The 110,362-nt window shown below is 41.5% G+C and overlaps 2 protein-coding genes and 1 pseudogene across 5 annotated transcripts; all 3 read left to right on the top strand.

Annotated features, from left to right (window-relative positions):
- The first annotated feature begins 28,641 nt into the window (after positions 1-28,641).
- Positions 28,642-29,069, top strand: LOC101053899 (protein MIX23 pseudogene; annotated as a pseudogene).
- A 1,495-nt stretch (positions 29,070-30,564) lies between these two features.
- ZMYM6 (zinc finger MYM-type containing 6) lies at positions 30,565-77,177 on the top strand. Of its 4 annotated transcripts, XM_039474317.2 has the most exons (17): positions 30,565-30,743; positions 31,237-31,307; positions 31,853-32,019; positions 41,486-41,570; positions 43,372-43,621; positions 47,863-48,037; positions 48,144-48,335; positions 50,768-50,918; positions 51,340-51,455; positions 52,227-52,514; positions 52,668-52,818; positions 54,638-54,810; positions 56,402-56,549; positions 58,551-58,679; positions 59,799-59,836; positions 69,956-70,109; positions 73,301-77,177. In XM_039474317.2, the coding sequence occupies exons 3-17, from the start codon at positions 31,927-31,929 to the stop codon at positions 75,130-75,132; spliced, it is 3,975 nt and encodes a 1,324-aa protein (XP_039330251.1). In that variant the 5' UTR covers positions 30,565-30,743; positions 31,237-31,307; positions 31,853-31,926; the 3' UTR covers positions 75,133-77,177. The 4 variants fall into 4 exon arrangements, with proteins under 4 accessions (XP_039330251.1, XP_074236588.1, XP_074236587.1 ...); XM_074380487.1 differs by lacking the exon at positions 31,237-31,307; XM_074380486.1 differs by lacking the exon at positions 30,565-30,743 and having other exon boundaries at positions 30,836-31,311.
- Positions 77,178-77,261: 84 nt separating this feature from the next.
- TMEM35B (transmembrane protein 35B) lies at positions 77,262-80,776 on the top strand. Its single transcript, XM_039474319.2, has 3 exons — positions 77,262-77,437; positions 78,718-78,898; positions 80,163-80,776. Exons 1-3 carry the CDS (start codon positions 77,330-77,332, stop codon positions 80,336-80,338), a joined length of 465 nt encoding a protein of 154 aa, XP_039330253.2. The 5' UTR covers positions 77,262-77,329; the 3' UTR covers positions 80,339-80,776.
- Positions 80,777-110,362: the final 29,586 nt, after the last annotated feature.

Raw genomic sequence — 110,362 nt, 5'->3', positions numbered from 1 at the left:
CCCAGGCTGGAGTGCAATGGCTCGATCTCGGCTCACCGCAACCTCTGCCTCCTGGGTTCAGGCAATTCTCCTGCCTCAGCCTCCTGAGTAGCTGGGATTACAGGCACGCGCCACCATGCCCAGCTAATTTTTTGTATTTTTGGTAGAGACGGGGTTTCACCATGTTGACCAGGATGGTCTTGATCTCTTGACCTCGTGATCCACCCGCCTCGGCCTCCTAAAGTGCTGGGATTACAGGCTTGAGCCACCGCGCCCGGCCTGGATTTTTTTTTTCATGTCCGAGGGGCTTTTGTGCATGAACAGGAATACTAACAGCTATTTTATTGTTTAATGCCCAATTTACTAAAGTCATATTTCTAATACACGAAACATTGAAACCTTTTTTCCTTGACTATTAAACATGTAATAAATGTAATTTAATTCTTTTAAACAATTTAAACTGCAATTACAAAATTATTAGGTCTGATACATTTGAGTATTTCAAATGCCTTAAACATTAGTAAAGCATGCACAAATGCAAAGATTATAAAATGACTACACATTTTTAAGTCAATGCCATAGGTTAAATATTCCTGCATTATTTTTGCACTGTTTTTATACCTATGTTTACTTTGATATCTTCTTAAAGTTCCAGTAATATTATTTTGCTTATTTTCTGGGATTTTGGAAATCTTACCAAATCTAATTGAAAAATAAATACAATTTTAGGCTGGGCGCGGTGGCTCAAGCCTGTAATCCCAGCACTTTGGGAGGCCGAGGTGAGTGGATCACGAGGTCAAGAGATGGAGACCAACCTGGTCAACATGGTGAAACCCCGTCTCTACCAAAAATACGAAAAATTAGCTGGGCATGGTGGCGTGCCTGTAATCCCAGCTACTCAGGAGGCTGAGGCAGGAGAATTGCCTGAACCCAGGAGGTGGAGGTTGCGGTGAGCCGAGATTGCGCCATTGCACTCCAGCCAGGGTAACAAGAATGAAACTCTGTCTCAAAAAAAAAAAAAAAAGAAAAAGAAATACAATTTTATACTAGTTGAGATTACAGAATCTGTGATAATATCTTCTTTTTTCATGGTTGGCTATGAGACATAGCTTTGCTGTCCAAGGTAATTTAGACTGGGCTGGGTGCAATGGCTCACCATGTAATCCAAGGCAAGAAGATCTGTTGAGGTCAGGAGTTTGAGAACAGGCTGGGCAACATAGTTAGATCCCTATCTCTACAAAAAAAAAAATAGCTTAGCTGGGCATAGTGGCATCCACCTGTACTCCTAGCTACCTGGGAGGCAGAGGTGGGAGGACCAACTGAGCCCAGGAGTTTGAGGTTACAGTGAGCTATATAGCCTGGGTGACAGAGGGAGACCCTACCTCTTAAAAAAAAAGATAATTAAAAAGATAATTTTTTTTTTGGAGATGCAGTCTCACTCTGTTGTCCAGCTGGAGTGCAGTGGCATGATCTCGGCTCACTGCAACCTCCGCCTCCCAAGTTTAAGCCATTCTCCTGCCTCAGTCTCCCAAGTAGCTGGGACCACAGGCGTGAGCCACCACGCCCAACTAATTTTTGTATTTTTAGTAGAGACAGGGTTTCACCATTTTGGCCAGGCTGATCTTGAACTCCTGGCCTCAAGTGATCCACCTGCCTCAGCTTCCCAAAGTGCTGGGATCATAGGCGTGAGTCACTGCACCTGGCCTAAAAAGATAATTTTAAAAATTAAAGATAATCTTTTTTTTTTTTTTTTTTTTTTTTTTTTTGAGACAGAGTCTCACAGTCTCACTGCCATCTCCCAGGCTGCAGTGCAGTGACACAATTACAGCTCACTACAGGCTTTAACTTCCAAGTGATCCTCTCCGCTTAGTCTCCCGAGTAGCTGGGACTACAGGTGTGCGCTACCATGCCCAGCTAATGTTTTTGTATTTTTCGTAGAGACAGAGTTTTATCATGTTGCCCAGCTGGTCTCAAATTCCTAGGCTCCCAAAGTAGTCTGCCACTTCAGACTTCTGAGCTCCAGGGGTTCTTCGGTTTCAGCCTCTAGTCGCTGGGACTACAGGAACATGCCACCACATTCAGCTAAGTATTTTTGTATATTGTTTTGTTTTAAGAGACAGGGTCTTGCTTGGTCACCCAGGCTGGAGTGCAGTGGCATGATCCTGGCTCACCGTAGCCTCAGACTTCTGGGTTCAAGTGATCCTCCCACTTTAGCCTCCTGAGTATCTGGGACCATAGGCACAAACCAATGACTAATTTTTAGACTTTTTTTTAAGAGATGGGGTCTTGAGGCCGGGCGCGGTGACTCGAGCCTGTAATCCCAGCACTTTGGGAGGCGGAGGCGGGTGGATCACGAGGTCAAGAGATTGAGACCATCCTGGCCAACATGGTGAAACCCCATCTCTACTAAAAATGCAAAAAATTAGCTGGGCATGGTGGCACGTGCCTGTAATCCCAGCTACTCAGGAGGCTGAGGCAGGAGAATTGCCTGAACCCAGGAGGTGGAGGTTGCGGTGAGCCGAGATCGTGCCATTGCACTCCAGCCTGGGTAACAAGAGTGAAACTCTGTCTCAAAAAAAAAAAAAAAAAGAGAGAGATGGGGTCTACTTTTTTAGAGATGAGGTCTATTTTTTTTTTTTTTTTTTAAGAAATGGGATCTCTCTTCAGTAATGTTTTATTACTCAGTCACACTTTTCTTAGAGTACATGGTTTTATTGGCCATTAATGCTCTCCTATACATTGACAAATATTAACCTCTTCTATTAATTATTTGCTCTTTTGAAAATGTGGGAGGCCCTGAGAACTCAGGGAGGACTGTTACCCCTCAGTAGAACTCTCTGGACACCTATATTTTAAAAAAATTCTGCATCTGAATCATAAACTACTACAGTTGGAAAAACTCTTAGAAACTTTCTCTTTTTTTTTTGAGCTACAGTTTTACTCTGTTGCCCAGGCTGGAGTGCAGTGATGCCATCTGGACTCACTGCAAACTCCGGCTCCTGAGTTCAAGCAATTCTCGTGACTCAGCCTCCCGAGTAGCTGGAATTACAGGTGTGCACCACCACGCCCAACTAATTTTTGTATTTTTAGTAGATACAGGGTTTCACCATGTTGGCCAGGCTGGTCTTGAGCTCCTGGCCTGAGTGTGATCCGGCCGCCTTGGCCTCTCAAAGTGCGAGATTATACCACATCTGGCCAGAAACTTCGTTCTTTTAAATATATGCAGATTATAGATGTACTGAATATTTTTCATTCTGGGCTATCTAGCTGTCTAGCATCTATATCTCCACCTATCTCTAAACACCCTAATCTTCCTTTTAGGGACATTGTCCATTATGAGTGAGAGCAATTCGTCTGCCTTCCCTCTTACTGCCGCCTGTCACAGTGGAAGTAAAGAGGAACGGATTCCTCCTATATTTCTTTCCTGATACAACTAGTAGGTTAGCATGTGACCTAAACTTGTCCAATCAGATGATCCTTCTCAGAACTTTGAACTTTGTTCATGTAATATTGTGACAGAGACCGTCAAATGTTCAGCAAACCCTATTTCCTTATCTTCTTGGGCATACAGATGGACTACATTTTTTTTTTTTTTTTTTTTTTTTTGTAAGTTAGCTGTGGCCTTGTGTCCTGAGTTCCAGACAATAGAATGTAGATAGAAGCCAGATGCAGGGGCTTGTGCCTGTAATCCCTACTACTCAGGAGGCTGTGGTGGAAGGACTGCTTGAGCCCAGGAATTCTAGGCCAGCCTAGGCAACATGGTGAGACCCCATCTCTAAAAAATATTTAAAAATTAGCCATTGGTTTATACCTGTGGTCCCAGATACTAAGGAGGCTAAAGTGGGAGGATCACTGGAACCCAGGAGTCTGAGGCTGTGGTGAGCCAGGATCATGCCACTGCACTCCAGCCTGGGTGACCGAGCAAGACCCTGTCTCTTAAAACAAAACAATATGCAACAAAACTTAGCTGAATGTGGTGGCATGTTCCTGTAGTCCCAGCTACTCCAGAGGCTAAGGCTGAAGAACCACAGGAGCTCAGGAGTCTGAGGCAGCAGTGAGCTATGATGGCACCTCTGCACTCTAGCCTGGGTGATAAAGTGAGGCCCTGTCCCAAAAAAAAAAAAAAAAAAAAAAAAAAAAAGCCCTGACCTGTTAAAACCTCCCACATTTGATCTTTGCCCTCTCTTTCCCCAACCATTGGCTTAATGGAGAGGATGCCACATACAGAGAAACCTGTATCCATAAGATAGAGGGAGTCTGGGTCCCTGAGACAGTACCTGGAGGAGAGCTTCCAAGAAAGCCACTAGAGCAGATGCACCCATGTTGAACTGTTGTGTGAGACAGAAGTAAACTTCCGTTGTGTAAAACCTCTGTGATTTGGAAGGTTATTTTACCATTTATTCTTACCCAGATTAAAAGACAGGATGTTTGGCATAAGGTTTATTTTAGCATTAGCAGTGATGTGGATTAAGCTGTCCTTGCTGACAGATCTTTTGGGGATCTCTGGTTCTGTCTATTGTCTAAACCTTTTATTTTAGTTTCTCATCATTTGACAACCCATCAGTATCCTTTTCACACATTTCCCCTTTTTGGCTTAAAATAACCACACGTGGTTTATGTTGCTATAACCAAGAATTTAGATTTATTTATGAGATAAGAATTTGAGGCCTTAAATGGCAAGTGATTTGCCCAAGGACACAACTGGTTAAGTGGTAGATTTAGGATTACAAACCTGTCCTGGTATCTCCTGCTTCAGTGTACTTTCCATTGTATTACTGCGAGTTCAAAGGGAGCCCAATAATTAACACTCCTCTTCCCCACTCACTTCCAAACCAACTGAGAATATATAAGAGCCAATAGAAATGGCAAATAAAAGGTAGTCTCACCTTCATTACTAGAAAAAGCGAGGCCGGAGGGTAGAACCTCCTTATATGACAGGCCTGCTCCCATGAGATTTAAGGCAGAAAAGAGCAAAGAACAACTAGTGTTCCCTGTTGACAACTTGCTTCTAAGTAGAAAGAAACCAGGGAAGAGGCTGGACTGCACAAAATGTTTCTCCTTCCAAACTTTCCATTTAGAGAAGTCGCTACCTCAACTGAGTAAGAATGAGAAGATGTATAGATATCAGGACCAGAATGCTAATAATTGACCCTTTACATAAAGATGGGAAATAAGGCTGGGTGCAGTGATTGATGCCTGTAATCCCAGCACTTTGGGAGGAGGAGGTGGGTGGATCATAAGGTCAAGAGTTCGAGACCAGCCCCGCCAACATAGTGAAACCCCCCCGTCTCTACTAAAAATACAAGAAAATTAGCTGGGCCTGGTGGTGGTGGTGCATGCTTGTAGTCCCAGCTACTTGGGAGGCTGATGCAGGAGGATAGCTTGAACCTGGGAGACGGGGCTTGCAGTGAGCCGAGATCGTGCCACTGCACTCCAGCCTGGGTGACAGAGTGAGACTCTGAAACAAACAAACAAACAAAATCAGAAATAAGATCTGTATATCTCTATATCCATCTATCTTTTTTTGTTGTTGTTGTTGTTGTTGAGACGGACTTTCACTCTCGTTGCCCAGGCTGGAGTGCAATGGCGTGATCTCGGCTCACCGCAACCTCCGCCTCCTGGGTTCAGGCAATTCTCCTGCCTCAGCCTCCTGAGTAGCTGGGACTACAGGCACGCGCCACCAGGCCCAGCTAATTTTTTGTATTTTTGGTAGAGACGGGGTTTCACCATGTTGACCAGGATGGTCTCGAACTCTTGACCTCATGATCCACCTGCCTCGGCCTCCCAAAGTGCTGGGATTACAGGCTTGAGCCACCGCTCCCGGCCCCATCTATCTATCTTGATTGACGGATAATGTTTTGGCTGCTAGAAATACTTTGTGTTTGGTGATACATGATTGGGTTAAACATTGAAACAAAGTCCCCTAATATTCTTCCCATCACATTTAAATGTTGTTAACAGTTTAGCAGTCTGTGTCCTTCTTTTGAACATGCTGAAGTTGAGTTACCGTGAGGATTAAAAGATTAATCTGTGTGAAGCACCCAGCGTGATGCCTGGTACAGTAGGATCTCACTTGCTTCCTTCTTTTCTTCCTTCCTAGTGCCCCAGAGACTTCTCTAGTCTAAGAATCCATGACTAGCGTTGGACTAGGCTGTTGTGACCATAGAGTCCAAGGTGTGCCCTGGCTTCTGAGGGTGCTGACAGACTTCGGCCTGCCAGGACTGCCAGAGAACAGTAGTTTGGAGCTCAAGGTTATGGCAGGTGTCCACTGGGCAGGAGCTGTTCATCCCAGCCAGGCCCATGGCCTTTCCTACCCTCTGTTCCAGGTGGGTCCAGAGCTTGGGACTGCCTGCTGGGTTAGCACACTGTCCCGTAAGTTATCTGGGTGAGCTAGGACAGGAGCTTCAAGCACCACGACTGGTCTCCTCGTTCTGGGCCTCTCTCATAGGACAGTCAGGCACAGGGCTGGGCCCTATGAGGCCCCACAAAGGCTGGCTGGTTGGCTGACTGCTGGGTTCACGTGGTGCCATCTCCCATCCTTCAGCTCTGTCTGAAACTCTGCCTGACCTTGCCTCAGCCTCAGGGATGTCCAAACCCCTCCTTTGTGGATTTCTGGACTTAGCAGGAGAAAAGAAATTTGGGAGCTGAGGCCACAGCAGGAGAGGAGGTGCGAGGAGGCAGCACAGACCGGGAGCTACTTCTGCCTTAGTGCAGAGGTCTTCCTTCCTCCAGGAATTTTTCCTGAAAGCCACCTCTCTTTCCCCTAGGCCAAGTCAATCAATCCCTCCTCTATTCTTGTTAATAGTTCCCCCCCCCACCCACCATGTTTGCCACTCTACTAGGGTGTGAACTTTAAAGGTCAACATTTATTTCATTCATCTATATGTATCCAGTGCTCAGAACCAGCTCTGGCTCAACAATACTCAATGACTTGAGACTCAATGATCTAGAAAAGGAAGAGTGGGACCCTAGAGCTGAATTATATAAGTAAGGGTGAGGGCAAGGGAAAGAGAAAGGTAATACCTTTTTGTGGTTGGGCCAGGTTTTATCATCAGAACCTCCCTGACAGCTAAGTTGTTCCCTGCAAGGAAGAAGTTAACTTCCTGTATCGAAAACTGTGCAAAGAGAGGCTGGAGACTCCTTTAAGAATTCTGCAGTGGGGATTCAAGCATTACACAAGCCCCAGATCACGTAACCACCAAGGTGCACTGCAACTCTGAAATCTAAGAGTTTGGAAGAATACAGGACTGGTAACCAGAGATGCAGACTCAGAAGATTACATATCTGTCTTGTTGAGGTCAAGCCTGCCCAGAGGACACTCAAGAAAATGTCACAGGCTAATCAGCCTCTATTCCTTCTATCCCTTACATGCAAATACATATTCACAACAATTTAAATAACAAAAAACTGGCTGGGTATAGCGGCTCATGCCTGTAATTCCAGTACTTTGGGAGGCCAAAGGTTAGAGGTGAGCGGATTGCTTGAGGCCAGGAGTTCAAGACCAGCCTGGGCAACACAGTAAGACTCTAAAGTCTCTAAAGTCTTTAAGTCTCTAGAAAAATAAAAAAATCACATAAAACTTACATAATCATCCGCCTGTATATACATATTGCAATAATTTTTTTGGCGCTGTCAAATGGTCTTTTTTTTTTTTTTTTTTTGAGATTGAGTCTTGCTCTGTAGTCCAGGCTGGAGTGCAATGGCGTGATCTCCGCTCACTGCAACCTCCACCTCCTGGGTTTAAGTGATTCTCCTGCCTCAGCCTCCTGAGAAGCTGGGATCACAGGTGTGTGTCGACATGCCCAGCTGATTTTTTGTATTTTTAGTAGAGATGGGATTTCACCATGTTGACCAGGCTGGTCTTGAACTCCTGACCTTGCGATCTGCCTGCCTGGGCCTCCCAAAGTACTGGGATTACAGGCATGAGCCACCACGCCTGGCCCAAAGGATCTTTCATTGAAATGTTTTTTGGTACATTTTAACTAGTGGAACATTCTGCACCATTGTCGATGTCATCTATGATGTCCGGAGGGTGGCTGACAATCAATATCGCAACTCACAGACTGGGCAACCCCCAAGATCTCGTTAATGGTTCTGGCCAAAGAGTGGTGCGACACCTGTTGGGCAATGTTGATTATCTCATCAAAAGTGACATTTCCACTGTGTTTCATATTTTTTTGTTTCTTTCTATGTCTTGGAGGTTCCTTGAGGGCTTAGAGGATCAGTGTGACTGGTGGCAGGTATCCAAGTTACCCCAGCAGCAAATCCACACAGGTCTGCAACTGCAGTCCTAGCCTCCTCAGAAGAAAGAATTCAACTGAGGGGCATAAGGCAGAAGGAGAGACCGAGGCACATTTCAGAGCAGGAGTGAAACTTTATTAATAAGCTTTAGGACAGTAAGGAAAGGAAGAAAAGGAAGGAAAAGGAAGAAAGTGCCACTTGGAATAGGGCGAGTGGGTGACTTGAAAAATCAAGCGTGCAGCTTGATCTCTTGACTTTGGGTTTTATACATTGGCATTCTTCTGAAATCTTGCCTTATTTCTCCCCAACCCTGAGATTGTACTGGGAAGCTGCTGATCAATTTCAGGTGTTTCTGTCTACTAGGAGGCTGCCTTTCCCTGGTGCTGACTGTGACCAATTATTAGAAACAGTTAGCAACTGCCTGACCATTACCTGCTGGTCCCTCAGCACTCTGGGTGTGTGTGGGAGCCCTCTCCTGCTCTGCTCATACCAGACTAGCTACCTACTGTAACGTCAGAACAGAGGTAAAAGGTCCCTCTTCAACCTGGGTCTGTCTGTTCTGAAGGGTCAATGTCACTGTAATCCTCAAACCCTTCTAGTCACCCATTAGCTTGGTAATGTTATTGCCAACCTTTTTTGGAGATGGACCCAGGAGCTTGATCTTGGGGGCCAGGGAAGACATGGCACTGACTTCCCCATTGGTGTACCTCAGGTTTGCAACATTAATCTTGCTGGGGTTGAACTTAGGCAGTACGGTGGAGGTGGCTGGTGTCAGATGGACCTGGATGTGAGATGACGGAAGAAAGTTGCACCTTGGCCTCCTCTCACCTGAAAACCAAAAGACTTGAATGTCGTCACAGCCAAACATGTTAAAAACTATACTCAACACTAAACAAACACTCACTTCTCTAAATTGATACACACCCCCTCACCCTAACTAAAACTTTATCCATTGCCCCCAGACCCAGAGAGCCACGGAGTTCCTTCCCCTTGGGATTGGCTAGGTAGCTCTGAGAGAGGAACAAGAGAAGGCCTGGCCTGCCTGTGATGGATAGGATTAATCTTCTAAGATGAAGAAACAAAATAATTAAATTCTTAATCACTCCTAAGCCAGCAAGGCTAATATAGCAGAGGGAGGGAGGGGGCTCTGAGGCCCAGACCAATATCCTAGAAATTGAGAGGGACTTGGGAAGTGAGGCACAGAGAGAAGCTTTTAGGCCGAAAGGAAAACCAGTAGGCAGGCAGGCAGGCAGGCAAGCAGGCAGGCAGGCAGGCAGGCAGGCAGGCAGACACACCTCACCAGTGCCACAGAATCTTGCTTTCCAAGAGGAAATGGAGAAGCCTTGGAAAGAAAGCCTCCCATCATCCACTAAAACAGGGTGTTAGGAGGGTCTGGGCCCTCTTCAACCCTCCCCAGAGCCCTTCCTGCCCCTCCTGGGAGTGTATGGGAATAGTGTACAGGATTCATAAACTACCTGGAACCTTGAATTTCATCAGGCATAGGATCAACATTCCTCCTGGGATCCACAACTTTCAGTAATGACAGGCCTATTTTCTGGTTTGGCACAATGGCAGGAGATGATGTCTTCCACACGGATTCCTTGGCTCCCTTCAGAAAGTAAAATCAGCCAGGTGTGTGTTGGCTTACACCTATAATCCTAGCACTCTAGGAGACTGAAACAAAAGGATTGTTTGAGCCCAGGAGTTCAAGACCAGACTGGGTAGCATAGTGAGACCTTGTGAAACAGAAAATTTAGCTGGATATGGTGGCACATACCTGTAGTCCCAGATATTTGGGACGGTGAGGTGGGAGGATCATTTGAGCCAGGAATGTTGAGCATGCAGTGAGCTGTGATAGCGCCACTGTACTCCAGCTTGAGTGATGAAGTGGGACTTTGTTTCAAAAAAAAAAGGAAGTAAAATAAAAATAGTGACAAGTATTTGATAGTAGAATTGACAAGATCCAAATTCTGATTTAAAATGTCTTCTTGGATGGGTGTGGTGACTCACACCTGTAATCTCAACACTTTGGGATGCCAATGCAGGTGGATCACCTGAGGTCAGGAGTTTGAGACCAGCCTGGCAAACAGGGTAAAACCCCATCTCTACTAAAAATACAAAGATTGGGCAGGCATGGTGGCATGTGTCTGTAGTACCTGCTACTCAGGAGGCTGAGGCAAGAGAATCACTTGAACCCAGGAAGTGGAGGCTGCAGTGAGCCGAGATCATGCCACTGCACTCCAGCCTGGACGACAAAGCAAGACTCCATCTAAAAAAATAAAACAAAAAAAAACAAAATGTCTTCCTTCTGAAAACTGACTAAAATGACATTAAAGGAATTAAAAATATATATATATATAATATATATTATATATAATATGATATATCTTATATATTATATATCTTATTATATATTATATGTTATATAATATTATATATAATATATATTCTATATTATACATATTATATATAATATAATATATAATATATATTATACATATTATATATATTATATAATATTATATATAATGTTATATATAATAAATATATATTATATATTTATGTTATATATAATATATATTAATATAATATATAATTTAAGATATTATATATATTATATATTATATTAATATAACATATATATTATATTACATAAATATATAAATATAAATATATAATTATATATTATGTATAATATATTTTACATATATAATATATAGTATACTATATATAAATATAATATAATATATATTATAATAGATATTTTAAAATATATTATATATAATATATAAAATATATAACATGAATTATATATAATTTATATATATTATATATATGTATATATATATAATATATATATAAAAGAGCAAGAAGAATGGGAAAGGAGATATCAAAGAAAGGAAGAGTTCAACACATTTTTGAAGACTGAAAACTTACACAAGGTGAAAACTACTAGGTACCTGCAGAGGTGGGATATCCTTAGAAGGAAGTCAATCCATTTCATAGAACTCCAGAAGGGCTCAAAGTACAGAGGGATTAAGCATCTCAGAGGATGAGTGGTGACATTGGGATGAAAACAAAGGAATTGGTAGACACTCTAAATGTGGAACAGCTAGATCCCCCAGTTATCTCCGCAGCATCCACTACAGCCAGACAACAACTCACGCCAGACTCCTTCATTTTGGAGAAACAACCAGAGAGACTTCATGTTTGGGGATATCTGGCATGATGGAGAGTAGAGACAGTGAGTAAGGATGAAAATAGGGGGACTAGAGAATGAAAAGAGTGAGTCTACAGAGTGATAGGGATTGCAGCCCTCTTCCCCCATGTTGTTCCCAGATCTGTGGTCATAAGGCAAGAACTTGAAGGATTCTTTTTTTGTTTTGTTTTGTTTTTGTGTGTATGTGTGCTTTCATACAGGCTCACAAGCAACATTGAAAGATTCTTCTCTGGAGAAACTGAATGACTCTAGAGAAAAGGTATTTAGATGGGTCATATGGTGATCCCTCAATGATAAAGCCAGTGGAGCTCACTTCTCCATATGCTTTACTAAGAAATGAATAAAGCAGCAAGGATCATAGCTATTTGAGGAAACTTTAAATGTGAAAGAGAGACTAAAACTATTAATAAGAAGCAGGAAAAAGAAACCTGGAGTAAGCAAGGAGAATATAAGAAACAGAAAATTATTTAAAATTACTTAAAAAGCTCACCAACATTAATTAATATACCTAAAGAATTAAGATAAGTTTTATGTATAAAACAAGAAGCAATGCTATGAAAAATAAAACAGAATAAGGGAGTAAGAAAAAGCTCTTGGAAATTAAAAATACAGTAGCTGACATTAGAAATTTAATAGAATACGCTTGGTGCAGTGGCTCACGCTTGTAATCCTAGCACTTTGGGAGGCCAAGGTGGGGGGATCGCTTGAGCCCAGGAGTTTGAGACCATCCTGGGCAACGTGATGAAACCCTGTCTCTATTAAAAATACAAAAAAATTATTTGGGCATGGTAGCGTGTGCCTGTAGTCCCCTCTACTTGGGAGGCTAAGATGGAAGGATTGCTTGAGCCTAGGAAATTAAGGTTGCAGTGAGCTGAGATTGCACCACTGTACTCTAGCCTGGGCAGTGGGAGTGAAATATTGTCCCCCTCCCCCCCAAAAAAAAGGAAAAAAGAAAAAAAGAAAGAAAGAAAAGAGAAATTTAATAAAAGTGTTGGGAAATCACTGGGAAAGTAGAACAAAAAGACACACTATGGCAGCAGAGTCTTCTCTTCTAAAGGACAGAAATGAGGAATGCTGAATTAAGAAAAAAAAATCCTGACCAAAACCACAGTTAGCTTCTTTGCAGAAAGGGACAAGCTGATCCTAAAATTTGTGTGGAAACTCATAGGACCCAGAATAGCCAAAGCCATCTTGAATAAAAAGAACAAAGTTAGAAGACTCACATTTTCTTATTTCAAAACTTTCTACAAAACTACTTTAATCAAGACAACATGGTACTGGCATAAAGAAAGACAGATAGATAAAGAGGATAGAATTGAGAGTCCATAAATAAACCCTCACATTTACAGTAAATTCATTTTTACAAGGATGCCAAGGAAATTCAGTTAGGGAAAGAAGAGCTTTTTCAACAAGTGGTGATGGTACAACTAGATATCCACATGCAAAAGAATGGGCCAAGCGTGGTGGCTCATGCCTGTAATCCCAGCACTCTGGGAGGCTGAGGTGGGTGTATCACCTGAGGTCAGGGGTTTGAGACCAGCTTGATCAACATGGAGAAACCCTGTCTCTACTAAAAATACAAAATTAGCTGGGCATGGTGGTGCATACCTTTATTCCCAGCTACTAGGGAGGCTGAGGCAGGAAAATTGCTTGAACCTGGGAGGCAGAGGTTGTGGTGAGCCGAGATTGCACCATTGCACTCGAGCCTGGGCAACAAGAGCAAAACTTTGTCTCAAAGAAAACAAAAGAAACAAACAAAAAAACCAAACCCCTACCTCACACCATACAGAAAACTAAATCAAAATGGATCACAGACTTAAATGTAAGAGATAAAGCTATACAAATCTTAGAAGAAAATATAGGCATAAATCTCTATAATCTTGGATTAGAAAGTGGTTTCTTAGATATTACACCAAAATCACAATCAGGAAAAGAAAAAGTAGATAAATTGCACATCATTAGAATTAAAGACTTTTGTGCTTTTTTTTTTGAGACAAAAGTCTCACTCTGTCACCCAGGCTGGAGTGCAGTGGTGCCATCTCAGCTCACTGCAATCTCCAGTTCTCAGGTTCAAGCAATTATCCTGCCTCAGCTTCCCAAGTAGCTGGTATTATAGACGCATGCATTAAGGCCCAACTAATTTTTGTATTTTTAGTAGAGACAGGGTTTTGCCATGTTGGTCAGACTGGTCTTAAACTCCTGACCTCAGGTGATCCACCTGCCTTGGCCTCCCAAAGTGCTAGAAATACAGGCATGAGCCACTGCACCTGGCCAACTTTTGTGCTTTAAAGGACACCATTAACAAAGTGAAAAGAAAACCTAAAGAATGGAATAAAAGTTTTGCAAATTCTTTATCTGATAAGGGACTTGTATACAGAATATATAAAAAAGTCTTAGCTCTCAGCTGGGCATGGTGGCTCACATCTGTAATCTCAGCACTTTGGGTAGTCAAGGTGGGAGGATCACTTGAGGTCAGGAGTTTGTGACCAGCCTGGCCAACATGATGAAACCCCATCTCCACGAAAAATACAGAAATTAGCTGGGCCTGTAGTACATGCCTGTAATCCCAGCTGCTTGGGAGGCTGAGGCACCAGAATGGCTTGAACCTGGGAGGCAGAGGTTGCATTTAGCCAAGATGGCACCTTTGCACTCTAGCCTGGGTGACAGAGTGAGACTTAAAAAAAAAAAAAAGAACTCTAACAGCTCAATAATAGAAGGACAAATAAACCAATAAAAAAATGGGCAAAGAATATGAATAGGTATTTCTCCAAAGAATATACACAGTTGGGCAAAGAGCACATGAAAAGATGCTCAACATCATTAGTTACAGAGAAATGCAAATTGAAACCACAGAGAGAGAGAGAGAGATCCTTCTCTGTGCCAAGATAGCTATAATAAAAAATAGAGATGATAGCAAATGTTTTTGAGGGCAAAGAGAAAATGAAACTCTCATACACTGCTAGAGGGAATGTCAAATGGGTACATTCACTTTGGAAAACAGTATGGCAGTTTCTCAAATGATTAAACTCGGAGTTACCATATAACCCAGCAATGTCACTCATATGCATGTAGCTAAGAGAAATGAAAACATGTCCACACAAAAACTTGTACATGACTGTTCATAGCAGCATTTTTCATAAAAGCCAGAAGGTAGACACAACCCAAATGCCCATCAATTGGTGAATGGATAAATAAAATGTGGTAATCCATCCATATTTTTTGGCAATAAAAAGAGGCTGGGTGCCTGTAATCCCAGCACTTTGGGAGGCTGAGGTGGGTGGATCACTGGAAGTCAGGAATTCTAGACCAGCCTGGCCACCATGGTGAAACCGCATCTCTACTAAAAATACAAAAATTAGCTGGGCACAGTAGTGTGCTCCTGTAATCTCAGCTACTCGGGAGGCTGAGGCAGGAGAATTGCTTGAACCTGGGAGGCGGAGGTTGCAGTGAGCCAAGATTGCGCCACTGCACTCCAGCCTGGGTGGCAGAGCAAGCCTCCATCTCAAAAACAAAACAAAACAAAACAAAAAAACAGAAAAAAAATCCCGAAACGGAATACTAATACTTCTATAACATGGATGAATCTTGAAAACATGACGCTAAGTGAAAAAAGCTAGTCGCAAAGGACCACATATTGTATGATTTCACTCATACAAAATGTTCAGAACAAACAATTCCATATAGACAGAAAGTAGATTGGTGGTTGCCTAGGGGTCAGTGGGAAATGGGGAGCGACTGCTAATAGTTTTTTTTTTTTTTTTAAAGCAATGAAAATGTTCTAATATCAATTGTGGTAATGTTTGCACAATTCTGTGAATATAAAAAAGCTATTGAATTGTACCCTTTAAATGGGTGAATTGTATGGCATGTGAAATGTATCTCAATAAAGCTGTTATAAGCTTATTTTTTAAAGAAGAAACCCATTCCATGAGAGCCATTTATAGGACATGCTCAATTTAGAGGCAAGTAAAGCAACAGAGGACCAGAAGGGGAAGTCCTAGAGAGAGCCTCCTGAGACCCTTTCTGGCCAGCAGAGTTACAAAAAAGTTCTATTCCTAGAGGTCAGATAACAGGGACGATCTGGTGGTTTCTGAGTCACATAAGGACAATTTAATCCAACAAAGCAGTTCTGGGACCCATGGGGGAAATGGTCTTCCTCCTCCTAGAACCAGAGAAAAAGGAAATGCCAAGGGCAGAGGAGCCCAGCAGACAGAATGTCAAGGACTGATGTCAAGGAAGAAAAATGAAAGTGACCTCATTTCTGAGGCCTGTGGAGCAACAGCTGGAGGTGAGGGTGAAAATCAAGGCCAGAGTAGGTCCAGTCTGAGGATGAAGGGCCAGTGTGTGCAGAGCTGAGGAGCTGGGCCAGGTCTGGCCATGGGTGGGAGACCTATGATCAAGGCTGAGGGAGAGTGAATGAGTGAGGATATCTCTATGGTCTCTGGGGATCAGCAGTTTCTGGATTAGACTCTGAACCAGTTCTGGCCCAACAGAATTAGGGCATGACCAGAGTGTTTGTGGGTGGGGGCAGTGATTGGGTATTGCTCTCTCTGCTGGAGAGAGGGAGAGCCTAAGGCAGTCAGATGGTAGCTATTGAGAAAGTGTAGCAAGGAAGTTTTTCTCAGGTCTGATACCAGCATGTGGTCAAGGCCCAACCAGGACTTCGGTCCATGTAACTCCATGGATGCCTTTGTCCTTACTCTGGGTTGAGGAACGGACTCTGCATCAAATCTCTGAAGGTTGAAATAAGCCTAGAGTGGAGGCATGCTGAAAATATTGACCGAACTCTTTCCTGTGTGGGTTCATGTTCCTGGGATAGTTCATATTCACTGTCTGACTCTTCTCCAGATGCCTCTGGCTACAGCCCTCGCACTGACCTGTTTTTCTGTCCTGAACCCAGAAGTTTGGTGTTGGAGCTGGTTTTGCCACGATGCAAAGCTGGACCCTTTTGCCTCTATTTTCAGGTTCCTGTCTGGTCTTGCTATGGGTCATGTGACTTCATGTTGGCACCATTGTTTCCCCAATTTTCCCCTAAGTCCGCCCCCTCATCTGGTTGACAGAAGACTATTTATCTTCCCAATTTAAAATTTATCATTACTAGAAAGGTCATGAAACCCCATCTCTAAAAAAGTGTTTTAAAAAAATTAGCTGGGCATGGTAGGGCATCCTTATAGTCCCAGCTGCTCAGGAGGCTGGGGTGGGAAGATCACTTGAGCTCAGGAGCTTCAGGCTTCAGTGAGCTATGACTGCACCACTGTACTCCAGCCTGGGTGACAAAGCAAGCTCCTGTCTCAATAACATAACACAACACAACATAACATAACATAACATAACATAACATAACATAACATGACATGTAGCACTCATAGAAGGATTCCAAAGTTTGTTTCCTCAGAAGCAGGCATTATGGAGGGCTAGTAATGTCCTGTATCTTGGTCTGGTTAATAGTTAAAATACTGTATTTGCTTTGTAATAATTCACAGAGCTGGCCAGGTGTGGTGGCTCACACCTGTAATCCCAGCACTTTGGGAGGCTGAGGCAGATGGATCGCTTGAGCTCAGAAGTTCAAGACTAGCGTGAGCAACATAGTGAACCTGTTTCTACAAAAATACAAAAATTAGCTGAGCATGGTGGTGCATGCCTGTAGTCCCAGTTACTCAGGAGGCTGAGGCAGGAGGATCACTTGAGCCTGGGAGGCAGAGGTTGCAGTGAACTGAGATTGTGCCACTGCACTCCAGCCTGGGTGACAGAGCCAGACTTTATCTCAATAATAATAATAACAATTATAATAATTCATGGAGTTTTACACATAGAATTTGTACTTTTCTGATATCGATGGATCTGCCATACCAGCAACCTGTGAACTTCTATGTAAGAGAGAAATAGCCGGGCGCGGTGGCTCAAGCCTGTAATCCCAGCACTTTAGGAGGCCGAGGCGGGTGGATCACGAGGTCAAGAGATCGAGACCATCCTGGTCAACATGGTGAAACCCCGTCTCTACTAAAAATACAAAAAATTAGCTGGGCATGGTGGCACGTGCCTGTAATCCCAGCTACTCCGTAGGCTGAGGTAGGAGAATTGCCTGAACCCAGGAGGCGGAGGTTGCGATGAGCTGAGATCGCGCCATTGCACTCCAGCCTGGGTAACAAGAGCGAAACTCCATCTCAAAAAAAAAAAAAAAAAAGAAAGAAATTTCCACCTTGTTTAAGCCACATATGCAGACTCAAGGTGGTGCTCCCAAATTGCCAGAAAAGGGGTGCTGCAAAGTGCATATTAACAAAACCTTTTCCTTGATTCTTAGCATCGTAAAAAGAAACTTCACTAGAAAGTAAGAAAAGTTTAAACCTAAATTTACAGATCCACAGTCTCTTACTTAACAATCCTGAAATTTGAAAGGCTCTAAAAAGGAAAGTTTTTTGTAATTCAGTTGGTGGCATAATATAACTAGATCTGGACCCTTATAGCAGCAAAGCCTGATCAGAACTGATGTGAGGCTACTTTTAGTTTTTATTTACTCTATTTAGGAGGAATAATCACTAAGTTTTGCTGAAAAAAAAAAAAAAACAACAACATATTGGGTTATGAAGTACTTTTAAAAAGTTTCTGGAGGCTGAGCATGGTGGCTCACACCTGTAATCCCAGCACTTCGGGAGGCTGAGGTGGGTGGATCATTTAAGGTCAGGAGTTCGAAACCAGCCTGACCAACTTGGTGAAACCCTGTGTCTACTAAAAATATCAAAAAATTAGCTGGGTGTAGTGGTGGGCACCTGTAATCCCAGCTACTCTGGAGGCTGAGGCAAGAGAATCGCTTGATCCTGGGAGGTGGAGGTTGCAGTGAGCAGAGATCGTGCCACTGCACTCCAGCTTGGGTGACAGAGCAATACTTGATCTCAAAAAAAAAAAAAAAAAAAAGTTGCTGGAAAGTGATAGCAGTTCTCCAGTTCCTGAGCATAGCGCAGGGTGGGTGAATAGTAACTGGAGAAAATCCTAACTGAAACAAAAAAAGAAAAAAGGCTTATATAATTCCAGGGGTGACAAAGAACATTTTACTTACAAAGGATAGAGAATTAGACTAGATTTGCGTTTCTCTTCTACAGTACTGTGGTATAAACTAAAATCCAAGAACCTTATACATAGCTATCATTCTTCGGCAAATTGATGACAGTTTTGGAAGTACTGTACAAGATGTTAGGGAGATTGCTAATCTTCCAGTAAAATTCAATCTTTTCTTTTCCTGTGGAATTAGAATTGTAGCCTCAAACATGACATTCTATTTCCCAGCCCCCACTGTAGTTAGACATGGCTACATGGACTAAGCTGTCTCTAATAGAATGTGATCTGTCTCTAATAGATTATGTACCATTTATGAGCCCAGTGACTTAAGACCAGTGTATGCCTTCTTCACATTCTCAGGAAGATGTGCCTGTGACTCAGTTTCAATGATGGAGAAAAAAGATGGGGGAATACTATGTCCATAAATGATTGTGTAGCAGCATAACTACAAATGTCCTAAATCAATGCTCAGAAATGCAACATGAGAGAAAGATAAACTTCAATTTGACTTGAGCTATTGCATTTGTGATTTCTTTGTTACAGAAATTTAGTCTCTAATAATCAGGGATTCAGGCAATGTATCATCCATAACTTTATCTGAGAAAGTAATTGAAAAAGTACTCTTAACTAGTTTTCAAGGTAGGAGAAAATAAAAATAAAGAGTAATATAATACAGTTAAATCTAAATAGAACATAACATTGTAACTGGGAATTTTTCATAGAAGGACAAAGAAAACATCCTTGAAACTGTACATGCATCCTGGGAGGAAATTGTTAGTAACATCAGACTAAATGTTGCAAATGATTTTAGTGTGTCAGTTATCTATTGTTATATAGCAAAGTACCCCAAAACTGTGACTTAAGACGATAATTTGTTATTTCTCATGATTCTGTGATTGGCTGGGCTCAACGTGTAAGTTCTTCTGTTCCACTTCATGTTAACTGGGGCCGTTTCTGTGGCTGCATTCTGCTAGGAGCTTGGCTGGAACATCCAAACTGGCTTCACCCACGTGCTTGGGACACTGGCAGGGACGTTCTGGGATTGCTCTTTCTCTCTCCATGAGGTCTCTCCAACAGGTTGACCAGACCTATTTATGTGGTGGCAGAAGTTGCTAGTTGTCTTAAAGCCTACACCCATATGTGTCACAGGGTCACTTCCCTTGCAATTGACTGGTCAAGGTAACTAACAGTACAGCCAGATTCAAGTGGTGGGAAACTAATTCCACTTTTTTTTTTTTGAGACAGGCTCTCACTTTGTCACCCAGGATGGAATGTAGTGTGTGATCTCGGTTCACTGCAACCTCCACCTCCTGGGGCTCAAGTGGTCCTCCAACCTCAGCTTCTCAGCCTCCTGAGTAGTTTGGACCACAGGCACATGCTACCATGCCCAGCTAAATTTTCTATTTTTTTGTAGAGATGAGATATCTTGCCCAGGCTGGTCTTGAACTCCTGGGCTCAAGCAATCCACCTGCCTCAGCTTCCAAAGTGCTAGGATTATAGGTGTGAGCCACCATGCCTGGCCTTCTCACCTCTTTTAAAAATTATTTTTATTTTTAATTTTTGTGGGTACATAGCAAGTGTATATATTTATGGGACATGAGATGTTTTGAGACAGGCATGCAATGTGTAGTAATCATATCATGGAAAATGGGGTATCTATCGCCTCAAGCATTTATCCTTTGTGTTACAAACAATCCAATTATACTCTTTTAGTTATTGTAAAATGTACAATTTAGTTATTATTGACTATAGTCACCCTAATGTGTTACCAAATGCTAGGTCTTATTCAGTCTTTCTAACTATTTTTTTAGTACCCATTAACCATCCCTACCTCCCCACCCAACTACCCTTCCCAGCCTCTGGTAACTGTTACTCTCTATCTCCAATAATTCAATTGTTTTCATTTTTTTGATCTCACAAATAAGTGAGAACATGTGATGTTTTTCTTTCAGTGTCTGGCTTCTTTCTTTGTTTCTTTGTTTCTTTCTTTTTTTTTTTTTTTGAGATGGGATTTCACCATGTTGGTCAGACTGGTCTCAAACTCCTGACCTCAGGTAATCCACCCGCCTCAGCCTCCCAAAGTGCTGGGATTACAGGCGTGAGCCACCACGCCTGGCAGCTTATTTCATTTACCATAATAACCTCCAGTTCCATCCATGTTGCTGCAAATGACAGATCTCATTCTTTTTTTATGACTGAATAGTACTCCATTGTGTACGAATAGCACATTTTCCTTATTCATTCGTCTGTTGATGGGTGCTTAAGTTGCTTCCAAATCTCGACTATTGTAAACAGTGCTGCAACAAACGTGGAGTGCAGTGGGATTGCCAGATCATATGGTGGCTCTAGTTTCAGTTTTCTGATGAACCTCCAAACTGTTCTCCACAGTGGCTGTACTAATTTACATTCCCACCAATAGTGTACGAGGGTTCCCTTTTCTCCATGTTCTAGCCAGCATTTGTTATTGCCTGTCTTTCGGATACAAACTATTTTAATTGGGGTGTGATGATATCTCACTGTAGTTTTTATTTGTATTTCTCTGATGATCAATGATATTAATCTTTCACCTTTTCATGTAACTATTTGCCGTATGTATCCCTTCTTTTGAGAAATGTCTATTCAAATATTTTGCCTTCTTCTTTTTTGTTGTTGAGATAAAGTATGGTTCTGTTGCCCAAGCTGGATGGCAGTGGTACGACCTCAGCTCACTGTAACCTCTGACTCCCAGGCTCAAGCCATCCTCTCACCTCAATCTCCTAAGTGGCTGGGATCACAGGTGAGTGCCACCACATCTGGCTAATTTGTGTAGTTTTTGTAGAGATGAGGTTTTGTCATGTTGCTTATGCTGATCTTGAACTCTTGGGTTCAAGTGATCCTTCTGTCTCAGCCTCCCAAAGTGCTGGGATCACCAGTGTGAGCCACTGTGGTCTTTTATTGCCCATTTTTTGGAAGAAATCATTAGATTTTCTTTTCTATCAAATGATCTGAGCTCCTTAGATATTTTAGTTTTTAATCCTCATCAGGTGGGCAGTTTGGAAATATTTTCTCCCACTCTGTGGGTTGTCTCCTTAACTTTGTTGTTTGCTTCCTTTGCTGTGCAGAAGCTTTTTAACGTGTTGTGATATCATTTGTCCATTTTTGCTTTGTTTGCCTGTGTTTGTGGGGTATTCAAGAAATTTTTGCACAGACCAATGTCTTGGAGATTTTCCCCAATGTTTTCTTATAGTGATTTCATAGCTTGAGGTCTTAGATTTAAGTCTTCAATCCATTTTGATTTTTTTTTTTTTTTTTTTTTTTTGAGGCAGGGTTTTGCTCTGTTACCCAGCCTGGAGTCCAGTGGAATGATCATGGCTCAGGCAATCCTCCTGCCTCAACCTCCCAAGTAGCTGGGACCACAGCCACACCACCATACCTGGCTAATTTTAAAAATTATTTGTAGAGACAGGGTCTCCCTATGTTGTGCAGATTGGTCTTGAACTCCTGGGCTCAAGTGATCTTCCTGCTCTGGTCTCCTAAAGTGCTGGGATTATGGTTTCTGTAGATGGTGAGAGAAGGGGGTCGAGTTTCATTCTTCAGCATTTGGATGTCATTTTTCCAGCACCATTTATTGAAGTGATTGTCTTTTTCCTAGCATATGTTCTTGGCCCCTTTGAGGAAAATGAGATCACTGTAGGTGTGTGGATTTGTTTCTGGTTTCTGTTCTGTTCCATTGATTTATGTGTTTGTTTTTATGTCAATATCATGCTGTTTTGATTACTATAGCTCTGTAGTATAATTTGAAGTCAGGTAATGTGATTCTTCCAGTTTTGTTCTTTTTTGCTTAAGACAGCTTTGGCTATTCTGGGTCATTTGTAGTTCTATGTAAAAAAATTATATATATATATATGAGACAGAGTCTTGCTCTGTCACCTAGGCTTGGAGTGCATTGGCTTACTGCAACCTCCGCCTCCTAGGTTCAAGCATAAGTTCTTGTGCCTAAGCCTCCGAGGAGCTGGGACTACAGGTACCACCATATCCAGCTAATTTCTTTGTGTGTTTTTAGTAGAGACAGGGCTTCATCATGTTGGCCAGGCTGGTCTTGAACTCCTGACCTCAAGCAATCCTCCTGCTTTGGCCTCCCAAAGTGCTGGGATTACTGGTGTGAACCATTATGCCTGGCCAGTTCTATATAAATTTTAGTATTGTTTTTTTTCTATTTCTGTGGAGAATGTCATTAGTATTTTGGTAGAAATTGCACTGAATCTGTAGATTGCTTTGTGTAGTATGAACATTTTAATGACATTGATTCTTCCAATCAATGAACATGGAATATCTTACCATTTTTTAGTGTCCTCTTCAATTTCATTCATCTGCATTTTTTTTTTTTTTTTTTTTTTTTGAGACAGAGTCTTGCTCTTTCATCAGGCACCAGGCACCAGGCTGGAGTGCAGTGGCATGATCTCAGCTTACTGCAACCTCCACCTCCCGGGTTCAAGCAATTCTCCTGCCTCAGCCTCCCAAGTAGCTGGGACTACAGGTATGCGTCACCATGCCCAGCTGATTTTTGTATTTTAGTAGAGACAGGGTTTCACCATGTTGGCTAGGATGGTCTCGATCTCTTGACATCGTGATCCGTCCGCCTCGGCCTCCCAAAGGGCTGGGATTACAAGTGTGAGCCACTGTGCCTGGCTCATCTGTGTTTTATAGTTTTCATCATGGAGATCTTTCACTTCTTTGGTTAATTCCTAGGTATTTAATTTGTGGTTATTGTTAATGGGATTATCTTTTAAAATTTATTTTTCAGATTATTCACTGCTGGCCTACAGAAATCCTGATTTTTGTATGTCTATTTTGTATTCTGCAACTTTACTGAATTTGTCAGGTTTTTTTTTTTTTTTTTTTTTTAAGATAGGGTCACTCTGCACTCTGTCACTGAGGGTGGAGTACAGTGGCATGATCTTGGTTGACTGCAACCTCCACCTCCCAGGCCCAAACAATCCTCCCATCACAGCCTCCCAAGTAGCTGGGACCACAGGGGCACAACACCACACCTGGCTAATTTTTTGTCTTTTTGATAGAGATGGGGTTTCACCCTGTTGCCCAGGCTGGTCTTGAACTCCTAAGCTCAATCTGCCCACCTCGGCTTCCCAAAGTGCTGGGACTACAGGTGAGTCACTGTGCTTGGCAACTTATCACTTTTTTTTTTTTTTTTTTTTTTTTTTTTGAGATAGTCTTGCTTTGTTGTGTAGGCTGGAGTGCAGTGGGGCGATCTCAGCTTACTGCAACCTCTGCCTCCTGTGTTCAAGCGATTCTCCTGACTCAGCTTCCCGAGTAGCTGGGATTACAGATGTGTGCCACCATGCCTAGCTAATTTTTGTATTTTTAGTAAAGATGGGGTTTCGCCATGTTGGCCAGGCTGGCTCCGAACTCCTGGTCTCAGGTGATCCATCTGCCTTGGCCTCCCAAAGTGCTGGGATTACAGGTGTGAGCCACCATGCCCAGTGGAATTTATCACTTCTAATAATTTTTTGTGTGGACTTTTTAGGTTTTTCCAAATACAAGATCCTATCATCTGCAAGCAAAGATAATTTGACTTCTTCCTTTCCAATTTGGATACCCTTTATTTTATTTTTTGAGATGGAGCCTCACTCTGTCATTCAGGCTGGAGTGCAGTGGCATGATCTCGGCTCACTGCAACCTCCATTTCACGGGTTCAAGCAATTCTCCTGCTTCAGCCTCCCGAATAGCTGGGACCATAGATGCATGCCACCATGCCAAGCTAATTTTTGTATTTTTAGCAGAGATGGAGTTTCCCCATGTTGGCCAGGCCTCAAACTCCTCACTTCAGATCCACCCACCTTGGCCTTCCAAAATGCTGGGATTACAGGCATGAGCCACTGTGCCCCACAATACCCTTTATTTCTTTCTCTCGTCTGACTGCTGTAGCTAGGACTTCCATTACTATGGTGAGTAACAGTGGTGAAAGTGGGCATCCTTCTCATGTTCCAGATCTTAAAGAAAAGCCTTTCAGTTTTTCTCCATTCAGTATGATAGTAGCTGTGGGTTTGTTGGATATAGCTTTTATTATTACCAGGTATGTTCCTTCTGTACTGTTTTTAAAGGGTTTTCATCATGAAGGATGTTGAAGTTTATCAACCACTTTTTCAGCATCAATTGAAATGATTATATGGTTTTTGTCCTTCATTCTGTTGATATATCACAATGATTGGTTTGTATATATTGAAGCATCCTTGCATTCCAGAGATAAATCCCACTTGGTCATAGTGAATGATCTTTTTAATGTATGGTTGAATTCTTTTTGCTAGTATTTTATTGAGGATTTTTGCATCAATATTCATCAGAGATGTTGACCTGTAGTTAATTCCACCTCTTGATGGGAGAAGCATCATGCACATGCAAAGATGGGATTATTGCCAGCATCTTTGGAAACAATCTTTCTCTTGTTCTCTTTTCTTCTTTTCTTTCATCTCACTCTGTATTGGCACAATCATAGCTCACTGCGGCCCTGACTCACTGCAGCCTCAACCTCCTGGGCTCAAAGAATCCTCCTGCCTCCTTTTGCTGAGTAGATGGGACCACAGGCACATGCCACCACGCCCAGTTAAATTTTGTATTTTTTGTAACCTTCTGCATGGAAGTCTCCTAAGGCAGATTCAGAAGGTCATTAAGTATGTCTTCTAGGTTCTAAGTTACCACAGATGACAGTGCTGCCAAACATTTTGCCAGTGCATCACACTGGTTTTTCTTTCCCCAGGCTTCAACAACAGTTTCCTCACTGCTCTTCTAACCTCCACTTACAGCCTCCTTGATGTCTTTCCAGGCTCTGCCTGCTGCCTGGTCCCAACATCAATGCCACGTTTTATATTTGAGTTATGGCAGTATCTCATTTCTAGATTTCAATTATCGAACAGTTATCTACCAAGGGGTGCTTTGTTATATAACAACAGATGCTGCAATCATCTAGCAACATGGAGGATATAAGATGGCTTCACTCATATGTTGTGGGGCCGTGTTGCTGGCCATGGGGTTACTCTCTATGTGTGATTTCTCATCAGTCAGCAGTGATCTCATTTAACCTTGATATGGTGGTAGGAGTGTTCTATGGTAATGAAAGCAGAAGCTCCAAGGACAATTGAGGCCTATGCTTAGGAACTCATATGGTATCACTTCTATAATATTTTTTCAGTCAAAATAATTCACAAGCCCAGTCAAGAAACAAGAGGTAGTGAAACAGACTCTGTATTAGTAAGGTTCTCCAGAGAAACAGAACTAATAGGAAATGAAGATTTATTATTATGAAGAATTGGTTCACCCAATTATGGAGGCAAAGAAGACCCACAGTCTACTGTCTGCAAGCTGGAGACCCAGGGAAGCCAGTGGTGTAATTCAGTCCGAGTCTAAAGGCCTGAGAACCAGGGGAGCCGATGATATAAATCCTAGTACAAGGGCAGGAAAAGATGAGAGGGGATGTTTCGGCTTAAACAGTGAGGCAGGAAAAAAAAAAAAAAGAGAGAGAGAGGGCAGATTCTTCCTTTCTCTACCTTTTGTTCTATTCTGGCCTTCAATGGATAATGCCTTTCCATATTTGGAGGACATTACATATTACTGAATCTACAGATTCAAATTGACACACTAACTATCACAGACTCTCTCTCTCTCTCTCTCTCTGTCTGTCTTTTAAATCCACCCATCTGCACACTAAAGACTCCTTCCCTTGATGGGAAAAGTTGTAACAACTTTATGGCCATATTTAACCTCCCACAGGTAACTACAAACATCTTGAAGTAAATATAATATTCAATAATTTTATGTTGAAAGCAACATAACAAGAACAAGATACAGATGCCCAATATCACCATTTCCATTCAACACGTTACTAGAGGTTTAGCCACTGCTATAGGCAAGAAAAAGAAATAAAAGTTATATAATTAGAAATAAATAAATAAATAAAATGGTCATTATTCTCTACATAGCTGGAAACAGAAAGAAAAATGGCTAGACTATTAGAATTAATTAGTTTAATTAATAATTTAGCAAGGGCGCTAGCTTCATACAAAATATACCAACATACAAAAATATACTGTATTTCTATTTTTATACTGAAAACAATTAGAAAATAAAAATTTACATTTAAAATGACATGAAATATTAAATGCCTAGAATAAATCTAACAAAGATGTGTGCAATCTCTACACTTAAAAACTGTAAAGCATTATTAAGAGAAATTACAGACACAGAAATTACAAATAAATGGAGAAATATATCATTTTCATGGATTGAAAGAGTCAACCCTGGAGAATGCTATTATTAGTCCCTTAAGCCTACTTTAATAAAGTACCACAAATTTTTTTTTTTTTTAAACAACAGAATTTATTATCTCACCATTCTTGGGGCTAGAAGTCTAAAATTAAAGATCAGTAGGGTCATGTTTTCTCTGAAACCTATATGGGAGAATCTTTCCTTGCCTCTCCTAGCTTTCAGTGTTATCAACAATCCTTAGCATTCCTTGGCTTGCAAATGCATACTTCAATTTCTGCTTCCATTGTCACATGGTGTTCTCCCATGTGTATGTCTCCATATCTTCTCCTCTCTTAAGGAAACCAGTCACAATGAATTAAGCGCCCACCTTACTTTGATATGGCCTCATCTTAACTAATTACATCTGCAACAATCCTATGTGACTAAATAAGGTCCCATTCTGAGGGTTAGGACTTCAACATATCTTTTTAGGCAACACAGTTCAACACAATGAATAACAAATACCAATTCTCCAAAACAGGCATACCACTTCAGTATAACACTAAAGAAAATCCCAATGGATTCTAAAATTTATAAGGAAAGTTTTGTCACAACTGACAAGCTGGTTAAAAAATTTACATCAAGATGCAAAGGACCAAGGAAAGCCAAGACAATCTTGAAGGACGTAAGAGGAGGGAGGACTTTTTCTATCATATGCTAAGATTTATTATAAAGCTATTACAGAAATTAAGACAATATGGTATTTCCACAGGAGAAACAAAAGGAATCGGCAACATAGTCCTAAAACGAATCTACATATATAGACAACTTATACGTTCATGCATGACAAAGGTGTCAGTGCAGAATGGTGGGGAAAAGGACAGTCTTTTAAAAAAATAGTGCTTAATCCATTTAAAATTCACAGGGAAAAGCTGAAATCTGACTTACCTCACACTATATACACAACCCAACTTAAAGTGGATTACAGAACTAAATGTGAAAGACTACTAACATTTCTAGAAATTTTCTTCATTTGGTAGGAAAATATTTCTTACTTAAGGGTGCACAATAAGCACTAAGTACAAAGGTTTTTTTTTTTTGTTTTTTCTTTTTCTTTCTTTTTTTTTTTTTTTTTTTTTTTTTTTTTTTTTTTTTTTGACGGAGTCCAGCTTGTCACCCAGGCTGGAGTGCAGTGGTGCAAACGTGGCTCATTGCAACCTCCACTTCCTGATTCAAGTGATTCTCCTGACTCAGCCTCCCGAGCAGCTGGGACTATAGGCACATACCACCATGCCCAGCAATTTTTTTTTTTTCTAAGGCAGAGTCTTGCTCTGTTATCCAGGCTGCAGTGCAGTGATACCATCACAGCTCACTGCAACCTCCGCCTCCCGGGTTCAAGCTATTCTCCTGCCTCAGCCTCCTGAGTAGCTAGGATTACAGATGCCCATCACGCTGGGCTAATTTTTGTATTTTTAGTAGAAACAGTGTTTCACCATGTTGGCCAGGCTGGTCTCGAACTCCTTCCTGGCCTCAAGGGTTCTGCCTGCCTCAGCCTCCCAAAGTGCTGCGATTATAGGCATGAGCCACTGCAGCAGGCCACAAAGGTCTTTTAAGTTCATCAGAAGATACCAACAATAGGGTGATAAGGCAAGCTACTGAATGGGGAAGATATTTGCAATATATAGAGTAGTCCTCCCTTATCCATGGGGGATGTGTTCCACGATGTTTCACAGATGCCTGAAACCTCCAGTAATACTGAACCCTACATATTCTATATTTTTCTATATACATACCTATGATAAAGTTTAATTTGTAAATGAGGCACAGAAAGAGACTAACAAGTAATAATAGAACAATTATAACCATATACTTTAATAAAAGTTGTTTAAAACTTATGAATTAGGTCCAATATGGCGGTGCCCAGTGGCGGTGTGAACTGCGAGGAGTTCGCTGAGTTCCAGGAATTACTCAAGGTGATGAGGATAATTGATGACAGAATAGTACATGAATTAAACGCTACGGTTCCAACAGCTTCCTTTGCAGGGAAAATTGATGCCAGCCAAACCTGTAAACAGCTGTATGAGTCTTTGATGGCAACTCATGCCAGTAGAGACAGAGTCATAAAAAATTGTATAGCCCAGACGTCAGAAGTAGTAAAAAACCTCCGAGAAGAGACTGAAAAGAATTTGGACTATTAACGTTATTAAAGCAACTTAGAAAAGAGCAGACAAAGTTGAAATGGATGCAGTCAGAACTGAATGTTGAAGAAGTGGTAAATGACAGAGCTGGAAGGTGTTTAATGAACGCTGCCGAATTCAAGCCTCCAAAGAATGAATAAAGAGAGATCCTTTTTTTTTTTTTTTTAAAGGCTGGGTCATCTCATAAGAGCTAAGCATGACAGGTATCAACAGGGTGGGCTTCCTAGGATGACTTTTGAGCCAACAGTCCAAGACCTTTTGTTGATTTCAGCCCCACTTAGCCAAGACCTCAAATATAAATAATTCTGATAATTATGGAGAAATCAACTGCTATTTTAAATTGATTCTGTAAAAAAAGTTTTGTTAACTATTAAAATAATTTTCTGACTCAGGGTAAAAAAAATGAATTATTTGTTACTAGAATTTTCCATTTAATATTTTCAGAATGTGGTTGACTGTGGGTAACTAAACTGCAGAAAGCAAAACCATGTCATCAAACTGAAACTACCTTGTTATATGAAGTTCTGAGAAGTCAGGAAAAACAAATAACAGTCTAATTTCCTGAGTGCCAGTTTCAATTAGGAAAATAACGAAATTCCTTCTGCTTTCATCCTTACCAAAAAAAGGTAAACTGAAGTTACCTGATGTTAACCAATCAGTTATTTCTCTATTGTTTTGTTTCCTGGTTCTACTTTACAAGGAAAATAACTTATTTATTTATTTTTTGGAAAGTTACTTTTGAAATGGACCAATCTGTTTTTTGTTCTTTGTTTCTGCTTTCTCCAGCCCTTCTCTGCTTATAAAAGCTACCTCTTCTGCTCAGCTCATTGGAACTCTTGTTCAATTTTATAGAATGAAGTGTTGCCAGATTCTAGAATCACAAATAAAGCTAATTGAGATCTTTAAATTAAATTTGCTGTAATTTTGTCCTTTAACACCACCAATGACAAGAATGTTTACAGTGACATTATTCCTAATAGGCACAAATTGGAAACAACTCAAATGTCCATCAATAGTAGATGACTAATATTGTACCATATTCATAAAACGGAATATCATACAGCAATCAAAATGAATGAACAATCACAAATCAGAGATGTATCTGTTAAACAACGCTGAATAAAAAAATAACAAATCTTCATTTTGGGCAAGTTAATATTTTCATTTATATCTTAGAGATTAAAAAATTATACCTCTTAGGGTTATTGTGAGGATTAAGTGGGATGAGGCATGTGAAGTGCTTAGCAAGCCAAGTAATATTTATTACCATGCTCTCTCAGTAGGCCACGGTTCAGGAAATGGGCATTAAAGAACGCTACAAATTAGCTGGGCGTGGTGGTGGCGCCTGTAAGAAGCTGGGGCAAGAGAATCACTTGAATCCAGGAGGTGGAGGTTGCAGTGAGCCATGATTGCACCACCGCACCCCGGCCTGGGCAACAGAGTGAGACTCTTGACACACACACACACACACACACACACACACACACACACACTACAGAACACTTACAGCACCTTCTAAGGCCACTGATAATCCTCCTTAAACCCCTTTCTCCAACTATTCACAATTGAGCCTCGGTCTCTTTAAGAAGTAAATCAAAACTAAGGAAAGAGGAATGCTGGGAAGTTCTCCTCTGCTTAGGTCCGGAGCTTGACGGGAAAAGAGGGCGGAGATTAGGGCTGTGCATGCGCGGTTGGCCGGCTGTTGCGTTGTGATGGATCAGGCAGAATTCCAGAAGAGAAAATGATCTTTGTCTAGGCGCAGAAGGCTTGGTTCTTATTACCAAATTCTCTGTCCGGTGCTCCTCCGGTAGCAGGTAGGCGACAAAAGATGAGCGCTGCCGCACTGGTAGTGGGCGGGACGGCGGGGCGGAGGCCGCGCCACGTGACGAGGCGTTGCGGCGGGGGCGGTGCCAGGTGGGCTACGCGGCTGGGGCGGCTGCGGATTTCGCTTTTGGTACGCGTTGACACGCACTGGCTAGTCCTCTGCTCTCTGTCGGAGACTACGTTGCGTTGTTAGTCCTTAGTGATAGGAGTGGGAATTCTTGGTGGGAAGAATTTCCGAACGCGTGCGGTTCTTAGAGGAGGAATGCGCGCCCATAGAGAGTTGTGACTGTGGCGAGTGCGCAAAAGTTCTCGTCTCTTCTTCGGAACAGGCTTTTCAACCAGTTGTCCATTTCCGTCCTTGACTATTCGGATAAAGACAACTTTGAAGAGCTTTTCGTTTTAGGTTTAATTTGCCCCGTTTAGTTCTTTGACTCTTAGGGGAAGGGAATTCACTGAATGGCCAGTTGAGTTTCTTTTCCACAGGAGGGCGATTGTGAAGCGGCGCTCAGAGGGGCTTGAGGCCCCCCACTTCCCACACGGAGACCTTGAAAGAGGCAGGTGATTCACTTTCTCTAAGGGCGTGCCTGTTGTTCGCCTGCAATGAATGGCATCTTGAGCTAAGATGGAGCGTTAGGCCAAGAAATGGGGCCCTTAGGGAGGCTTCCAGTCAAGGTTGAGTTATAGGTCAGGGCAGGGAGGTTGTTGTGCCTCACTTTGAGAAATAAAAGCTGACGTGGGCCTCTAAGTACTGATTCTCATGGGGTCAGAAACTATTTTTTGAGTCCATTCTTCTCAGAGGTTGGTAACTTCTTCCCACATCTTGGTCTGCTGCTGGTCTAATTCCCTTCAATTACGTTCAACACAGGAAAGACCAGTGTGTGTCTTTAAAGATACTAGAGAAGTGGGAGCTGTTGCTGGAAAACTGTTTTCTTATGTAGCTACTGAAGGAGCAGAAAGGAAGAAAGAAAAAAGTTAGTCATGGCCCCCAGAAGAGTTGTTTTTCAAATGCTGAGCTGTGAAAACTTGTGCACTCAACATGAAGTTTTTCATATAGATAAGCTTGAAATAAAAAAAGAATAAACCTGAGTATGTATTTTAGGTGTCCAGCTATCCATTGCCAAGAAGAAATCTATTCGTTTGAGCCTGAGGAACTCCTTCAGGTAAAAAATTAGAATGAAAGAACCTTTGGATGGTGAATGTGGCAAAGCAGTGGTACCACAGCAGGAGCTTCTGGACAAAATTAAAGAAGAACCAGATAATGCTCAAGTAAGCATTTCATCTTGATTTAATTAAAAAAAAAACAACAACTTTCTTTTTAAGATCTGGTGAACTGAAAAATTTTAGTTAGGCAGTTTCTGGTTTGTAAGTTAAAATAACCCAAATGGAGACAGGCTCTTGCTCTGTTGCACAGGCTGTAGCGCGGTGGTACAATCTGCTCCATCTCCTCGGGTCACTGCAGCCTTCACCTCCTAGGCTTAAGTGATCCTCCCACCTCAGCCTCCTGTGTACTTGGGACCATGGGCACACACGACCACACTCAGCTACTTTTTTGTATTTTCGGTAGAGACGGGGTCTCGCCATGTTTCTCAGGCTGGTCTCGAACTCCTGAGCTCAAGCAGTCCATGCACCTTGGCCTCCCAAAGTTCTGGGATTACAGGTGTGAGTCACCATGCCTGGCTGGTTTTCTGCTCTTTGAATGAAAGATGTAACTACGTGATTTTTTTTTTTTTGGAAGGAAAGTAATATATTTACTATTTTTCCATACTTGTCACTTAAAAAAATTTTCTTGAATCTGGTAGTACTTTCCTTTATTCTGTTAAGAATTTGTGGTCTATGCTAGGCTCTGGGGATCCAGGATTGAGCAAAGTTAGCTTAGTCCCTTTCCTCGTAGAACTTACATGTTAGTAGAGGAGGCAGAGATTACACAAGTATTGGTCAAATAATATATGTAATTACAAACTATGACAAATGCTCTGGAAGAAAAGCCTAAAATGGGGAATCTGACCTAGTTTTGGTTGTGGTCTGAGGCCTGGGGATGGCTAGGGAAGGCCTCTCTAAGGGAAGGATGTGTACGCTGAGTTATGAAGAATGAATTGATTAGGCAAAGGGCATGGTGAAGAGTATTTCAGACAGAGGAAATTGTGAATAGGAAAGCCCTGAGTTGGAAAGATGTGTGGTTCTTTTCAAGACCTGTAGGACCAGTGAGCCTGCAACAGAAAAGGTATGAAAATGGTGATGATGATAATGATCAAAACAACAATAAAAATAGATGGCATTAGTATATCGGTATATATTATATCATAATCATATGTGGCATTATTAACTTAATACTTATATGTGCTTAAGAGTGTGCCAGGCACCATTCCCAACACCATATTGTTATCCACATTTCACAGATGAGGAAACCAGAACTTAAAAAAGCCAAATAGTTTGCCACAGATCACAGTAAATAACAAAGACTGGATTCAGATCCAGGTGGTCAGACCCCAGAACCTGTGCTATGCTGCTTCTCTATGATAAGACTGTAAATCTGGTTTGAGGCTGAATTATGCAGGACTTCGCGGATGTTGTTATAAATTTTGGTCTTTATCCTAAGAGCGGTTGATAGCCATTGTAGGGTTTTGTTGTTGTTGTTGTTTTGAGACGGAGTCTTGCTCTGTCACCCAGGCTGGAGTGCAATGGCATGATCTCTGCTCACTGCAATCTCTGCCTCCCTAGTTCAAGCAATTCTCCTGCCTCAGCCTCCCTAGTAGCTGGGGTTACAGGTGCGTACCACCAGGCCTGGCTAATTTTTGTATTTTTAGTAGAGACGGGGTGTCACCCTGTTGGTCAGGCTGGTGTTAAGCTCCTCGTGACCCGCCTGCCTTGGCCTCCCAGAGTGCTGGAATTACAGGCGTGAGCCACCATGCCTGGCATTTTTTTTTTTGGAGATGGGAGTTTTGTGATGCAATGGCGTGATCTCAGTGGTGTAACCTCCACCTCCCAGGTTCAAGCGATTCTCCTGTCTCAGCCTCTACAGTAGCTGGGATTACAGGTGCTCACCACCACACTTGGCTAATTTTTTGTATTTTTAGTAGAGACAGCATCTCACCATGTTGGCCAGGCTGGTCTCGAACTCCTGACCTCAGGTGATCTGCCCATCTTGGCCTCTCAAAGTGCTAGGATTACAGGTGTGAACCACTGTGTCTGGCCAATTGTAGGTTTTAAGTGAGAAAGTAAGATGAAACAGATTTGTGTTTGGAAAGATCATTCTGGTTACCCCATAGAGACACAGAATGGAGAACACAGGAATCACTGTGGAGAGATGAGTTAGTTGTTTTGGCAAGGAATGTTTTTTTCTTCTAGGACAGTTCTTTTGCTTTATACCCTATAGTTACTGACTTTATTGTATAAGGGAAGCAATAACATTTTTAAATAATACATTTATTTTTTATAACATCTCACATTTCCTTTTTTTTTTTTTTTTTTTTTTTTTCTGAGATGGAGTCTTGCTTTGTCTGCACAGGCTGGAGTGCAGTGGTGTGATCTTGGCTCACTACGGTCTCCTCCTCCCAGGTTCAGGTCATTCTCCTGCCTTAGCCTCCTGAGTAGCTGGGATTACAGGTGTGTGCCACCACGCCCGGCCAAGTTTTTGTATTTTTGGTAGAGACAGGGTCTCACCATGTTGGCCAGATTGGTCTCAAACTCCTGACCTCAAGTGATCCACTCACCTTGGCTTCCCAAAGTGCTGGGATTATAGGTGTTAGCCACTGTGCCCAGCCATAGGCAGTATCATTTCAAGACAGGGATGTCAGGTTTTGTTTCACTTATTAACTCTATGCCTTCCTACAGTGCTGAGCTGAGGAGTTCTGAGGTAGTTTCTGTAAGATGTGGTGTAGGGGATGGTGACATCCATGCCACTTGTTCCCTCCAGGTGGTAAATTCTTACTCTTTCTCTGCCTAAAGTAACCATTTCTTTGCCAGGGTTTGTGGATTCTAGCTTTTAAATATTTTTTGTATCTGGCCCTTCATGTTCTTCTGTTATTGCATTATATTTTCTTTGTCTTTTTTTTGAGACAGGGTCTCAATTTGTTGCCCATACTGGGTTGCGCTGGTGCGATTATGGCCACTGCACTCTAAGTAATCCTCCCACCCCAGCCTCCCAGTTAGCTGACCACAAACGTGTTACACCACATGGCAATTGTAAGGCCAGCTGCCTCGCAGAGGGTTAAAACGGACACATCCATCTCTCTCTGGGCCTGATAACCGTGTCATCACCCAAGCCCGTTATCTGGCCTTGCCTCACGGCTTTCCGCATACCAGACCCAAGCCCACATTCAGCACTAAATTATGCATTCAACGCCCAGCCCGCTGTTAATAAACACCGCAGGAAAATTTTTTTAAGAAGCCCCATCAGACCCTGACTGGTAGCTGTCTGCTCTGTACGCCCCAGAAGGCCTACCTACCCATAACCACTAGCTCCAAGCATTTCCTGCTTCTTAATAGCCAATAAGATTACCTTCACTTTGTTCCCCAACAGTCAATCAAGGCCCAAAATCCCACCTGCCTACCCATAACCACTAGCTCCAAGTACTTCCTACTTCCTAACAGCCAATAAGATTACCTTCCCTTTGTTTCCCCAACAGTCAATCAAAGCCCAAGGTCCCGCCCGCCTACCATTAACCCTTAGCTCCAAACACTTCCTGCTTTCTAAGAGTCGATAAAATTGCCTTTGCTTTGTTTCCCCAATAGCCAATCAGTCGCCTTCCATCCCTATAAAACCCCATAATCTAAGCTGCTGGGCACGACTTCTATGGCCCCCTCCTGGACCACAGAACCTCGCTCAGGAGCTAAATAAATTAGCTTCTCATTTTCTCATACTTGCCTCAATTTCCTCATTTTACATCAGCAGTAAACCTTACAGAGATAGTTTTTGATATAGATGGAGTCTCCCTATGTTGCCCAGGCTGGTCCTGAACTCACAGCCTCCAGTGATCCTTCTGCCTCGGCCTCCCAACGTGCAGGGATTATAGGCATAAGCCATTGCACTTAAACATTTCATTATTTCTCATTTGGACTTCTGTAATAGTTTCCTAGCTATTCTTCCTTCAGTCACATATCCCATCAAAACACTGTACAGTGATGCCATTGTACTGTGTAGATTCAGTGATATTTCTCTCTTTAAAGACCCTGTTTCCTCCTGTGTGATGAAGCAGGGATCTTTCAATGTAACACCCAAACTATACATGTTTAGGCCTTTGTTTTCTCTTCAGTGTTATCATTCATTTTTCCCACCTTTTCTAATCTATACTCCTGCCAACTATTTGCAGTTCATTCAACATTGTCTTCTAAAACTCTGTTGCATTTTATTTCCTTGCCTTTGCACATGCCATTTCTTATGCCGGTGGAAGAAGAAATAAGCTAGATAGGCTGGCAAAGTTTTGTGCTCTTTTAAGATGAAGTTTGTCTGTCACTCACAAGTAGCATGAACTATTCTCTCTCCTTTTTCTTTTTTCTGAGATGGAGTCTCGCTCTGTTCCCCAGGCTGGAGTGCAGTAATGTGATCTCAGCTCACTGCAACCTCTGCCTCCCAGATTTAAGCTGCTCTCCTGGGTAGCTGGGATTACAGGTGTGCACCACCATGCCTGGCTAATTTTTGTATTTTTAGTGGAGATGGGGTTTCACCATGTTGGCCAGGCTGGTCTCGAAGTTCTGACTGCAAGTGATCCACCTGCCTCAGCCTCCTAAAGTGCTGGGATTATAGGCGTGAGCCACTGTGCCCGGCCTGTGCCACTTTTTATACAAATACAAAATCAAGGCCAGGGGCAGTGGCATACACCTGTAATCCCAGCACTTTGGGAGGCCAAAGTGGGCCTCAAGTGGGCTAGGTATAGTGGCTCATGCCACTAATCCCAGCACTTTGGGAGGCTGAGGCAGACGGCTCATCTGACGTCAGGAGTTTGAGATTAGCCTGGCCAACATGGTGAAACCCCATCTCTACTAAAAATATAAAAAAATTAGTCAGGCGTGGTAATGCATGCCAGTGATCTCAGCTACTTGGGAGGCTGAGGCAGGAGAATCACTTGAACCCAGGAGGCGGAGGTTGCGGTGAGAAGAGTTTGCTCCACTACACTCCAGCCTGGACAACAGAGCGAGATTCCGTCTAAAAATATGTATCTGTTTATATATGTATATATGTAATCACAGTCTTATATTAGTGTTTTAAAATTGTGTGAAGTACATTGGGAGCATAGGGGAAGGAGCTCTAAATCTATCTGGGAAGGAGAGGAAGGCTTCACAGAGCAGGTAGCAAATTGAATTATAACAATTAAGAGTTTCAGACAGAGAAAACCATGAGAAATAGCAGAGAAAATAGCCAAGTCATGGAGGGGTGAGAGAATGTGGTGTGTTTAGAATTGAATATCAATAATAAAGTGGGAAAAGAGAATAGATTTAAAAATGTTTAAGTAGGATTGATCAAATTTAGAGATTGTATATGAGGTGTGAAGGTCAAAGAGCAGTCTAAGAATACTTACAGGTTTTGGGGTTTATGGTGATACCATTTACTGAGGGATTAGAACAGGATTTTCGAGGAAGTAATAAGGGCTTGTGGGACATTCAATTGGTAATTATACAAGGAGGCATTTGTACATACAAATCTGGGATTTGGAGATTGGAAAGTTACCTACATGGAGATGTAAGGCTCCCAGATAAAAAATAGGATGCCAGGTTAAATTTGACTATCAAATAAACAATGGTAATTTTTACTGTAAGTGTGTTGCATGCAATACTTGGAACACACTTATTCTAAAATAGCATTATTTCAGCTATAGCTAAAAAGAAGGTTTCCTTTTCCTGTAAGATAGTAGGACAGTTTGCTGAGCAATTTGTAGGTAAGGTGGAAGGGTTGAGGGATGTTGAGGGATTTCTTAGTTACTTCTTTTTACTTGGTGAAATTGAAACATCAAAGAGCAGGAAAGATGTGGGGTTGCGACTTGTGAGCTATGAAGGTGTGGAAGAGTTGTGAGGTAAAAGACACGAGTCAGGGAAATATAACAGGAATATTAGAAAAATTTTAGAAATTGAATTGATAAGGTAAAGTAATTTTTATTGAATCTTAAACACTGATTTTGGTAATTTGAAGATGTATATAATACTTCCTCTTCTTTTTGCAAATGTCAGTAAATATTGTTATTTAAGTGTAGAATAATGTTTAAGAACATGCACTTTGGATTTAATAGACTTAGATTCATCCATTTAGCAAGTATTTAATAAATTACACAATTATGAAACTAATAAAAAGTATAAGAGCTAACATTTTGGCTGGATGCGGTGGCTCATGCCTGTAATCTCAGCACTTTGGGAGGCCGAGGTGGATGGATCATGAAGTTAGGCGTTCAAGACCAGCCTGACTAACATGGAGAAACCCCATCTCTACTAAAAATACAAAATTAGCAGGGCGTGGTGGCACATGCCTATAATCCCAGCTACTCGGGAGGCTGAGGCAGGAGAATTGTTTGAACCTGGGAGGCAGAGGTTGCGGTGAGCTGAGATCGCACAGTTGCCTGCTTGCCCTCCAGCCTTGGCAACAAGAGCGAAACTCCGTCTAAAAAAAAAAAAGAAGAACTAGCGTTTTGTGTATGTATCATGCTTACTTTTCACTAACTGTAAAATGTCATGCTATAAGTCATTTGCCTTCTCCCTTCCCATTGGCCCTATGGGTTAGGTAATATATCTTTACTTTACAGATAAAGAAATTGAAACTAAGAAATATTAAATAGCTTGTTTAGGAGACAACATCATATCTGTTTCTGTCTGCTGTTAGAACCCATAGTCTTTTCTGTTATGTTGACTGTGTTGGGCAATTGGTTATACAGAGGTGAAAAAAACAGATATGGTGGTCCCTGTCTGTAATGGATGTGATCTTTTCAGTCCAATGTGTGTGTAGGAGGAAGGGTGAATGTTAAGGCATTAATCAAATTATCCAAATAAGTAATTAAATGATTTATTATGATAAGTACTATGAGAGAAAGGAGATGGGAGAGACTCCTACAACAGGGGAACTTAATTTCAATTGGGCCAGAGTTTGAATTCACTGTAGTAATTACTTTGTATTTTTATATCTATGAGGGTGATATCATGAGCTTTAGAACAGAGAGACTGGCTGGGCACAGTGGCTCATGCCTGTAATCCCAGCACTTTGGGAGGTTGAGGTGGGTGGATTACCTGAGTTCAGGAGTTCAAGACCAGCCTCACCAACGTGGTGAAACCCCATCTCTACTAAAAATACAAAAATTAGCCGAGCATGGTGGTGGGTGCCTGTAATCCCAGCTATCCAGGAGGCTGAGGATCACTTGAACCCAGGAGGTGGAGGTTGCAGTGAGCCAAGATGGCTCCATTCCACTTCAGCCTGGGCAACAGAGTGAGACTCCATCTCAGAAAAAAAAACAAAACAAAACAGAGTGTCTGGGTTGATTCCCATCTGTACATGTAGTCTCTTTGTGACCTTGGGCAAGTTGCTGAACATCTCTTTTTTTTTTTTTTTTTTTTTTGAGGCGGAGTTTCGCTCTCGTTACCCTGGCTGCAGTGCAACGGCGCGATCTCGGCTCACCGCAACCTCTGCCTCCTGGGTTCAGGCAATTCTCCTGCCTCAGCCTCCTGAGTAGCTGGGATTACAGGCATGTGCCACCATGCCCAGCTAATTTTTAGTATTTTTAGTAGAGACGGGGTTTCACCATGTTGACCAGGATGGTCTCGATCTCTTGACCTCGTGATCCACCCACCTCGGCCTCCCAAAGTGCTGGGATTACAGGCGTGAGCCACCGTGCCCGGCCACTGAACATCTCTTAGCTTTGTTTTACTCATCTATAAGGAAGGTATATCTTATAGACAGCACCTCTTTGGGTGCTTATAATAAATATCATGGGAAGTGGTGAATTAATGCAATGGTTCCTAGTTTTTGGCATTTAATAGTCTAAAGAAATTTCTAAAGTAACTTTGGAACTATCACAGCTACTCATTTATTTTGCTATGTGTAGGGAGATTAAAAATACAACTGCCATTTATGACCATCATTGATTCAGAAAAATAAGACTATTTTTTAAAACTTTCTGTTTTGAAATACGTAAGGATATTTTAACATAAAAAAAAAAGGATAGTTGTAATTTCAGAATAAAGGACCATTCAAGATAGGCATTTACATTTTAAAAAATGTTTCATGATTACATTTTGTTTAAAAACATTTTGAAGAATGTAAAAATAAATAGGATTTTTTCTGTGATGATTTTATGTATAATGAGCAGATTGCATTGACACTCTTGTATCTTTTCTGCCATTAGCAGAAAAGACAGCTTGTAAGTCTGTTGGCTAAAATGATTGAGATATAAACTCTAAATCATTCCAATTTAATTTTTCTTTTCTTTTCTTTTTTTTTTTCTTTTGAGACGGAGGCTCCTTCTGTTGCCCAGGCTGGAGTGCAGTGGCACAATTTAGGCTCACTGTAGCCTCCTCCTCCTGGGTTTAGGTGACTCTCCTGCCTCAGCCTCCTGGGTAGCTAACTGGGATTATAGGTGTGAGCCACTGTGCCCAGCCAGATTTAATTTCATTTATTGCTTCTTTTTGTCAGGTGTGGTGGCCCACACCTGTAATCTCAGCACTTTGGGAAGCCAAGGTGGGCAGATCACCTGGGGTCAGGAGTTTGAGAGCATCCTGGCCAATATGGTGAAACCCCATATCAACTAGAAAAACACAAAAATTTACTGGGTGTAGTGGCTCATGCCTGTAGTCTTAGCCACTTGCGAGGCTGAGGCAGGAGAATTGCTTGAACCCGGGTGGTAGAGGTTGTAGTGGGCCAAGATCGCACCACTGCACTCCAGCCTGGGTGGCAGAACAAGACTGTCTCAAAAAAAAAACATAACTCAAGCCTGTAATCCCAGCACTTTGGGAGGCCGAGGCGGGTGGATCACGAGGTCAAGAGATTGAGACCATCCTGGTCAACATGGTGAAACCCCGTCTCTACTAAAAATACAAAAAATTAGCTGGACATGGTGGCACGTGCCTGTAATCCCAGCTACTCAGGAGGCTGAGGCAGGAGAATTGCCTGAACCCAGGAGGCGGAGGTTGCGGTGAGCCGAGATTGCGCCATTGCACTCCAGCCTGGGTAACAAGAGCAAAAACTCCGTCTCAAAAAAAAAAAAAAAAAAAGAAAAGAAAAAGAAAAGTAGATAAAACTACTGTAAAAGATTCTCAGCCGGGCGCGGTGGCTGAAGCCTGTAATCCCAGCACTTTGGGAGGCCAAGGCGGGTGGATCACAAGGTCAAGAGATCAAGACCATCCTGGTCAACAAGGTGAAACCCCGTCTCTACTAAAAATACAAAAAGTTAGCTGGGCCTGGTGGTGTGTGTCTGTAATCCCAGCTACTCAGGAGGCTGAGGCAGGAGAATTGCCTGAACCCAGGAGGTGGAGGTTGCGGTGAGCTGAGATCGCGCCATTGCACTCCAGCTTGGGTAACAAGAGCGAAACTCCGTCTCAAAAAAAAAAAAAAATTCTCTAATTCTGAAACATTGTCATTGCAAAGATTAAATCTAGTCTAATAACTTGTAAATTTTGACTTTTGAGGTGTTTGTGAAGGTGTTTATGATCAGAATGTTTAAGAAATGAATGGGATAGAATCATTTTTTTTTTGCTTGAATTTTTAGTTTACTTGCATACACTATATTCATTGTTCATTTTTTCTTTTCTTTTTTTTCTAAAGGAGTATGGATGTGCCCAACAGCCAAAAACTCAAGAAAGTGAATTGAAAATTAGTGCTGTGTTTTCAGTTAGTGACAGACCTCTTGGTAAGAAATAGAACTGTATAAGTTAATTACAGTTAGTATTTGCTTATTCTGACTGGTAAAATTGAGGGAAAACATCTTTTCATGTATGTCTTTCTCTTCCTTTAGAGCTGTTTGTTTTTCAGACTGTGAGTAGTTGGTTTGCAGCAGTATTTAAAAATATAGAATAGAATAGGATTATATTAGAATAATATGTGTAGTTACACTGTTGGTGGGAGTGTAAATTAGTTCAACCATTGTAGAAGACAGTGTGGTGATTGCTCAAGGACCTAGAAATAGAAATTCCATTTGACCCAGCAATCCCTTTACTGGGTATATATCCAAAGGATTATAAATCGTTTTGCTATAAGGACACGTGCACACGAATGTTCATTGCAGCACTGTTTACAATAGCAAAGACCTGGAACCAACCCAAATGCCCATCGATGATAGACTGGACAGGGAACATGTGGCACATATACACCATGGAATACTATGCAGCCATCAAAAATGATGAGTTCGTGTCCTTTGTAGGGACGTGGATGAACCTGGAAACCATCGTTCTCAGCAAACTGACACAAGAGCAGAAAATCGAACACCACGTGTTCTCACTCATAGACAGGTGTTGAACAATGAGAACACATGGACACAGGGAGGGGAGCACTACACACTGGGGTCTGTTGGGGGGAAATAGGGGAGGGACAGCAGGCGGTGGGGAGTTGGGGAGAGATAGCATGGGGAGAAATGCCAAATATAGGTGATGGGGAAGAAGGCAGCAAATCACACTGCCATGAGTGTTATCTATGCAACAATCTTGCATGTTCTTCACATGTACCCCAAAACCTAAAATGCAATAAAAAGATCATAAAAAGAATAATATGTATAGTAAGGAAACATTGCTTCTGTTTCAGTGATTAAATTGTACACACATCCCCACATTTACAAATGTATATGTGTGAGAACTGGGTTATAATACTAAATGTATTTCCTACTTTGGGTTATGGTTAAAAAAAAAAATTGAAACCTCTGTTCTGGGGTGCTTATTGCCTCATTAACACTGAATTTCAAGATAGGAAATTTGTCCTAAAAAAGAGAGACTGGGATCGGTGTGGTGGCTAACACCTGTAATCTCAGCAAATTGAGAGGCTGAGGCAGGAGGATAGCTTGAGCTCAGGAGTTTGAGACCAGCGTGGGCAACACAGTGAGACCTTACCTCTACTAAAAATTTTACAAAGGCCAGGCGAGGTGGCTCATGCCTATAATTCCAGCACACTGGGAGACTGGGGCAGGTGGATCACTTGAGGTCAGGAGTTCAAGACCAGCCTGACCAACATGTTGAAACCCTGTCTCTGCTAAAAATGCAAAAATTAGCCAGGTGTGGTGTTGCATGCCCGTAATCACAGCCCCTCAGGAGGCTGAGGCTGGAGAACTGCCTGAACGCAGGAGGCGGAGGTTGCAGTGAATCAAGATTGCACCCTTGTACTCCAGCCTAGGCAATGAGAGCAAAACTCCATCTTGGGGAAAAAAAAAAATTAGCTGGATATGGTGACATGTGTCTGTAGTCCCAGCTACTCAGGAGGCTGAGGTGGGAGTACTGGTTAATTGTGGGAGTTTGAGGCTGCAGTGAACTATGATTGTACCACAACGAGACCCTGTCTCAAAAAAGGAAAGAGGAGGGAGGGAGGGAGTGGGAGGGGGGAAGAGAGAGAGAGAGAGAGAGAGAGAGACTGACTGTATATGCATTAGTATTGATACTAAAACTTTAGACACTGTATGTGCATTAGTATTGATACTAAAACTTTTTTTTTTAATTTTATTTTGATAGCCCAACAGTTAAACCCAGGCTTTCAGCGTTCTTTTGCATCATCTGGCCCAAGTGTATTGCCTCCTTCAGTTCCAGCCGTTGCTATTAAGGTTTTTTGTTCTGGTTGTAAAAGAATGCTTTATAAGGGGCAAACTGCGTATCATAAGACAGGATCTACTCAGCTCTTCTGCTCCACAAGATGCATCACCAGACATTCTTCACCTGCCTGCCTGCCACCTCCTCCCAAGAAAACCTGCACAAATTGCTCCAAGTATAAAATTCTTGACACCCCTTTTTACTTTACTTTTTTTTTTTTTACTGTGTATATAGTTTAGTTCAAATATGCTGTTGATACTTTACAGCTCTTTATCATGTGTCTGTAGAAAGTAATGGAGGAATTTGCAAATTTTAAAGTTTTACAACATTAAATAAGTAACTTGGTGTTAGAATATTGCCTAAACCAGTTTTCTATCACTTTAAATTTTACTATGGAAAGAAGTAACAAATGACTTGTGGGAACTGCAGGACTATCCTGGAATTGTAGACAACAACCATTTAAATTCATATAACAGTTTTCTTGAAAGTTATTTGATATAGCATAAAATAATGTCACTCTTTTAATAGTATATGAATGCTCTTTAATTTTTTAAAAAGTAAAAACTCTACATGGTCACAAAAATGTGTTTATTTCTAATGTCCTTGTGGGATCATTGTTGCTTTATAATAATTCTTAGATGCCGAGAGAGGAAAAAACAGCAACAAAGTTACATAAATCTTTCTCTGCCTTAGTACATTTGAAGGATTTGATATGTTTTGCCCATTTCTGTGGTAGTGTAATTCGAGGACTACTGTGTGTTGTTAGTAGTCCCTGCAGGCAAAAAACAGTAAGAGCTCGGTTTTAAATTGTGGCTCTATGATTTATCTCTGTGACTTTGGGCTAGCTATTTAACTTTCTAAGCCTCCGTTTCTCATCAGAAAATAATAGTTGCTTCCTAGGATTTCAATGAGACAGGGCTAGCACATGGCGTAGCACATAGCAAGTACTTAACAAATGGAATCCTGTTATTAATAATAAAAATTATATTGTGTATTACTGTTTATAATTAACATAAATATATTAAATATATGTACATACAATACATATTAATATGTATACTTAACATATCACTTGTAGGCTCCTATTTTGCCTTTGGCCATGTTTATCTGCTTAGTGTCTTGACCTAAACTATCTAAAAGTAGATCCTGCTATTTGGAAATTTCCAACTAAAGAGGAGAGAGGACTTTTTTTTTCTCTGCTGCCCAGGCTGGAGTGTAGTGGCATGGTCACAGCTCACTGCAGCCTTGAACTCCCCGGGCTCAGATGATCCTCCCACCTCAACCGTTCCAGTAGCTGGGACCACAGGCACATACCACCATGCTCAGCTAATTTTTGTATTTTTTGTAGAGATGGTTTTGCTATGTTGCCCAGGGTGATCTTGAACTCCTGGGCTCCAGCAATTAGCCTGCCTCAGCCTCCCAAAGTGCTGGGACTGTTGGCATGAGCCACCACACCTGGCCAGGAGAGAGGAATTTTAAATAGTTATATACCATAAATCAGTTTTGTTGCAAAATGCCCTTCTAATTAACACTTTTATGTCATGTTCATGAAACTAATCTGAAAGAGTAAACTTCGTTTTTTATTTTTAGATACTGTTTCAACATACCAAATATCAAAATAAAATTAAATAGTTTTAAAGAACATGACTTACACATCCAGATGCCTCTTGTTTTCTTAAAAGTAGTCACCCTCGTCAGTGACTTTTTAGCATAGTGCTGGTCTTACTCGAAATTTTTTTTGCTCTCTTGATTTGGCATTGCTTCAGAGCGTATGAAACATTCCTTTAGACTAGCTTAGGAGACAGATTCTTATCTTTTCAGCATGCGTTTGATTTTTATGAATTGCCAAAGACTGCTTGATACCTGAATCGGGTCAATTTAATAGCTAAATTGAGTCATACTATTAAAACATGAGATTTATTAAATTAAAAGTTAAAAAATAGTTCTAAGGGTTCATAAAACTTAAAAAAATTAGAAAAATGTTTTGAGCTATGTTATTGTTGGGAGAGGTGTCGTTTTTCTAAGATAAATGTTATGGTATAACATTCATTTGCATGCAAAGGTTTAGAGTACATTTCTAATGTATGTGCACAGATTTTCATTATAAAGTTATTCTCTTTGACTTAATACATTTTTACTTACTATTTTTTCTTTTACTTATGCCACTGGCAGATTCACCTTATTAAGTGAAACTGTATTGCTGTGTTTTCAGTAGAAAAATCACTTTCAAAATTAATACTTCATCTGTATATAAGCATATTCCTTTGGTTTCCAAGATTTGCTGTCATATTTTTACTGTTCAGTTTTTTTTTTTTTTTTTTTTTTTTTGAGATGGAGTTTCACTCTTGTTACTCAGGCTGGAGTGCAATGGCGCGACCTTGGCTCACCGCAACCTCCGCCTCCTGGGTTCAGGCAATTCTTCTGCCTCAGCCTCCTGAGTAGCTGGGATTACAGGCACGCGCCACCATGCCCAGCTAATTTTTTGTATTTTTAGTAGAGATGGGGTTTCACCATGTTGACCAGGATGGTCTTGATCTCTTGACCTCGCGATCCACCTGCCTCGGCCTCCCAAAGTGCTGGGATTACAGGCTTGAGCCACCACACCCGGCTCTGTTCAGTTTTACATAATAATTTTTATTGTTGTTATTTTCTCATGGTTTAGCATATAATACACCTGTATAATAAAGGTGCAGGATGGGAGGCAGGATAGTGGAATAATTAATTCCGTAGGCTAGAATCAGACTGCCTGGATTTGTATTTCTGCTTTACTGCCTACTAGCAGTATGACTTTGACAAGCTGTTTAACCTCTGATTCAGTTACCTCATCTCTAAAGAGGCAGTTACAATAACACTTAACCTCATAGTGGTTTGGGGATTTTTTTTTTTTTTTTTTTTTTTTTTTTTGAGACAGGATCTCACTCTGTCACCTAGGCTGGAATGCAGTGGCACGATCCCAGCTCACTGCAACCTCTACCTCTCCGTCTCAAGCAATCCTCCCAACTCAGCATCCTGATAGCTGAGACCACAGGCATGAGTCAGCATGCCCGGCTAATTAAAAACATTTTTTGTAGTGATAGGGTCTTGTTCTGTTGCCCAGGCTGGAGTGCAGTGGTGTGATCACTGCTTGCTGGAGCCTTGAACTCCCTGGGCTCAAGCCATCCTTCTGCCTTGGCCTCCCAAAGTGCTAGGATTGTGGGGGTAAGCCACTGCACTCTGTCATTTTTGTGGTATTTAAATTGGGTAATTTGAGTAAAGAGAATAATGTTTGGCACATAGTAATTACTTAACACACTTATTGTAGTTTATATTATTGCCATTATTATGGCCATTAATATGGCCTTTGTGGCCTGCACTAGTGTTTATGCTTGTCAGAAGAATGGCAGTACTTAGCCTCTGTTTTACCAGGGTAGTGCTATTTGTGCTTATTGCAATAATTAGCTCTTACAAATTGGCTCTAGGAATCTCACAGAACCAACTATTTTTGTTCTTCCTGTCTGATTCTTGTCTCCATCTGTCCTCTGATACAAAGCCTTAATAGCCCTTTTGTCATGTGTTTCTTTGATCTTTTCAGTTATAGCTAAATATTATATATCATGCTTATTTTTTGTATTCTGGTAGCTCATCTGTTTCTCAAAATCTTGCACTTATAATTTTTAAAAATTTATTATCTCAGCTGGACATGGTAACTCATACCTTTAATCCCAACACTTTGGGAGGCCAAAGCAGGCGGATCACGAGGTCAGGGGTTTGAGACCAGCCTGGCCAATATGACGAAACCCTGTCTCTACTAAAAATACAAAAATTAGCCAGCTACTTGGGTGGGAGTAGTCCCAGCTACTTGGGTTGGAGGCTGAGGCAGGAGAATCACTTGAACCTGAGAGGTGGAGGTTGCAGTGAGCCGAGATCACTCCTCTGCATTCCAGTCTGGGCAACAGAGTTAGATTCTGTCTCAAAAAAAAAAAAAAAAATTCATTTTTTGTCTCATTTCTGTTCTACTCTGGGCACCCTCTGGCTAATAAGAGAACCAGTGTCTTGTGTTCTGGAGTTGTGGGATGGCCACTGACTGGTCCCATTGGCTACAGCAGATGAAACTTGATTGGGGCTGAAAGCCTTCCTATCTTTGTCTTCAGGATCTGGCTGGCAATATTTTAAATATAATTTGCTCTAGACAAATTTGTGAATTAGGTATTATAAACCCCATTTTAAACATAAGGAAATTGAGATAGTAATTACATCATTCATGGTCACTCACCTAATAAATAACAGAACTCATCATCAAATCCAGGTTTGCAGATGCCTTATCCTTTTTCTACCATACAATAGCTGCCCTTAGTAAATGTTGTTTAAGCTCATAGAGAGGAGGAATTTACAGTTGTGAAGAACACATTTCATTTTACTTTTGTTATTTATTTTTAGAGACATTTTAAATCCTAAGGATGTGATCACAACCCACTTTGAGAATTCCTCTCTCAGCAAAGATTTCTGCAGCCAATCATGTTTGTCGTCTTATGCGCTAAAGAAGAAACCTGTTGTTACCATATATACCAATAGCACTTCAACTAAGTGCAGTATGTGTCAGAAGAATGCTGATGTAAGTTACATTTTACTTTTATTGGGATTCTGCTCAAAGAGTTTTTGTTTTTTTTTTAAACTGGCTCTGCTTGTTTTCTGTATTTATGTGTGTGTTTATTTCCTAGATTCGGTTTGAAGTTAAATATCAAAATGTAGTACATGGTCTTTGTAGTGATGCCTGTTTTTCAAAATTTCACTCTACCAACAACCTCACCATGAACTGTTGTGAGAACTGTGGGAGCTATTGCTATAGTAGCTCTGGTCCTTGCCAGTCCCAGAAGGTTTTTAGCTCAACAAGTGTCACGGCATACAAGCAGGTATGAATATCTATCTGTTGCATGTAGTTAGGCTTACTCCTTCTGATTTGACTGCACAGAAATGAACTACAAATTGAGAGTGAGCTCCTCCCATTAGTCCATCCTGATGCATGATTTCCCTTCCAGAAAATGCGATAGATTCTGATGGTATGAGGGATGATTATGGTGGTAAGTTGATATAGGTAAAATAGTTGCCCTTTTTAAAGGCTCCCTTCATAGCTAAGAATTCACAAATGTGATTTCTTTTTTTTTTTTCTTAATTGAGATGGGGTTTTGCCATGTCGTGCAGGCCAGTCTTGAACTCCTGAGCTCAAGCTTTCCACCCGCCTCAGCCTCCTAAAGTGCTGGGATTACAGACGTGAGCTACAACTCCTGGCCTCATAAATGTAGTTTCATGATTTTCCGTGAGCATGAAATATTTCGTGATGTATTGATAGCAAGAAAACCATATTATAAATAAACCTCAAGCAAGAGTTAAGATGATAAAATCAGTGAATCTAAACAAAGTTTGTCTTTTTCATTTTAAAATGTGTTTGGGAATGAATTGGAATTATTTGGTCAACAGTATCTCATGAGAATACTTTAATTTTATTTATTGTAATGAATAATGGATTGAGCTGGTTACTAAATATATCATTTTTTGTCAATTTAATTATTACCAAATGATTTGTGATTTTAAAGAAGTTGTTCTGGCTGGGCGCAGTGGCTCAAGCCTGTAATCCCAGCACTTTGGGAGGCCGAGGCGGGTGGATCATGAGGTCAAGAGATCGAGACCATCCTGGTCAACATGGTGAAACCCCGTCTCTACTAAAAATACAAAAATTAGCTGGGCATGGTAGCGCGTGCCTGTAATCCCAGCTACTCAGGAGGCTGAGGCAGGAGAATTGCCTGAACCCAGGAGACAGAGGTTGCGGTGAGCCGAGATCGCGCCATTGCACTCCAGCCTGGGTAACAAGAGCGAAACTCCGTCTCAAAAAAAAAAAAAAAGAAGTTGTTCTTCCTAAAGATATAAAGAAGATGTATCATATAAATGATAAACATTTTTTTCAGTTAGCAAGTTTGATTTGTTACTTCCTCTGAGCAGTTGGAAATGGACATATGGACATTCATCACTGAAAAGAATCTCTTTTTTTAAGAATTGCCATTTTTGGCAGTCTGGTTACTACTTTCACAGGAAAAGAATCCATGTTATTTTACATATGATCCCAAAATCAGTTACATTTCTAATTTTGTTACTGGTATTATACTGTATCTTTTTACTAGGAAGATTATGTAGTGAAACCTCACAATTTATATTTTTCTACTATTTCCTTTCGTATTGAGAGATTTAGTGTGTCACTGACAGCATAGTGTAGTGGTTAGGAGCCTGAACTTTGGAGCCTGATGATATATGAGTTTAGTTTCCTACTTCTTCTGATCATCTGTTAATTAAAGTTAATTTAAACCTTTTGTTAATATAACTTTTGAAAGCACCTCACGCTGTCATTGAAAGGATTCTGTGATATACTATGTATAAATTGCTTAGCCTGGGGCCTGGTTCATGGTAAGCATTCAATAAGTTATAATATTGGTTATGTAAATGGTAGCTATTTTGTTGTTTCTTGAAACATGAATAAACTTATAGGCAGATTTTTATTATGAAACTCAGCTTGAAAAATAGGTAGTTCTAGGCCGGGTGCGGTGGCTCAAGCCTGTAATCCCATTACTTTGGGAGGCCCAGGCGGGTGGATCACGAAGTCAAGGGATCGAGACCATCCTGGTCAACATGGTGAAACCCCGTCTCTACTAAAAAAATACAAAAAAAACAAAATTAGCTGGGCATGGTCGCGCATGCCTGTAATCCCAGCTACGCAGGAGGCTGAGGCAGGAGAATTGCCTGAACCCAGGAGGCGAAGGTTGCGGTGAGCCGAGATCGCACCATTGCACTCCAGCCTGGGTAACAAGAGTGAAACTCAGTCTCAAAAAAAAAAAAAGTAGTTCTATAGGATCTCCATTCACATACATTAAGTATCATTTCTATCTCCTGCTGAAGAGTCTCACAAATTGAGAAACCTTAAAGGTGGTGGACTGTCCTAGATTGATGTACATGACTGTAAGGAGAATAGCCCTTTGGTTCATGAATTAGCTGACCTTCTCTGGTTATTGTTGATGTGAAAGTATGTAATGACTACCTAATTCATTACTTGTGTTTGAATTAGTGTGTTTTGTTTGCTAAGATACCTATCTGAGTATTTACTAATTTTATTTCATTTCTGTTTTTTTATTGTGTGGAAGAACTTATTTTCCCACTTCCCAAAAGTGTGGTTTCATCATCATGCTCAAATATTTCAACCAAGGGCAGTGATTGTAGGAAGCTTTTCTTTTTACTTTTTTGAATAATACGTAAATATGTATGCTTGTACTAGGTTTCCAATGTTCTTTTATTTTAATAGAATTCAGCCCAAACTCCTCCATATGCCCTGGGAAAGTCATTGAGGCCCTCAGCTGAAATGATTGAGACTACGAATGATTCAGGAAAAACAGAGCTTTTCTGCTCTATTAATTGCTTATCTGCTTACAGAGTTAAGACTGTTACTTCTTCAGGTAATGTTTAAATTTCATAAATTTATAGATTTAATAACTATTGAAGAAAAATGTAACTGCTTTTCTTTGATTTTGTTACAAGCTAAATTTATCTATTTATTTAAATAAAGAACCGAGATTGACTTTCAAATAACTTTTATGTGAAAATAATTTTTCACTGATTTTCTTGGTTGCAATTTATATAGTAATTTATAGTTTTATATGTGAAAAGGAAGAAAAAATACTTAGAATTTCCAAGTTAGTTTTTTCTATAAGTGGGACTTAATTGAGGTTAGTTGTAGTTAGATTTCAGATTTTTATAAAGTTTCTTGATTTTTTGGGGGGTATATTATTATTTAATTTTTCATTCTCCCAGTGCATTTTTGGATTGTTTATTCATTTGTATAACTTAATCATTAGTTTTTATTTTTTTGTCACCAAGGTGTCCAGGTTTCGTGTTATAGTTGTAAAACCTCAGCAATCCCTCAGTATCACCTAGCCATGTCAAATGGAGCTATATACAGCTTCTGCAGCTCCAGTTGTGTGGTCGCTTTCCAGGTATGATCGAAAGGAGGACATCATGCATGTGGTTCTCTTAGGCATTGATCTGTGGCACAGTGTTAACTGCTAAAGGCCCATTCTTATGAAAGTTTAAATTTGAATTGAAAAGAAAAAAATTCGTTTCAACCAGGGTCCCAAGCAGGTCATTTCTACAAAATATCTGAATCTAGATATTGGGTCTCAGCAATTTTTTCTTTATTTGAAATCCTTGCCTAAACGGTCATTCCCTCCCACTTTCTCCCTTGGGTCTCTCTTCAAAAAGATGGAACCTAGGATTATGGTTTGGGTAGGTGGTATGGTGAAGAACAGTAGCCTGTTGGGATTCACAAACCCCTTCCTCTCATCCTGGGTCAGATACCTAGTGACTCCTGGCACGGAATTGTAAGCATCCACTAGTCCCATTTTCTCTGCCCTCTCTGCAATACACACACAAGAGTAGAGTTTAGTAATCCCCCGGGGTAGGAACATGTCTGACCCAGTATCCTTGGCAGCAGAGAGAAAGAAACTGCTGGTGGCTATTGTGTCTTAATAGCCATCAGAAGCTAGTTGATGATGGGAGTGCAGGTGGGTGGGGAACGGGGGTTGGGAGGAAGGAGAGGCCTGCTTTAATTTATTAGAGGAAGTATGCCATTTAAACTCTTTCTGTGAGATAGAAAATTTAAAAACAATGTTGGTGGGGACTTGATTTATTAAAATGAGGAAATGAAAAGTACCAAGTTATCTTATTTCTCAGTTGATAAAATCTTTACCTTATTTGTTTTAATTCAGAATGTATTTAACAAGCCAAAAGGAACAAACTCTTCAGCAGTGCCCCTGTCTCAGGGCCACGTGGTTGTAAGCACACCCTCCTCCAGGTCAGCAGTGTCAACAGAAGGAGGTACCACCTCTGCCGTTTCCCTTAGAGCCGTCAGTTTCTCTGCTACAGCTGGCCTCCGGCCTCTCAGGCCTCTCACGGAACAATCCCAGCAAGTTGCTTCAACCCATACAGTTGTTAAACTCAAGTGTCAGCAGTGTAACTATCTGTTTGCCACAAAACCAGAACTTCTTTTCTACAAGGTAAAGAGAGATCATGAAAAGGATTGAATATAAACTTATCCAACAGAAACACTTTTGTCTTTTTAATTTCGATCACTCAATTTGCTTTGACATGAAAAGGACTTCTTAAAGCAACTGTTCAGTTAACTCTTAATGACTGTTGTTTCTCTGTAGGGTAGAATGTTTCTGTTTTGTGGCAAGAATTGCTCTGATGAATACAAGAAGAAAAATAAAGTTGTGGCAATGTGTGACTACTGTAAACTGCAGAAAACGATAAAGGAGACTGTGCGATTCTCAGGGGTTGATAAGCCATTCTGTAGTGAAGGTAAAGTTGTTTTATCCACAGAGCATGTGGCTGTTATAATTCATGATGACTTAGGCAATTAAGCCATGATTAGTTTTCACATTCTTTTTGTCTTATGAGATATAATTAGAAGTATTTTGGAGGCTGGGCACGGTGGCTCCTGCCTGTAATCCCAGCACTTTGAGAGGCTGAGGTGGATGGATCACTTGAGGTCGGGAGTTCAAGATCAGCCTGACCAACATAGTGAAATCCTGTCCCTACTAAAAAACCCTATTTCTATACAAAATTAGCTGGGCAGGGTGGCGCATTCCTGTAATCCCAGCTGTTTGGGAGGCTGAGGCAGGAGAATTGCTTGAACCTGGGAGGCAGAGGTTGCAGTGAGCTGAGATCACGCCATTGCATTCCAGCCTGAGCGACAAGAGCAAAACTCTGTCTCAAAAAAAAAAAAAGTTTTTTTTGAGTTGTGTTTATAGTTAATTCACTTTAAAGTTAATCTTTTTATTCATTATTTTTATTTGTTTATTCATTTTTTGAGATAGGGTCTTGCCCTGTTGCTCAGGCTGGAGCATGGTGGCATGATCTTGGCTCACTGCAGCCTTCACCTCCCAGTTTAAGTGATCCTCCCACTTTATCCTCCCAAGTAGCTGAAGCTACAGGAGCATGCCATCATGCCTGGCTAATTTTTGTATTTTTTGTAGAGATGGGGTTTCACCATGTTGTCCAGGCTGTTCTTGAACTCCTGACTGGTGATCCCCCCACCCCAGCCTCCCAAAATGCTTGGATTACAGGCATGAGTGACTGCACCTGGCTGAAAGTTCATCTTTTAAAGTGTGATAAAAAACTGTAAACGTGATTAGATCAGTGGTATTAATAAAGAAATCTCTTCATAAGTTTACCTATGACATCAGAGGTCTTTTTGTTCTTGCACTCATTTGTAAAGAGGAACTTAAAACAGTCATTGCTTCTTGGCTTAAAAAACCTTTATACTGGCCGGGCACAGTGGCTCACACCTGTAATCCTAGCACTTTGGGAGGCCGAGGCGGGAGGATCACCTGAGGTCAGGAGTTCGAGACTAGCCTGACCAACGTGGAGAAACCCCTGCTCTACTAAAAATAAAAAACTAGCCAGGCATGGTGGCACATGCCTGTAATCCCAGCTACTCGGGAGGCTGAGCCAAAAGAATCGCTTGAACCTGGAGGGCGGAGGTTGTGGCGAGCCGAGATCACGCCATTGCATTCCAGACTGGGCAACAAGAGCAAAATTCCATCTTAAAAAAAAAAACAAAAAACTTTTATACCTCTGAATGTTTCTGAATATAAATGGCCTAATATTTAGAGTATATTTAAAAGGTGGTATAAGTTTGGTTTGTGAATATAGAGACTGCCCTATAATCTACAGGCAAATAATTACTTAAGTATTTAGAAAGTATTTAGAAAGTTGCCGGGCGCGGTGGCTCAAGCCTGTAATCCCAGCACTTTGGGAGGCCGAGGTGGGTGGATCACGAGGTCGAGAGATCGAGACCATCCTGGTCAACGTAGTGAAACTCCGTCTCTACTAAAAATACAAAAAATTAGCTGGGCATGGTGGCGCGTGCCTGTAGTCCCAGCTACTCAGGAGGCTGAGGCAGGAGAATTGCTTGAACCCAGGAGGCGGAGGTTGCGGTGAGCCGAGATCGTGCCATTGCACTCCAGCCTGGGTAACAAGAGCGACACTCTGTCTCAAAAAAAAAAAAAAAAAAAGTATTTAGAAAGTTTTATATCTAAGACCACAGAAACTTATTTTACCTCCTCCAAGTTAATGTAAATTTGATCTTTCTTCCTTTCATCCCTCTGATCCTCAGTTTGCAAATTCCTCTCTGCCCGTGACTTTGGGGAACGATGGGGAAACTACTGTAAGACGTGCAGCTACTGTTCACAGACGTCCCCGAATTTGGTAGAAAATCGATTGGAGGGCAAGTTAGAAGAGTTTTGTTGTGAAGATTGTATGTCCAAATTTACAGTTCTGTTTTATCAGGTAAATGTGATGATATACTTTTTTTTTGGCTTCCTGAAATTAGTGCAAATTGTTTTCTATTTAAAATATGTTCAGATACTGTGAAGAAAAATTTGGTGTTTAGAGCTGGATAAAATAAGTTATGGGCTATCATAGAAAAATTCAGTTGAATATAAACATGAAGTCTTTGGGATAAAAGGAGTATAGGATTTCTGCAGACTGTTGTTGATTGGCTAAGTTCCTTTTATTTTTGCCTTCTTATAAGGCACATTGTCCTTTTTCGACAAATTAGAATTTCACATAATGTTGCCTGAAGTGGCTCTCTCATTCAGGCTACTCTGAGGAATTTGAAGTCAGACCTTGTCTCACTTCATAGGCTGAAGGACAATAACTGGCAATCATTACGACCTCCTTTTAAAAAAGATTAACTTTTTGAAAGGTTAACTGGTACCTATAGTTAATTGAACCACTAATACATGTCTTGTGCTCCACAAGTGTTATTTCATTTAATCCTTACCATAGCCTCAAGAGGTAAGTATATTATTGCCATTTTATAAATAAGGAAAAGGAGAGAGGTCCAGGGATGTCAAGTAATAAGCTCTTGAGGAAGCTGGTAGGTGACAGCAAGACAGCATCTATAACTCTGGTGAAATCACTGTGTGCTTGTCTACCTCACCCACAAAATGGAATTTTATTGTCAGGGGAGGGTAATATATTTTTCATGATTGTATAATTAGGACCAGTCACACTGTTTAAGACAAAGAATGTCTAATTAAATATTTGCTGAATGAATAAAAATCTTTGACTCCAAAGCCCATATTATATCAACTGCTGTAAGCTGCTGCTTCATTTTTTTAAAGTTGAACCTATATATATTTTTTAACTTTTTCCTTCATTGTGTATCTTTTCTTCCCACCCCTCCACATGCCACCCTCTCCAGACAGAATCTCGTTCTGTTGCCCAGGTTGGGGCGAGATCTTGGCTCCCTGTAGCCTTCGCCTCCTGGTTTCAAGCAATTCTGCTGCCTCAGCCTCTGGGTAACTGGGACTAGAGGCATGCACTACCATGCCTGGTTAGGAACCTGTCTTTAGATTCCTTTATTGGTAATTTTGAAAACAGAAGAGCAATTTTTTTTTTTTTTTGGAGACAGAGTCTTGTTGTGTTGCCCAGGCTGGAGTGCAGTGGCACGATCTCAGCTCACTGCAACCTGTGCCTCCCTGATTCAAGTGATTCTCCTGCCTCAGCCTCCTGATTAGCTGGGATTACAGGCATGCACCACCACCCCTGGCTAATTTTTGTATTTTTAGTAGAGACAGGTTTCACCATGCTGGTTAGGCTTGTCTCAAACTCCTGACCTAGTGATTTGCCTGCCTCGGCCTCCCAAAGGGTTGGGATTACAGGCCACAATTTTCATATTATCTTGATTTAGGGCATCTATATGAAACAAATAATTAAATATATATTTTAAAAATCAGTATTTTAAGGTAAGAACTTTACATTTTGTAGTCTCAGCTGACTCATGTATCCTGTTTTTATAGTGCCTCTTTCATGATCATTATCTTTTCGTTATTTTATAGTTTTAAGCCTATCTTGTCTAACGTTTCTTTCTCAGATGGCCAAGTGTGATGGTTGTAAACGACAGGGTAAACTAAGCGAGTCCATAAAGTGGCGAGGCAACATCAAACATTTCTGTAACCTATTTTGTGTTTTGGAGTTTTGTCATCAGCAAATTATGAATGACTCTCTTCCACAAAGTAAAGGTAAAATTAAACTTAGCTGATGGAATCTTTATGTCAGTTATAGGATACTATCAGCACACACAATTGTAAATAATATAATAAAAACAAAATTTCACTGGCTTCAGATAGCTTGAATTTCCTTAAATTTTTCTTCAAGAAGTCTTTAAGATTTCTCCTTGAGGGCAAATTCATTCTATTGCTTTTTGCTCTGATAGTGAAGCACACCAAAAGGCAAATAATGTGTATGCACTAATTTTTATAGGAAAGTTAGATTTGATTGAGTTTGATTGAATGCGTCTGTACATAACTTAAACTAGGGATATGTACTATTTAGCTAATAAAGTAGAAATAAAAATAGAAAATCGGGGCAAAGGGAGATTATAGTTAATATAGTTGCTGTGACTGGTGTAAAATTTGATTCAGAGTTTGCTTATAGGCAAGGAGAAAAGAACAACACATTAATTATCTCAGAAAATATAAAATAGACCAGTTCTTCATGGGTAGCAAAGTTTATCCTGGCTAAGAATAAAATAATTTTGCAAGTAGGACGGCTAATGTGGTCAGATTATCCAGGTGAGTAGATAGATCCATGGTATATTCATAAAGTAGCTCTCCTAAATATTTCTTTCTTAGTATTAGATTAAAAACATTTGGTAGCCAGGCATGGTAACTCACACCTGTAATCCCAGCACTTTGGGAGGCTGAGACGGGCAAATTACTTGAGGCCAGGAGTTCGAGACCAGCCTGGGAAGCATAGTGAAACCTCATCTCTACTAAAAATACAAAAATTAGTCAGATGTGGTGGTGCATGCCTGTAATCCCAGCTACTCAGGAGTCTGAGGCATGAGAATTACTGGAACCTGGGAGACGGAGGTTGCAATGCTCTGAGATCATGCCGTGGCACTACAACCTGGGTGACAGACTTATATTCTCTCTCTCAGAGAAAAAAAAAAACAGTTGGCATTATGTTCTCTGATTAAAGCCTGTGGTGCTGCATACTTGACAGAGCTTTGGCTCCTTGCAGGCTGAACATTGCCTACCTTTGCAGTCTTATTAATGTTTACCTTAATCATAAATGCCTTGTGCTAATCTTTTTTTTTTTTTTTTTTTTTTTTGAGACAGAGTCTCGCAGTGTTGCCAAGTGCCAGGCTGGAGTGCAGTGGCGCGATCTCAGCTCACTGCAACCTCCTCCTCCTGGTTCAAGAGATTCTCCTGCCTCAGCCTCCCAAGTAGCTGGGACTACAGGCGCCCAGCCCTGTAATTTTGCCCAGCCGTGCCACCACACCCAGCTAATTTTTGTATTTTTTAGTAGAGACGGGGTTTCAACATGGTCTCAATCTCTTGACTTAGTGATCCGCCCGCCTCGGCCTCCCAAAGTGCTGGGATTACAGGTGTGAGCCACCGCACCTGGCTGCCTTGTGCTAATCTTCTGTGTTAGTCCTCCATTCCCCTGAACCAGTCAGGTTGGTGGTAGAATATTCATTTTATATGTTGAGAAAACCACTGTTATGGGGTTGGACAGCTCCCTCATTAACTTATTTATAAAAACTTACAGGTTAAGTTTTTATTTGATGCACACTTAGGTCTAGAAGTTCTAATAGTCACTAATAAAACAGCCCAGTGAATCCTGAAGCTAATACCTGTTTTTTTGTTTTGAGACTAAGTTTTGCTATGTTACCCAGGTTGGTCTCGAACTCCTGGGCTCAAGTGATGCTCCTGCATCAACCTCCCAAGTAGCTGGGATTACAGGCTGGTGCCACTGTATCTAACACCTGTATTTTTACCTGATAAATGTCATTTGAGGTTTATAATTTTATAGAATGGGACTCTGTTTAAATCCTAATGAACACTAATCTGAACAGAATCACCCAACCTAACATACAGAATCAGAATCAGATATTTGCATTGCTTCTTGAACACCTAGTTGTTAAACAGGTTTTGTGTGTGTATGTCAGTGTGAGTGTGTATGAGAGAGAGAGACCCTTTTGCTTATTCCAGGTCTTAACTTTTTGTTTTAATCAGTAAATATTTCTAAGGCGAAAACTGCTGTGATGGAGCACCCTTCCGCAAGGACAAATACAACACCAGTTATAACCAGTGTGGTGTCATTGGCACCTGCTGCTTCATCTACAGGAAACGGTGTTTTAAAAGGTGTGACTTGATATAATGGCATTTGGCTAAGCCATAAAAGTGAGTGTTGTCTAGCCTAAGTTGTTCTTTTTTTTTGAGATGGAGTTTTGCTGTTGTTGCCCAAGCTGGAGTGCAATAGCAAGATCTCAGCTCACTGCAACCACTGCCTCCTGGGTTCAAGCGATTCTCCTGCCTCAACCTCCCGAGTACCTGGATTACAGGTGCCTGGTACCACGCCCAGCTAATTTTGGTATTTTTAGTAGAGATGGGGTTTCACCATGTTGGCCAGTCTGGTCTCAAAGTCCTGACCTCAGGTGATCCATCTGCTTCAGCCTCCCAAAGTGCTGGGACTACAGATGTGGGCCACTGTGCCTGGCCAGTAGTTCTTATTAGTAATATCTTTCCTTACCTGATGTAGGGGAACATCCCTCCCCTGCCTCCCAACAGGGAAGTAGGTAGCAAGCAAGGTGGTGTGGGTAGGAAAGGAAGTGTTTTTGTTTTTTTCAATTTTTAATTTTTTTCTTTTCTTTTTTGAGATGGAGTCTCACTCTTTTGCCCAGGCTGGAATGCAGTGGCGCAATCTCGGCTCACTGCAACCTCTGCCTCCCGGGTTTAGGCGGTTCTCCTGCCTCAGCCTCTTGAGTAGCTGGGTTTACAGGTGCCTGCCACCACACTCAGCTGATTTTATATTTTTGGTAGAGACGGGGTTTCACCATATTGGCCAAGCTGGTCTAGAACTCCTGGCCTCAAATGATCCTCCTGATTTGGCCTCCCAAAGTGCTGGTATTATAGGCCACCACGCCTGTCTAATTTTTTTTCTTTTAATCAGGCAGCCTCTTGAGCCAGAGTAGGCTCAGAAACACTCCACTGGAAGTGGTATTTTTTTTAAGAGCCCAGATGATTTAATATTCTACTCCTTTACTGCCAGAAATTCTAATACAGTTGGATTGGGTTGGGGCCCAGGAATCCTTACCTTTACTAAGCACCCTGGGTGATACTGATGCAGAGTTTCCTTGTACCATTTTTCTGAGAAATTCTGGTTTAGTCTGTAGCTCACCTTAATTGGAGGAAAGTAACTTCTTGGTTTCTGTGTTTACTTCTGTATATTTTAAGAATAATGTTTATTTTAATTTACAACAGGTGCAGTTACCAAAGAGGCAGCAAAGATCATTGAATATGTGAGTTTGATTGTTAATACTTTTCTTGATAATGCCACTTGGGCTTATTTTCACTTTGGATATAGCATTCTAATATCTGAATACTTTTCTGTTTGCTGGAAGAGGGTCCTAGTCATCAATCTGGATCTTGAGCATAAGTAACAGTATAGTGACTAGCATAAGCTTTTGACCATATTTCAGCAGCAATTACTATTTTTGAAGATGATGTAAATGTGGATTGCTATTCATAGTGGCAAGCTTAGTCTTTAAAAAAGTATAGTAATATATTGTGTGCTTTTGTTTTGAATCTTACAGTTTAATCTGAGATAATTAGTAAGAATGCATTCCTGATTTATTATTTGTATTCAGGTTTTTAAATTTATTTAAATTCTTGTTAATTCCACCTAGTTGGAAATAACAAGGCTGCATTATTTTTCTCTTTTACCGTATTCCAGTATTTTCCTTTTAGAAGTTTCGAAAGTTCAATATAGTCCTGTTTTATGCAACTTTGAATTATGTGAGTCTGAAAATAGTGCAAAGTAAAAATATATTTAGACTTCCAGTTTATGTCTCAAATTTGAAATATTGTGAGACTTCTCAAAATTAAAAGAAATGTTCAAGAAATGCATAATTTCAAGTCTGGCAGGCTGATTGCAAATTACGGCATTGTTGCCGTGTATCAGCACCACTTTAGCAGGAAAACAAAATTCCCATCATCCTTCATCAGTGTCACATGATACTCTATCAGGTCTCGAGTTAATGTTTTTGTTGACTGTTATGTTATGTGTTTTATTTTTTTCTTTTGAGACAGGTTCTTGCTGTGTTGCCCAGGCTGGAGTGCAGTGGCATGATCATAGCTCACTGCAATTCCTGGGCTCAAGTGATTGTTTACCTCAACCTCCTGAGGAGCTAGGACCACAGGTGTCTACCACCATGCCCAGCTTATTTTGTTTTTTTCTTTTGTTGAGACAGGGTCTTGGTCTTGGCCTCCCAAGCTGTTGTGATTCCAGGCGTGAGCTGATGGCACCCAGCTTGTGCTGCTGTCTTAACATTTGCTCTTGATATAATTAAATTGTAGAACACTGTCATTTAAGTGTTATATTAAGTGGTGGTGCTAGTGCTTAAAAATGTCCCCCAAATTTAATAACTTTAGAACGAAAGTTAGTTGTGGTATAAGGAGGCCAGGCATGGTGGCTCGTTCTTGTAATCCCAGCACTTTGGGAGGCCGAGGCGGGTGGATCATGAGGTTAGCATTCAAGACCAACCTGGCCAAGTTGGGGAAACCCTGTCTCTATCAAAAATGCAAAAAAAAAAACATTAGCTGGGTGCAGTAGCAGGTGCCTGTAATCCCAGCTCTAAGGAGGCTGAGGTGGAGAATCACCTGAACCCGGCGGGTGGAGTTTGCAGTGAGCTGAGATCGAGCCACTGCACTCCAGCCTGGGCGACAGAGATTTCTTCATAGATTTTTTTTTTTTTTTTTTTTGAGACAGAGAGAAACTCTGTCTCAAAAAAAAAAATCTATGAAGATGTTCAAACCACTGCTGTGTTATCTCATGCTGCTAATTTAGGAGAGCGTACCCTGCAGAATATTTGCAGTAGTGCTCAAAAATCAAAATCGGTATTAAAGCAGGTATGCCACTTAGTTCACAAAAATTATAAGCAGGCAATGATAATGGAATAAATGGAAAAAAAAAATCCTCGAAATACAAGTTGCAAGATCAATGCTGCCATTATGCACCCCTGAGGGCAATCTATCATTTGTGCTAAGGTGTGAGTATTTTGATTTTGATTTGAAAATAGGTGACAGTGAGACAAAAGATTTACTACAAGTCATAGCTGGCTCTCTGATTTTAAAGCCCATCCAAGGTTTTAGGAATATAAAAATGAGCTGGCAAGCTGTATCTGCTAACTCCAAAGCTATCATTTCAGCTTTACCGTAATTTAAAGAGGCTTTAACTTGGAAGACAACGTAACACCTGCTAATAAGGAATCTGTGAAAGTAAAACAGAAGGTAGATTTGCACAGAGTTCATGAAGGGGATATTGAATATTTGCTTGGGTTGTCCCCCATGGATTAATAAAGGCGGTCTTGCTAGAATTAGAAAAACAAAGGCAGCTGGAAGAGAGTCCTAGTAATCAATCCGGGCCTTGGGCACAACTAACAGTAAAGTGACTGCCGTAGGCTTTTGACCATATTTCAGCAGCACTATTTTCGAAGGTGATCTAAATGTGGATTGCTGTTCGTGGTGGCAAGGCTAAAGATGAAAAATGTGTCTGCATATTAAGAAATCCTCAGTGAAAAAAAAAATAAAAGAAAAAACAAACTAAATTAGATTCATTCTTTAGCAAAAGTCTTCCACAGAATCAGACCAGCCTTCATTGTAATCTGGAGAGGTAGCTTGTCCTAATTTAGTGTCTCTTAACTCTCTCATTATTTGTGTTATTGGAAGGTGATCATAATTTCTCCTTAATTATTTTCAAGCAGTATACCACATTAGATAATGAACTGTCATTAAGTTAACTTGGTATTTACTTGTATATTATGTATTGTGCATTAAATTATATTTTTAAATTATATAATAAATCACTGTGTTGTACATTAATAATTATTAACCACACAATTGTATAATCAAGGTATTAATGTATTGTTACATATTAATAAGTATTAATATGTATTCATAAAAACATTCTATATTAAGGCCAGGCATGATGGCTCAAGCCTGTAATCCCAGCACTTTGGGAAGCCGAGGCGGGTGGATCACGAGGTCAAGAGATCGAGACCTCCTGGTCAACATGGTGAGACCCTGTCTCTAATAAAAATACAAAAAATTAGCTGGTCATGGTGGCACGTGCCTGTAATCCCAGCTACTCAGGAGGCTGAGGCAAGAGAATTGCCTGAACCCAGGAGGCGGAGGTTGCTGTGAGCCGAGATTGTGCCATTGCACCCCAGCCTCGGTAACAAGAGCGAAACTCCATCTCAAAAAAAAAAAAAAAAACAAAAAAAACCCATTCTATATTAGTTATAGATTTATATGCTCTGAGAATGCGTCTTTCCTCTACATGTATGAGATAATTAGTCTTGAATTATATTAGTTTTGAATTATTTAGTCTTTTAGGAAAATATACCTCCTATTTCATGTAGCTGCCCTATATATGTTTTCCCTATGTGGAATATTTCTATAATTCACCAGTTATTTAAACTGTTACAGAATAGTTCTGATTAATATTTTTACTTTAGTCTATAAAAAGTATAATAATAAATAATGTAACACTCTTACAACATGAAAAAAAAAGCCTGACAGTTTTAGAATCTTTTCTTGGTTTCACTGAGGACTTTGTTGTGAATCTCCCTCAAGTTACTTAAATGGTTTTAAATTTTTGGGAAAGGTGAAAAATACGGAAAAGTACAAAGAAGAAAATCTTTAAAACTCAGCAAACTTTTTATATAAAAGTCTAGATAGTAAATATTTTAGACTTTGCAGACTTTCTGGTTGTAACTGTAGACTCTGTCTTCTCTGTTATTGTAGTACAGAAGCCACCATAGACAATACATTAAAGAGTGAGCATGGCTGTGTTCCAGTAAATTTTATTTTTTGAGATGGAGTCTCACTCTGTCTCCCAGGCTGGAGTGCAGTGGTGTGATCTTGGCTCACAGCAACCTCTGCCTCCCAGGTGCAAGCAGTTCTCTGCCTCACCCTCCCCAGTAGCTGGGATTACAGATGCCCACCACAATGCCCAGTTAATTTTTGTATTTTTAGCAGAGACGGGCTTTCACCATCTTGGCCAAGCTGGTCTTGAACTCCTGACCTCATGATCTACCTGCCTCAGCCTCCCAAAGTGCTGGGATAACAGGTGTGAGCCAGTGCACCTGGCCTCTAATAAAATTTTATTTACAAAAACAGATGGTGGGCTGGACATGGTACACAGACCTTAGTTTGCCAACCACCACTCTATGATATTCCCACCATCCAGAATTAGCCATTGTTAGATTTGGTTTATTTGCTCAGTTTCTTCCTCTACCTTTTTCTTCTTTTTTAAAAAATTAATCACTACTACCAGTTAGTCTCCCTTTTACATTCCTGGAAGTAACTACTATTATGAGTTTAGTGTGTGTTCTTTTAGACCATCTTGTAATCTTTCATAGGTATAGATCCATGAAAAATATTTAATATTGTTTTTAAAAAAATCTATCCATGTTGATACTGAGTAGGTTTGGTACATTCCTGTTGATTATAGTAATGTTTTGCCTATAGGTACCACTTTTTATTTGTTGTCCTATTGATGAACATTAGATTGTTTCCAGGTTTTCACTATTAAAAATCTCTGTGGCTGGTCATGGTGGCTCACATCTGTAATCCTAGCACTTTGGGAGGCCAAGATGGGCAGATCTCTTGAGCTCAGGCAGTTGAGACTAGCCTGGACAACATGGCAAAACCCCATGTCTACTGAAAATACAAAAAATTAGCTATGTGTGGTGGCAAGTGCCTCTAGTCCCAGCTATTTGGGAAGCTAAGATGGGAGAATCACCTGAATCTGGGAGTTCAAGGCTGTAGTGAGCCTTGATTGCACCACTGCACTTTGGCCTGGGTGACAGGGTGAGACCCTGTCTCAAAAAAAGAAAAAGGAAAAAAAAAGTCTTTGGGGCTCGGTGTGGTGGCTCACACCTGTAATCCCAGTGCTTTGGGAGACCAAGGATCATTTGAGCCCTGGAGTTTGAGACCAGCCTCAGCAACATGATGAAACCTCATCTCTATTAAAAAATACCAAAAAATTAGTTGAGTATAGTGGCACACGCCTGTAATCCCAGCTACTCGAGAGGCTGAGGTGGGAGGGTTGCTTGAGCCTAGGAGGTAGGTTGACGCTGCAGTGAGCTGAGATTACACCACTGTACTCCAGCCTGGGTGACAGGGTGAGACCTTGTCTCAAAATAAGTAAACCTTGTCTCAAAAAAAAATGACTGCTACAGTGAATATCCTTGTATATGTCTCCTTCCGTGTGTGTAGATGTGTAGAAATGGGAGAGTAGAATTGTTGGGTCAAAGAGCATTTTCATTTTTAGGGCTATTCCAAGTTTTATTCCTATGGAAACACTTATGATTGTACCCATATATGACAGCCTTACCATCATTTAATGTTATCATATTTAAAATTTTTTGGCCAATCTGTTTGGTGGCATCTTATTGTTGTCTTATTTTGTGTGCCACTAATTACCAGTAGATTTGCTTATATTTCTGTTTTTGGTCATTTGAATTTTCTTTTCTTTGAATTTCCTGTTTTCAATTTTTCCCCATTTTTGTGTTGAATTGTCTTTTTCTTATTGATTTTTAGGTATCCTCTGTGTATTCTGGATTTTCCCCCTTTCTACTCATCATTTTCATCAACACAAAAATATGCAGTCCTACATCTTATCTGAGAATAATCCTTTTTTAACACCATGGCCCTCCAGCAACTATTCCTTTTCTCTGCTCTTTATGGAAAAACTCCTCTAAAGGTAGTCTGTTCTTGCCGCCTCTGCCTCCTTATCTGTTATCTCACCTTAGGTCATTCTAGTCAGGCTTCTGTCTGCATCACTGCATTGAAACTGGTCTTGTCCATGTTGCTGTTCGTCTTTATTTTGCCAAATCTGGTAGTCAATTTACTGTATTTCACACAGTCACTCTTTCCTCCTTTCTTGAAATACCTTCTTCACTCAGATTCCAGGACATAATACTTGGCCCTTTTCTCAGTCTACATTATTTCTAGTGAACTCATACCGTCCCGTGGTTTTATTGATTGATTGATTGAGACAGGGTCTCGAGTGCAGTGGTGTGATCTCAGCTCACTGCAACCTCTACCCTCCAGGATTGAGAGATCCTCCCACCTCAGCCTCCTGATAGTTGGGACTACAGTGGCATGCCACCATGCTTGGCTCTTTGTACGTTATTAGTAGAGATGAGATCTTGCTATGTTGCACAGGCTGGTCTCAGACTTCTGGTCTCAAGCCGTCCTCCCACCTCAGATTCCCAAAGTGCTAGGATTACAGAGTGTGAACCATTTTGCTTGGCCCAGTCCTGTGGTTTTAAACACCCACTAGATGGTGGTTGATTCCTTCTAGATTTATTTAGATTTATTTCTCTTACCCTGACCTTTGAGCTCCAGATTCATGTATCCAGCTGCCGACTTGACATTTACACTTAGATGATTAACAGGCATCTCAAATGATATGTCAAAAACAGAACCATTTTATCCCCCCCCAGACTTCTCTCCAGTGATCCCTACTTCTTACCACCCCCATTACCACCTTCTTAGTCTGAGCATCATCATTCTTTTGGATTATTGCAGTGACCTACCTGTCATCCTGCTTCCATTTTTGTCCTTTGCAGTTTTTTCTCTACACTGTTGCCAGAATGATCTTTTAAAAACCCAAATCAGATCATGTTATTCCTCTGCTCAAAAACCTTCAATGAAATTCTGAAAAGAATAAAGAAGGCAAAGAGCTAGTTTCCACATATTGAAATTATAGGAAAACTATACATATTATAAAGCCACATAGTTAAAACAGTTGGTGCTGGTGCATGAATAGACAGACAACCCAATAGACAAGAAATTCAGAAATAGGCCCAAACATATGTGTGTGTGTGTGTGTGTGTGTGTGTGTGTGTGTGTGTGTGTATATATATATATATATATTTTTTTTTTTTTTGTAGGTGGCATCTCTGTTGCTCAGGCTGGAGTGCAATGGTGTGATCTTGGCTCACTGAAACCTCTGCCTCTCGAGTTAAAGCAGTTCTCTGCCTCAGCTTCCCAAGTAGCTGGGATTATAGGCGCGCACCACCATGCCTGGCTAATTTTCGTATTTTTAGTAGAGATGGGGTTTCACCATCTTGGCCAGGCTGGTCTTGAACTCCTGACCTTGTGATCCGCCCTCCTTGGCCTTCCAAAGTTGGGATTACAGGTGTGAGCCACTGCATCCAGCCCAAACATATATTTAATATATGGGAATTTTCTAATGATAAAGGTATCATTTCACATCAGTAGGAAAAATATGGATTATTTAATAAATAATGCTGTTACAAGTGAGTGGACACATGGAAGAAAATACAGATTTGTACCTCACAGTTTAGACCAAAATAAAGTTCAGATGGAGAAAAGACTTAAGAAATTATAAGTATATACTCAGAAAAACATAGGAAAAAAATTTTAACAGTGTATAAGTCTTTCTAAATATGTCATGAAACCCAGAAGTCATAAAAGAATCAATAGGGCAATTCAACCATATTTGAAAATTAAAAGACAAGTGACAAAATGAAAAGGTTACATACAATTTCTGTTACAAAAATCTAGTTGTTTTAATATGTAAAGAGCTTCTATGGGCCAGGCGAGGTGGCTCACACTTGTAATCTCAACATTTTGGGAGGCCGATGTGGGCAGATCACTTGAGGCCAGGAATTTAAGACCAGCCTGGCCAACATGATGAAAACCTATCTCTACTAAAAATTTAAAACTTAGCCAGCTGTGGTGGCACATGCCTGTAATCCCAGCTACTTAGGTGTCTAAGGCACAGGTAATTGCTTCATCCCGGGAGTTGGAAGTTGCAGTGAACTGAGATCACGCCACTGCACTCCGGTCTGGGTCACAGAACGAGACTCTGTCTCAAAAAAACAAAACAAAAAATCCCAAGGAGCTTCTATGAATCAATTTAAATACCAGTAGGAAAATGGGCAAAAGTAACATATGCAAAAACATTCAACTTCAAAATTAGAGAAATGCTGGTTAGAACTACAGTTTAACCAGATTGGCAAAGAAAACGATGGATAACACTGCTAAGGTATTCTTACTGCCAATAGTTAGAATAGTGTAAATTGATAAAACTGCTACAGAGGGCAATTTGGTAGAACCTGTTTAAATTTTAAATACCATTTACCCAGGAACTCCATTTTTAGGAATTTATTTTTCAGATTTTATACATTTATGAAATGAAGCATGTACAAGGATTTTCATCACAGCAATATTGCTTGTAGTAGCAGAAGCTTGAAAACAGCCTAATTATTTTACCAGTGGTCAGGCCATGGTGTATTTCACTCTGAATTACTGTATGAATTAGAAAAAAAATAGCTCTACATGGGCAGGGTCTGAAATGTACCCTTTTGAATTTCACACCTATTTGTATGGCCTGGCAAGTGGAATCGCTGCACAGGCATTCACAGTGGCCTTGTTGAGGCTGTAGTTAAAACTGAGCAAGGTATATATCTATAACAATGGAATATTGCACAGTTATTAAAAAGAATGTGGCAGCTTAGTATGTATAGACATAGAGCAGTCTCAAATATCATAAGTGAAAAAAAGACAGTTTGTAACATGGTGCCATTTGTGTTACACACACACATTCTCTCTCTCTCTCTCTCTCTCTTTCTCTCTCTCTCTCTCTCTCGTACATATGTATAGAATATCCCCTGGAAGACAACTAATAAATGGGTAACAGTGATTGCCATATCTACATATGTATGTATATAGGGTTCGATATATATACACATATGTATGTACACACACACACACATACACACACACACATATGTATATAGGGTTCGGTGTGATCCTTGGTTTCAGGGGTCTTGGAACATATTCCTGGCAGATAACAGGGAACAACTATATAAGAAACTCGGAACTGTGGTTGTGTTCTAGGTTGAGTCTGGGTAGATGGAAGTCATTCATGTATATATTACTTTAATTGCAGAAACCACAATTACTTTTGCACCAACCCAATACTTCATACCTTTTGAATTTTGTACTGAGTTCATGTATTACTTTTGTTTAAAGTAAATTTAAGTATAACCTCCAATGGCTTCCCATCACATTTAAAATACAATCCTAATTTAGTTTTTAACTGAGACCTTCCAGATCCTGTATGATCTGCCTTTCTCTCCAAATGTATCATTCTCCCCATGCTTACTGTCTTTCAGCCTTGCTCTTGTTGATGTTCCTAAAGCATGCCAAGCTTTCTCACACTCAGGGTTTTCGCACCTATAGTCTCCCTGCCTGGACTCTTCTGACCTTAGGCCGTTGCATGGCTTACTCTTTTGAATAATTCGAAAGGTCTCTGCTCAGATGTTTACTTCAAAATTACCCTCCTCCATGCCATCACTCTCCTTTCCCATACGCTGCTTTATTTTCTTCATTGCACTTATCACTACCTGGAATTATATATTACTTGTTTTACTTGTTTATGTTTTGTGTCTTCCTCTAGAATGTAAGGCTCATAAGAGCAGAACTTTGTCTTGTTTTCTGCTGTATCCCCAAAGCTTAGAACAATGCCTGGCTTGTAGTAAACATTCAGTAAATAAATATTGAGTGACCACATGTTTTAAGTATATTCCTCCACTCTGTTGTTTGTCCTATAACTTGGTTTGATAAATACCTTTGTTTACAGAATTTTTTTTTAGGTTAAAAAAATCTATTTTTAAAAGCTTTATTATGATACGCAGAATAGTAGTCTCCCAAAGATGTCCATATCCTTGTCTGCAGAATCTGTGAATATATTACATTACATGGCAAAGGGGAATTAGGGTAGCAAATGATTAGGTTACTAATCAGTTAACTTTAAAATAGGGAGATTATCGTGGATCATCTGTGCAGTTTTAAATTTTGAGGTAGTCAAATGTATCAATCTTTCCCACTTTGTTTTACTCTTTTGTGTTTTACTTAAGAATACTTTGTGATCTGGTTATTTGAAAGTTCTCTAGTGACTTTAGTTTTGGGTTTTGTTTTGTTTTGTTTTTTGCTTCGATCTTTAATTGATACGGAATATATTTTTGTGTATGGTCTGAGGTTGGAACATCTAATTTTTCTGAGTAGCCAATTGTCCTAATCAGCAAGATTAACAATTGTTTTCATTGATCATACTTATTTTTAAACTATATATATTTTATAGTTTATAGAGATATTTTTTAATGTTTTTAAAAATCAGTAAATTAAACTAATACTGATGGGAGAAGTAGGAATCTGTGTGTGTTTTCCAAGGTCACTTTTTTATTGCAACCACTCTTTCAGAGGAATTGTATTTATCTTGATGTATATCAACTTTCAATTGATAGAAATTGTAGTCAGTGATAAGGTACTAAAAAAAAAAAAATCTTTCTTTGGTTTCTGAATTTGCTTTTAACTAGGAAAGTACACAGGCAGATGCTATGAAACTTCCATCTTCCCAGTCTTCCCAGCCTTCCAGACTTTTAAAGAACAAAGGCATATTATGCAAGCCCGTCACACAGACCAAGGCCACTTCTTGCAAACCACATACACAGCACAAGGAATGTCAGACAGGTATGTATCCTTGTGAATTCCCATGTACAAAGTTTGTTTTCTGGCTTGTTTTTGTTTTTTAAGAAAGAAAAAGAAGATAATTGACAAGTTCTTAAATGTGAAAAGATTCCTTTTCTTGGATCACATACTTTGAATACTTGCTTTTATAGTTTTTATTACTGATAACCAGGTGTTATAACAAGCTATTATAATTATTAACATACAGTTTTAGTTAAAAGCATTACTGATTTAACTGTTTTTTTTTTTTTTTAAACACTGCAAATTCAGTTATCAGTTGCTAACAGTACAACTAATTTATCTGAGGTGTTGGTGACCATGAAAATAGAGCTTATACTTGAAAAAAGTTGTAAAGTATTGCCCCGGTCTATGTTAACTACTTTTAATCCCACTACCCTTAGATTTTCAGTTACTTAAATAGTCTATGGTACCTAAAGCATTTTTTGATTCTTTTTTTTGAGATGGAGTTTCACTCTTGTTGCCCAGGCTGGAGTGCAATGGTATGATTTTGGCTCCCTGTAACCTCTGCCTCTAGATTCAAGCGATTTGCCTGTCTCAGCCTCCCGAACAGCTGGGATTATAGGCACCTGCCACCACACCCAACTAACTTTGGCCTTCCAAAATACTAGGATTACAGGTGTGAGCCACGGCGCTCAGCCTGATTTTTGTTTTTAATAATAATTTTATGTCATAGAGTATGCTATATTTAAAAGGTTAGTTTGTCAACAAGTAGTAAGTTTTTATGTAGGGTACTTTTCTTTTGGTAGAAATCAAGGAGAATCCCATTTTTCTTCCTCAGGAAATTTATTTTATATTCCTATTAAAACAATATATTCTTTGTACCTGAATTTACATTATATACACATTCACACATGGAGAGTACTAAAGGATCTGTGGGTGTGTGTGTGCGCTTATGTTTTGAGTTGTAGATTGAATATTGAATTGTTGGCCAGGTACGGTGGCTCACACCTGTAATCCCAGCACTTCAGGAGGCCAAGGCGGGTGGATCACCTGAGGTCAGAGGTTTGAGACCAGCCTGACTAACATGGCGAAACTCCATCTCTACTGAAAATACAAAATTAGCCAGGCATGCTGACATGCATCTTTAATCCCAGCTACTTGGGAGGCTGAGGCAAGAGAATCGCTTGAACCTGGGAGGCAGAGGTTTCGGTGAGCCAAGATTGCACCATTGCACTCCAGCCTGGGCAACAAGAGTGAAACTTTGTCTCAAAAAAATAAAAATAAAAAAAAAAAATAAATCTTGAATTGTTTTCTAACAATTGAAACTACTTTTTCATTTGATGTTGCAGTGGAAACATTATTCCACATCAATATAGATTTAAATATACATTAAGATTATTTTTTTTCCAATTTTAATTTTTTTGTGTTTATTTTATCTTATTTTATTCAGGGGGTACATCTGTAGATATGTTACCTGGGTGTGAGATTCTTAACATAGATTTCAGTGTATATAATGTAACCAGCTCCCTAAGATTGGAAATTTAGATATTTATATTATAAGTAATGTTGGGTTAAGCTGTGTTAATGGATCTTTGTCCACTTGTCTAATTATGTCCTTAGGATAAATCCTAATCAGTCGAATTACTGATTCAAAGGCTATCACTGATTCTTAAGGCTTTTGATACCTGTTGCCTAAATTGCCCTCCTGAAAAGTTACATCAATGTATGCTCCAACCAGCAGTGTTCAGGAGGATCCATTTCTCTACAACCTCACTGACACTAAGTCCCAAAATTCAGAAAGGTTGAATATACAGTACAGTCAGCACTAGTATACTCTTCATCCAGATTAATGAAATGTTAATTTTTTGCAGTATTTTCTTTCTTTTTTTTTTTTTTTTGAGACGGAGTTTTGCTCTTGTTACCCGGACCCAGGCTGGAGTGCAATGACGCGATCTCGGCTCACCACAACCTCCGCCTCCTGGGTTCAGGCAATTCTCCTGCCTCAGCCTCCTGAGTAGCTGGGATTACAGGCACGTGCCACCATGCCCAGCTAATTTTTTTGTATTTTTAGTAGAGACGGGGTTTCACCATGTTGACCAGGATGGTCTCGATCTCTCGACCTCGTGATCCACCCCCCACCTCGGCCTCCCAAAGTGCTGGGATTACAGGCTTGAGCCACCGTGCCCGGCCCCTTTCTTTTTTTTTCTGGATTGTTTGAAAGTAAAACATTAGTTTTCTTTCTCTCTTTTTTCCTTTTCTTTTCTTTTTTTTTTTTTTTTTTTTTCTTGAGACAGAGTTTCACTATTGTCTCCCAGGCCAGAGTGCAATGACATGATCTCGGCTCATTGCAACCTCTGCCTCCCAGGTTCAAGTGATTCTCCTGCTTCAGCCTCCCAAATAGCTGGGATATTACAGGCGTGTACCACCATGCGTGGCTAATTTTGTATTTTTAGTAGAGACGGGGTTCCACTATGTTGTCCAGGCTGGTCTTGAACTCCTGATCTCAGGTAATCTGCCCGCCTTGGCCTCCCATGGAGTTGGGATTACTGATATCAGCTGCTGTGCTTGGCCTCTTTTTTCATTTTCTTTAAAAAAATTTTTGGCATTAGTATCACTAACCAATAAAAATTATTTATTTATTTATTTATTTTTGAGACAGCCTCGAGTGCAGTGGTGTGATCATGGCTACCTGTGGCCTTGACCTCCTGGGCCTCAGGCAGTTCTCCTGCCTTAGCTATCCAAGTAGCTGGGACTACAGGTGTGTGCTGCTGTACCTGGCCAGTTTTTTTTTTTCTTTTGTATAGATGGAGTTTCGCCATGTTGCCCAGGCTGGTCTCTAACTCCTGGGCTCAAGTGATCCACCCACCTTGGTGTCCCAAAGTGCTGGGATTATAGGTGTGAGCCACTGTGCTCAACCAAAAGGTTTATTCTTAATTTGATGTGTACTGTGGTCTTCAGCCCTAATTTCAATAACCTATTGGGTGCTTGGGACTACTTGTACATGCACCACATCCTATAGTTTTATTACACCCAGCGATCAAGCTTTGGGCAAAGCAGAAATTCAGTTTTCAGTGGCATCATTGGAAGTATTATGGTTTGTGCTTAAACTTTTATCAATGCGTTCTTTTGATAAGTAGAAATAGTAACAAAATATGAATTTTAAATGTGTGAGGAGATAAAGAACATTGCTTATTTGTTCTTGAAAATAACAGTGATTCAAATATTTCATTCAGATTTACCTATGCCTAATGAAAAAAATGATGCAGAACTTGATTCTCCACCTTCAAAGAAAAAAAGATTAGGTTTTTTCCAGACATATGATACAGAATATTTAAAAGTCGGTTTTATTATCTGTCCTGGATCAAAAGAAAGTTCACCAAGGCCACAGTGTGTCATTTGTGGAGAGATCTTACCCAGTGAAAACATGAAGCCAGCAAATCTTTCTCATCATTTGAAGACAAAACATTCAGAATTAGAAAACAAACCAGTAGATTTTTTTGAACAAAAATCTCTAGAAATGGAATGTCAAAATAGTTCTTTAAAAAAATATTTACTAGTTGAAAAGTCACTTGTGAAAGCTTCTTATTTAATTGCTTTCCAAACTGCTGCAAGCAAGAAGCCATTCTCCATTGCTGAAGAATTAATTAAACCGTATTTAGTAGAAATGTGTTCAGAAGTTTTGGGTTCAAGTGCCGGAGACAAAATGAAAACAATTCCACTTTCTAATATTACAATTCAACACAGGATTGATGAACTATCTACAGATATTGAAGACCAGCTGATTCAGAAGGTCAGAGAGTCAAAGTGGTTTGCCCTTCAGATAGATGATTCATCAGAAATCTCAAATATCACACTTCTTTTGTGCTATATTCGTTTCATTGATTATGATTGTCATGATGTAAAAGAAGAATTATTATTTTGCATTGAAATGCCTACTCAAATAACTGGTTGTGAAATATTTGAACTAATAAATAAATATATTGTTAGTAAATCTCTGAATTGGAAACATTGTGTTGGTCTCTGCACCGATGGGGCTGCAAGCATGACTGGCAGGTATTCTGGTTTAAAAGCAAAAATTCAAGAAGTTGCTATGAATACAGCAGCATTTACACATTGTTTTATTCACCGTGAACATTTAGCCGCAGAAAAGTTGTCTCCATGTTTACATAAAATTCTTTTGCAGTCAGCACAAATTTTAAGTTTTATAAAGAGCAATGCATTGAATTCACGTATGTTAACTATTTTGTGTGAAGAGATGGGGTCTGAGCACGTGAGTTTACCGCTTCATGCTGAAGTACGCTGGATATCAAGAGGGAGAATGTTAAAAAGATTGTTTGAATTACGACATGAGATTGAAATATTCTTAAGTCAAAAGCATTCAGATTTGGCCAAGTATTTTCATGATGAGGAATGGGTTGCAAAACTGGCCTACTTATCAGATATATTTTCACTTATAAATGAATTAAATTTAAGTCTCCAAGGAACTTTGACTACTTTCTTCAATTTGTGTAATAAAATTGATGTATTTAAGAGAAAGTTAAAAATGTGGTTGAAGTGCACACAAGAGAATGATTATGACATGTTCCCTTCATTTTCTGAATTCTCAAATTCATCAGACTTAAATATGACAGAGATCACAAGGATTATTTTTGAGCACCTGGAAGGACTTTCTCAAGTGTTCAGTGACTGTTTTCCACCAGAACAAGACTTACGTTCAGGAAATTTGTGGATAATTAACCCTTTTATGAATCACCAAAATAATAATCTCACCGACTTCGAAGAAGAAAAGCTAACACAGCTATCTTCAGATTTAGGATTGCAATCAGTATTTAAATCAGTGTCTGTAACTCAGTTTTGGATAAATGCAAAGGCAAGATACCCAGAACTCCATGAAAAGGCAATGAAATTTTTATTACCCTTTTCAACTGTTTATTTATGTGATGCTGCCTTTTCAGCTTTGACTGAGTCAAAACAAAGAAATCTGTCGGTTTCTGGCCCTGCCCTAAGACTTGCAGTCACATCTTTAATTCCACGGATAGAAAAATTAGTGAAAGAGAAAGAGTAGCAACATGCACATTGCTTATCAGTGAAGTCAGTAATTTTGTGTTAAGTTTTGTATAAGTATCCTAAAAAATAATTTCCTAATGTGGATTTGTGTTTTTGGTGATTAAATGTTTTAATAATTTTTCCTTTTTTTGTTGAGGAATTTAATAATTATGATTTTATAAATATGTATAATTATAATCTAGGATAGAAAATGTGGTTATTTCATTAATAAATTTGGATTAGTGACAAAGACTGCAGGTAATGAGAGGCCCAGTTTATAATGTAACAGCACAACCTGCATGTTGGAAACAGCTTGGCCTTGAGAAGCAAGTGGAACATTTCAGTCTTTCAGCCAACCAGCAACTTACCCCAGCAAGGCTGTGAGTAGACGGAAAAGATAGATCTTTTTTTTTTTTTTTTTGAGATGGAGTTTCACTTTTGTTGCCCAGGCTGGAGTGCAATGGTGAGATCTCAGCTCACTGCAACCTCTGCCTGGTACAAGTGATATCTCTGGTTCAAGTGATTCTCTTGTCTCAGCTTCCCAGGTAACTGGGGTTACAGGGTGCACCACCACGCTCAGCTATTTTTTTTAGTAGAGACGGAGTTTCATCATGTTGGTGAGGTTGAACTCCTGATCTCAAGTGATCCACCTGCCTCGGTCTTCCAAAGTGCTGGGATTACAAGTGTGAGCCACCATGCCTGGCCAGAAAAGATAGATCTAAGGAGCTTGGGTAACAAGAAATGGAAGCAGCAGGGAGGGTTGAGACCCCTGCTTGGGGCCTCTCTGGCCCACTATACCAAGGCTTAGCAAACTTTTAAATATAAAGAGCGAGATAGTAAATATTTTCAGCTTTGCAGTCCATACTGTCACAACTACTCAATTCTGCAGATGTAGTGCAAAAGCAGCCATAGACAATATGCAGATGAGTATGGCTGTGTTTAAATAAAACTTATTTGTGCCTGGCGTGGTGGCTCAAGCCTGTAATCCCAGCACTTTGGGAGGCCGAGGCGGGTGGATCACGAGGTCAAGAGATCGAGACCATCCTGGTCAACATGGTGAAACCCCGTCTCTACTAAAAATACAGAAAATTAGCTGGGCATGGTGGCATGCCTGTAATCCCAGCTACTCAGGAGGCTGAGGCAGGAGAATTGCCTGAACCCAGGAGGCGGAGGTTGTGGTGACCCGAGATTTCGCCTATTGCACTCCAGCCTGGGTAACAAGAGCGAAACTCCACCTCAAAAAAACAAAAAACAAAAACAAAAACCACACTTATTTGTGAACACTGAAATATGAATTTCATATAATTTTGATGTCACACAAGCTTCTTTAAAAAATGTTTTTATCATAAATAGTGTAAACAAACCTTATTAGCTTGGGGGAAGGGGAGACGCGTTCGAAAAAATCAGAAACCTGGCCAGATTTGGCCCATGGTTTGCCCATCCCAGCTCTATAGAGATTTCCAGGTAAGAGCAGATGGACCAGGAGTGGCTTTGTAGGGTTTTGTTCAATGAAAGCCTCTCTATCCGTGGCTGCAAGTATCTGAATTTTCAAACATCTTTCACATTTCAATCTCAGCTGAGAGAAATTAGAAGGAAAAGATATTTCAGGCAAAGACAGAAAAGAAACTTATTTAACTACTTAAATATTTTGATATTGATTTATTGCTTGTAACTTTATAAATTGATTTATAAGTTATTGATTTATTGCTTATAACTTTATAAATTAATTTACAAATAACTTTCTTAATGTGTGTAGGCATTGTCCTAGGCCTGTTATACAAACTCTGGAGAACTGAGTTATTCCCATATACAGAGGCAGATACTGAGGACAGTTGAGGTTGGGTGACAGCTCAGATCCCACAGCTAGCGTGGCACAGGCAGGTACGAAGCCCGGGAGTCTTTTGAGCATAGCTGAGCCGCAGCCACCCACCCGTGTCTGCCCGCACTCGGTAATGGCTGAGAAACTCCTGAATCCAAAGGCGCCGGTTTAGTCAGTTACGAGCCAGTGGTCCTCGAGTATCCCCACCTGTGAGATGGGGGCGCCCTGCCCTGGTGCCGGAGACTCGCGACCCCCTGGAGGGCGGGGTACAGGAGCGCTGGCGCGAGTCTTCCGGCTGCCCCTGGGAGGGAGGAAATGAGCCGGCGGCAGGGGCGGGTTTTCGGCGGGGCCAACCCTCGGACGGGCGAGCTCGGTGTCCCGCGGGGCGAGCGCGGCCATGGCGCTCCTGCTCTTGGTGCTGCGCGTGCTGCTGGGAGGCTTCTTCGCGCTCGTGGGGGCGGCCAAGCTCTCGGAGCAGATCTCGGCTCCAGTTTCGGAGCGGATGGTGAGCGGCGCGGGCGGGCGGCCGGGGATCGGGCCCGCGGCGGCGTGTGCTCTGCCCCGCCGCTCCCTGCCCCCGGCCCGGCGGGCCGTCTTCGGGCTTCCGAGGCTCAGCTGGAGCAGCTGGGGGAAAGCGCCTGGCTTTCGACTGAGGCGCGGGTCCTGCCTGGGGAGTTCCTCGAGTTCTCTGGACCTTCCCTAGACGGAAGAGGACAGAACCTCCCCTTCCTGCTGAGCACTGATGGCCCCAGGAGAGAGTCGAGCCTTAGGAGGTTCCCCGGGACCCTGGGGGAGGAAGTTGTAGCGGAAAAACGACTGAGCTCCCTCCCTGCTCTCTTCCCCCTTTTCACCGTTTGCCTCCGTTCTTAGGAAGTCCTTATGGCTGGGGTGTAGTAATCCTGGTTTTGCAGGGAAGGAAGCCCGCCCTGAAGGGCAAGTATATCTGCCAAAGGTTGTACATCTAGTCCGGAAGCGGGACGCAAACTAGGCACTCCTAACTCGGAAGCCAAGAGTCGTTCGTTTTCATGAAGACTGAGAGGGAAGCCCCAAGGTCGTCTGTAACCTTCTGTCTAGTTCCAGATTCATGGGAAAGCTTTCATGTCCTGCTCACCAATCTCCCCAGTCCCTCAAAAGAGCCAGACTTGGAGACCCCTGCTGACCTCCCTCTCCAAGGCCTGGATACATCCTCAGAGACAGACGGCTTGGAGCTGCTTCTCTGCAGAGCTGAGGAAGGGAGGTAGAATTGAGGAGTGGGAACAGAAAAAAGTAACTCCGAAAGTCAGGATTAAGTTGTCATTTGGCTCAGGGGAGGACTTGCCTTAACAAGAAGAGTCACTTTGAGCCCACCTAACCCTGCCCTTGTGTCTGCCTCGGTGGGATCCAGGACCCAGCAAAGGAGATTCAAGGTGGAATCTGTTTAATGAGCCCTTCCACCTCTGCCCCACCTCCAAATATTCCCTGCACATCAACCTTAAGAGAAACCAGGCCAGGCACAAAGGAAAACAAGCCAAGCCCAGCTCTCTCCTCCTGGGATTTGGGGCTGGGTTGTAACCTCTTGATAGGTCTAGTGAGAAAATCAGTCTCTGTACCACTTAGAGCAAGGAGCCTGTTTCTTGATTCCAAAGCTCAGCGCTACAGGGCGGCCCTCTCCTCTCTAGGCTGACCTAGAGTAGTAGTAGTTCTTTTGTCAGGGGAGTTAAGGGCACAGGCAGAGATATGCCGTGGAGCATCCGGGCAGCACATCCCTGATAAGCATGGCTGACAGGCCTTCCTTGCGACCCCTAGAAAGCCCTGTTCGTGCAGTTTGCTGAGGTGTTCCCGCTGAAGGTGTTTGGCTACCAACCAGATCCCCTGAGCTACCAAACAGCTGTGGGCTTCCTGGAACTGCTGGCTGGGTTGCTGCTGGTCACAGGTCCACCGATGCTGCAAGAGATCAGTAACTTGTTCTTGATTCTGCTCATGATGGGTAAGGGGGCCAACTGGCCTGAGAAAATGGGGTCTTCTGGGGGAGGAAGATGGAAAGACGTGGCTGTTCCCCCTTACTGTTGTCACCCTTTTTTCCTCTGGAATCAAGAGCACTTCTGCTCTAACACAGTTTCCATGGTCTTCAAACTAGCACAGGTACTTTTTAAACTTAATGTGCTAAAACGCCATCACATGTTAAGTGTACCTTCTACCTCCTCAATTCTAATGGTTGCATAGTATTCCCTTGCGAAGATGTATTGCAAGCTCAGCACCTCTGCCCCTTCCTCCACATGCCCACGCCTGGGATGAGGGGATGGGGCAGCAGCTGCCATTTGATGTATGTGTCTGGCAGATTGGTGTAGAGAGCAGGGAAGCTGGGAAACCTTGAACAGGAAGGCAGAGAATTTCCCTAGAGAGTCCCCCCCTCCTAGCAGCTCTGCCCACAGGAACTGCTGATGTACAAAGACAGCTGCTGCTTCAAAGGTCAGATATCTTCAGGCTCTTCTGTATGTCCCGGCATCTGTTACCATTGCTGCCACCGCTATCAGGCTTGCTTCCATCTCTGCAGCTTCTCTCATTTTCAGACCTTTCCCATACCTCCAACCAACAGCCCCTGGGCTAATCCTTCCCTCCATCTTAATCCTGGTAGATGTAGGATTTAGAAAGGAGAAGGGCTGGGCTCAGTGGCTCATGCCAGTAATCCCAGCACTTTGGGAGGCCAAGGTGGGTGGATCCCCTGAGATCAGGAGTTCGAGACCAGCCTGACCAACATGATGAAACGTTGTCTCTACTAAAAATACAAAAATTAGCCAGATGTGGTGGTGTGTGCCTGTAATTCCAGCTACTCAGGAGGCTGAGCTAGGAGAATTGCTTGAACTCAGGAGGCGGAGGTTTCAGTGAGTCGAGATAGCACCATTGCCCTCCAGCCTGGGCAACAGAGCAAGACTCCATCTCAAAAAAAAAAAAAAAAAAAAAAAAAAAACAGGGAGAATTTGGCTGGGTCATTTCTGTTTCTTTCTTGTCCTCTGAGAGGGGCAACTGTTGACACTGCTACTGTTGTTCAAGAGGCTTAAATTTCCTGGTCCTGCGTTCTCCAGGAGGCCAGAGATGAGTGCAGCTAGTTTTGGGAATATGCGTTGGGAGTGGTAGGGGTGTTTAATAGGACGGCTTGGGCTAAAGTGGGTCAACCTAAACTGGAGAGCCCTGAGCTCCTGGATCTCCTGGGTTCTTCCAGGAAGCCTCAGGGACCTCGCTTTCCATTCCAGGGGCCATCTTCACCTTGGCAGCTCTAAAAGAGTCACTAAGCACCTGCATCCCAGCCATCGTCTGCCTGGTGTTCCTGCTGCTGCTGGATGTCGGCCAGCTCTTAGCCCAAACTAAGAAGGTGGTCAGACCCACTAGGAAGAAGACTCTAAGTACATTCAAGGAATCCTGGAAGTAGAGCATCTCTGCCTCTTTATGCCATGCAGCTGTCACAGCAGGAACATGGTAGAACACAGAGTCTATCATCTTGTTACCAGTATAATATCCAGGGTCAGCCAGTATTGAAAGAGACATCTTGTCTACATGGCCCTGCTTTCTCTTTTTAGCTTTACCACTCTTTTGTGAGGAGTACATGGTATACGAACATTCCTCATGTCATATGAAAATACAAAATAAGCAAAAAAGAAAATTTAAATCAACCAAAATTCTGATGCCCCAAATAACCACTTTTAATGCCTTGGTGTAACTATACCTCTGAACTTTTTTCTGTGCCTTTAAACAGATATATATATATATATATATATATATATATATATTTTTTTTTTTTAAATGAAAATGAAACCATATATCCTACTTTATTCCCTCCTTTTAAAACCTAATATACTATAAGACCATTTCATGTCTCTTTTGCCTCATTGTTAATGGCTGCATAGTACTCCATTGTAGGGATGTACTACACCGTATTTACTCAACCCCCCGCCATGAGGAACATTTGGGTTATTCTCAATTTTTTGCTATAGTAAGCCTCACAGTAAATCGCCTTTGCATACTCATTTTCTTCCCCTAGAAGTGAAGGTGCTGGTTTAAAAAATAGGTTTTTTGGACTGACTTGCATATTTTTAAGGGTTTTAATACATATTTAAGATGTACAAGTTCTGTATGGCAGAGCATAAGTCCTTGCTTCTGCCTGTGCCCTGTGAGCCACATTAGAGATTCCCTCCCACTCCTTTTTTTCTCTGACACGTTAGATTTGCAGAACCAACAGGCAGGCATTGAGTCATTTTACAGGACCTGAAATCAAGCTCTAGTGGTGACCTGTGGCACCCAGTCCAGTGCTCCTGGACACCTACGTGGAAGTTGGGGACAGCCAACTCCATGAAATGCGAATGGTACAGCAGGGCCCAAAGCCTGGGAGGAATCCCAGAGGTCCTTGGGGGTAGGAAGGGTGCATATGTGTGACAGTTCTTGGGGAAAAAGTGGACAGTATGTTAGGGCACCTGTCATTATGCCACCGTCATTGTCTTAGCTTGGCAGGGCTGTGGGCTTTTGGGAAGTGATGTACCTCCCATAAGGGAACATAGTGAGAAATAGCTCAAGTTATTTATGCAAATATTCTAGCTATCAGCCTACAAATTGCTTTGAGGGTGTGAACAATGGCTTTTGGGAGGCCACAGGAGTGAAAGAGGTCTCTGTTACTCCATTTCATGTTCACTACAAAATGCTAATTCCCATTCTGACTAGTGTGAACCTCAGGCAAGGTGACACTTGCAGTTGGATTTTTTTTCTTGTGTCTGAAAGCACAGTGGTGCAGTCTGCCTATAGTAAGGATAGATTACACAAAAATAAATGGTAGTGTCAAGGCAATAAGGAAAACTTTTCTCTCATGTAAGAGATCCAGAGATACCCGCTTCAGTTTCAGTGTTCTTTAATTTGACTGCCTAATGATGGCATCAAGAATCAACATTATTTAAACTTTCTGCTCCGCTGCTTTCAGTGTATTAGCTGTTGCCCACAGAGTTGTGAAATAGCTGCAGCAGCTCCAGACAGCATTCGCTATAATACTGAAAGGTGAAAAGAGAGGAAGGGTGCCTTAGAAGACCCTAGATTTTCCCACAGATCTCACTGGCCAGAATTATGTCCCATTTCCATTCCTAGGCTAATCACTGGCAGGAGAATGGAATTCCCATGATGGACTTAGGCTAAGATTTATCAGTCAGGCACGGTGGCTCACACCTGTAATCCCAGCACTTTGGTAGGCCGAGGTGGACGGATCACCTGAGGTCAAGAGACCAGCCTGACCAACATGGAGAAACCCATCTCTACTAAAAATACAAAATTAGCTGGGTGTGTTGGCACATGCCTGTAATTCCAGCTACTTGGGAGGCTGAGGCAGGAGAATCACTTGAACCCGGGAGGTGGAGGTTGTGGTGAGACGAGATCGTGCCATTACACACCAGCCTGAGCAACAAAAGGAAAATTACATCTCAAAAAAAAAAAAAAAAAAATTTACCCACACTGGTCAGCAAGGAAGAAGAGGGCATAGACAATGGTTTCTGTCACATAATAGCTTATTTGCAATATTGCTTATTGATATTATTAAACATCGATTTGTTTTAGAGGTGAGAAAATGGATTTGGAAAGCTTAGGTGCCTGTATATCAGACCTGGAACTAGACCTAAGGCCTAATTGATTGCAGAACCCAAACTTTTCACTGCACCAGCTGCCACAGCTGAAAATGGACGGGAATGACACCCCTGTTCTGTTCAACTGGAGGGCGGAGGGGATGACCTGTCTGGTGTGATGAAATCTGCCCTGCTTTTCAGCATTTTCCGTCTGCTTGGAATTTTTTTTTTTTTAGAGATGGGGTTTTGCCATGTTGGCCAGGCTGGTCTCGAATTCCTGAGCTCAGGTGATCCCCCTGCATCTACCTCCCAAAGTGCTGGGATTACAGGCATTAGCCACCGTGCCTGGTCTTGCCTGGAAATTTTGAAGCCCCTAGGATCCTGGCCTTATACTTTCTCCACTCTTCCAGGATGCCACCACCAGCCTGTCTCCTGCCAGGATGGACTTTGAGTAAAACATCTTGCAGCTAGCATTAGATTGAGGGTGCCTGTTTACCAAGTCTGAGCCTGTAGGCTAATAAGCAGCTATGGGGCCCCCCAAGCTTGGCTGTAGGACCGCCCAGCAGCTGCAGGAAAGTCAGGGTTCTAGAAGAGTAGGCTGGCCAGCTGGTGTGTACAAGCAGTTGGGATTGACAGCAGCAGGATGATCTTGAGCTCAAGCAGTGCCTTCTTAGTAGCCCAAGGAGAAGCCAGACCTCAGGAAATGTGCACCCCTAAACTACAGCCTAAATCTAGGTCAGCTCAGCACGATGATGTTCAGCTTCCTGCCCTTCCTAATACGTTTTTATCTCCTTCTCTGTGCTGAAGGCTCTCCTGTCCTCCGATGACACTTCCTTCCCTTGGGGCCCTGGCTGCATCCCCACAAACCTAGCTCATCGCTGCCACAGGTGGGCTCCAGCCCTTCCAGCTGTTGGGCCCATTCTTCATGTCGTTTTTTGGGATTAGCTAGCTGATGAGAGGGTCTGAGATGTGTGGGTGGGAGGGAATTCTGCCCTGTCTCAGACCCTTAAAGTCAGGACCCCAGAGAGAGCTCCAGCAGCCATTATAGCAAGAGGTAAGAAAGGAACAATCTGGGCCAGGCACATTGGCTCTGTAATCCTATAATCATGGCACATCGGGAGGCCGAGGCAGGTGGATCACGAGGTCAGGAGTTCCAGACAAGCCTGGCCAACATAGTGAAATCCGGTTTCCATTAAAAATAAAAAAATTAGCCAGTCATGGTGGCGCACGCCTGTAGTCCCAGCTACTCGGGAGGCTGAGGCAGAATTGCTTGAACCCTGGAGGCGGAGGTGAGCTGAGATCGTGCCACTGCAAGCCTAGGCAACAGACTGCCTTAAAAAAAAAAAAAAAAAAAAAAAGGAACAATCTGGTAGGATGGCCGGGGATGGGTCAGAGTGGGGCTACAGCCATGAAGAACAGAACAGAGGAAATGGGGAAAGGAAATACAGTTACCCAGGGTCTCAGAAAGGAATGGAGCCTGAGATGCTCAAAGGCAAAAATCCAAATTTTGGAAGAACTGAGTTTTAGGACCTCCTAAGGGTGTGTAAGTGTGTCACAAATAGTATCAGGACATTGATTTGTGCACTTACCTCCCTTGGGGAGAGGATAGGAATATGCCCAGATGTTTCTGTGCTGTTTTGTGTGCCTGGGGTGTTTGTGTCTCTGACACTGTGTGTGCCTGTGTGAGTGTACACATTTATCTGTGTGCTGCCTAGAAGGGAAGGGAGCTAACAGTAATGAAGTATCTCCCCAGTGACAGCCACAGGGCTCAGTTTTACTTATGTTTTCTCATAATCCTCCCAACAATCCTGTGAGGTAGGTATTTTAATCTCCATTTTACTGCAGCAAAGACAGGCTCAGTGAAGCTGAGTAATTTGCCCAAGGTCACATGGCAAATAGATGTGTGTATCTAGAATCTGCTTGATTGCTGGGCCTGTGCAGTTTTTGCTTTTCTGTCCAAAGTTTTGAGTCTGACCCAGGACTTCTTTGTGGTCAAAAAGTGACAGGGAGGAAACAGGCTGGGAAGGCTTGAGAGTGGCAGAACCTTTTCAGCCCACCCAAGGGTGCTGCAGGCAGGCGCTGGCGCAGCTCTCTAGGAGAGGACCAAAGTGAGTCCGAGGTCACTGTGCACAGGCCTGTCCTGTGGGTCACTGCAGCACAAGCCTATTCCTCCATCCATGCTTCTCATCTGGGTGGCACAGGGACGGGGGGTTGGGGCTTTTTCTGGAAAGGACGGTCTTTTATATTCCAGCCTGTTTCTCCAGAACTCCCTGTAGGCTCAGCCCTATGTGGGCTTACTGCACAGGGCTGTGCCCCAACGTGTACAAACCATACTCCATCTGTGAGGGGCACCTGTACCCTCTCAGTCACCAAGGCTGGAAATTTCCAAGCTAGGACTCCTGCCTCTTTCTCACTTCCCACAGCTTGTCACCAAAAACTCTGGAGTCCATCCCCTCCTCTCAGCAGCTAGCTGCTGGCCAGGTTCGGTCCTCATTCCCTCTCACATGGACTCTGCCTCTAGTGTCCCCTCCCAGCAAGTGATGAAGAAGCGGGGACTGGGGTGGGAGAAGACAGGATGGGGGCCGCCCTTGTGGCTAGCCTCCGTAGTAGTCTTCTGCTATTTCAAGGTCAGAGATGAACAGCAGTGCCGGGGACCTGGGTGTTGGCGACGGCAGCTCCTGGGATGATCCTGCTTGCTTCTTCATGGTGCTGGGGGCCTATGCCTTGGCGCCAGGTTTGGGGCTGCAACCCAAGTGGCTGCCCCAGCAGTGTTTATCTGCAGCGGCGGGCGCCTGGGCCAGGCCCTGCGTCTCTACCTGCTCAGCCTGGCCCTGGCCAACGTGCTCCTCACGCTCACGCTGCTGCCGTGGCTCACCTACTACCTGGGCCTGGCCCACTGGCACTTCCCAGAGGCTGCCTGCTGCGTGGCCGGGACGGCCCACTACGTGTCCACCCACCTGGTGGTGGCCGCCTTTGCAGCCGCCCTCTTGCTGGTGCTCGCGGCCTACGTGAGCCTGGTGCCAACGCTCTAGGCGCCCTCGGGCCTGGGCCCTGCTCCTGCCGGTCTGCGCTGGAGCGCGGCCAAGACCATGGTCCTGGGGCTCCCGCTGGTCTTCACCCTCTGTCTGGCGCCCTACCACCTGCTGCTGGCGCCCTGGGTGGCCGGGCAGAGCAGTGGCGGAGACCGGTGTCGCCGCCTGCACCCTCAACATCCTGCACGCCCTCAGCCTGGCGCTGCTGAGCCTCAAGAGCTGCCTGGACCCGTTCATCTGCTGTTTTTTGTGCGCGGCTTCCACCAGGACTGCTGGGCACTAAGCTGCTGCCCTGGGAGGGGGGTGCCCAGGGTGCATGGGGCCTCCTTGGCCTCCTCCTAGAGACTCTTCTTCAGCCTCCCTGCCTGTTTCATCACCCTGCCACCCTTCCAGTGGCATCCAGGGTGGAGAAAGCTCTTTGGAAAGACCTAGATTCTGATGCTAACGCATACTACCACATACTACCACTGTAGCTGTGAACCTCCAGGCTCATCTGGAGGGCACAGAACATTCTCTGTAACCCGAATGTTCCCTGGAAGTTGCCAGCTTTTGGATACAAATAATATACTATTGTGTTTTTTTAAACCTCTTGGGATAAAACCCAAAGTCCTTGTCATGGTCTACAAGGCCCTGTCTGATTTGGCTCCCCCTTCTCTCTAGACCTTATCCCACCACCCCTCCTTCCCTGCAGGCAGTCACCTTCTTCTCAGGCCCAGGAACATGCCAATCTCCTACCCTTCACGGCCTTTGCACCAGACTTGGCCAGGAATGATCTCTGTTCCTCTCTTTCACTAGGTTAGTTAGTTCTTCTTCACCCTCACTTCCTCTAAAATAACTCCTTACAGGGAAGCCTTTCTTGGCTGGCACACACACACACACACACACACACACACACACACACACACACACCAGCACGCATAGGGCTGAATCAGATCGGATTGCTCTTTTGTAGCTCTTTTCATAATTGTAATCAAGCAATTAATTGGGTTATGTGTTGTTGTTTTCTTTCTCTCTTGCCAGAATGTATTCATGTTGATTCATAAGAAATTATCATTTTTATAAGTCCCCAAAAGTTGAATATTGGCAATTTTATTTCCATCCAATTCCACTTAATAAATTCTGTGTTTACCTTGCTCACTGCTGTATCTCCTGTGGTTGGTACTGTGCCTTGCATATAATAAGAGCTCAGTGTATCAGATGAGTGAGTGAAACCTGAATATCATTAATTTAAATTGCTTAAGTACTCACTCAGACATTCCAGTCTCTGATAGCTTTTCCTCAAGTGTTTCTGAGATTCTCCAAGCTTGTCTTACCCGCCCCCTATTATACATTCCTAGCCCAGTCCTGATGACTGCCTCCTTCTGCTGTTGCTGGATGCCTGCACTTATGCCGTCACCTCCACTGTACCAAGACTTGGTGGTAACTAAGCTGGAGATCCAGCCTAATGGAGCTCCAATCCCTGCTGCCTCCAGACTCTTTCACGAGTGCCAGTCAGCCAGGAGCTCCAGCTACCAGTGCTTCCCCTTCTGTGCTTTGACAACTCCACAGTCTGCTTCAAATGGGAAGGGGGACCACTCTCCTCATCCATATTATTGGGCCCCACAGCAAGACTGCCTGGGTCTCAAGGAAATCAAGCTTAATGAGTGAGAGCAAACACTCAGTTCATTTGGCCATGTCAGCTGGCCAGGAAGGGTCCATCAGTCAGCCACCATGTCTTACCTGCCTTTAGGTCCTATGGCTGAGTTTGGCTTCTAAGGATGCATTTGGTAAATTCCTTTTTCTCTTGATGAATTACCTCTTACTGGTCCCTTATTTTTTCTTTAACTTTTTTCTTTTCCATTTATAAAGTAGTATAGTTCATAAAAGTAAATTCAAAGCAGTAGAGAAAAATGTAAGATAGGAAGTACTAGCCTGGGCAACATGGCAAAACCATGTCTCTACAAAAAATACAAAAATTAGCGGGGGCATGGTCCTAGCTACTCGGGAGACTGAAGTGGAAGGCTTGCTTGAGCCTAGGAAGTCGAAGCTGCAGTGAGCCATGATGGTGCCACTGCACTCCAGCCTTAGAGACGGAGAAGACCCTGTCTCAAAAAACAAAAGAAAGTAAAAGTCCCCTAGTGATAGCCGCTATTCACAGCTTCTCATGTGTGTTCTTTCCAGATGTTTTCTATTCCACTGCAAGTCCATACGTCATCAGTTTTCTTGGAAAACCTACAAATGGGGAAGTATTGCAAGGTTCTTCTGCAATTTACTTTTCTCATTTTATCTTATACATTGTTCCATATTGGCACATAGAGATCAATCTCATTTTTTCTTTTTCTTTTTCTTTCTTTTTTTTTTTTTTTTTTTTTTTTTTTGAGACAGAGTTTCGCTCTTGTTGCCCAGGCTGGAGTGCAATGGCGTGATCTTGGCTCACTGTAACCTCTGCCTCCCAGGTTCAAGCAATTCTCCTGCCTCAGCCTCCCGAGTAGCTGGGATTACAAGCATGCACCACCACACCCGGCTAATTTTGTATTTTTAGTAGAGACGGGGTTTCTCCATGTTTGTCAAGCTGGTCTCGAACTCCCGACCTCAGGTGATCCGCCTGCCTCTGCCTCCCAAAGTGCTGGGATTATAGGCATGAGCCACCACGCCCGGCCCTATCTCATTTTTTCAGTTAGATACAGAATATTTATTTTACTCAATTGGTCGCCTACCAATGAGCATTTGTTTCCATTATTTTACATTATAAACAATGCTTCAATGAATGTTCTTGTTCACAAACGTTTGCATACTTGTAAATCTGTAGAATAAATTCCTGGCAATGAAACTGCTGTCATAGAGTATGTGTGTGCAAATGTTTAATGACAGCAAATTGCCTTCAAGAATGCTGTACCAGACTGGGCACAGTGGCTCACACCTGTAATGCCAGCACTTTGGGAGGCTGAGGCGGGTGGATCATGAGGTCAGGAGTTCAAGACCAGCCTGGCCAAGATGGTAAAATCCTGTCTCTACTAAAAATACAAAAAATTAGCCAGGCAGAGTGGCAGGCACCGTAATCCCAGCTACTCAAGAGGCTAGGGTAGCTTGAACCTGTGGAGCCGAGGTTGCAGTGAGCCAAGATTGCACCACTGTTCTCTAGACTGGCTGACAGAGCAAGAGGCCATCTCAAAAAAAACAAAAACAAAAAATGCTACACCAATTATACACTGATCAAAAGCATGTCATGGGCTGGGCACAGTGGCTCATGCCTGAATTCCCAGCACTTTGGGAGGATGAGGCAGATGGATCACGAGGTCAGGAGATCAAGACCATCCTGGCCAACATGGTGAAACCCCATCTCTACTAAAAAAAAAAATGGTGCCTCACCAGCACTGCACATTATCACCTGCTCCTTCTTGGGTCTGGACTTTTTTTTTTTTTTTTTTTTGAGACGGAGTTTCGCTGTTGTCACCCAGGCTAGAGTGCAATGGCGTGATCTCAGCTCACCGCAACCTCCACCTCCTGGGTTCAGGCAATTCTCCTGCCTCAGCCTCCTGAGTAGCTGGGACTACAGGCACGTACCACCATGCCCAGCTAATTTTTTGTATTTTTAGTAGAGACAGGGTTTCACCACGTTGACCAGGATGGTCTCGATCTGTTGACCTTGTGATCCACCCGCCTTGGCCTCCCAAAGTGCTGGGATTACAGGCGTGAGCCACCGCGCCCGGCGGGTCTGGACTTCTATTGGTGCCCTAGTTCCTCTAGATGTATCTGAATATATCAGCATTCTAACTGTGAACATAGTTAATTTGTTTCTTTTTCTTAAAAGACTTCTCAGTCTCCTCCATAGCTATTTGAAACCTGACTGGGTCAAACTAAGATCTCATACTAGCCAAATCTTCGCTGTCTTGCTTGTTGATGGGATTAAATGAAAACCCAAATGCAAACTGGTAGGTCCTTAATAATTAATTCCCTCTCCTTCCTTGGGAATTGGGCTGTCTCATGCCATGCAGCGCTGACCAGCATCTCAGCCCAAGGCTAGGAGGCAGCCTGGCCCCACATCATGAATTCATTTGCTGTGGTGGAATGAGTCGCTCAGCCCCAGGGGCCATGTGAGGTTGGGTCTTTGAGAAATAACCTGGCATCCATCCACACTAGAGCCAGCTGAATCTCCTGAGGCATAATTTGATTCTGCCTAAATAAAAAATAATTCCCTTTGGCCACATCCATCCCTGCAGTCTTGTACTATCATGCTTTTGATGTGACTTTTCCCCTAGTAAAGTAGTCAGTTTCCTTTGGGAAATGTCTAACTTAGTCTTTTGTGTCTGACCCGGGGAAAAGAGCCTGATTACTTCTGGGAGGTCAGAGAAGATGGAAAGAAGCCTCTGTCTAGAGTGACAGTGTGTGGGATCCCCGCCTCCGTCTGCATTGACTCAGGGAAGGAGAAACGGGGGGTGAGGACCCAAAGGTGAAGAGCCTAAGGGATGAGAGAACAGACCGCCTTTTGCTAGCAGTCCTTTTGGACTCTCAGTCTTTATACTCATTTCAAACCTTCAAGAATTTGACCTACGATCTTTCCTCAGTCTAGAAAGGAGGAGAATGGAGTCCAGGTTGGTCAGTTTGGTCGGAGAAGACAGCTTCTTTCCTCTAGGAAAAAAAAAAAAAAAAGCAGCTTGATTAGATAGATGCTGGACACCCACTTTCTCCAAGGATTCAGGGAAAACTCCTCTGCAGCTATTCTCAGTAGCTACCGATTAGCCTGCCCCAGACCGCCCCCCTCACCCCGCCTCACCCCGGAGTCTTGCAGGGCCAGAAATACCTATCCCTGCTCCTACCCACCCAGGCCACACCTTATGGCTGTGAAGTGCAGACATAGTCCAGGGAAGCTGCACCTGGCACACAAAGAACAAAATTCCCTTTCTCTGCTGGACTCTACTCTTTCCCTCAGGTCAATCACAATCCACGTCTCTGAACTCAGTCCAACCCAGTTCTTGACCTCGGCCAGGACTGGCCCAAATCCTTGGCTGTGCACACACCCACCTGGGCCCTTCCATCAACCAGGCATCCTCTGTGACCCTGCCTGCTCCTGCTGGAGGCCTCACTTCCGGCCCCCGTGCCACCTGCTCCCCAGGCCTCTGTAGGGAGGCCTGTCAGATTCAAGCTTGATCTCTGACTTTGGGCCTCAAGGCATTCTCTGCAGCTGATTCTTTGACTTGACATGTGTCTCCCGCTCCTCTGGCCCTAGGAGGAGGATAGTGTTTACCCCCTCTGGGTCCTGCAGATCTCCCTCGAGCTGCAGCTATCCTTTGCTGACCTTGAAACCAATTCCTTGAACTATATTCCATCTTCAGGGACAGCAGCCTCCTTTCTTTCTTGAACAACTATTCCTAGGCCTCTCCTGGGCCTGCCCTTTCTTGCCTTTGGTGTGGCATGTACCAGTCGCCTAGCCCTAACAGGGAACTGTTGTCATTAAATCAGGCTTCCTCATCCCTCATTCTTAGTGCTCACCAGCCTAGTTCTGAAATGTACTTGTGGTTGGGATGCCGGGCTCACGTTGGCCCCTAGCAACCGTGGCAAGAGGAGGAATGGTGGCCCACATACTCTATGTCTATATACTTAAAAGTTATAAATCAAGCTAAAACATTGCTGAATAAAATGCATTTCATCTTTCTGCATTGACAAATCTACCTTTGTAATGACAAAATAGAAAAATATATGGGAAGCTGTGGTTTTCAGGATGAAAGTAAGCAAGTTATCGAAGATTACTGCATTCAATTTTACATATTGTATTTGAGCATTGTGTTTGGGTCATGTATGATACATGATTATCACAGAAAATAGAAAATATTTGAATTTCATAATGTAAATTACTATCATCCATAATGTGAGTTTTTTTCACAATTTCTTCGAGCCATATTTATATTCATACAGCATTTCTTAACTATTTCTTTTTCAAAGTCTTCAATGATGGTCTATTAATTAAAAGAACTGAACTTTGCTATTGTATAATGACAGTTTGTTGTTAAATTTGTTTAAATCTTTCTTCAATCAATTTATGCCTCAATCTGTAACAGTTAAAAACCAGTCTCTATAGCAATTAGTTTTGAGATTATTTGACTGTGAACTTAGTCATTGTCATGCAAACATTTTCCTTTCATTGTTCTAATTGCCTTATATTTAATTGAAATTGAAATTGCACTTTGGTTGTATATTTCATCTGCAGTTTTTTTCCAAACTAGAAAAACCATGTTCTAATATCTACATAAATATATATATATATATTTTTTTAAATTTTAAAAATAGAGTAGTTAAACTTACTTGTCTGTGTTGCTATAAAGGAATACCTGAGACTGAGTGATTTATGAAGAAAAAGGTTTATTTGGGTTACGATTCTGCTGCCTAGAAGGTTCAAGATAGGGCATCTGGTGAAAGCCTCAGGCTGCTTTCACTCATGGCTGCAGGTGAAGAGTAGCTGGCTGAGCAGATACCCTCTGATGAGTGGGGAAGCAAGAGAGAGAATCAGGGAGGTGCCAGGATCATTGTAACAAGCAGCTCTTGCAGGAGCTAACAGAGGGAGAACTCGGAATTGCAAGGACAGCACCAAACCATTTATGAGGGATTCCTCCCAGTGATCCAAACACCTTCCATTAGGCCCCACCTCCAACGTTGGGGATCAAATTTCAACGGGAGGCTTAGGGGGCAAATATCCAAACTACAGCATTAGTCAATTGTTTATAAAAGCATTTACTAACATTTTAAATAGCAAACAATAGTGCAAATCAACTAACAGTAATACATCTCTAAAATTAATATTTTTCCACCAAAGACCATAATTTGTTATCTGAGAATGTTAGCTGTTTCATCTAACTTTTTCAGTACACCTCATATCTTAAATAAATTCAATTTAATTTATTCAACAGCATTTAGTTGGGATTGCCATAATGTGTCTGAGAGTACTTCTGAGGTCAAATTTGATGTGTTTCATCCATATGTTCTGCCTTTGGGTATATGCAGAAAATATTGTGTATAATCTGAATTACACCCAAAAATGTCATCGGTATCAGCACAGTTGAAACTATGTCTTCATGGCCAAACAATACTTCTAGAATTTTGGCCGGAATTTTGCCTTGCATACCTTTCTTTGTTAGTCATATCACCGTCATGACTGTAGGCTTATCGTCGGCAATCCTTTAAATCATTGCTGACAACTGAAAGCTGGGTTTGTTTGTTTGTTTTCAGATCCTCATTCAAATCAAGCTTGTATTTGAGAATCTGATTTGTATAGGAGGTAGCACCCTAACACTGCACTCTGGTTGCAATAACCAAATAAAGCCAAATAAATTACCTAAAGCATAAATTTAAGATACTGGAGAGCTGTGGAAGCAAAAATGACTAGAATTGAAATGTAGACAGGGAGTATACCTTCTGAGTTGAGCTGATGGTCATGGGATGTTTTCTTCCTGGAAAGATTCGCTTGTTCTGCATATGAACTGAATATTGGGCTTAATTTCTACAGAGGGCTTCTACAATTGCAAGTAGTTAAGAGGGGCTGTTGTGAAAAGTTGGGGTCTCAAAAAACACGGATTGCTGGGTATGGTGGCTCATGCCTATAATCCCAGCACTTTGGAAGGTCAAGGTGGAAGGATCACTTGAGGTCAGGAGTTCAAGACCAGCCTGGTCAACGTGGTGAAACCCATTTCTGCTAAAAATACAAAAATTAGCCAGACCTGATGGCAATGCCTGTTATCCCAGCTACTTGGGAGGCTGAGGCAGGAGAATCGCTTGAACCTGGGAGGCGGAAGTTGCAGTGAGCCGAGATTGTGCCATTGTACTCCAGCCTGGGAGACAAGAGCAAAACTCCGTCTCAACAACAACACAGCTGGTTGTAATCGTAGGACATTTTCCAGGTCCTAAGACTGAGTGTGGAAGGCTGGGAAGCTAGGTTGAGGGCTTCTAAAAGCCAGAGTGAAATCCCCCCTACCTTGAGATGGTTAGAACACAAAGTCCAACCAGAGGAATGAAGCCTGATACAAAAACATGACCAGTATCCCCCTCAAAAAATTAGCCAGTTTAGGCCAGCCATGGTGGTTCATGCCTGTAATCCCAGCACTTTGGGAGGTCAAGGCGGGTGGATCACCTGAGGTCAGGAGTTTGAGACCAGCCTGGCCAACATGGCGAAACTCCGTCTCTATTAAAAATACAAAACTTAGCCAGGTGTGGTGGCGTATGCCTGTAATCCCAGCTACCCAGGAGACTGAGCCAGGAGAATTGCTGGAACCTGGGGGCAGAGGCTGCAGTGAGCCAAGATCACGTCACTGCATTCCAGCCTGGGCGACAGAGCAAGACTCTGTCTCAAAAAAAAATAAATAAATAGCCAGTTTATAGTTGCAAAGGTAAAGAGGAGCTTGGGAAAAAGGCTAAATTGCTAAGCTCAGAACTTTCAAAGGGCAGAATGGAATCTCCTGTAGGTCTAACAGGGCTGAGGAGACAGAGAGCTATAAGACTTTCAATCAAAAGCCTAGGAAGCCCCCGCATGAAAACAGGAATGCATTGCAGGTGGACTGCATCATCTGTCTATCGATCTATCTATTATGTTTTTTTTTTTTTTGACAGAATCTCATTCTGTTGCAGTGGTGTGATCTCAATTCACTGCAACCTCCACCTCCCAGGTTCAAGCAATTCAAGCGATTCTCCTGCCTCAGTCTCCTGAGTTGAGACTGCAGGCATGCACCACCATGCCTGGCAAATTTTTATATTTTTTTTTATAGAGACAGGGCTTCACCATGTTGGCCAGGCTGGTCTCAAACTCCTGGCCTCAAGAGATCTGCCCACCTCAGCCTCCCAAAGAGCTGGGATTACAAGCATGAGCCACCACACCCAGCCACAGACTGCATCATATTAAAACTGCAACCCAGCTCTGCCTCAGTTACTCCTGATTGGATTGAGGTGATCAGTCAGTTCCTCAGTTCCTCATTCCATCTGCCTAGAAGAGGAAAGGTGGAACTTGGTGGGAGATACCATGCAGAACCTCTTCAGATCTTTCAGATACAGGTCTCTGCAGCTCATTTTAAATAAAAAGTCACTAGATATCCAAAGAGGCAGGAAAATATGGCTGACAATTAAGAGACTAGAGAAACAACAGAAACAGACCCATAAATGATCCAGATGTTGAAGTAATAAGACAACTGTAATTAAAGTAACTGTAATTAAGTACTTGTAGGCTGGGTATGGTGGCTCACGCCTATAATTCCAGCCCTTTGGGAAGCCAAGGTGGGAGGATCAGTTGAGCCCAGGAGTTCCAAGACCAGCCTGGGCAATATGGTGAGATCCCTGTCTCTACGAAAAACATTAAAAAAAATTAGTTGGATGTGGTGGTAGTACACACCTACGGCCCCAGCCACTCAGGAGGCTGAGGTGGGAGGATCACTTGAACTGTGGTTGCACAACTGCACTCCAGCCTGGGCAACAGAAAGAGACTATCCCCCCCCAAAAAAAAAAAAAAAACTCAAACTATAATTAAAATATAATGATATGATAATTAAAGTGATTTTAAAATAGAAGAAAATATTAACAAATGAGTGAAAAAATGGATATATTTTAGCAATTAGAATTCATAAAAAGGAATAAAATTATTGATTTGAGAACTATAGATAAGGTAACATTGGCAAGATGTGGGATTCTTTTATAACAGAATAACAGCTAATAAGCAGAATTTGATATTGTATAGTTTCTCTCAGTCCAAACCCTGTAAAGTACAACAAGTTAATCAACCTCTTGCTGGAAGCAAATCTATCAATAAACATTAGCAATTCATGTTACATGGTAAAATTTCACCAGAGATATCTGGGAAGAAGGAATCACTGGCATTTCAACACTGATGTAAACAAAGTAAGAAAAGTCTGCTATCAAATGTTTTATTGGCCTCAGCCATTCAGGAGGATGAGTGGTCCAGGACCTCCTGACATCCTGTTAGCTGCCAGAGCTTTTATCCAGGGGCATTAGAGGAAATTAGAGGTGGGATAGATTACCCTTGAACACCCTGAGAACGACAGCAGTTTTCAGGGACAAGGGGGAACCATAGGAGAAAAGTATCTTTGTGAAAATGTCAGCTGAGAAAAAATTACATATCATTTTGATTTGAAAGAAAATGCAAAGTCTAATACCCTAATTAATTAAAATAATTTTGCTTGGATTGTCAAATTCTTCTTGGAAATGAAGGCGTGATGAAAGTCTGGAATACAGATGGGAAAAAGCATGGGATCTGGAGTTAGAGAGACCTGAGATAAAATCTCAGCTCCATCATGCTCCAGCTAGAGACTCTTAGCAAAATGTTGCCCTACCACATGCCCGGTTTTTCCCAGGTGTAAAGGAGGAGGCAGCATCCATAAGGCATTTCATATAGTGCTTGGATATATCGGGTCAATTGGTAGTGGTGATAATTCTTCCAAATGGGATGCAACTGATATTTGGAGATAAAATGCTCATTATTTTGAAGATTTTTTTAACCTCCAGTTTCATGCTGGAATTTTTGTGTGTGTGTGTCTTGCTCTGTTGCCCAGGCTGGAATGCACTGGCTTACTGCAGTCTCGACCTCCTGGGCTCAAGCAATCCTCCCACCTCAGCCTCCCAAGTAAGATTTTGTTTTTAACCATGAAGAAGTCAAATCCCTGAACAGACCAATAACAAGTTTTGAAATTGAGGCAGTAATTAATAGCCTAGTAACCAAAAAAAGCCAAGGGCCAGATGGATTCACAGCTGAATTCTACCAGAGGTACAAAGAGAAGCCAGTACCATTCCTTCTGAAACTATTCCAAACAACAGAGAAAGAGGGACTCCTCTCTAACTCATTTTATGAGGCCAGCATCATCCTGATGCCAAAACCTGGCAGAGAGACAACAATAAAAAATATTCGTGATGAACATTGGTGTGAAAATCCTCAATAAAATTCTGGCAAACCAAATCCAGCAGCACATCAAAAAGCTTATCTACCACGATCAAGTCGACTTCATCCGTGGGATGCAAAGCTGGTTCAACATATGCAAATCGATAAACGTAATCCATCACATAAACAGAACCAATGACAAAACAACACATGATTATCTCAATAAATGCAGACAAGGCCTTCGATAAAATTCAACACCCCTCATGATAAACACTCTCAATAATTAACTAGCTATCGATGGAACGTAGCTCAAAATAGTAAGAGTAATTTATGACAAACCCACAGCCAATATCATACTAACTGGGTAAAAGCTGGAAGCATTCCCTTTGAAAACCCGCACAAGATAAGGATGCTTACTCTCACCACTCCTATTTAACATAGTATTGGAAGTTCTGGCCAAGGCAATCAGGCAAGCGAAAGAGATAAAGCGTATTCAAATAGGAAGAGAGGAAGTCAAATTGTCTCTGTTTGCAGACAACATGATTGTATATTTAGAAAACCCCATTGTCTCAGCCTAAAATCTCCTTAAGCTGATAAGCAACTTCAGCAAAGTCTCGATAACAAAATCAATTGTGCAAAAATCACAAGCATTCCTATACACCAATAATAGAGATCCAAATCATGAGTGAACTTCCATTCACAATTGCCACAAAAAGAAATAAAATACCTAGGAATACAACTTAAAGGGCTGTGAAGGACCTCTTCAAGGAGGGCTACAAACCACTGCTCAAGGAAATAAGAGAGGGCACAAACAAATGGAAAAACATTCCATGCTCATGGGTAGGAAGAATCAATATTGTGAAAATGGCCATATTGTCCAGAGTAATTTATAGATTCAATGCTATCCCTATCAAGCTCCCATTGACTTTCTTCACAGAATTAGAAAAAATTACTTTAAATTTCATTTGGAACAAAAAACAGCCCGTATAGCCAAGATAATGCTAAGCAAAAAGAACAAAGCTGGAGGCATCACACTATCTGACTCCAAACTATACTAAAAGACTACAGTAACCAAAACAGCATAGTAATGGTACCAAAATAGATATATAGACCAATAGAGCAGAACAGAGACCTCAGAATTAATGCCACACATCTACAACCATCTTATCTTGGACAAACCTGACAAAAACAAGCAACGGGAAAAGGATTTCCTATTTAATAAATGGTGTTGGGGAAACTGGCTAACCATATGTGAAAAACTGAAACTGGACTCCCTCCTTACACCTTATACAAATATTAACTCAAGATGAATTAAAGACTTAAGACCTAAAACCATAACAATCCTAGAAGAAAACCTAGGCAATACCATTTAGCACATAGGCATAGGCAAAGACCTCATGACTAAAACACCAAAAGCAATGGCAGCAAAAGCCAAAATTGACAAATAGGATCTAATTAAACTTAAGAGGTTCTGCACAGCAAAAGAAACTATCATCAGAGTGAACAGGCAACCTACAGAATGGGAGAAAATTTTTGCAATCTATCCATCTGACAAAGGGCTAATATCCAGAATCTACAAGGAACTTAAACACATTTACAAGAAAAAAAAACCAAACAGCCCCATCAAAAAGTGGGCAAAGGATATGAACAGACACTTTTCAAAAGAAGACATTTATGCGGCCAATAAACATATGAAAAAAAGCTCATCATCACTGGTCATTAGAGAAATGCAAATCAAAACCACAATGAGATACCATCTCATGCCAGTTAGAATGGAGACTGTTAAAAAGTCAGGAAACAGCAGATGCTGGAGAGGGTGTGGAGAAGTAGGAACACTTTTGTACTGTTGGTGGGAGTGCAAATTAGTTCAACCATTGTGGAAGACAGTGTGGCAATTCCTCAAGGATCTAGAAGTAGAAATACCATTTGACCCAGCAATCCCATTAGTGGGTATATGCCCAAAGGATTGTAAATCATTCTGCTATTAAGACACATGCACATATATGTTTATTGCAGCACTATTCACAATAGCAAAGACTTGGAACCAACCCAAATGCCCATCAGTGATAGACTGGATAAAGAAAATGTGGCACATATACACCATGGAATACTATGCAGCCATAAGAAAGATGAGTTCATGACCTTTGCAGGGACATGGATGAAGCTGGAAACCATCATTCTCAGCAAACTAACACAGGAACAGAAAACCAAACACCGCATGTTCTCACTCATAAATGGGAGTTGAACAACAAGATCACATGGACACAGGGAGGTGAACATCATACATCAGGGCCTGTTGGTGGGTGGAGGTCTAGGGGAGAGATAGCATTAGGATAAATACCTAATGTAGATGACTGGTTGATGTGTACAGCAAACCACCATGGCATGTGTATACCTATGTAACAAACTTGCATGTTCTGCACATGTGTCCCAGAACTTAAAGTATAATACAAATAAATAAATAAATAAACAGAAAGTGAAGAAGCTTCAGGAGGTGATGGGTACATTCATTATCCTGATTGTGGTGATTGGTTCATATGCATATACGGATATCAAAACTAAACTATACACTTTCAACATGTGTAGTTTTTATAATATTATATATATAAAACATCTCAATAAAATTGTTTAAAAAACAAACAAAAAAATTTTTGTTTTTAGTTGGGCTGGCTTGAACAGATTTGCTTCTATGGTTCTGTGGAAATAAAATACAATATAATTGAATATGAAATGTGGCATCGAAACACTGGTCACGTGCTCAGGACACACACTGAAACTATACATCTACTTCTGAATATTGAAGTGGAAATCTGAATATGTGAAAATGTATTTACATTTATGTATTTTTTTCCAAAGCAAAACAGAGAAGATGGACTGTAACAATGAGCAGAAACTAATTAGCAGCACAAATGTCAGAAGTGGAGACGTTTGAGATTCTGTGCTATAATTTATCTTCTGTGTTGCGAATTTTAACTAAAACAAGAGGCTGTGCTGAAAAAATAGATTCTTTTGGCTAATTCAGGGGAATGGCCATTCTGAAAAGCCTGCTGTTATCACAAGGTGGGACAAACTTACGCAAATGGGAACCGCAGCTTGTATTCCCTGCTAAAAGAAATGCTTACAGATTTCCATTGCAATTGGAAAAGAGAATGTTATTTGCCAGACGGGTCCTCTTCTGATACTACTTCTTGGCAAGCACTGTGGCAATGACTGGTCAGAGCTGAGCTTCCAAACTGAGCCTACAGCCCATCTTGGTCTAAACTCCCAGGTATCACCATTTGCCAAGAAAACAAAAAATAAGACTGAGTTTCTCCTTTTTCCTTAAAAAAAAAAAAAAAAAAAAGGACTAAATGAGCATCTAGAACTGAAAAATACAATATCTGAAATTAGGAATTCCTTGAATGGATTTCAGAGAGAACTTGATGGAGATAATAAAATTAGCCAACTTGAAGACAGGTCATTGAAAAATGTCCAAACAGAATGTAAAGAGAATTAAGAATAAATTTATTTATTTGTTTATTTATTTTATATTTATTTATTTACTGAGACGGTCTCACTCTGGTTCCCAAGCTGGAGTGCAGTGGTGCAATCACAGTTCACTGCAGCTTTGACCTCCTGGCTCAGGTGATCCTCCCACTTCAGTCTCTTTCTGCAGCTGAGACTGTAGGTGTGAGCTACCATGCCCAGCTAATTGTTTTGAACTTTTACTTTAGGTTTGGGGGTACATGTGAAGGTTTATTATATAGGTAAACTCATCTCACGGGGGTTTGTTGTACAGATTATTTCATCATCCAGGTATTAAGCCTAGTATTCAATATTGGCTAATTTTTTGGATAGAGGAGTTTGGTCATGCTGTTCAGGCTGGTCTCCAACCCCTGGCCTCAAGTGATCTGCCTGCTTCAGCCTCCCAAAGTGCTGGGATCACAGGTGTGAGACACCATGCCATGCCAAGCATAATTAAAAAACAGATAGGTCATAAAAGACATGTGGGATCAATCAAAATGTCAATATGCTTGTAAATGTAGTACCGGAAGAGAGGAGAGAGGGCACAGAGGGCATATTTAAAGAAATGAAAGCCAAGAACTTTTCAAAACTGATGAAAGGCATTGCTATGGTTTAATGTTTTGTCTCCCAAAATGTATGTATTGAAGACCTAGTTCCCAGTGTAACAGAGTTGAGAACTGGTGGGACCTTTAAGAGGTGTTTGGGTCATGGAGACTCTGCATTAGCAGCTCTCTCAGGACTGGATCTGTTATGATGAGAGTGGCTTGTTTTTTCTTTTTGTTTTTGTTTTTGAAATGAAGTCTCACTCTGCTGCCCAGGCTGGACTGCAGTGGTGTGATCTCAGCTCACTGCAACCTCTGCTTCTGGAGTAGCTGGGATTATAGGCGTGAGCCACCATGCCCGGCTAAGTTTTGTACTTTTAGTAGAGACAGGGTTTCACCATGTTGGCCAGGCTGGTCTCAAACTCCTGACCTCAAGTAATCTGCCCACCTCAGCTTCCCAAAGTGCTGGGATTACAGGCGTGAGCCACCACGCCCGGTCAAGAGTGGCTGGTTACCGAGTGAGGCTGTCCCTTGTGTTTGGTCTCTTCGCATGTGTTCATTTCCCATTCCGCTTTTCTGCCATGTTAGGAAAAAGCAGTATGAAAGCCCTTGCCGGAAGCAATATACTGTTTATAACATAGAGTAAAACATCCTTTCTATGTTTTATTCTCAACCTGTCTTCCTCATTTTATGTAAAGTGAATCTCATAAAAAGCAAATTGTTGGTTTTTGTTTTTTATCTAATAAGACCAACATTATCTCTTAATTTGATTGTTCAGTTCATTTACAGTTAGTGTAATTACTAATATGCTTTTGTTTAAGTCTATCATCTTGCTATTTGTTTTCTCTTTTTCTCACCTTTTCTTTTTTCTTTTATATATACATATTTGACTTCTCTTGAATTAATCAGATATTCTTAATTTTTTTTACTTCTATTAACTCTTTTGTTATACATTCTTTTATAATTCCTTCAATGTTTACCCTAGAGATTACAATATGCATTCTTGACTTATTATGGTCTACCTTAGTTTTTATTGTATTACCGATCTATTAATGAAGACTATTATCAGCTCTGAAATTTTTTTTATTTCACTTTTATTTATTTATGTATTTAGAGACAGAGTCTCATTTACCCTGTTGCCCAGGCCAAAGGGCAGTGGTGTGATCCAAACCCAACCAAAATCCTGCGCAGGAGCAATCCTCCTGCCTCAGCCTCCTGAGAAGCTGGGACTACAGGTATGTGTTATCCCCCTCTCTAATTTTTAAATTTTTATAGAGATGGGGTCTTGTTATGTTTCCCAGGTTGATCTTGAACTCCTGGCCTCAAGTGATCCTCCTGCCTCAGCCTCCCAGAATGTTGGGATTACAGGGATGAACGATCTCACCTGAACCCTTTACCTTTGTTTTTGAAGAATCTTTTCTACGTGGCCAGTTTTGCCCCCCTCAACACTTAGGCTTGCCTATTTTCTTTGGAAAAGTATTTGTCAATCTCATTGTTCCTTTGACTGAAATGTGTCTTTTCTTCTGTGTAATTTTAAGATTTCCTACTGTCTTTGGATTTCAGCTGTGTGACTATTATGTGCCTATGAGGGTTTAGTTTGGTTGCTTGGTGCAACAAAGAAAGAAAAAGAAATAAATATTAAAAAGATTGGAAAGGAAGAAATAAAACTATCAATACTTGTAGATAATTGCGTACAAATCCAAAGAATCGACTATGAGAATTTAAAAATGGATTTATCATGGTCACTGGATACAAGATCAATGTGCAAAAACAATGGTATATCTATATTGAAGCAAACAATTAGGAAATAAAATAAAATAGTATCAGTCACTATAGTGTATGTACTCATACACACAAACACACACACAAATCCTATGAACAAAGCCAATGAAAGTTGTTCTTGACTTACAAACTGCAAACTACAGAACATTTAGATATTTTTAAAGAATACTTATGTAAATAAAAGAATATACCATGCTCATTAATTGCAAGTCTCAATGTTTTTGAAATGACAGTGTTCCTCAGATTGATCCATAGATTTAATACAATCTCAGTAACAATCCAAACATGGTTATTTTTGTGAAAATCGACAAGCCGATTCTAAAATTTATATAGAAATATAAAGGACCCAGAATAGCCAAGGCAGTCTTGACAGAAAAATTAATTTGGAATACTTACACTTCCAGGTATAAAGACATATATATATATTTAACTTATTTCTTATTTGGACCTCAAGAAAGAAACATATTTTTAAATTTAATGCTTGATTCAATTTGCTAATATTTGTTATAGACTTTGTGTTTATATTCATCAGGTATGTTGACCAATAGCTTTCTGAGATGTCTTTGTATGACTTTGGTAACACAGTAATGCTGATCTTATGAACAAGTTGGGAAGTGTTCTTATCTATTTTCTGAAAACATTTTCTGTAGAAGATATTTGATGTTTCTAGGGTGCCCCAGTTCTCCCCATTTTTTCTCTTGTTCAGATGGAGAAACACGGAGTGACTTGACGGCTCTGTGCCCTTGCCAGCTGCATGTTTTACCATGCAGGCTTCAACCCAAACCTGGGCCTTGAATATTCCCAGACACTGATAAACTTGGTTAGCTTGTTGCCTGAAATACACATTGCTAAACAAGTAGAATAAAGGAGCTCTCACTCTGAGCCAAATTCCTTAAACCCTCATGTCAGCTCCAGAACCTGATCCCCTCCTTGCAGATACTGTTCGGCAGAACCTCCCTTTCTCTCACCGTTGAATGCAATGATTGCTGCATCAGGTTGTAAGTTGCCCGAATACATGTTTTGGACTGATCACTCTGGTGTTTAGTGCTTCTTTCTTTGGAATTCAAAGCAGCTCCATGTCCAGAAGGTCTGGAGCAGGCCCGTGCAGGAATTCCCCTGCCATCGCTTTTGGGGAAACTCTAGCCATGGGTTCAGCTAGATGGAACAATGATAGAATTCACCAGAATTTATCTGGGTTGAGAGTTTTCTCTGTGAGGTTTTTAATTAGGACATCAATTTTTTTTTTTTTTTTTTGAAATGGGATCTCACTTTGTTGCTCAAGCTGGAGTGCAGTGTTGCAATCATGGCTCACCGCAGCCTCGACCTCCCAGCCTCAAGTGATGCTCCCGCCTCACCCTCCTGAGTAGCTGGGACCACAGGCGTGTGCTACCTGGCTAATTTTTTTATTGTTTTATAGCAATGAGGTCTCCCTGTGTTGCCCAGGCTGGTCTTAAACTCAAGTGCTCCTCCCACCTCAGCTTCCCAAAGTGCTGGGATTACAGGTGTAAGCCACTGTGTCTGGCCCAATTTCTTCAAGAATATAGAGCTATGGAAGTTTTCTATTTTTTCTCCAGTCAGTATTAACTATTTGTTTCTTCCATGGAATTTGTCAGTTATGTCCAAATTGTTGAATTTATTAGATAAAGTTGCCATAAGATTATCTTATGATTTTAATCCCTGTAGGATCGTGACGTTTACCCTTTCAAATTTGACATCAATAAATGGCGTCTTCTTTTTACTTGATTAATTAAAGGTTTAAAAATATTATTGACCTTTTAAATAACAGCCTTGACCAGGCACAGTGGCTCACGCCTGTAATCCTGGCACTTTGGGAAGCTGAGGCAGGCAGATCAACTGAGGTCAGGAGTTCTAGACCAGCCTGGCCAAAATGGCGAAACCCTGTCTCTACTAAAAATACAAAAATTAGCCTCGCATGGTGGCAGGCACCTATAATCCCAGCTACTCAGGAGGCTGAAGCAGGAGAATCACTTCAACTGTGGGGGAGGAGGTTGCAGTGAACCGAGACTGCGCCATTGCACTCCAGCCTGGACAAAAGAGCAAAACTTTGTCTCAAAAAAAGAAAAGAAAAGAACAACTTTAAGTTTCATTAAGCCACTGCATTCCAGCCTGGGCAACAGAGTGAGACTGCCCTCTCAGGGGGAAAAAAAAAGTATACATTATTTGCTAAGCACTACTTTAGCCACACCCTTATACATTTTGATACTTTGTGCTTTCATTTTTATTCAGTTTTTAAATATTTTCTTTTTTTTTTTTTTTTTTTTTTTTTTTTTTTTTTTTTAGAGACGGAGTTTTGCCCTTGTTACCCAGGCTGGAGTGCAATGGCATGATCTCGGCTCACCGCAACCTCCGCCTCCTGGGTTCAGGCAATTCTCCTGCCTCAGCCTCCTGAGTAGCTGGGATTACAGGCACGCGCCACCACGCCCAGCTAATTTTTTGTATTTTTAGTAGAGACGGGGTTTCACCATGTTGACCAGGATGGTCTCGATCTCTCGACCTCGTGATCCACCCGCCTCGGCCTCCCAAAGTGCTGGGATTACAGGCTTGAGCCACCGCGCCCGGCCCAGTTTTAAATATTTTCTAATTTCTCTTGTGATATTTTCTTTGACCATGAATGATTGAGAACTATGTTGTTTAATTTCCTAGACACGGGTTATTTCCACATACAGCTGCTTTTTACTTTTGATTTAATTTTATTATGGCCAGAGAACACATTCTGTATGATTGAAATCCTTTTGACTTTATTGAGATTTATTTTGTGGCTCAGTGTATGGTCTATTTTGGTGTACGCTCTCTGTGCACTTGAGAAAAGTGTTTATTCTTCTGTGTTGGTAGAGTGTTCTGTTAATGTCAATTAGGTCAGGTTGGTTGATAATTTTCAAGTCTTCTACATATTAACTGATTTTTGTCTCCTTGTTCTATCAATTACTGAGAGAGGAGTACGGAAATTTCTAACTATGATTGCAGATGTGTCTGTTGTTTTTCTCTTCTCTCAGTTTTTGCTTTATGCTGCTTAAAGCTCTTTCATTAGACAAATGTACATTTAGAGTTATTATGCACTCTTGTTTAATTGACTTCTTACTCTTATGAAACGTAGCTCTTTATCTCTGGTAATAGTCCTTGTTTTGAAGTCTACTTTGGCAGATACTAATATAGTCACTTCACTGTATTTTGATGTATGCCGCATCTTTGCAATCCTTTTACTTTTAGCCTATCCTTTTTTTTTTTTTTTTTTGAGACAGGGTCTTGCTTTCTGTAGTGCAGTGGTGTGATCTCAGTTCACTGCAACATTCACCTCCAGGGTTCAAGTGATTCTTGTTCCTCAGCCTCCCACGTAGCTGAGACTGCAGGTGCCACACCATGTATGGCTAACTTTTGTATTTTTAGTAGAGATGGGATTTTGCCTTGTTGACCAGGCTGGTCTCAAATGCCTAGCTTTTTTTTTTTTTTTTTTTTTTTTTTTTTGAGACGGAGTTTCGCTCTTGTTACTCAGGCTGGAGTGCAATGGTGCTATCTCGGCTCACCGCAACCTCCGCCTCCTGGGTTCAAGCAATTCTCCTGCCTCAGCCTCCCGAGTAGCTGGGATTACAGGCACGCACCACCATGCCCAGCTAATTTTTGTATTTTTAGTAGAGACGGGGTTTCACCATGTTGACCAGGATGGTCTCCATCTCTTGAACTCGTGATCCACCTGTCTCGGTCTCCCAAAGTGCTGGGATTATAGGCATGAGCAACTGCGCCCGGCCTCAAACTCCTAGCTTTAAGTGATCTGCTCACCCTGGCCTCCCAAAGTGTTGGAATTACAGGCATGAGCCACTGCGTGGGGCATGGACAATTGGCTGGCCTCGGTGGGTGGTTCATGCCTGTAATCCCAGTAGGCTGAGGTGGGAGGATCACTTGAGGCCAGGAGTTCAAGACCAGCCTGAGCAACATGACAAAATTCATCTTTACAAAAAATACAAAAATTAGCTAGGTGTTACAGCATGTGCCTATAGTCCCAGCTACTCGGGAGGCTTGGAGGCTGAAGTGGGTTGAGGTTGCTGTGAGCCATGATTATGCCATGTACTCCATCTTGGATGACAAAACTCTAATGAATAAATAAATATGGCTCTCGCCTGTAATCTTAGCACTTTGGGAGGCCGAGATGGGCAGATTATCTGAGTTCAGGATGTTCAGACCACCTTGGGCAATGTGGCAAAACCCCATCTCTACTAAAAATACAATAAATAAATAAATAAATATAGCAGGGTGTGATGGTCCCTGCCTGTAGTTGCAGCTACTCAGGAGGCTGAGGCATGAGAATCGCTTGAACCCAGGAGACGGCGGTTGCAGTGAACCAAAATCACACCCACTGCATTCCAGCCTGATGACAGAGTAAGTCTCTGTCTCCAAAATCAAACAAACAGACAATAAAATAAAAATAAAATGGACAATCTCTGCTGCTTTATTGGAGTGTTTTGACTATTTACAATTAATGTAATTATTGACATGGTTGGTTTTAAATTTACCGTCTTGCTTTATTTATTCCTGTTTCTCTCATTTCTTCTTTGTTTACTTTATCCCCTTTTCCCATTTTCTTTTGAAGTGAGTATTTTATTCTTAATCTCCACTACTGACTTATTAGCTATATTCTTTGTTTTGTTTATTTAGTGGTTGTTCTAGGATTTGCAATATATATATTTCAACTTATTTCTACTAACTTCCAAACAATATTATGCTATTTCACATTTCACATATTACGTGAGAACCTCACAAGAGTATACTTCTGTGCCCTCCCTCCCATCCTTTGTGTTAGTGTTGCCATGCAATTTATTTCTACATATATTATAAACTCCAGTGACAAATTATCATTTTTCTTTAAATATCAATTTTTTTTATTGTGGCAGAAAAAAACCGCATAGCATACAATTTACCTTCCCAACAATTTCCAAGTGAAAACTACAATATTGTCAACTACATGCACTTTGTTGTGCAACAAATCCCCAGAACCTCCCTATTCTGCGTGACTGAAACTCTCCATCCGCTGAACAATAGCTCCCCATGTTCCCTCTGTCAATTATGGTTTACAGATCTTAAAAAATAATAAAAATGCTTCATAGTCACTGTTTCCAGCACTTTTCATTCTTTTGTGTGATCCATGTTTTCATCTGGGATCATTTTTCTTCTACCTTAAGAATTTCCTTTAATATCTCTGCAACTGCAAGCCTGGTGACTATGAATTATCTCAGTTTATTTTGGTCTGAAAAAAAACTTTAGCTTCTCTTGATTTTCAAAACAGCATTATTGAAGTGTAATTTACATACCATAAGAATCGCTCATTTGTCTTCATTTTAGAAGAGTATCTTCTCTGCATACAGAATTCTAGGGTTAACGAAGTTTTTTTGTTTTTCTTTTCCTTTCAGTACTTTCAAGATGTTATTCCTTGTCTTCTGGAACTTGCTTTGTTTCTGATAAGAAATTTGCTTCCATTCTTATTTGTGTTTTTCTTTTTTTTTTCTTTTTCTGAGATGGAGTTTCGCTCTTGTTACCCAGGCTGGAGTGCAATGGCACGATCTCGGCTCACTGCAACCTCCGCCTCCTGGGTTCAGGCAATTCTCCTGCCTCAGCCTCCTGAGTAGCTGGGATTGCAGACACACGCTACTATGCCCAGCTAATTTTTTGTATTTTTAGTAGAGACGGGGTTTCACCATGTTGACTAGGATGGTCTCGATCTCCTGACCTCGTGATCCACCCGCCTTGGCCTCCCAAAGTGCTGGGATTACAGGCTTGAGCCACCTCACCAGGCCTATTTGTGTTTTTCTTATTCGTATTTGGTGTTTTGCCCTGATTGCTGTTAATATTTTCCCTTGATCACCACTTTTTAGGAATTCAAGTATAATGTGCTTTTATGTGCTTTTTTTTTTTTTGGTGTTTATGCTGTTCTGGGTTCTTTGGGCTTTGTGGATCAATGACCTTAGAGGTTTCACCATATTTGGACAAGTTTTGGATTCTTTCTCAAAACAATATTTTGTCTTCCTTCTCCTGCTTTTCTGTGACTCCAATTACAAATAGATTCAACCACTTGAAATTGTTTTATTGAGTCTCTGTTTATTTTTCCCACTTTTTCCCCTCTATTCTTCATTTTGAATATTTTTTATTGTGTCACTGATTTTTTGTCTCCAGTTTCTAATTTGCTAATAATTCCATCCAGTGATTTTTTTATGTTGTATTTTTCATAGACGTTCCATTTAGTTATTTTATTTTTATTTATGTATGTATTTATTTATTTTGAAACGAGTCTCACTCGGTTGCCCAGGCTGGAGTGCAGTGTCATGATTCTGGCTCACTGTAACCTCTGCCTCCCAGGTTCAAACAGTTCTCCTGCCTCAACCTCCCAAGATTACAGGTGCCCACTATCACACCCAGCTAATTTTTGTATTTTTAGTAGAGACGAGGTTTCACCATGTTGGCCAGACTGGTCTTAAACTCCTGACCTCAGGTGATCAGGTGATCCACCGGCTTTGGCCTCCCAAAGTGCTGGGATTACAGGTGTGAGCCACTGCACCTGGCCTAGTTATTTTTAAATCTTCCATTTATTTTTTCATTATATTCATGGTTTTCTTCAAATTCCTGAATATATTAAACATATCTATGATAGCTATTTTGTTTTCTAATTCCATAATCTTTCTCATTTCTGATGTTTATTTTTATTTACTATTTTTTTGTTGTTTATGGATAACATTTTGCTGTTTCTTGGTGTATCTGTTATGTTTGGATTGGATGTTGGGGCAATGTGAAATGTATGTTACAGAATTTTAGTGCCTTTCTCCAAAGAGCTTTGGACTTTGTCCTGCGAGGCAGCTAAGTTACTTTAAGATCATATTGATCCTCTTGATATTGAGGATTGAGCCTTGTTTTTCAGTTTTTTCAGAGCTGGTCTGAAATAGTCTCTGCTCTACAGATTTGTTGTTTGTTTGTTTGTTTGTTTTGAAGCAGTCTCCTTCTGTTGCCCAGACAGTCTGGAGCGCAGTGGTACCATCTTGGCAACTTCCGACTCCCGGGTTCAAGTTATTCTCTTGCCTCAGCCTTCTGAGTAGCTGGGACTACAGGCATGCACCACCACACCCGGCTAAGCTTTGTATGTTTAGTAGAGACAGGGTTTCATCGTGTTGGCCAGGCTGGTCTAAAACTCCTGGCCTCAAGTGATCTGCCCGTCTCAGCCTCCCAAAGTGCTGGGATTATAGGCTTGAGCCACTGTGCTTGGCCAGCTCTACAGATAATTTTGCTTTACTGCTAATATAAGACCCTCTGGTCTTTACTAAATGCCAAGGATGTTCAATGAGGACTCTTCACTCTGGCTGGTCAGAGCTTGAATGTCTCCTAATCTTGTGTGAGCTCTGATAAATTTCCTACTTACTGTTCTCTACATGTTCTTTGTCTAGCTTTGTGGTGTTCACCCTTTCATACATGGCTTAGACTTTGGCATAAACCTAAGGGGACCCCTAAACAGATTTCTGAAGCTCCTTTTCTGTAGAGTTCTTCTTGTTTATAACATTTCCCTGCTACTTGCAACTACCATAGGCTCCATGAGTGCCAATTTCTGTTCTCAACTAAACAAGACTTCTGTACTCTGCTGGGATCTGTTATCCTGCACCATGGTCCAGAATGTATCCTCAAGCAGAAAGTTTAGGATCCATAGGGCTTACTATGCTTATTTTCCTTTTCTCAAGTTCACAGTTCTGTACTATTTGTCTGATGTATGAAAAAATTCTTTCTTATATTTTGTCATATTTCCTAGTTATTTCAGTGGAAGAATAGGTAAGCATGGGCCCTATTACTCCATCATTGCCCAAAGCAGAAGTCAAGACACGTATTGCTTTAAGAGTGTGTAATTGGGCTGGGCGCGGTGGCTCACGCCTGTAATCCCAGCACTTTGGGAGGCTGAGGCGGGTGGATCATGAGGTCAAGAGATCGAGACCATCCTGGTCAACATGGTGAAACCCCGTCTCTACTAAAAATACAAAAAATTAGCTGGGCATGGTGGCACGTTCCTGTAATCCCAGCTACTCCGTAGGCTGAGGCAGGAGAATTGCCTGAACCCAGGAGGCGGAGGTTGCATTGAGCCGAGATCATGCCATTGCACTCCAGCCTGGGTAACAA

This window comes from Saimiri boliviensis, chromosome 11, assembly GCF_048565385.1.
Source record: "Saimiri boliviensis isolate mSaiBol1 chromosome 11, mSaiBol1.pri, whole genome shotgun sequence".
NCBI classification, from domain to species: Eukaryota; Metazoa; Chordata; class Mammalia; order Primates; family Cebidae; genus Saimiri; species Saimiri boliviensis.
Note: the sequence above shows the minus strand (reverse complement) of the source record. Positions and strands in the feature narration are given on the sequence as shown.

Excerpts from the sequence above, each read along its gene's own strand:
- TMEM35B (XM_039474319.2), top strand. The coding sequence starts at position 77,330 with ATGGCGCTCCTGCTCTTGGTGCTGCGCGTGCTGCTGGGAGGCTTCTTC. Across the intron at positions 77,438-78,717 it reads CTCCAGTTTCGGAGCGGATG|AAAGCCCTGTTCGTGCAGTT; the intron begins GTGAGCGGCGCG and ends TGCGACCCCTAG. Across the intron at positions 78,899-80,162 it reads CTTGATTCTGCTCATGATGG|GGGCCATCTTCACCTTGGCA; the intron begins GTAAGGGGGCCA and ends TTTCCATTCCAG.
- ZMYM6 (XM_074380487.1), top strand. The coding sequence starts at position 31,927 with ATGAAAGAACCTTTGGATGGTGAATGTGGCAAAGCAGTGGTACCACAG. Across the intron at positions 48,038-48,143 it reads TGTGTCAGAAGAATGCTGAT|ATTCGGTTTGAAGTTAAATA; the intron begins GTAAGTTACATT and ends TTTATTTCCTAG. Across the intron at positions 50,919-51,339 it reads TAAGACTGTTACTTCTTCAG|GTGTCCAGGTTTCGTGTTAT; the intron begins GTAATGTTTAAA and ends TTTGTCACCAAG.